The sequence below is a fragment of the Netta rufina genome (genome assembly GCF_964035555.1).
Source record: "Netta rufina genome assembly, chromosome: 17".
NCBI classification, from domain to species: Eukaryota; Metazoa; Chordata; class Aves; order Anseriformes; family Anatidae; genus Netta; species Netta rufina.
In genome coordinates this window covers 13,490,422-13,597,626 of record NC_140141.1, presented here as the reverse complement: position 1 = coordinate 13,597,626, position 107,205 = coordinate 13,490,422, and the positions used below count along the sequence as shown (strand labels likewise).

At 37.9% G+C, this 107,205-nt stretch overlaps 6 protein-coding genes across 9 annotated transcripts; 4 read left to right on the top strand and 2 right to left on the bottom strand.

Moving 5' to 3' along the window:
• Positions 1 to 1,117: 1,117 nt before the first annotated feature.
• PPTC7 (protein phosphatase targeting COQ7) lies at positions 1,118 to 23,845 on the top strand. Its single transcript, XM_084297188.1, has 6 exons — positions 1,118 to 1,529; positions 11,726 to 11,905; positions 14,482 to 14,680; positions 16,863 to 16,986; positions 18,964 to 19,093; positions 20,203 to 23,845. The coding sequence occupies exons 1-6, from the start codon at positions 1,328 to 1,330 to the stop codon at positions 20,259 to 20,261; spliced, it is 894 nt and encodes a 297-aa protein (XP_084153314.1). The 5' UTR covers positions 1,118 to 1,327; the 3' UTR covers positions 20,262 to 23,845.
• Positions 23,846 to 23,994: 149 nt separating this feature from the next.
• Positions 23,995 to 33,008, bottom strand: RAD9B (RAD9 checkpoint clamp component B). The gene is made up of 11 exons (XM_084297189.1): positions 32,974 to 33,008; positions 32,801 to 32,871; positions 31,750 to 31,899; positions 31,129 to 31,243; positions 30,163 to 30,262; positions 29,599 to 29,705; positions 27,665 to 27,771; positions 27,132 to 27,196; positions 26,490 to 26,612; positions 25,551 to 25,812; positions 23,995 to 25,210 (listed from the first exon to the last, which is right to left on the bottom strand). The coding sequence occupies exons 1-11, from the start codon at positions 32,999 to 33,001 to the stop codon at positions 25,082 to 25,084; spliced, it is 1,257 nt and encodes a 418-aa protein (XP_084153315.1). The 5' UTR covers positions 33,002 to 33,008; the 3' UTR covers positions 23,995 to 25,081.
• A 372-nt stretch (positions 33,009 to 33,380) lies between these two features.
• VPS29 (VPS29 retromer complex component) lies at positions 33,381 to 38,228 on the top strand. The gene is made up of 4 exons (XM_084297135.1): positions 33,381 to 33,487; positions 36,046 to 36,237; positions 36,676 to 36,911; positions 37,200 to 38,228. The coding sequence occupies exons 1-4, from the start codon at positions 33,485 to 33,487 to the stop codon at positions 37,315 to 37,317; spliced, it is 549 nt and encodes a 182-aa protein (XP_084153261.1). The 5' UTR covers positions 33,381 to 33,484; the 3' UTR covers positions 37,318 to 38,228.
• Positions 38,229 to 39,059: 831 nt separating this feature from the next.
• On the bottom strand, positions 39,060 to 76,347 carry KNTC1 (kinetochore associated 1; the record flags this gene model as incomplete). Its single annotated transcript, XM_084297455.1, is given in 64 exon segments — positions 39,060 to 39,119; positions 39,391 to 39,481; positions 40,179 to 40,324; positions 40,874 to 40,963; positions 42,139 to 42,268; positions 42,989 to 43,052; positions 43,132 to 43,186; positions 43,633 to 43,689; positions 44,577 to 44,672; positions 45,671 to 45,806; positions 46,258 to 46,376; positions 47,061 to 47,139; positions 47,860 to 47,909; positions 48,551 to 48,660; positions 48,771 to 48,981; positions 49,795 to 49,868; positions 50,409 to 50,625; positions 50,777 to 50,835; positions 51,267 to 51,438; positions 51,830 to 51,919; positions 52,502 to 52,712; positions 52,944 to 53,053; positions 53,446 to 53,562; positions 54,293 to 54,421; positions 54,820 to 54,924; positions 55,468 to 55,631; positions 56,106 to 56,162; positions 56,569 to 56,710; positions 57,697 to 57,794; positions 57,973 to 58,145; positions 58,798 to 59,090; positions 60,095 to 60,162; positions 60,256 to 60,325; positions 61,067 to 61,186; positions 61,948 to 62,082; positions 62,916 to 63,021; positions 63,171 to 63,274; positions 63,709 to 63,807; positions 64,105 to 64,248; positions 64,762 to 64,878; positions 65,668 to 65,769; positions 65,851 to 65,907; positions 66,151 to 66,294; positions 67,043 to 67,154; positions 67,472 to 67,533; positions 68,029 to 68,094; positions 68,656 to 68,745; positions 68,859 to 68,984; positions 69,570 to 69,645; positions 69,737 to 69,802; positions 69,912 to 69,955; positions 70,786 to 70,884; positions 71,440 to 71,494; positions 72,211 to 72,323; positions 72,558 to 72,610; positions 72,965 to 73,058; positions 73,676 to 73,786; positions 74,018 to 74,052; positions 74,607 to 74,649; positions 74,651 to 74,685; positions 75,036 to 75,108; positions 75,489 to 75,604; positions 75,984 to 76,104; positions 76,216 to 76,347. Coding segments are annotated over 64 exon segments (6,693 nt in total).
• A 645-nt stretch (positions 76,348 to 76,992) lies between these two features.
• RSRC2 (arginine and serine rich coiled-coil 2) lies at positions 76,993 to 90,319 on the top strand. Of its 3 annotated transcripts, none has more exons than XM_084297316.1 (10): positions 76,993 to 77,082; positions 79,276 to 79,432; positions 80,089 to 80,132; positions 82,753 to 82,943; positions 83,556 to 83,699; positions 87,308 to 87,430; positions 87,532 to 87,611; positions 88,145 to 88,374; positions 89,021 to 89,110; positions 89,676 to 90,319. In XM_084297316.1, the coding sequence occupies exons 1-10, from the start codon at positions 77,077 to 77,079 to the stop codon at positions 89,853 to 89,855; spliced, it is 1,245 nt and encodes a 414-aa protein (XP_084153442.1). In that variant the 5' UTR covers positions 76,993 to 77,076; the 3' UTR covers positions 89,856 to 90,319. The 3 variants fall into 3 exon arrangements, with proteins under 3 accessions (XP_084153442.1, XP_084153441.1, XP_084153443.1); XM_084297315.1 differs by having other exon boundaries at positions 88,142 to 88,374; XM_084297317.1 differs by lacking the exon at positions 76,993 to 77,082 and adding an exon at positions 81,044 to 81,121 and having other exon boundaries at positions 79,336 to 79,432; positions 82,731 to 82,943; positions 88,142 to 88,374.
• An 804-nt stretch (positions 90,320 to 91,123) lies between these two features.
• On the top strand, positions 91,124 to 103,557 carry ZCCHC8 (zinc finger CCHC-type containing 8). Of its 2 annotated transcripts, none has more exons than XM_084297125.1 (14): positions 91,124 to 91,318; positions 92,163 to 92,203; positions 92,799 to 92,873; positions 93,369 to 93,474; positions 94,048 to 94,125; positions 94,441 to 94,544; positions 96,251 to 96,316; positions 98,195 to 98,255; positions 98,701 to 98,843; positions 99,447 to 99,589; positions 100,241 to 100,356; positions 100,937 to 101,020; positions 101,665 to 101,779; positions 102,034 to 103,557. In XM_084297125.1, the coding sequence occupies exons 1-14, from the start codon at positions 91,127 to 91,129 to the stop codon at positions 102,852 to 102,854; spliced, it is 2,145 nt and encodes a 714-aa protein (XP_084153251.1). In that variant the 5' UTR covers positions 91,124 to 91,126; the 3' UTR covers positions 102,855 to 103,557. The 2 variants fall into 2 exon arrangements, with proteins under 2 accessions (XP_084153251.1, XP_084153250.1); XM_084297124.1 differs by having other exon boundaries at positions 98,192 to 98,255.
• Positions 103,558 to 107,205: the final 3,648 nt, after the last annotated feature.

The following is a 107,205-nucleotide window of genomic DNA, read 5'->3' as shown; positions in this document are numbered from 1 at the left end:
GGGCCGTATGCCCGTGTATTGTTTTGCTCTTTGCATATATCTGGGTATATAATGTAGCGGTGGCCTCATTATGTGTGTGTATGCAAAGATGTTGAATAAATTTGTGTGTGTTTTTTTACAGCTGCCTGCTGGGAGCTTCCAAAGTGGCATTTTGCACGCCCAAAGGCTCGAGGAGGACGGAGCTGCAGCAGGTAAGGACCCAGGGCTGGGTTCCTGAAAGCATTGGTCCCTGAAGCTATGAGACACCAACAGATTGTGCCTTTGTCTCATGTTCAATTATCACAGAGTCAGTGAGGTTGGAAGAGACCTCCAAGATCATCTGGTCCAACCGTTCCCCCACCACCGGTGTCACACACTAACATGTCCCTAAGCACCTCTCCTTGAACGCCCCCAGGGACAGTGACGCCACCACCTCCCTGTGTAACCTGTGCCAATGCCTGCCTGCTCTTTCTGAGGAGAAACATCTCCTAATTTCCAACCTAAACCTCCCATTTTTGTGCGTGTGTGGTGACTGTGTGCAGTGCCTTCATCCTCAGCACTCAGTTAGCTGTTATCCCGCTGTGGGCAAGGGAGAACACCTCACATTTACACCCATTTCCCCCAAAAATCACAAATACTGTGTGCTGTGGCCCCAAATCTCTGGGTAAGCAGGAGAAGCTACCCTTCAGGGACCCATTTTTGTGTGAGGAGGAGCTTCCCTCCCGCTCCCTGAGGCACTGACAGGATTTAAGGGGGGGGCGCTCCCGCCTTCCCCCCCCCCCTCCATTTTACCCCCCCCACCGCTGCGCAGGGGGCTGGCTTGAAGGAGGGAGGGAGGGAGGGGGGGAGCGCTGCGCATGCGCAGTGCGGCGGGGCGGGGTTGACCTTCCCTCCTCAGGCCGCCCGGCCCCGAGCACGCGCGGGAGGGAAGATGGCGGCGGCGGCGGGCGGCGGGGCGCGGGGGCGGCGCTGCGGGCACCGGCGGCTCTGACCGGGACGGAGGCGGAGCCCGAAGCCCCGTCGTGTGTCCCCCCCCCCCCCGCGGGGGGTTCGACGGCGACGAAAGGAAGGCGGGAGGGAGCCGCCCGGGCTCGTCAGGGGGGAGCGCTGAGGGCGGGGGGGGGGCCGGCCCCGGGAAGTGAGGGGGGGGGGGGGGGGGCGGTTGTGAGGGGCCGGGCCCGGCGTGAGGCGAGGAGAAGCCGGCGTGAGGAGAAGCGGAGCCGGGCCGAGCCCAGCCGGGGGAAAAGAAGGAAGGCTGGCTCGCTGCGGCGGCCGCTCGCAGGGCAGGAGGAGGCTCCGCCGCTGGCTCCCCGCCGTGGTGGCCCTGGGCTGCTGGGCGCCCCGCGCCATGTTCTCGGTGCTGTCCTACGGCAGGCTGGTGGCCCGGGCGGTGCTGGGCGGCCTCTCGCAAACCGACTCCCGCGATTACAGCCTGGTGACGGCCAGCTGCGGCTTCGGCAAAGATTTCCGCAAGGGCATCCTGAAGAAAGGCATGTGCTACGGGGATGACGCCTGCTTCGTGGCCAGGCACCGCTCGGCTGATGTGTTGGGTGAGTACCCGGGGGGGCACCGGGCCCGGCTTGGTGGCTGTGGTGCAGCCGGGCCGCGGACAAAGGGACGCAGCCCGGCCTCGCTTGCCCTCTCTGTGTTTTATGACTCTCAACGCTTTATGAGCCGGGTCTCTTCTGCTTGGATCAGGTGCTTTGGTGTCTGCAGGGTTGCTGTCAAAAAGGTGATCCTAAATGGTTGCTTTCTGATGAATTCTGTAACATAGGAAGGCGTGAGGCTTCTGATCATGCTCCTTGCTTCCCATCCTCTCTTTCTCATACTATATGATCCCCTTTCTCAGCACGCCGTTGGCACAAGGTGGTGCGGAGGCCAGGAGCCTAGGCCCTGCCTTTCACCTGTAGCTGCCTGCCAGGCCTGCTGGCTCCCAAGGCCAGAGAAACTCCTTCCAGTGCCTTTCGCTCTCTTTGTCTCCCTAAAAGCTCGGCAAGCTCCATGTGGCATTTGCATTTCCATGTAAAAGACCACTGAATCATGAGCTTCCTTATTCCAGCGCGTGCCGTGTCCTTGTCAAGTGAAAGGCAAAGTGACATTGAGACTGGTTTCAAATGTCAAACTTCAGTTTCGGTGTTTGTTGTGGCCTGGTTGCTTGCTCTGGTTTGGGCTCATGTGTAAAATGAATCCCAACCAGTTCAAATTTTTACAAGTGGTGAATAATAGTAGATAATCAACGGAATCTGTGGTTTATGAGCGGCGTTGCCTTTGACAGTGCTTGACCTTTCTCCTGTGTAGTCAAGGTTGAATTTGGCAGACACTCTGGAAAAGTTAGCTTTTCAGTGACTCAAGTACATTTACCACAATTTTGACATTAAAATAAAAAAAAAAACCTCTTTTTTTCCTGTCACTTTAAATTTAAAAAATGTTGGGGTTGCTCTGCAGTGCCTCCTGATGTGACAGCCCTTGGTGAGTCTAGAACCCAGTGCTGTCACTGTAACCTGCTTGCCATTTAATGTAGCTGAAACATTTTTTTTGCCAGGAAGCTGTAGCTGGCTGCTAGGTAACAGTATTGCCGGTTATTCTGAAGGGAGCTGATACTCTAACCGTGATGCTGCAGCTCCCAGGAGGTGTGGGAAACCCCCCGATGCATGTAGACATCCTGCATCTTTTCTTGTGCCAGTCCCAAAGGAACTTTTTCCATTAAAATCAGCTGTTGGGCAGCCGTGCTCCAGCATGTGACCGAGGCTGGCTGCCTTGGAGCTCTTACTAGGCCAGCGCTGATAAATAGCTCAGCAATTGGTATCTGCCCTTAAGAGAAATGCAGAGCATGCTTCACGCATAGATGGACTCTTTGCACGGGGAAGAGAGTAGATTTAGATCCATCGCATGGTATTTAGGGTTTTTGGCCATATTTGGCAGTTACCATACGCGGACCTACAGCTTGTCGTGGCTTCCCACTGGAATCAGCAGAGTTGCATTGCTGAGTTTGTCTTTGCATTAATTTTCATGGCAACTTGGTAACAAACAGCTATAACTCCGCTAAGGCTCAAGCAGCAAGGACAGCTTTGTACTAGGATGTCTGGTATCAAGAAGACAACTTTAAATAGAAAAGCTGCCCTCCCCCTGTGAAGCTATTTTCACGTTCCTTATTGCTTTTCTACTATTAATGTGTGCCACTAAACCAAAACCACTGTATTCTGCAAGCATTAACGCTCAGGATGGTTTCTGATGCAATCTAACTTGATGCTTTTTCTTCATCAGTAGTTCTTAAGCTCCTGAACATAGCAGTTTTCCCCTTGTTTCTGCCATTACTGTCACATCTTTGCTCTCCCTTTCTCACCAAATCTTCAACCAAGGGAGGGAGTTTCAGCACCAGTATTGTCCTGCCTTCAAATCCCCTTGCTCTCATTGCAAATCTGAGGTTCCTTAAGTTTTGTGTGTGCGTGTGTGAGCCTCATAAATCCTGTACCAACTTTATACTTGCCTAACTTTGCCCCTTGGCAGAACTACCTGTGCTGAACCTCCCTGAAGCTTTACGAGCTTCGTTTTTTTCAGCATTAGTTTAATGAAGAGGTCAAGTGGCTTGAGTGAAAGTGAGTGCTGGGTGCAATAATACTTGCAGAGAAAAGTAAACGTCAGGTGTACCGCTTGGGGTTAGCCTGCATCGGTGGTCATCAGTGACCACGCTGTACCAGATAATGGATTTAAAACCCTTCCGTGCCCGTCTTTTCCAGAATCAATATATGGAAAGCATGCCTGTGTGGGATGGGCTATGGGTGTGGTGTTCCAGTGAAAGAGCTACTCCCAGCCACTTGGCATGAGCGCTTGCTTGGGCATTCATTTTCTTAGGTCAAACAAAAGTTGACTGGGGCTCCAGAGGCAGCCTGTTTATAGCAGATACAACAATGCCAAGCGCTCCTTTTGTTTTCTGTATGCTGTATGGTCTGAAGGGTGAAAATGCAAGTGTCTTCTAGTCTGTCCTTAGCCTTTCACTGTAACAAAAAGAAAAGACGAAGGTGTGTGTTATTTCCAACCCTCCTGTAGCTGTTCAAGGCTTGATAAGGCTTGTTAAGGATGTGCTTGAAGCCTTGGGTCTTTGTCTCTTTGACTTCTGGCCGGTACCTACCTGTTCAATTTGCATGTTTCTTCCCATCCTGAGGTTGGGGAAGAATAAGGAACTCAAATCCCTGGTGTTTCCTTTGGGATCACTCCAAGAAAAGGAAATAGCTTTACTGTTACTGTTAATCTCTGGAGCTCTGTGATTCAGGCCTGTGTTTGCTTCCTGCTGCTGCTTGCACCTTTCTGTGTGTTCACTGCTGGTGTCTTTGTTGTCCAGACCCTCAGAAAGCTACAGAATGACAAGATCAAAATACTGAAATATCTTCCTGACCTGGTAGACATTTCTGTACCTGTTCACATCTGAAACCATGCCTCTGTGACTTCCAAGGGTGTCAGTGTTTTTCAAAGCTGAAAAACAAAACTCTTCAGAAACTGACACCTTCGTTTCTTTCTAGTTAGGGTATGAGTAGTTCTTGGTGCAGGGGGAGTAACACATGACTTGAAAATGAACTTTAGAAAACATTTCACTTATTTAACAAAACAAGCTTGGACAGTTAAATGCTGAGCTCTTTCACGCTGGCGATCTTTTCCTGTTGTTGGGATCTGTCTTTTCTTGCTTATTCCTGCCTTATCGGGCTCCCGATCTCTATACTATTTTTTAATGGATTTTCCAAAGTGTGTGACTCATTAGAGAAACGTTACAGCAACCAGCGTGCATCTCGTGACAGCATCACTTCTGCAGTGTCTGCTGGGCAGGAGTTTGGGTGTAGCCTGTGTGACTTGACGACTCTTCCAAACTATTTCTGTCCCGCAGTAGTAGGAAAAAACTCTTTGGCAGCGGGGTGCTGTTTGTCCACCGCGAGTTAAAATTTGGCAGCTGTTCTATCTGCTGCAAATCTTGATTTTTTTGGGGAGGAGAAGGGGGAAATGGAGGGCAGCAACTCTAAACTGAAAGGAATGGCATCGTATTTGAAAATTGAGTTTGTCATCTGCCTGCCTGGGAGGTATGTAAACCTCTAGGGTGGTGAAGCCCCCGGAATATTTTTAGTCCTGCTGAGAAAAGTAAACTGCAAAATGTAAAAGGATTTGTAGATGAAATGTCAGTGTTGTCCCAGCAACTACAGAGGAGGAAGGGATTCTTCCTCTGGTGCCCGAAGGTCACATAAGACTACGTTAAGTGGTTTATTTGGTGTCATACCTGTTAAAGAGATTGCTGCTTGAACTTTGTATGCTAAAGGAGGCAAGTGGCCGGGTTGTTTCAGAGTGCTGTCTTACCTCCTCTCTTGGGAGAACTCAAGGCATTTTAGAGGGAATAATCAGTGATTTGGGAAAAAAAAAAAAAAAAAGTTGTATGTGTCATAATAGTCCAAACCATTTTTTTAACAAGAGGAAAAATATTGTCATTTGTAGAGAAACCAGAGGTTATTGAGAAACATCCCCACTAACAGCCTCACTGATTCACTTGTCAGGGCAGCTAACCCACATGTCAGCAGGGCTGTTCTGGAGTAGCATTTAACATAACCTCTTAGAAATGTAGCAGCTCGCTCTCTGAGAATGAAACTAAAATCTGATTGTTCCAACAGATCATGTACCCCCGTTTCTGGATGGGCCTGGGACACAGCGTATTCTCATCGCAAATTACAGCTGAACACTTAATTTAGGTGTAAGGGCTCCTGATGCTTGTTGATAGTGGTCGCTTTTCCATTCATAAGCAGATCTTAGGGGTTGCTGCTTGAAAGAAAAGCGGGTTCTGTCAGAGATCACAGAAGGAAATAAGCAAAGGAGAACACAGCACAGCAGGTGAGGCATTAATTGCAGCGAATGTTGCAGAAATCCACGACGTTATTTTGGTTCATCTGCACCACTGATATTGTGAGCCTGAAATTACTGGGGCTGTGAGCACTTTGGAGCCTGGCTGATGTCTGTGCTACGCTACCTGTCCCTTCCCAGCACTTAAATGCAAACTGCTGGGAGCAGCTCAGCTCCAAAGCAGTGCTTTGGGGTTGCTCAACACCTCGAGAGGTCGAGCAGTTCTGGCTGTGGAGGGAAGTTTATACAGAGCTCTGAGATAAAAACAACAAAAAAAAAAGTTTTTAACTGTCAAAATCCACTGAGCAGATTTCTCTGACTCGAACACAACAGGTGGGAGAGAGAGCTGGTACAAACCTGTTTCCTGAACAGCTGTGTATTGCAGCAGGAAAAAAAATGATGAGGAACTGCTGCTTTTTCTTGGAAGTAGGTGCACGATGCAATGCTTTCAGTTTCTCCTTCAGTCTGTGCTTCAGCGCTTCTCACGTTGCCTCTTGCTTTGTGTTCCTCCTAATTGCCTGGCCATTTATTCTCCCCGTACCTTTGTAGTTAATGCAAGGGTGGTTAAGGACTGGTATGAATTCTAAAATACACAGAGTGAATAAGCACCTTCTCCTTTTGTAACTAGCTACCAGCCGCACGCAACCTGCCTTTGGGGATTTATATTCCACCAGGTGATTTCTTTGTCAAATCTAAAGGGGGGAGTTGGAGGAAGAGCCACCGCTTGGCTGTAACACGGTGATCCCGTGCGGGTGATCCCGTACACGCTGCCAGCGGCGCTGCTGGGGAGGGTAGTGCTGGGGCTGGGCATGTGACTGCCTTTGGATGGAGAGCCGTGGGACTTATCTTGCCACTGATAAAACAAGAAATCTTATCGGGTTATCTCCATTCTGATCTGTTGACAAATATTAGATGCTGGATTTCAAACTTGTGCAGTGCAGCGGATTGGGCTTTGTTACCATTTTTGTCGATCTTCTATATCTGATGCGAGATAATTCCAGTTGCAGAAATAGACCGTTTTGATGTTCTTTTATCTGTGATTCATCGCTAATTCAGGTAAGGCTCTGAAGAAACTTAAAGTTCGGCAGGATGAGTGGAACATCTTACAAAGTTAATTGTGTGTTCGTGCAAAGGCAGCTCCTGATGGCACACATGGCACCTGCCTGGTGCTTCCGTGTGCGCATTCTTCTTGGCTGCGAGGCAATATTTTGAAGTTTTTTGAGAGATTTTTGGGACAGGGTGATACTTTTGGCTTCTGGCCATGGGCAGCTTCGTTTGCCAGCCAGCCACAACTTCCACTCGGAAAGCTCTTTCTGTGAAACAGTTTGATTAATGTCATGGTTTTGTTCTGAACTCCAAGCTTGCGGCGTTTTTATTTGCTCTGAATGAGACAGAACATCTGGATCTGACATAAAATGAAACATAAGTCAGCGTGCAGTGAAGAGCCCGTATTGCCAGTCTCAGCACTTGCTGGCTGCTCCTGGGCTTCTGCAGCTAACCCTACACGGGCCGGCAGTCAAAACATTCCATTTGCATTTCAACTGGCATTTTATCCCGGGTGCTTTTAGCATTTCAAAAGCCTTTTTTTATCAAATTTCGATGCCAGTATCTTCACGTGCTCGGTTTCAGCGCTGCTGCATCAGTCAGCGTGCCTTGTCGTGGAGCTTCCTTACAACTTTCCCTGTCCCCGTTCACAACTCCTTAGGAGGCTCAGGAGCTGGTTTTGGGGCTGACACGTGCAGCCCGTGTTTAATCTGGCAGCAGTGGTTGTGTATTTTCCAGCAGAAGGCGATGGAGTTGTAGAGTTAACTCTCACTGACTCTGGGAGGTCTCTGTGATCTAGTTAACTGGAGAAGCTCATTGGAAGTAATTTATTGTGAAATTTTCAATGGCTTTATTTACAGTGGTTGTTCATCTAGCTGTGGCTAGATGTGGCATTTCACTATCTCATGTGGACGTTTGTGCACTTACTTTCTGCAGAGGCTGAAGCAGGGAATATCCAAATAGATATTCTGTATAAAACTTTCTGATTTACTGAATAGCTTAGTAAAATCAAAGATTTTACACAGTTCAATTTCACTAATTCTTTTGTCAGTCACACAGTTTGTTTTAAATACCCAGTGAGTGATGTTTCATAAGATGGGCAAGTTAAATATGGATACTGGAGGGCAATACTTTATTTTTTGGTGGTGAAAGGTAAGAAAATCAAAACCTGAGTAACTTCTTTTATTTTTTAGAATAATGGCTATTTAGAATTTTTCCTTTTTTGTTTTTCCTTCTATTAAAACAAAGCTACTCTAAATGAGTACAGCTTGGCATCATTCCTTGCTGGTGATGCTGCTGGTGAATTTCCCTTGGGTGATAGAGAAAGAACAAGCTAGGATGTAGGAACTGGTCCGTTTTGTGAGTCACACTTTCAGTTCTTGCTGCTTCTGGAGTTTGAACCATCTCACGTACTTCTGCTCCGTGTTTGCTGTGTATCCAATCTCACAAAGCTTTTTTCAAACTGTATTTTCAGCTGTGTTTTTCAGTAGCAGTGTATTTAAAAGTCACATCCTCATTCCCCATAAAATCAGCCAGTTCATATTGAGAATTTAAAGATAATATTTTTATTTAAAAACCGTGCTGAAGGTAGGTCCTGATGGCAGCGGTGATCCCTGGCTCGGTGCCTGGGCAGGAGGAAGCGGTTGACTGCTCGGGCGGCGTTCGTGCACTGTGCTCCAGGAGCCAACAGGGTCACAGCTTAAATGAAATGAACCGACCTGTCTTTAAAAAGTGCAGTAAAAAAACAAACTGCAGGAACTCCACGTTGGCCAAATTGGGTGAGGACAAGCAGTTGATGGTGGCGGTGAGGGGCTGAGGAGGTGGTGAGAGCTCGAGTGCAGGCCTGCCCTGCTCCCGTGCTGAGATGGGGAAGGAGCTCATGGCCATGACTGTCTCCTTGCTTCTTACTCAGACACTGCTCCCCTGGGAGTGGTGCGAAGCGAAGTCAGGACCTCCAGGTGGACTGCCTAGAGGAGGGCTGTTTGGGAAGGCAGCATCAGCTGGCTGTTTGTAGCTTCCATGAGGCAGGCAGAGCTGCTGTGGGGCTCAGGACAGCGTGAAGTGTGCTGCCGTGAGTATGGTTCAGGTTTCCTGCCTGAAGTGAGCAAAGAAAATTACGTGGCATGCTCTTATTTTCACTTTAAAATTGAGGTAGGTTTTGATAATTAACCTGACCAGGTGCTTTCTCTGGTGACTTGCTTTCCCACACTGAGTACTAATGCTCTGGTTTCTGTTTAAGTATTTCCTGAGAAGACTGAAGCCAAGTTGACTTACTGAGCCTTTGAGGGAACTCCCTAACATCTCATGAGCTTGTTCTGTATCAACCTGAGGAACCAAAAGCACTGTCTGCACAGTAGCTGTCAAACACTGCCCTTTTGGTTAACCCCATTAAGCCTGTCCCTGAAGTGATTCTTGCTGTAATCAGCCAGCAAAGTTCCAGCAGGATTGTGCTCATTTCAAAGGAAAGAAAGCTGCTGCTGTGGTAGCTTAATGTAAGGCGAGCAGTCACCCAAACTGATGCTCGGTTGCTATTTCAAGTTGTAGGTCAGAGTGGGAACACTTTTCTTGTTGATCTCTTACTCCAGGTTTGTTTGAGCGGCGGCAGAAAGCAAAGGTTTAATCCAGCATTAACCTGGAGCTGCGGGACCAGGGAAGGCAGGTTGGTTTGCTCAGGCATCGTGGGGAAGCCAGGAAGCTTTAGCAGGAGCTTCGTTCCAGGGACTGCCCCGAAGAGGGGAGCGCAGGGACCTGTCTCCCTGCTCTGTTCTTCTAAGAAAGCGACCGGACAAAGCAGGTGTCCGAAAGGTTGTGCACTATTTTTGGGAGAAATCTGATTAATGTTGATAGGCTGTTGAGAATCTGGATGTAGCCTCCTGTCAGATTAGAGTTGGTGCCAAGGGCGGCTCTAAACCTCCCGTCTCAGTTTCAGATGGTGACCAACGTGAAGGGCGTTTGCAGATGAGGCAAACTGAGTTTTACCACTTCAGTCACGTTTTTTGTGCCTCTGCTAATAGTGGTTTTCTTTGTGATGCCTGAAAATCAGCACAATCTGAGCTCTGAGACTGGCTCATTGCACCTTTATCGTGAACACACCATTTTAGCTTTACTTTCCTGCAGAAACCTGGGCTGGAAGAGGCCAGCCCCTTAGGTGCTGAAGATGAAAAAGATTTGGGAAGGAATTCTGATTAGAAATATTTTGCTCTCATAAATAGTACTTCGCGCTTCCAGCAGCATTTTAACTTTAGCATTAAAGCTGATTGAAGAAATTCAAAATACTTGGAAGCCACGTGGGCAGCAAAATATCATTTACTGTCAGTGACTGGTCACAGTAGATAAAAATGAAGACAAATCCCTGTGTGAGCGAGCCCATGACACTTGCCACAAGTGTTGGAACTGGATAATTAAACCATTTCTTTTTTCTGATGGCCACTTACCTTCATTTTTTGTTACCCGCTTCAAAATAAATTTAAAAGCTCTTTTCGTTTCTTAAAGGTCAGTGATAATTTTCCTAATTTGTGCATGCGTCATGTATTGTAGCATTTCTCACTTGGGAATTTAGGTGTGATTTTTTCTCCCTCGTTTTTAGAAATCAATTTCCCTCTGTTTTTTGGGGGATCAATGTCTCTTCACTCCTGCTACACAGCCCTTTATTTTTTCCTATGCCATGGAAAGATCTCCGATTGCAGCCTGACAGGTCCTAGTGCCACCTCGCACGCATTCTCCCGGAGGCACCAGGGGTCAAAGTTTCTCTGGAAACTTTGTAGTTGGCTAAAAACAGCTAAACTGTGTTTGAGGAAGCTGTAGTGGGGGCACTGCTGCTGTTCTAGCGAGACGGTGTGTGCCTGGACAGAGCTCAGAATGCTGAGGGTCTGATGTGCAGCATCTGCTGTGTTGCTCCCGACCCGGTTCAGGAGTTTTATCTGTTGTAATATTTGTCTGGCAGATGCCCAAACTGATTTTCCTCTGCGTATGAGACAGCAAAAGCACTTTTCTTGCTCTTATTTCCACTGTTTTCCACATCAAACCACTATGAACAGTGATTGACCCAACTGTTTGTCTCTCCCTGGCCATGCCGTGTGCATCTCTGGTTGCTCAGAATGTTCCCAACCTTTGGCAGAATTGGTCGAGCTTTCTCATGTCTGTGCTGTTTTGAATGACAATGGAAATTTATGGGGCCACGATCAGTTTTCCTTCTTTTCCTTGGCTAAAGTTTTAAGCAACAAATTGTCCTTGCAGACGTAGGTCCTAGCATTGTGTTGGTTTGTCTGTTGTTTCTTATTTACTTATTTAATGGAGATTTAGTTTTTGCAGAAATGGATAGTACTAAGTAGAAAAACGTCATCCTTCCTGTGAGCAGGTAGCTCGAGGAGAAACTTCGGGGCGTTGACTAGTGGGGAAGATCTTTATCATTTCAATCCTATTAAAAAATCTTAATGACCTTCATATTTAAAACTAATCATCGCTCTTTTCTTCCCTTTTAATGGGCTAACCAAAGGTTAATATGATTGAATTCCTTCCAAAATTCCACATCAGTTTTCCCTCTAGTGAAGTCAGCTGTCTCCTTGTGAAGTTCACATCATTTGACTTGTACCTTCTTTTTAGCAATTCTGATGGTGTACAGAGCTTTGTCTGGCAGCTGATATCAGAAATCATCTTAAAAATGTTTAGTGATTTATTTCCCTTAATCAATTTTTTTTCTTTCAAGCAGGTGCCTTGTTCTGCCTTTCAGATATTAAATGCCATAAGTGATGTCAAAAGTTAAAAACCTCATTTTGGAAACCATTTCTGTTCACATAACTCTTGTTTTCTGTTTTTTGTTTTGTTTTTCTAGGGGTAGCAGATGGTGTCGGTGGCTGGAGAGACTACGGGGTTGACCCTTCTCAATTCTCAGGGACTCTAATGCGAACATGTGAACGTTTAGTGAAGGAAGGACGGTTTGTACCAAGTAATCCTGTCGGGATTCTCACTGCAGGTTACTGTGAGCTGCTGCAGAACAAAGTACCTTTGCTTGGTAAGAGAGCAGAAACACGTGAATTGCATGTGTTGTGTGCTACCTCGACATGTACTTAATTATATACAAAAATATCTGTATATAAATATCTGTATATGAAATATAGAATATTCAAGTCTTTGTGTGTGAAGGGTGGCAATTCACCAATGCTTGCAGAGTTTGAAAAATGAGTTTGGCAGTAGAGCCTGCTATGGCACGCACTCCTTGTATAAATAGCTCTTCTCCATTGAAACCTCGTAAGGGTTGTTTGTGGCTTTTTGTTTAAGCTGTGCAAGTAAAAATGTTTTCTGGTGATAGCTGGATGCAGTTCTACTTGCTCCTTGCCCTCCTGCTCCCGTTGCCTTTTATGTCCAACGAACTTTAAGCCTAACAGCTTGACTTAAATAATTTATGTCGTATGATCACTGATACCCTGGATTTTTTTTATAATTCCTTGCAGGGGAATCTTTACATATTTTTCTTCTGAAAGCAAACAAAAGTAGGTGCTTAGCATGTCCTGTGTCAAACTTGATTTTAGGCAGTGCTTCCAGCTGCCTGGGAATGGTGAACAGATAGGGAGGCGAAACGTGGCCTCAGCTGACAACCTTGAAAACGGAACACGTTTCTAAAGGGCGGGTGACCTCTTACGCACCAAGAAAGTGTTACCCTGTGTGATATGCATGCTTCTCACCTGACCTTAAACTTCTCTGCCAGAAGAGCGCTGCGTAAGCTATATTTAGTGCCTCTGCTGAGCTTAGGAACAGATGTTCTTGCATTATATGCCCAAAGAATAGGTTCAAATCTCAGTGACACGTAAGGTCACTTCTAAAACAGCAGTGGTGGTTAATTCCATCAGGATTTTGCGTGTCTGATAGTGCTCATCTGTGCGAGGCAGATGCAGCTGGAAGCGACCCCAAATGTGGGCCACTGGTGAGAGCTCTCAGCACTCCCTGCAGACAGAGGCAGCCCCGTGTGGCTTGACCTTTCGAGGGCTGAAACGCGGCGTATGCTGAGTCACAAGATCTGCATTCCACACGTGGCCTCCTAGTTACACTGTGCTAATACAGTTAAAATGTGAAACTAATGATCCTCAGCGCTTCTCCTGGAAGAAAATACCACTACCAAGAGCGGTATTTTTAGAGGTAGAAAAAAAAAAAAACACCTCTGGAGCTACCACAGCAACGAGCAGTCAGAATTTGTTTGAAATAAAGTGGAGGGAGAGGACTTCATTAGGGAGGATTCATTAGGCATGAACTTTTCCTTCCTGTTGTGTTTTGGCTTGATGTTTAGTTCATCAGAATTGAATCTAGCAAATTATTTTTAAAACAAGACTGAAGTGGGAGGAAATTGTGCCATTTATTTAAAAGCTATTCTTATCATCGCAGAGCAATCTTGAATTGTGTCATATATAAAATATGAATCTTCCCTTAAATACTGCTTTGACTTACCATTCACCAAGAGTGGAGAAGGTCGTGTATATTCACCAGAGAACAAATTAAGTGCAGGGTTTTGTGGGGAACTCCCTGGACTGGAGGTGAAACATCCAGAACAGGTGATGCCTCAGGCCAGCTGGACGCGTCTTGTAGGCAAGCGTGATCATACGTTTAGCTCATCAGAAGTCTGTGGTCTGTCCGAGACACAGGTGTGCTTGGAAACTTCTGCTGCAAGAGCATTAGGATAGAAGATGAACCAGAAAACTGTCTGTTAGCAGATGGCATGGGGAATTCTGATGGAGGCAGTTTGAAGTCAGGAAGAAATGCTGTAGCTGTATTTCACGCTCTTCAGGAGTTAACGCTCTTCTGGTGGTAGTGCTCCTGTTGGCAGAAATTAAGCAAGCACTGTTTTTCTGTGAGTGTATGGGTATCTCTGCTGTAATTTCTGTGGTTTGCCACCAAAGTTGACAGCTACCTCCCCATGAAGGAATCGAGAATGCTGTGGTTGCTGCAGGCATGGCTGGGGTAACACGGGGTATGGTTGACAAGTAGCCACGTTTCCGTTCTTCCTTTAATCCGGAACAGGATTTGTCTCCAGAACATGTTTTCTTTAGACTTGTGCAGTTAGTGCCCTGAACGCTTGACAGAATTATTATTTTTTCAAACAAAGAAGGTAGCTCTGCAGAGCCAGGCTGTAGTGAAAAGTGTGCTCATGTTCTGACAAGAATAATGGAATGCTATCTGAAACTGCTTGCAACCAAGTATTTAATTGGAGTGTTTTATTTACAGCGGGGGAGTAAAAATATGTGGAGAACACCTAGCATTGTGTGGATGCTACTGGAATTCTATTCTCTTAATGCTTTCAGAATTTCAGTATTGTAAGTGACTTCTGTAAATCCAGTCTTATAGCAGAATGTGCTGACATATGTTGGGATGGGGAAGTGTAAATGAAGTGGAACAAAACAGGTATTTGTCAGCATGACGTGTTTACCAAAATCAAAGCCAGTATATGATTTTTTTTTGCATTAATCATAATAATTTCCATTTATCCTGATCTCTAAGCTTTGGTAAATATCTGAATAGTTGGATTATGGCTGAAGTCAGTGAAAGAATAAGGGCCGTGTGTGAGGCTCGCTCCAATTACGATGTTCTGTTTGCTTGCAGGAAGCAGTACAGCTTGTATAGTAGTTCTGGACAGAACAAGTCATCGTTTACATACAGCCAACTTGGGAGATTCTGGATTTTTGGTAGTCAGAGGAGGAGAAGTAGTACATCGTTCTGATGAACAGCAGCATTACTTCAACACTCCGTTCCAACTGTCAATAGCTCCACCAGAAGCGGAAGGAGTTGTCTTAAGTGACAGGTAAGAAAGGAGAAGATCTTAAATTTTTAATCTGTGTATGTGATCAGCTCTCAAAAGGTTGTGGCTTTACTGTCTTGAGAGCTCCTCGTATAATGCAGCACAGCATGTGGGATTTAAATGTGCCCAAGAAAAGGTTCTAATATCTGCCCTTCTATCTTTAAGGTACCGTGAACGCTTCTTACTGTGTACTTACTCAATTTTTGTAAGCTGTTGCAGTCAAAATGCATTGGGTTTGTGCTCATTCATTCAATATAGAGTGTTCCTGCAGTTTGTGGTGTTCAGATCCACAGACCAACACTGCACAATGGAGCTGCTACAATGAAGGCTGCAGCCGGTGATTGTGCCGCCCGTCCTGCACGAGTGCCTTGTCTTATCAGCGGCTTTCCTTCCCAGTCCCTGTCTGTGCTCTCTTGAGACTGGTTTGGAGTACGCTAATTTAGGTATCTTGGCAGCGAGGTAGCAAGTGCTTGAAGAATAGAGCAGAGGGACATGTGACTGTAACTCGTGTTTCCAAGCCTCTGTGTCTCCAGCAGCATATTGTATTTGACCAAAACGAGCAAAACTCTTGTTTGGCGGAACACCAAGCTGGGAAATGAGAGTAATAGGAAAGGACAATCTGTTCACAGAAATGAGTTGTTTCAAAGACAGACTTGTACTTGTGTCTTCCCCGAAGAATGTCAGGCTGATAAAAATCCTGTGACTGCGTGAAGTCTAACCAGTAAAATAAAATAAAAGTGAAGAAAAAAAAACAGCTTTCAAATAAGTATTAAAATACTGCTCTCAAATCAACGGTTATACGGTCATTAAAGTGATACCCCTCTTCTAAATACAGAAGGATGATAAAAGGATCTTAAAAGAGAGACCACAGTAAACAGAGAAAGCAACTTAAACTTTTGATTTTTTTTTTTTTTTTTTAAATCTGGAGGCTTATGCCTTAAGGGTTGTAACTTCTAATGCCAAAATAGCTCTTTTTGAAAATGTTGCTTGAAAGCTGTTGAAACACCTGATCATTCTTGCTTGTGGCTTTGTTACGTCATCCTAAGGCTGCAGGGAGGAAACCAGCATAAAACCCTGAAATGAGAACCCTTAAATAATCTAGCCTCTTTATTAGGCAAAGATTAAGTGGTTGTTTGGAGTTCCAGAACTATTAAAATCTTAATAGTTCTGAAATTCAGTGTCTTGTTCAAAAAATTGCACAAGGATAGCTGATAACATGATAACGTCCAGTGGAAGTCAGGAAAGCAAAGTAATCTGAGTCATCCCACATTAAGGAAAGTGCAAGATAAATGAGCTCCCACACTTCGGTTCTGAATCATGATTATAGCTTTCTGGCTAGTTCCTGCGCTGTTCTTGACATTAATTAGTACTTGTGCTTGTTGTCTAAATGCTTCTCCAGTATTTGTTTTAAGTCATTGTCCCAGTTAAATGCTTAAATTCGGCTACCTATGGGGATAGGCAGGCGATCTTAACTCTAACCTTGTTGAAGGTGCACAGCAGAAGGGCTGCTTTCCTCAGCTGATTTCTGGCATAGCCAAATGGCGTGGCATGCAGTCATTTCTGCCTTTTAAAGATCTGTGAAAAATCCTTGAAAATAAAGGTTTTGTAGTTACATTGCTTCTGAGAATTGGATTCTGCAGCAGCATTCATGGCCAGCATGGATATTTTCTGCTGTAATGTATTAAACGTAAGTAGACCAACCAGCTGTGGTCTCCTGGTAGTGATTTCCAGACATGCTTCATGTTCCACTGCAATAGAAAGTGATTCAGAATCCGTAAGTGGCTTGCCCGTTCTGTTAGGAATTGTCCTTTCAAGTACAGCTCTCTACATGTTGAAGATGGGCGAGAAGGAAGCCCTCAGCTGCCATTCCACTTAATGGTTTCCATGGAGACACACTTGTGAAGCGGATTAGTTTGCAGGATTGTTCATCTGGGAATTGTAAATGCAAATCCTTTGTGTAATAGCTGGAACATTACCTGTTTGCAATCACAGGTCTTTTGTTGTAGCTTTCTTGACAAGCTATCCTGGTGCAAAAGCTCCACGGTTGGTGATTATTTCTTTCCTTTCCAGCAAAACATGTAACAATAGCGAGTTACAAAAGCTGTTAATGTGCTGGGCTGACATTGCTTGGTGCCTTAGTGAAAGCTGGAGGCCATTTCGTTGACATTACCTGTCATTTTCACAGCCCTGATGCTGCCGATAGTACTTCCTTTGATGTCCAACTCGGAGACATTATTTTGACTGCCACAGACGGACTGTTTGACAACATGCCTGACTACATGATTCTGCAGGAATTAAAAAAGCTGAAAGTAAGTGTGCGTGTACAGTCTGAATCTTGCATCTTTTGCCCTCGTCATCCTTCGCTGTTCCCACCAGTTCTTTCTGAGCACACAGCTTTGTGTTACACGTGAAAGACCCACCACAAAGTGCTGCCCTTTGGAGACTCACCAGCTAACACCACGTGTGAGCAGGGATGTTGGCCCCAAAGTGCCGTCTCTTGAACCCGCACCCAGGCTGAATGCAGAAGCAGCAACGTTGGCAGAAGTTTCCAGAGTAACAGCCAGGAACATGTCACTGACGGGTGCGATGCAAGGGAGCCACTGGGGGGATAGGGAGAGGTGTTCAGCAGCGGGCACTGCCCTTGGCCAACTGCTCACAGGCTGCATTTTATCTGCGCTTGCAGGTTGTAGATTACATACGTGAAAATACAGCGTTCTCTTTCGGGCCGTGCAGTGGGTGGGGTGAGGCATGAACTTAATTTGGAGGTTTTCTGAGGACTTACAAAACAGCAATTCTAAAGTAATCCGAGCTGTCCGAAGTGTGGGTTGTGTGTGTGTGTGCGTGGAACATTTTGAACGTTCTGATAACAAAAATTCGCAGCGACTTTTCCAGATTAGTCACCACAAATACTTGTTTTGAATAGTAAAAACACATTAAACTGTTTTAGTTGGGATACGAGCATTTAGCTCGAGGCTATTTACTTACAGAAAGGAAAGCGTACTTAGGGAGGTATCAATATGTATAACCTCCCCGGGGAAACTATTTTGATGTTATGAAATGCAAAGAAGTCTCTGTAGAATTACAGTGTGGTTTTAAAAATGCTTTGCCTGCTCTTATCCTGCAGGTACATAACCGAGAGGCGGTGTCAGACAGGGAATGGGGCTTTGCAGACAAAATGTCTGAGGCCTCTGCCTGCGTTTGAGGTAGACTCTTGCGTTTCCCCCTCCCTGCAGCCCCTTGCTGCTTTGTCTCGGTGCGATGCTCGGGGCTGACATTGAGAAGCGTGTCGCTGCGCTGCGGAGCGGAGCGTGGGATCGTGCCGCAGCACAAGCTGTCGCAGGCTTTAACCTGGTTACTGGAGGTAGCAGCAGTGCCGAGGATGTGTCAGCACGGTGCTGTGGTTTGCAGGGACCGGTTTGTTCGTCTCTGACCTGCGCGGCTGTTATTTGGGCTGTAGCTGCAGCACATTTCTGCTTGCGGTACGCCCACCTTCCCTGCCCTGCGCAGACAGCCGGGTAGCCTGCTACACGCTGGAGGTTCAATTCTCTTCTGGAAAAAAATCGAGCTCCACCTATTGGCGTGTTTGGGAAAGGCACTGAGGTTCCCTGTCGGGTAGGAAGTTCAGCCAAAAGTTAATCGTGTAAGAGCCTGCTAAGTCCCCGGGCTGCAGGGAAGACTTTCTGAGATGACAATGTCGTGTCATGTTGGCTCGAGTAAGAAAAATACTGGAGAAAAGCAACAGGGATACTGGGAAAAAAAAAAAAAAAAGTGAAATGCCATCTGTAAAAAGGTCAGTCTCTCGTTGAATTATTTCTCATCTGTTTTTCAAAGTGTTCCTTCTCCCCCAGGTGTGCTCCTGCTGATTTGGGTAGGAGACTCAGACTTAAGACTTTCCAGTTAAGGTGTAAAACGTACTTAATTCAGCTGAACCTACTTTGTGAGGGAAAAACAGCTCTTTCAGGGTGAACCACTAGTATTAGCTATCAAATCAGGTTCCCTAAGGTGAGACCGTTTAGTCTATTTTAAGTATTAGTCTTCTGAATTCTAAATGCTGCAAATCATCAAAAAAATGAGTCTTAAAGCTGCTGGTCTAGGCTTCAGTTGTGAAGATTTGCAGTTCTAACCCAAGTTTATTAAGCCTAAGACATGGTTAGACTTCCCTTGGGAACAGAAGGTGATAACCAGAGCCCTAATCTGGTCAGGGATCTGCAAAACCAATGTGCATCAGTGAAGCAACTAGCGATAGATTTATTTATAAAAATAAACTTTGTTTCTTGTTATTTTAGAACTCCAACTACGAGAGCATACAGCAGACTGCGAGAAGCATTGCTGAGCAAGCTCACGAGCTGGCATATGATCCCACTTACATGTCACCATTTGCACAGTTCGCATGTGACAATGGATTGAATGTGAGAGGTAAGATATTTTTTTCCCCCCTCCTCCCACTCTTGCTATCTTGAAGAAATCTTGAGCAAAGTTCTGTTTCCAAATCTGATAGGAGAAGAGTGTTAAGAAATGTGGTTGGCAGCAGAGCGCCAATCTAGCGCTCCTGGCTTGGCAAGGACCCCAGCTCCTGACGCAGGTCATCCCAGGCCCCAGCTAATCAGAAGCCTCCTGTGGGGAAGTAGCTGGAACGCAGAGAACTCTGCACTGATTTTTATTTTTTATGGTTTAATCTAATACGTAGGCTCTTGGCCCGAGAACCCAGCCTGATACAAATTCTCCCGGCTCCCAGGAGAACTGCACTTGACCTGTTCTTAGGATTTGTGTGGGGGTTTTCTTGTTGTTAGTGTGTTTGTTTTTTTTTTTTAAGTTTCCTATTCTTTTGATGCCTTTTAGTCGAGATTCTGCCCACTGTTGGAATTTTGTTGTTCTTTCTGACTCTTCATTAATGTGTCTACATAATGTGGCTACAAAGCCCAGTAATGAATCTTCTGAGTCCAGAGGACTTGTTTGACCTTCTGGGTACCAAAATACCCATCTGAGCTATTTCTGTAGAATTGGAGTGATGTAGCTACTGAGTTTTGAGAAGTGATTATCAAAAGGGTTAAGTAGCTTTTAGAGGGATGTAAAATCATGAATGCTGAAAAAGACCTCCGAGATCATGCTGGAGAAGATGCTGGAGGTGTTTGATTTTACAGTAAATTCCTGAGATGCTTCCTGACTGCAGCTTGCCTGTAACAAAACAGACTTTTTTTTGTAGATTTTTTTTTTCCTCACATACAATATAAATAAAAGGCTTTCTGCTCTACTGGCTAACAGTGATGCTCAGGGTTCTATGTACCTTCTATTAGTTCATGATCTCACTCTGGCTTAAAAGGAGAGAGCTTTTTTTCTAAATGTCATTGCTACCCTCAGTTGTACAGCTGAGAGGAAGTGGAGGAAGCAGAGTTCCCTTGTCTACACAATACATTTTTTGCATATTTAAACCAGCTCAAAAAGAGCTTTCCATGGGGGAACATGACAGGCTAGAGGAGGACAACCCAGTGTGGTTTGACAACAGTTTTATTCTTTCCATATTGCAGGGGGAAAACCAGATGACATCACCGTCCTTCTTTCTATTGTAGCCGAGTACACAGACTGATCTGCCGAGTGCCAGCTTCTGATGTTTTCATTATCCCCGAGCTCCTCGCTTCACGTACGGTTTCCTGCTGGCAGGATTGCTTTTGTCCTTTGCAGCTGATCTCAGCAGCCAGTTTTTGAGCTCGTTGCCTGTCTTGAGACACAACTGAAATCCTTGTTAAGAACCACTCTCGTAGTACACTGGTCTTTGTCTGCCAGCAAGAAATGAAGAAGTTCAAGGCTTGAAGCATGTCTTTCAGAGCTTAGTAATTGTCCATAAAAGGGGGAGGATCAATCCCATATCGTTACCGCATTTGAAATGTGACTTACTTTCAGATGAGTAGAATTGGTTTATCATCTTTCAAATTAGATTCAATAGATAAAACCTCTACAGGAGGGCATATTATTCTATCTACTAGAAACATTCACTGTTCATTAAAGGGTATGTTACAGAACACAGTTTCATAAGCATAGTCTTGTTACAGTGATAGCTGAGGTTTCGTGTTTCTAAGTTCTGGTTTTCAGGAGATTTATAACTGCTGTAAACTTTTTGCTCTTGCCATACATGGTGTCAGCCTAGGAGCCTTTTCTAGTACAAAATTTCAAAAACATACTTAGGTCAAGTTATATGGATGCAAATGTGTTGTGATTTCAGGTGCTTAACTGTGATCTTAAAAGTTCTGCAGATCATTCGTCCATAATGGGCCTGATATCTGGATGTTTTGGCTGTGGATAACTTTATTTTTTTTAAAGAAAAATTATAACTCTTGTCTCAAGAAGCCAAGATGGTCAAAGTTGAGATCCTTCGAGCATTTTAACCCATCTCACCAGCACAGGATGACATGGCGTAAATGCTACAGTGGGAGGCTGCACAAAGAACAGATCAGCCTCAACTCTGAACATCTTCACTTTTGGTGGATAACCTTTGTTGTTAACTAAACATGATTTGTGTTAATATTGCCACTCTTGCTTGTGTAGAACAGCACATGCTGGACCAGTTCAAGCCCAGCTGATCCTTGTATTTCTGGCTCTCAACCACGCACCTCTTTGCTTATGCTGTGGCAGCAGCAGTAAGTACATAAATGGAAACAATTAATGAATAATCAGCAAAACTTACATTTCAGTAACTAAAGTTTAGGGTTTTCAGAATGAACCTTAATGATGTTTACAGTTATCTAACAGCCACTTTGCAATATGACATTTCCTTTCGAATACAGTAGCTCACAATTGTTCCCCCTGTTCCAGCAAGCTTTCCTTTCTTTTCCGAGGTTCATACAAATAGCTGATAGCTGTAAAGATATATATATTTTTGGTCAGTTTTTCATTAACTTTTTTGCTGGTAGAAGAGTATGTAGAAATAAATTAAAGCCATGTTTTTATATATATAAAAAGTCGGGTAATGTTGATGTTTAGGTGAGTGCAGTTAAACTTGGTCAGTAAGTAATCTTACCTGCTCTCAAAAGGAGATTTTTACTACCTGGTTTATTGTATTAAAACTGTTTAAGTTTGAGGTTACCTCAACTTGTTTAAAGAATTTTTGTGGACTTGTACTGTATATTTGCGTAACTATGTCAAGCTTTTATTTAAGATCATTTAACATGTACCATGTACATGTCATTTTACTATATTTCAATGCATCGTGCTTGTAACAGGCATTTCATTTATAATAAGAATAAGTGATTAATTTGGAAGCTCTTCAGTAATTTATCTGCTATTCCTAAATTGGCGTAATGTTAGCTCTCTATTTTAAATCACCTTGTAATTACTTGTCAAAATGCCTTAACTACCCTAACTTGACCAAAATACTATTTTGGTGAGGGTACGGGGAGGATTCTATTAATGAAGAAAAATTACTTAGTTTCGCGATACATGGAGCAGTGAGTGGTGAATAACTTTGCACAAATTGTCAGTCCTTCTTTTTTAAAACTGAACAAGCTGTATCTAGCTGTCTCGTTAGAAGGAATGTATTCATGCTGCAGTATAGGGCTTTCTTTCTAGCATTTGGGAGGGGTGCTGCTCTCTCAAATCTGGGTATCTTTACATTGTATTCTCCAGTATTTACTCTTGTGTTTCTTTATTAGAGCTGATTTGATCAATTATTCTTTCCCTTGAACTCACCTTAAAACAATGCCCTCGTAGACCTGACCGTTTTGCACTCTGACCCCTTGCTCTCAGTACGCTCGTGCCCAGCCTTCGTTATTTTTTCCCCCCTCTTTCTAGAAGTACAAATTGAGAAATGTTTGTGGATCAGATAAATGAGTATGGCAAAGGTGCTTTACCCCCGAGTGAGATGTTGCATGCGCTGTACTCTGCCTCTGCTGGTCTGGGGTCTGGAACCCTCGATCGGGGAGATTCTGCCACCTTCTCAGAAGCTAAACTGTGCCGCCTGGTGGGTTTGAGTCTACGCCTTGCTGTCTGTGTTAAAGCAGTTCTTAGCTAAGCAGTATCTATAAAGCCATTTGCCTCATATCACGTCATGATTTTTTTAATAAAGAACAAATTTGGATTTTAATTTACAAATCATGAGTTTATCCCTCACTGGACACACCAAAGACCAGTAAAGCTTATAGCTTTTCCATCTGTTTATAAAGCAATACTGTATTATAAAGAATCGATATTTTTATCACGCTTGTTTTTGTTTTTGTTCTTAAGATGTGCACTCTAAACATATCAAACCTAATTTCTTCCTATGAACTTAAGCTGTCTGCGCACAACAGATTTTTTGGAAGAGGGAACGACAGGGCCCATACTATCAAAATAACTTTAAATGATGCATGAAGCAGTAACACTTCCTAGGAATTAGATTATTGTGACTATTTATGAGAGGAATGTACAAGAAAGGTGTTCTGTGTAATAGAAACACGCTTGAAGGGAGAACAGGCTGACTTTCAGCTGCTGCCGAAGGTTTTTGTTAGCTGTCAGGAGCTGGTTGGTAGGGAGCAGTAATCTGAAGGAAAAGGAAGAGATTTTTAGATACCAGTAACCTACGGTACCACGACAGGTAATAATGCTCGCGGGAGTTGGGATTTCTGCATCAGTGTTACTGGGTATTTGGGTGAAAAAGGGCTGAGATGTGGTGAATCGGAAAACTCTGTGGTTCTGTGCTACTTTTACGGCTATCTTTGGGAGACCTACAGCATACAGTTTCCCTCTAAATTTGCTTTCTTTGTGTTTCTAAAGAAGGTACGGCAGATAAATAGAAGGGAAGAAAAAAGATTTTGGGACCAGACAGTTATGACTGAGTAAGGGAGAGGAGAGAGGTGAAGGTCTTGCAAAGCTGTAAAGTATTTTGTGATGGAATCTCCATCTCTTGTAATGGACATCCTTTCTCCAGGAAGGAACCAGACTTTGTGTGTGTGTGTGTGTGTAGAAACAAACTGTATGAAGTAGTTCTTGCAAAGATAGCTGAAATAATGAAGCAAATCTGAGTCTGTATCTAATGAGGATGCTTTTTTGTTGTTGTTAAAATGAGACTATCATCTATGCTTACATAAGAGGCAATTATGTGAATTTCATGTCTGAGGTATAACTTATGCAGGAATAGTTCTGTAAATACATTTAAATGAATTGTAAAGATATTTAATAAATATAGTATTTATACTAAAATGTGTTTTTTAAAGTAAAGTTGACTGCACAAATTCTGTTTGTTACTGCAGTGACGTTGCTGGTAGCACAGAGCTGCCCAGCCACCACTTCTTGAGGTGTTTGGCTCTCGTTCAGAGCTCTGTGGTGTCCTCAAATCTGTCTGTAAGTGATGCCATGCCCCACTACACAGAACTCCTCTGTAAGAGGTTGGCAAGCAGAGTAGCTGTCTTTTAAAGCAACCAAAGATTAGAAATGTCAGTATTTGAGTGTGACTTTGGAAATACTACATGGTAATTTTCTCTGCAAGCTTGCTTAGAAGTGAGCAAATGTACAGATCTCCAGCTCTGTTCAGTATAAATCACATTGATCCATTATCCTGCTGCACCAAAAAGCAGCTGTGGATGTGTTCTCCCCAGGAAAGTGGCTGCAAGCAGTTCTGTGGCTTGCTGAGATGTAGTGACCAGGACCAGAGAGCCCTGTTGCTGACTCCCGCTGGAGGAGTTGAGGGAAGGGAAAAGAGCGATTCAAGGCTGAAACACAAGAACTCATAAGCCATGCTTTCAAATCATTTTTAATCACAATTTTTATTTATTTAACTTAAGTTGTCATAGAAATGCATTTATTTTTAGCTAAATACTACTTCTACAACGTTTCTGTAAGAATACCAGCTGTTATATAGCACTGATGTATTTGGCTGTGCTGCAGTAGGTGGGTTTCCTGTTCAGTGCTTCTGACTTTACAACAGTAACTTAATTTGTCTGAAGTGCTAATGCAATTTGAATTCTCTTGTGAGACTGGAAAGCTGAACATGTAAAGCAATGTGTCTACAGAATACATCATCTACAAATCTAAACGACCTAAATGTATATTACGACAGCAGCTATGGCTTTAAAATGATTAGTACTGGTGCTTAACGCAGAGAATAAACACTTAACCAGTACTGACATGGCAGGAAATGATACTCTGTACCAAGTAGTTCTGTCCTTTTGGTACATTCCCCTTAGAGGGGGAAAAACAAACATACTTGAGTGGAATTTCCACTTCCCAGACTCTGGCAATAGATGTTAGTGAAATGCAGATTACTATTCAAGTAGCTTCCATTAAGTTCCAGCTTGCCTAAGAACTGCAGGACATTTTCATAACAGAATTAAACTTCTTTCTAAGGCTAGAAACTGCTCCACACTGTGTCAAATGTGCTTCTGTCTTTCAACTTTCAAGGCAGTCCACATTAGTCTTGGATTCGTACACCTCGTGTTACTAGAGAACTTGGGAGCTCTGCATGTTGCCAAAATCCTCTTCAGTGTCACTAGCTGTTGCTAAACTATGGGAGGTGTGACTGATTGCATCCTTCTTAGGAGAAACTGCTCCAAAGAACAAGAACTGAAACTGGAAAATGCAACGTTTACAGGAATAAGATGTTATGCATGTGGTACAGAATTTGGGGGTTAATTATTTCTGAAGCTTTTGCCATTTTAAAAATACATTTTGAAGTCTTTATCAGACTGTGGTGATGTTTCCTAGTAAAATATTTCCAGCATTATAGTTAAACGTGTTTTTTTGTCAGCTATGCTGCTTTGAAAGCCAGTTCCATTGAAGTGCCATGTGGAACACTGAGTACCAACACGTAGTTGTAGCCCCTGAACTACATGCAGCATCTAGCTTTTAAATGCCAGCTGAGGTATTTGACTGTTCCATAATACAACATAAACGAGGGCAGTGTCCTTACCTTGTGATAATGAGATTCTCTTGACTCTGCTTCCAGCACTGCTTGGCCATCTGTCTCAGGCATGGCTGTTCCCTCAAGATCTTTAAGAATGTTCCCCGAGTTGCACGTATTCCGTTTTGCCACAGGACTTGCAGGTGCCGCTGGCTCTGTGTTGTGTTCATTTTCATTCTGCCGTGGCCTTTTGGAAGCAGCTGCTTCTGCATTACCGTCCTTATCCATGGAGGAGTTCTCAGATTTGTCCACATATGCCTTTGAGCTATATCTGAGAGCGTAGGTCAGATTAGTAATTGGCCTCTGCATGGCTTTGTTAAGGAGTCTACTGCCTGCTAAGGGAAGGCCTTACAGCTTTACAACAGATGCGCAGCAAGTATCTTCCCCTTACTGCAACAGAACTCCATGGAGGTAAAGCTAATGAGAGGCTACTGCGGAATGCACCCCTTTGCACCAAAAGCTTCAGTGCTGTTCATGGTGCTAAGAAATAATGCTTTTGCTACAGCCACAGTTCCTCAGTGGAACAGATAATGGGAATTGTCTGTGATCAAGAAGGGACTGCGTGCCTAAAACCATTCCCTTGCACGCTTACAATAGGTAAGAGACCCGTGAGGTGACTCGGGCTGCTCAAGCACCCGGTGGCTCTCTGATCTGTGGCACTGCCTATACAAACAGCAGACTGCAGCTGTAGCTTTGATGAAAAGAATCCACTGGTGGAAAGAGATTGAGGTCTCTCTGTCATGCTCTGGCTGGGCCTAAACTACTTCAACCTTTTTCTGAATATATCTAGTTCATAGTTTTCCTATGAAAAAAGGCTACAGGATCAGTACAATGCTTATGAACACCCTGCAAGAATATGCAGATCACCTTGACTTAGCAGGAAAATTTTTAACTCCAACTTTTCAGCTTGCTAAGTCAACCTGCCTCCCTCACCCACCCTGCTGTTACCTTTCCAGAATCTGTGAACAGCACAGGGGCTCCTGGGAAGCCGTCCCATTGTCGATGTCAGACAACGTAGCCAAAATAAAGCTGGCTTCCAGTACCATGTCTTCAATGCTGAAAGCAACCGGTCTAAACACAAATATCCAGAGACAAAGCAGCATGCATCATTACGTGTATTTTGGGAGGAAACAGCTCGTGCAATTCTATACATGCAGATCACAAAATACCCAGCTGAAAAATTGAGTATTTGCTGCTTAAGAACCTAAGATGGCTTCCTTTTAAATACACCAACAATATTATACAATATTATGCATAGTCAAATTGTAGTTTTAAATAAAAACTGCTAAAGTTATATTTTAAACTAAAAATGTGTCATTTCTTTTGTCCACTAAATAAAACTGTGCTGAGGTAGCTTGTAGGTGCTTGCTAGACAGCACGGCTAGCTTAGTAATCCAGGTGTCCATGTTGAATGTTTTATGTGCAGTAACAAACTACTTATCCCTGTACTGCAGGTTAATCAGAAATAGAGCTATTCTGAAATGAACATTTTTTACAGTTAAATATGTATTGAGTGACCTGCAGTCAAAAAAAACCACAACTGTAGAGTTTTAACTGTGCTATTTCTAGATAGGTAGTTCCAGAACGTACCTCCCAGATACATCAAAATGGATTGAGACAGGACCATGGGTAGCTTCAGAAAACGCCAGTAGCCCCTGAAAAGAAGGGGTGAGTGGTTAAGTGCTATTTTAAACACAGATGAAGATCAGCACACATTTATTCCAGCTGTTGTTTACTGGGAAAAAAAAAAAAAAAAGTAAAGTCTACTTTAAAGGGTGAAAGTTTACTGCTGCTAGCATGCATTTCCTGCCTTCTCTGCCTGGAGCTTTGCCTAAGAAATGTCTGCAGCAGAATTACTGTGCCCATGATGCTTTTTTCTCCAGCAGTTACATGTCTGCCCTGAAATTACTTTTCTGCTGGTTTAAAAGTTTTGCCTTTCAAAGGCTGCTCTGAGGGACTCTGCAGTGTCCTGAAAATGCCTGTTTTTAAAACCAATCCTTAACCAGCTGGTGAAATCCTGCTACCAGACAGGAGGTCTGGTGCAACGCTTTCAAGGAGGAATCATTCTCAATTGCCCAGGTCAAGTCATGCAAATTAATGGAAAATGACAATTTTTAACTTACCCTCAGTTCTTTAAGGCAAAACGTCACTTCAGAATCTACTCCAATTTGAAAGTAGTCAAATTCATCTGGATTCAGCTGTATTTCAGTAAGCATTGTCTTTGAAAAGTCTGTTTGAAATAACAAGAAAGTCGAGGACTCAAAACTACAATTATTATAACCATGATGTTTTTGTGTTAGCATTGTCTCAACAAATGGTGAGTAACAATGATAGATGTTTAGCTTATCTAAATTTATATTTAATAAAATAAAAAATAATTTACAGCATATTATGTGGATTTATGCAGCTTTTAACAGAACTTATTTCATGATCGGCTATGCGATGGTGTCCTGATGCCTGCTGTCAATCCTTTAAATCTGCTTTATCTACAGGCATTGATCACAAATGCGATTACCAGCTTCTTACTGCTGCATAGATGGGAAGGCCAAAATGCAGCATGACTTTAACAGAGTGATGGTTGTCAGCAATTATGATTAGAGGACCATGAAAGCCGAGTTGGGTTACTTAGTCTAAATTATCGTCTTTTCTTGATCCTATGCAAATGACAATGGAAAATAAGCTCTCCAGCATCAGGTATTCAATTGTTGCTCGCTGTCATTTGACTACTCATTAGCTATTATCAGGTGTGTGAAAAGAAAATAAGAGGGTACTACCAGGATGCATCACAGTCTCTGAGGCATTCAGAAAAATACACCAGCTTAAGCAGTTCTCTTCCAAAGCCAGGCTGCCCGGGAAGTATTAAACAAGTCCCAGCCTCCTCTTTCTTTGCTGAAGAGGTTTTTTTTTTCAGCCTTCAACAAGGCCGTACTGCATGGTCAAATACATTCTTGTAAAGTTCCTTAGAACTGCAAAAATAAATGTTTACAGCATACCTGCCAACTTCTCCAAGGCAGAGCCCACCATGTGCATATGAAAACAAGCCTAGGCAGAAGCTGTAATTTCTGTCTCTGAAAATTAAACCTGAATGTGGAAAAACCCAATCCATCAGCAGACGGTATGTTCAAAGGACACGCTTTGTTTCAGAGCACGCAGAACATCTGCTGCAGGCAGCGCTCTGCATCGCATGCTACACAACAAAAGCCACACCTGTCATTCCTCTTTTTCTCCCATGATTGTTCATTTTTTTTCAGTATCCCACTGCATTTCTACCTACTATTTTTTCACTCTCCTTATTACAATAACGCTTTTAAATGTATGTTCTTACAATAACATTTCTTTTTCATACAAAATGTAATCTTACTGTATTTTCAGTAATTTCATTCCTGATTCACTTCTGTCAGTTTCCACCACTTACTCCTTCTTGCTCTCCACTGTTTTAGCCTGTTCTAAGCACAATCCCCACACCTACACTCCAGGCAGTCATCTTTTCTAGGTCATTATCCTCAGCTTTGGTCATAAGTATGCAAAGCATCCCTTTATTATATGATACACAAGAACCTGTACTTCAAAAACACAATCATAACATTAAAATTAGTCTGAGTCACGCACCAAGAATCTGGACTGCTCTCCATCTCAGATCCGAAAATAACAACACACAACATAACAGTATTAGGCCAGCTAACACACTAGATATACTCTGTAGCAGTATCAATTCTTTAATTGTGTTATTCTGATTTAAATAGTTCATTTTAAGGCCTAATATTATCTCCTTTTCCCTGTGTTTCCATGCTTCTGCTCTTACAGCATGGTAATTACCTCTGTTGAAGCCTACAGCAAATGGCGTAACTTATTTCAATTGGCTGCTCAGTCTGCTATCTGCCACCAATACCAGGAAAACATTATTAAAACCATCGTTTCTTAACCCAGAGGATGGCAGTCTGAAATTAAAAATCTCCATTTCATTCAGCTATGAAACACATTTCTGTTGCAAGTTGTTACTCCTGCAGTTCACCCGTTCTGAAGTCCCAACAGCCCTTTGGATTTTGCATTTCCTTACCAGCATCTTCCTCGGCGTAACTCCTGAAACAAACTTTCATAGGAGTAACCGATAAAGTCACTTCTTCTTGACTGTTTGGAAAGTGGATCATTATATCAGCCAGCAGCCTATAAAATTTAATTTAGTATTAAAATAATTTTACATGACACGAGTTATTACCTAGCAATTGTTACTGGCATTAGAAATTAAAATTATTCCTTGACACTATTGTTGGAAGAAACACCTTTGAAATGTGCAACCCTTCAAGCATGCTGTAGCTTTAAAATTGATTTATACAGTACTAGGTATGTGAGAAATCTAAAAACACACCTAATAATTATGAAATCAAATTTGCTTGCATTTAATACCTGTGCATGTTGCCCAATCAGCCTCACATACATACATAGTGCTGCTGATCCCTGTTTCTGAAGTAGTAACGTGAACTATCAAGTATTAGAACAATGGATTTAGCAACTCATCACTTGACTGTGGGCCCTAACCAGACTTTGATTTTTTAATGACTATAACAACAGGATTGCCTCCTGGATGATTTCTTTTCAGAAAAAGTATTTTTCTATTCATTACCTGGAGTGGACTTTAAGTATGTTCGGACACATGTGCTTTGCAAAAACAGCCTGCAGTGGATCACATTCTTGGAAAGTCAGATTATATGTTTTTATAACACCTAAGTATAAAGCATGTGAACAAAAATCAATACTTAGAATTGTAATGCTTACATTAAAGCCAAAAAAAACAAGGGTCTAAAATTCTATTTTATTTTTAGTATTATTTGTTCTTTTAATAAAGACATCTCAACAGAGAATGTAACTGAAGGACTTTAGCAGTAACTCACCCACAAATAGAAAACTGAATTCAAACGCCACCTAACACTTCCTTCATCCTATTAGTTATTCCCTCTAGCATCTGAGTTTTTTTAAGAATTCACAGCAAATGACTGAAGAGCAACAAGTCCAACAAATGCATGGAAAAAAAATAAATTCAATATTTAACTTATACAGTAATATAAATGGTGGTGGAATACATACGAAAAACTCTACAGATCTGTTTCTAGATAAGCCTGAGCTGATGTATGAACTAAGTGAGATTAATTGTCTTGAGACCTAATTCAATATATTACCTCTAAGTGTTATTATTAGTGGAAAGACTAATATCAAAGACTGTATCCTTTACTTCAAACACCCACCAAAGCTGGAGTTCCCTCCCTCCCCTTTTAAATTCCGTAAAATGTGTTCTTCAGAATTGAATCCAGACTAATACTAAATGGTGTAAGAAGTGGGCTGACAATTAGTATATAGCATGTACAACCACTGAAATGAAGAAAAAGTCGGTCTGAAAGGTGTGATCCTGTCATACCTTTTTTTTTAACAAGGTGATGCACATGTTGAATATAAATTTTGATGTGAAGAGGCTGAAAGTGTTTGGCATAATGTTCCATCAGTAACACTCAGTTAGTAATTACACTAAATATTATGTTATCCTGCTGTTTAAAACTGCTACTGTTTCTGGAAAGTGACTTTTTGTGTAACCTACCATTTCTGCAGAGAAGCTGAAAAGTTATGTGATGCTCATTAGTATTTGTATAAATGCTGCATTTCTCTACATTCCTTTCCAGCACATTTACACATCTAAATACAGGAAGAACTGACTGGGGAAGAAAAAAGACCAGTGCAGAGGTTACTCACCAAGAAGTTTTGCAATGTTATTCCCTAGCTCATGCAGTTCATCTTGAGCTTTTATGGCTTCCCCAAACTGCTTTGTAAGCAGACGTGGAGGCAGCCGAAACCGATCTTTGCCAGCCTCACCCACGACTGCAGTATGTGGCTGACAGGGCTGTTTGCTGAACAACTGGTCAAAGCTCTCCTCGCCTGTACTGTTCTCAAGGGCTACAGGAGAAACAACCAAGAGCCAGAAATGCGGTATTCCTTCACCCCAAGATTAAACTGGTTCAGGCTTTGGAAACTGCAGGGCACAGCTCAGGAGGTACACGTTTTAAGCAGTTAAATATGAATACTCTCTTTCACAGAATTGCTCAGAAGTACTTGAGTTTAGTGTGTTCTGCATGCCTATATGATCCTCCCCCTATAATTTCATTTGGAAATTGAGCTAATTTGCTGCTTACAAAGCTGGGCATAACAATCTGTTAAAATATACCTTAATGAATAATTTACATGGAAGTGATAACTGTTTTTCTTTCTGACATGGTTGAGACACAGCTGTCCAGCAGTAATGTTGAAAAAACATAGATGAGAAGAAGATGTATGCATACGCTGACCTTGAAGAATTCACTGATCTCAAGACAAGCTGAAAAGAAATGTAAATTGATTAACTCAAAACTGTCTCATACTGGATCTTTACCAAAAAAAAACTACCTCTGTACTTCAGTAGCATACATAGGCCACAAAACCTTTAAATGTGTACATCTCAAAACAAATATAGAAGTATCATGCATACTATCATGTTCACACTTATCACCTTCATTATTACTGGTCAGAAGTCACAGGTGTAATGCAGGCACAGGAATCCAATCTTGGGATATTTAAGTGTGTGAGTTAAGCTTTGAAGTGTGTTACCTAATCACTCAAGAGTTTCAGCTTGTGTTTGAGGTATGTGAAGGACTGGAGCCTGCTCTAAAACAATCTTCCTGTACATCCATCCACACAAGGCATACAAATGAGCACAGCTGCTACCAACACCTACAGGATACTTCACGCATGAAAAGAGAGGACCTCCCAGCAAGGTGGGTCAATCACTTTTAACTCAGAAACCTCTAGAGAAAACCCTAATTCTGCGGGAAGTGGTGTTTGATTAATGGGAGGCATTCTTCCTGTTGAGTCATACCAATACAAAAACATGTTGTTCAAGCGTGATTTCTGATGTGGTACAAAACATAAACCTCTTGACCTGTGACAATAGAAATAAAACCCTTGGTATTAATCAGGATGTCCTGGACACGCTTCACCTTGGGTAACACCAAATTCCAATAATGTTAGGTGCAGAGCAGGTATGAATCTTCCTGGATATAATCTGCATAATTACAATTACAGAAAATGTGGCATTTGTCCATGTTGAAAGTGGAGGGAGCTGAGAGGGAATGTAACTCAGACTCAAGTGTACCTGTAGGAAAACAGATAAGGCAATAGCCAACAGCACAACTGTGTTCCCAACAAAGATTTTAAACTGACAATTAATCAAATTTACTTACGCCCTTTTCTAAGGGGTCAAAGCAAAACTCATCGCTAATACGTGCTATGGCGTGTATTGCTTTTCCAAACACTAAAAGGAAAGAAACAAAACACCGCAGCGTGCATTTTAAGTTACAACAAGTTATACCACATCTTCTCCACGATAATTTAAGGGGAAACATTCCACATTTACCACACGTTTCCAAGAAAATTGATACCATGATGGCAAACGTTACTCTTTCCCGTGGCAGCGACACCTTGGTGCTCTCCAGGGCTGCCCAAGGAGGCACACCTCAGGTTTGGCACCTCCCTGCACAAGCAACCACTGAAATACCCTGTTTTCCCCCCAAGGTCTCCCCACCGACCACCATTTTAGTCAGAAAAAAAGACATTTTGTGGCGACAACGAGCGCGGGGACCTCTCCCCGAGGGACACCCAAGGGGGTCTCACTCCCTGCCCGCGCTGAGGCAGCGCCCTGAGGGGGCCGCTCCCGCGCCCTGCCCGCGCTCGGTACCTCTGAGGGGAGCCCCCCCGAGCACCCCCCTGATGGCCGCGCCCTTCCCCTCACGGCGAGCCCCGGATGCAGCCGCAGGGGGCGGGCGGCGGAGAAAACGCGGTCGGGGCCGGCTTGGCCCTGTGGAGGCGCCGTAGCGGCGGCGGCGGGGCCTGGCTTCCGCGGGGAGGTGCGGGCGGCGGCGGGCAGGATGGTGAGAGGCGGCGGGCACGGCCCCGGGGCTCGGTCCCCCCCCACCCCCGGTCCCCCCCGGGTCGGGGCGCTCCGCTCCCGGCTGCTTCTTACCGGGGGGGCTCCGTTCAGCCGGCGCCCGGAGGAGGGAGGCGAAGGGGTGTGGGGGGGGGGAGGCTAGGCCTGAGGTGGTGGTGAGGGGGGGTGGGGGCTGCGCTCGGAGCGTTTTGTTTTTAATTTTTTCCCCTCACGATTTTGATTTTAACGCTTCTCTCATAACGCCGACAAATCATTAATTGTGATTTTTTAATTTAATTTAATTAATTTATTAATTTTTATTATTTTTTTTATTTCCTTCCCCGTTCATCTGGCTGTGTTTTTTTTTTTTTATTTTTTTTTTTCTGTTGCTTCCTTTACGTTTAACGCTGGTCGCGTCTCACCCCGTTTTCCATTCCCCTGTCTGCGATCAACTCCGCCGCCCCTAAGGCCGGGCACAGAGTAAGTGCGCCGAACGGGCTCGGGGGGCGGCCAGCGGGCACCCAGGGCAGGCAGGAGGTAGCCAGGGCAAGCAGAAGGCACCCAAGAGGCACCCACAGTACACAGGAGGCACCCAGGAACCACCCAAGATAGGCAGGAAGCGTCCAGGAGGCTCCCAGGAAAGGCAGGAGGCACCCAACAGGCACCCAGGGTACACAGGAGGCACCCAGGAACTACCCAAGATAGGCAGGAGGTGTCCAGGAGGCTTCCAGAAAGGGCAGGAGGCACCCAGAAGCTACCCAAGATAGGCAGAAGGCATCCAGGAGGCTCCCAGGAGGCATCCACAGGAGGCACCCAGGGGCTACTCCCCAGCTGCACCCCAGCTCCAAGTCACACCTTGGTGCCTTTGCTCATTGTTACGGTGGCTTTCCAAGCTTTAATGTAAGTAATGGGAGCTCAGAAGGGATCTGGGGGAACGTGGCCTGCCTGCTCACCAGCAGAGGCGATCTCTGTTGGGTGCTCTGCTGCCTGCAGTGGGGCTGTGTGTAAGCGGCAGCGCGGTCTGATTAAACGTCATGTGCAGAACGGGGACTGCGTGCCTAAATCCTGAGGTGTCAGTGAGAGAACCCATCAATTGTCACTTTAATGATCAGAATCACTCATTACCCATTTTTACATGCTTTCCATTACATCATCGCAAGAAGGAGCTAGTTAGTATTTTGGAGAACTTTTGAAAGACCATTAAAAGACATATATTTGTATTTCTTTCCTGGGTTGGTTTCAGATTGGTAGCTTGTAGATGAAAGAACTCCTGTACTGTTTGCCAGTATTTTCAAACACCTACTCTCAAAAGGTGCATGGGTTTCATGATGGTGCCAAGACATTGTTAATTAAAAACAGGGAGAAAAAAACACCCAAGTTCTCTGCCTTTTGGTGACAGCTAGCATGAAGATAGCTGCATGGCTTAAAGATATAAAAATTAAGAAAGGTGACTTGGTTTCTATTGCTTACGGATATAGGTGCATATAGATTTCTGAACTGTTTTTTGCACAGATTAGATGGCTGTCATTCTAGGAACAGTCTGCCCAGCAAAGTGTTAGGGTTGGAAGATGATCTGCCACAGTTAACTGGGAGGTGTCCATCAGGCTGTCAGGGATGCCTGCCTTTAAATCCAGTGATTTCAGTATAGAAGCATAACACCCATGCTTCATAGAGCTTTTCATGCCCTTCTTGCAAAATTAATTTATCACTACTTTGCTTGCATTAATTATTTCTTTATTAGGCCTAAAATATCAAACCATGGCCTTCATCTGAATCCATAATTTCGAAGCTGCCATTAAATTTGTTTTCCTTGCATATTTTGTAATTAAACTGTGAATGGATAAAACTGGTAATAGAAACACTGCATGTAATAATCTATCTTCTCTGCTGCAGTGTTTTGTTTTTTTCCATTTCATTATTTTTTTTACTCTTCTGTTGTTCATTGATTCCTACAGTATGGGCTTGGAACAAGCTTCCTGTTCTGATTAACTATTAACACACATTGCAAATTTGCTATTTTCTTTTTTTTTTTTCTTTTGATAAAAAAAACAGAAGTTAATTAATGTAGAAAGAAGCTGGGATGAAGGATTTTTAAAGGGACTTGACTACAGTTTAGCTAGGTCTGTACTTGAGAACATCTGGTAGAGATGTCCTCTCTCTTTTCTTTTTTTTTTTTTTTTTTTAATGTTTAAGTGAAAACAGAATGTGGGATAGTTTATGGTAGTTCCCAAATTTGTGTAAATTACATCAAGTAGTAATACAGTTCTTTTGCTATACCCTGCAGTGGCTTGCTTTCAGCAACAAAATTAAAACAACAACAACAACAAACTGTAGACCCTTGTGTTCATAAGGCCCTCCTCTTGACAACATTCAAGATTAGTAAGGGCCCTTGCCTTCACTCAAATATAGAAATATTCCATCACCATTTCATTCTTATTTGAGTAGCTTTTATATCAAAATGCAGTTACAAAACTGATTACATTGCAATGCTTTCTGTTATGTAATGATTCTTGTCTTAAGTATCTATAATGATTTTTCTTCCCTGTCGTGACACCCGGTAAGTTGGTGTTAGTATTAGGAGATCTTCACATTCCACATCGATGCAACAGCCTCCCAGCCAAATTCAAAAAGCTGCTGGTTCCAGGAAAGATCCAACACATTCTCTGCACGGGAAACCTCTGCACCAAGGACACTTATGACTACCTCAAGACTCTGGCTGGGGACGTTCATGTTGTCAGAGGGGACTTTGATGAGGTAGTGGCTTCTCTTGGTATTTGGTTAATCTCTTACATAATGGCAATGTTTGTGTTATTTGTACTTTAGGTGGGCAAATTGAGCTTATGTAGTATTAGGAGTGAAAAGCACACTGAGTAAAAGAGTTGGGGTTCTACTTGATATGAATTGCACAGTAAGTTCTGTCATTGGTCTTCTGTCATAGAACTAATTTATGTACTTAGCTAAGTCTAAGACTCAAGCCAACAGGAGCTCCAGTTGTGAGATCTTCAGAGTTCCTTGCATCTTTACCAAATTCTTGATACTGTTCATAAAAGCAGTATTGTAGCTCTTGTTTTGTAGCAGTAGAGCAAATCACAAGGTATTTCCATAGGCTTTCCACGTTTCTGTTTTATGCAGCTTTTTAAATATAAATCTGAAAATCTGATTATTTTTTTTTTTTTTACTTTTGATTTTTAGAACCTGAATTATCCTGAACAGAAAGTTGTAACTGTTGGACAGTTCAAAATTGGGCTGATTCACGGCCATCAGGTCATTCCTTGGGGTGATATGGCAAGCCTGGCACTGCTACAAAGGCAGTTTGATGTGGACATCCTCATTTCAGGACATACACACAAATTTGAGGCGTTTGAACATGAAAACAAATTCTATATCAACCCAGGATCAGCTACAGGAGCCTATCATGCCTTAGAAAAGTAAGTATGGGATGGGAAATTCCTGTGGGGGGTTTTCTTCTGATAACACAAACTACAGAACTCCTTGTGAAGGTTAATATTTACATTCTAAATGTCAGGCAGAGGAGAGGTTTATAGTAATTGCTAATTGTCCTGGAGTGAAACACAGAGAAATAAAGCTTCAGATCTGATGTACTGTGCTTACAAAACTGGAATCAATTAAAGTGATTCTTGCTAAGAAGTCTAGCGATGAAACACTACTACTACAGTTTAATACTAAACAATATTATTTTTTTCCTCTCTTTCCAGCAATATCATTCCTTCATTTGTGCTGATGGATATCCAGGCTTCTACAGTAGTTACGTATGTCTATCAACTAATTGGAGATGATGTGAAAGTAGAAAGAATTGAGTACAAAAAATCGTAAAATATATTTGCTTGTCTGGCATTTTTACCATCTCATCCTGGAACTGCAAGTTACTACAATACTTGATTGTTAGTTTACAGTACTACACTTACTTGCTAACAGCTTAACAATGTAGCTTCTTGGTAATAACTTTAAAACAACATTGTGTTTGCTTATTTTCTCTGTATGAATTGATTTGTAAAATATACCATTAAAATAACTGTTTAAATACTGTTCCTTAATGTTATAATAAACTTCACTTCATAGAAAAACTAAGCTTTATGAACTGTTGAAAAAAAAAAAAAGCAACAACTGTGCTTGTTTTTAAAGTGGCTGGCAGTTCTGTCTTTACCTAATGCTTAGCAAAGAGCTTGATGTGCTGGTTCAGTGACATCTAAAAGAAAAATGTAAAAGGTTTGAACAAAACAGTTAAGGGCACTGGGGACACGTTAGGTTTGCTTCACAATCTGTTTGATATTTGATTTTTTTCATTCCCAATTAAGTTAAAAGAATAAACTGGATTGATTTTTTGAAAAATTAGAATGAACACTTTCTTAACTTAGAGTAGTAATTTCACTGTATGAAGTTGAACTTCAGCCTTTTTATAGTCAAAGCCATTCCAAACACTACTATGCTTTAATGAGTGACAGTCTCATTAATTTTGTAAACAGTAAAGAGAAGCTTTCATTTATTTATGGCTTATATCTGATAGTATGTCTACATAATTTGTTCCACATACAAAGGTTTTAAATAATGTAATTTCATATAACACTTGTACTACTGTTGAAGCCTGAAAAATGAGTTGTTCAAGAAGACTGGACCTTTTCCCTAGTCTCAGGGAACTGCATGTATTTTAATAGCTACTGCTTCTCATGACTGCTAATTTTCCAATATAAATAAATCTGTTGTCTTCTGCACAACATTTAGAAAAATGGCCTGCTTCCTTTGCATATATTGTCTTTTGTATTACCATTTTCTTCAGTGCAATATCTGTGCAAAAATCTCTGTAGTATTTCCTATAGAGGCTTGAGTTAAACTAATGAGTTATCCATAGAACTTAAAGGATCAGCTAGAATATTTACTTCTGTGTCAATCTTATTTCTATTAAAGCAGGCTTATTTTTACCTTATAAAAAGACCCAAGTATTTCAGCTTGGTATCTCAGGAAACTTTGGCTAACTGCAATTTCATGCAGTGAAATACATGCCTATCATTTTCTTAATGTCTACAGCACAATAAAGAGCAAGGTTAAAAGGAAACTTTGCCAAATGTGTTCTACTCAGTCAATAGCCTCTCTTGACAAGTAAGCTTACCAGCCACTTCATAAAGTTTATAAAATACTGGAAGGTCAATATTGATACTCAGTTTATTTATGCTCATACTTTAATTAAAATTACAATTTATCTAAAAGGCATATTTTACACGAAGCGTAACACTTCCAATTTAAAATTCAATTACAGTTATGCAAGATTATGTTTGTGCAAATGCAATCTTAAGAGTGATGCTGACAGCAGACTTCAACACAGAGATATAATACAAAAGTAAAGGAAATCAGTTTTAGTCCTTCTTAAAATCAAAGCGATAAGTATGAATTGTGGCAGAGTATGGCATAGAAACAGCATAGAACAGTTAAAAAAATGTGGAAAATATTTCTTTTGGAAGAAAAGCAGTGAGGTTTTAGTTCAATGTTCACTTGACCAGTATGTACATTGCTAATGCATAGCACTTATCTTGCCAGCAGAGGGAGAAAAGACCAAGGATAAATCAACACCTTATTGATGACTGTTCCAGTTTGCCAGTCTCTTCTGGTCCATTCATACATGCCTGGAGGGGAAGAGGGCAAAATTAAAAGGGTTTAGAAAACAGGATATAATTTAAGACTTCTGAGCAGTGCTAAACCTTGTGCTTTTAAACACTTTCACATTTGATTCAATTAAAATGTAGTTGCATCAATTAAAGGGATATTTTATTATATAGAATATATTTTACTAAAATAAATCCAATAACAAGTACTTTTGCTAGAACTTGAGTGGGAATCCTAGTTTAGTAAAAAAGGAAGAAAATACTGCATGAGGTACAAAGTGTTTTGTTTTACCTTCAGAATATCAGAGGATGATTTATCTACCAGAGTAAGATTTCCACATTTCTCTTGATACTCTTGAATTAGGGCTGTTGCATCATCAATGCTGTAGGAGGAAAAAGTTTATCAACTTTGTCAACTGAAGTTCTCTAAAAAAACAAGAATTTAGGCTGAATACACTGAAATATAAACCCAGGTATAACTCCATGTTTTTGAAGTCAGGTAGATCTTAGCATTTAACCTGTAGCTGTTAAAAATCAAATAAATACAAGACTTTAAATAGTTACTTATTTTTTCCTCTCCAATTTTGACTGCAGGATAACTGGTATTTAAGTGAAATATAGTAGGTATTCCAGCTTTTGAAACACAGCAGCAAACCCACTAATTCCTGAGCACAGACAGCTTGTTTATTGTTTTCAGAGCATGACCATGGCTGACACTGTCCTTCCATAATGCAACTGAGCTGAATTCACCTGACTGTATGGTGAAGTAACTCTTAAGGACAAACATTTGCTTTTTCAGACAAGATTTCTGCTCTTTTAACTGAGCTTGATCTTGACAGTCCAGGGGCAATAAGCTGCTATTTTGGCTTGAACAACCCTGTTAAACAGTATCTTAAGTATGCAAAGTAATATCGTAAGATTTTTATTTTTATTTATTTTTTTTTAGTTTAACAATGCTTTAAAAACTTGAAGAGCAAGTACTAGAGAATCTCCAAGACTTCAAATAAATGAAACTAAAGTAAAGGAGAGATTCAGTTTCCATAAGCAATGCATCACATGTTTTACTTTTTGTTAACTTACCAGTTCTTGTTGACAAAATAATCCACCAGTTCTTTCATTCGGTGAGTATTCATCAGTTGTTGCTTCACCAGTGGAAAATACTTCGTTCTCAAGAATTTTCCATATAGCCTCTTGTTTATGATATTGTCCAAAATCAAAGATCTAATCTGTAGATTCAAGTTTTAGTAATGGCAAAATATTAATGCTTTATAAATAAGAAACGTGACCTTTGAATAAAACAAGCAGTACTGGACTCCTATAAAGCAGGATTATTATTATTTTTTTTTAGTGCTGCAAAATGTCAGCTTTTTTATCAAGACTACTCTCAGATTGTAATAAGGGAATGAATTAAGAAACATGCTTTTAAGGAAGGCAATACAAGGCAAGACGAGAGTACAATTTCATAAGCCATTTGGCCTTTTTCCTTGAAACATTTGTTAAGAAATATAAAAGTGCTATTGCAAACGATGATGTCCTACAATTAGGGTCAACCTATAAGACAGCACTGTGTGTGCATATTAAAAAATCATCCATTTACACAACATTAATAAAAATGCAAAAATCCTTGCAAATTTTGCTATTTCAGGAAGCGTTTACACTTTATGTCAACTGATCCTTGGCAAGATTGTGGGAGAGAAAAAAAACATGGTTGTAAACAGTTACCTTTGAGAAAGCCTGTAAGTAAAAGGCAAATGACGTAAATTTTATTTATTTACCTGAGAAGCAAAAGCCACCACTTCTCCAGTGTTCATATGTTCATCTATTTGTTGCAGCACAGTTTCCATGTTACACGTTGATAAGAAACCCTTGCAAAAAAAAAAAAAAAAAGATATAAAACATCAATATTCTGTGAATAAAGCATAAGCTCTTTCCCTTCAGAGCAAGTATTTGACTTACTCAGAAACAATTAACATTATGAAATTCGAGGTATAAACATGAAATTCTCAAACCAGGATCTGTGCAGTTGGACTGAAAGAGTAGTAATTACTAACGCTGTTAACTTTCAAAGGGTATCTCACTGTAGTGGTTACAGATTCTTTTGACTCATTGCCAGCAGGCTACGTCTTACGCTGGTGCTGTAAGTTGGGAAAAATCTTCCTGGCTTAACTCTAAGTGGAAATGAATAGAAATCTAAGAATTTAAGATGCCTTTACTAGTGCCAGCTTGTTCATGACAGATAGAGGAACAGCCTATAATGCTTCATCTGTTAAGAATGACGCAGAGCATAAATTAAGGGAAAGAAATAAGAACAGAAAGGAAGCTCTCTAGATACACAAATAATGAGGAAATGGCTTTAAGACAGAAGGTTTACATCAGAACTTGTGATGTGTATCAAGCATTTTTCTAAGCAGGAGTTTTCAAGTCTGAACACTCTTCCAAAGCAGGACTCTGTACTTTTCTTACAGTCAGCTGTTAAACTAGCCTACTGCTAGCACCTCAGCAATTATCTATGTTGTCATCAGCTTCACACACTGCTTTAGCATACGACTTGCGTGTGGGTTGGTTGTTGGTTTCCCCCCCCATATACTGACTGTTCACCACAAACAAATATTGGTTATCAGGGAACCTAATACTTCGGTGCATGGAAGTAGACTGAACTTCAGTTTTTAGGAAGTGGATGCATGCATGAGTCAGCTGCTAAAGCCCCCTGCTGGGCATTACTGACCTCCTAACTGATAGAGGAGGGGGATCCTCTAAAATGTTCTCTAACCCACAAAAGGCAAAGTCATGTGACAAAAAGCTGCTGAGAATGAGTCAAAACTTAAAAAAAAAAAAACAGGGAAGTGTTCACACGATCTCTTTCAGAAGGAGAATTCTGAGGCTGTAGCCTCTGAGGGTGGGAGATGTCTAGCAGCTTTCAGCAGTGATATATTCAAATGAGCTGGAGTTTAGAAATTGCCATCTTGTACAGCCTCTGTTGAATATAATAGGCTTAAACACATTTCCTTTGCACAGCTGCAACACAAATCTTCTAATTTACCTGAATTTGCTGCTCTCGCTTCTCAGACTGAGGAATCAGCAACAGGCATCCCAAGGCAAGAGCTGGAAGGTCCAACTGTGCATATTGTTTAGCTATTCCAATGACATCCAAGTCAGCCAAAACAGGACACCTTCAGAAAGAAGATAAGGAGGAAATTTCTCAACATTACAACCTTTGATTTACAGCCGTGAAATGGAAGCTATCTGTTCTTTAGGTGAAATACTACTAATCTAAGTTTATTGTGCTTTTATACATTGCAAAGGTAATGCAAAACTGTTTGCATGTATAGGATGGTTGGAACCTTAATATAATATAGCTTAACCATGTGTACAGGCATACTAGATTGTTTATTTTTTTACCATGTCAGGTTTATTCTTTGTAGGAAAATGAATATTTTTTTCTCTTATATTCTGGCTTAATATTTTGGGAAATAGGCTATATTATGGATTAACAACAACAACAACAAAAAAAAAGATAACTGGGCTTTTAGGGTTGAACATGAGTGTTAAAGTGTCAGGATAAGAACAGATATCCTTCGTGGGGACAGTGAGAGGGGCAGATAAATAGGTTTTCAGCAGTCTGTGCAAAGTCCCTGTTCCAAGCACTGTTTAGATAGCCAAGGTACTGAGTTACAGCATACATTGCCAACAGTCTAAGCACAGAATTTCTGTTTGGATATGTGCCCTGATTCTGCCCTTCCCACAACAGGCAAAAGGTTCTTCCCCTCTTCTCAGGTCCCCCGTTTTTTAAAGCTCCTTTGTGTGTCCCAGGCCAGGTTGTTGGAAGAGAAATTACAAACAGGGAATTCCCACTCAAATTAATCCAAATTCAGTATGTACTATGTACTCACTTGAGCAGAATCACGAAACACTCACAGCATTCCTCTACCTGTTTAGGACTTGGTGGACATGAAGCTAAGAAATAAAGAAGCCATGATAAAGTAAATACATAACTAAGTTACTATACAAGCATGATAATTAATAACAATTCTACCTGTGAGAAACGGTGACAGAACCACGCTTCGCCAAGCTCGACTGAAGTTGGGAATCTGTTGACAGAAAAGTTTTCAAAGTTACAACTTTGTTTGCTTTTTACTAAATGTAAACACAGACATCTTGACTTGACTCATTGTAGGTGGAAGAAGCCTGTTGATTTTCTCTTTTATACTGGATGAATTATTCTCTAACATTGCTTTTCTTATTGTGTAGTCTAAGATTTTACTATATTTTGACTGATGGTTAAGTAATTCTGTCAAACAAACTTAACTCTAAATAAGTGTTTACTGAAGGAGCCACAAGAGCAAAATACACTGTTTCACTGATTAATAACTACACTCATCTGCATATTGCAGGTGTCATAAAAATACTCATTCAAAAGGCAGTTTTTCAATGAGTAACACTCCTTTTAATAGATTGCTGCCATTAATTTACACATACAAATAGGACTCTAAACTCTTGCTAAGAGAAGAGTAGGAGCTGAAGAATATTTGCTTACCTCCCATAATGAATGAATTCCAGTAATTGCTATCAAAGCTTTTCTTAGATACTGAATCTGAAACAAAAATATTCCATTATAAAATACCACAGTGATTTTGAAGAACTGTCAATAATGTACAGAACTGGATTATTCTTCTTGTTTGCAGAATGCAAATTAACAGTTCTTCAAGACACCTTTGTTCTTTTGAGGTGAGTAACTGATGCACACAGAAATAGGATTTATGTAAATTAAATTATCACCAGCAGTAGGAGTATGCGCTGTCTCAGTAAATACCCAAGATTTTCAGTAGCCTTAATATAATGTGCTGAAAACTTCATAAAGTTAAAACTTCATAAAGTTAAATCCTATCTTCTTTGGGATTGTTACAAAATTTTTACTAGATTAAAGCTAGCTTGAATGGCTCCTGATATGACTGTTTTGCCAGGTACATCTATTTCCTCCTTTGGATGTAGCAACATAATGTACAGTTTGACAGTAAGAGGTAATTAAGATTATCAATAAAAAAATCAGGATTATTATCATAATAAATTAATTATAGGGATAATTTTTTTGAACATGTATATATATACATGTTTGTGCACGTTTGTGTATATATATTCACATACAAATATAATTTTATAAAGTAATACACATTTTTAATGATATGAAGACAATTTTCAAGTTATCATAAGATTTAGTCTTGCCATCTGAAAGGCCTTTTGTTTTAAAAAGAAAAAGTACAACTATAATAATTTAAGATCAACATTCTCAAGCACTACTGGTAAAATACAAATTCCCCAAAGCTTCATCGGTTCAATGCAAACAACCTAAATTATAAATCACAGATAGCTACTCACAGTAAGTTTACTATTTATGCAATCACATTCTTCAGAAATCAGTGATGAGAAAAAAAGGCTTTTTCCTCTCATCACTGCATAACTTCATGCTTAAAAATTCCTTACCATATTGAAACCAAGAAGTTTCTGTAGTAGACCATTCCACAGCTGGGAATCATATACTTTGTATTCCAGACTCAGTTCTGTCACCAGTCTAACAGCCTAAAGCAGAGTTAAGGATACACTTTATTTTAGTAAATACACATTCATCATCTTCAAATCTTTACTGTTTGACAGTATAATTTTAGATTTTATTGGTATTACAGGGACCTTTAAGGTCTTAACCAAGCCATATGGAAAATAATTTTCAACACGAAAAGAGAACTAAACAAACAAACACAACAAAGAAACACCTATCCTTGATATACTTGATACTTACTTTCTAATTTTACCAAGGCTAAATGAAGCTTTTATCATCTTTCAGTTTCAAATTTTAGACTAGCGTGTCTGTATTTCAACTATAGAACAGATCACTTCCATTTCACAGCTATAAATCAAGGGTAGTACTGCTGAAGCCTTAATAGAACAGCATATTTTTATTGTCATGCACTACTGTGCATAGAAATCTCATTTATTCGTGCTTGTCTTTAGTGTCAAGTTAGCAGTTCACAAAACATACCTGGTAACTCCAATCAATTGTCAAAGTCAAGCTCCTAAGCAGAGCCCCTTCCTGGCATATTAAATAAATAACTGACAGCTATTCTAAACGTGTACACTGGTTAATATTTAGTTCATATTAAAGTATGAAGTATAAGTCCAAGCAACTTCAAAAAGAGCGAGAACACGAGAAAAAACGTGAGAGAGAAGAGGGAAAGCTCCTGCATCAAAGATCTTGCTTCCCAAGAAGCAAGATCCTGTGGGTACAAAAAGGTGGGTAATTAGCAGGAAATAATTATGTGATGAGCAGTATTCAGCACATCAACCTTTTTTTTTTTTTTTTTTTTTTTTTGTATTCTGAAAGAGGAAAGCCTTAGTGGTAACTCCTACATATCCACGAGTATTTTTAAATAATTATGGGTAGCTTATCGTGAGTAGTGTATGAGTAGGACAGAGCATGTTGGAGCAACATCTGTTTAGAAATAGATGTACTGTGTAGGAAAGTGTACATTCCACACAAATGCATAACAAACAAAAAATCACAAAGGATTTAAAAAGCATACCGTGGGTTCATGGCTGTGATTCTTCCACAGCCCCTTAATCATTCCTTCCTTAGGACTCTTATTAAATGATTCATATGTATATGGAATATTCAAGATTTCAAACTCTGACAGATAAATGCAGCATTTTAGAAAATGCCTGAAAAAAAAAAATCACAAAAAAAGAAGTTAATGATATTTACAGTGATTATTATAACTCACATAATCAAACTCAGGATATTATTCAAAAAGTATTCTTCTCTTGCTTTAAAAAGAAAAGGAAAAAATGTAGATAGTATTTATACTTATGAAAGAAATTAATGAAATCTTAATGAAATAAAAACCATCAATTACAACAGAAGTAACTGCAATCTGTGGAAAATATTATCCACATTATGTTACTTTCAGGTTCACAAATGAGGCATCTGATATACCGGACGGCATTACAGTGAAGTTAAAAGAGCTAATTATGCTCTTCAAAATTTTTAAAAGCTCAAAAAAATTATTAAAAAGAATAATTCTGCAAATATCATATATTTCTTTCCAAGGTCTGATGAAAGACTAGCAATACATCATTATTAAGGAACACTTTAAAGGAAAAATCCTCTTACTTTACTTTCTCAATGGGTTTCTTGAAGAGTGTTTCCACAGTGTTGGTATCTGCGAAATAGAGCAGACACTTAAGCGCTCTGCTCTTGTGAGCAAACGTCAACTTATTAACACCAAACGGCTGAGAGGGGGGGAAAAAAAAAACAAAAATACAGTGAAAGTTTGCAATAACTGGATGAACAAGTGGAAAGCAGGTTATGTTGCAGGATTTTTCTAAGACTTTTGGCAGAAATGCGTTTAGCAGAAATACATGCTAAGTAACAGAATAGTTTACATTCAAGTTTTATACTACCTAGATGAAATATGTCAACTTTAAAGAACACTGCTAAAACAGCTGTTTTTCTAGATGTAAGGCTATTCATGCACGCAAGAAAAATATTTGTGATATATAGTATCATAAATATCTTTACTACAGGTGAGCAGCTGAAGGTTAAGTTTGTGCTAAAATAATTTTCCCTCTGTTTAAATTCCACTCAAAGTGAGCCAATGTATTATTACACTCGTTTAAAGCATGTTCTAGAAAATATTTAGTGAAGCTATTTTCACATACTATCAATAATAAATTTAAAAAATCCAGGGTTCAAGGGCTGCTCTTGACAGTCAACAGCAAAATTCAACACAGTTTTACTCCAAAAGGGAGGGGAGAAGGTAGGGAAGCACAGCTCACACAGACATACAAATTATCCAAAGACAGACACAAATACCTTAGAATGAAATCAATACAGCTAAGCAGAAAATATTTGATTTTAATGAGACATGAAAAAATTCATAAGTAGCATGCTAAAACTAAAATTTAGAAACTTACAGACGTGGCAGATGTTATAATTGCAAAAAGCATTCTGGAACTGTAATCCATTGGACGTGACTGAAGCAGATACAGAACTCTGCAAAAATGCATTTCTTTTTAATACAAGTACAGCATAGCTACTGAAACAGTGCATCAATTTTCCTCCAAATTTAAATATATTTCACTGTCAAAAAGAGTTTGAGGATAAGAGATTCAAAGGCAAACGAGGAGAAAACCTCCAAATAACTATCCTTAAAACACTTACTTTTATCTTGAATTTATTGCAAATAACATTTCACTGTATACATCAGTATTTGAAGATTCAAGACTGATGTAACCAGAAAATAAGAAAGCAACATAAGATATTTTTATAGAATCCAGTGCCATTGCTTTCTAGGGAACAAAACAAACAACATGTCTGACAACATGTGGAAGTTCTAAATAATTATTTTTCAGCATGTGTAGCTCTTGTGCAAGTGTAGCTCTTGCACTTTTAACAAAGGAGCAGAACTTGTGTTTGGGGCAGCTCTATCTCCTATGCAGCTCTAATAAATGTTAAGATGCAGAAATAATCAGTAAAGACAACACCACTTATATGATAGGAAAAATTTGAGTTTAGGAACATCAGCACAAAAAAACAATCATGGCATTTCTGGCCTAAACTTGTTTATCATCACTGTTAATAAAAATTTTATTTCATCTGCGGCTGCAGCAGCAAGTTCTGAATCACATACTGTGATAGGTTTCTTGAAAAAGCCATATAAACTTGCAAGTTAAGAAAAAATTTGCTGTATCATATGCAAGATGAAGTATGTACCTTCGGAGTTCTTCATCTTCCCATATATCTCCGAAGACTTCTTGAGTTTTCTTTAAAAAGACATGAAAGAGTAGTTTTGAGAGTTATCTGAATTGTTATAAATAACTGGGTCATATCCCTGTTAAACCCTGTTGTAAAAGCTGGGCACCCCTGCTAGTGCAGCCAAGGAAAGGAATTTTAATTTTATCATTCCTTTCTTTATTTAACTGTGTGCTTGGCAGTCAACACCGCTCTTTAATCTCTCACCCTGCTAACTGGTATCTTGAAGCAGAGGCAATGTGTGCTCTCTGCCCTTTTTCACCCAGCTGTATGCTACACAGGCAGCAATTAACCCTCTATTTCCTAAGCTGCAACAGGACAAGATTCACCCTCTTGGTGACTCTAAACATTCATTTACTCCTTTTGACTGGCTGTGCAACATTAGTGTAGAACCAAAGATGAGATTTTAATCTCTGTACAGAGAAAAGGGAAAGCATTTCAAATTATTCTCACTGGAGACAGTGGCTTGCAACAATATAAGAATGGCATTAAAATTCTTAGTAGTCTGAATCCAGAGGCAACTTAAATAGGTTCACAAGTACTAATGGTGAACTGTGCAAAAAAATTAGTTTTTTGAGCAAATGGTAAAAATAGATATATTTTACGTAACTGGCCATTTATCTCCAAAGCCAAATATTCAGTGATGACTTACTTCTGAGGGTAGCACACTTGGACACAGCCATTTATCCAGCAGCTTATCGCAAATTTTGTTCATATCCAAGTCGTTAATGTCAGCTATTTCCTTAGCTGCTGTATGGATATCTGCATAAATAGATTGAGACAATGGATTTACAGACTAGTATTATATTGCTTAGCATTTTTGAAAATAAATGCTTTCTGCTTCTTCGAAACTAGATTAAGCATATACTCACCTGGATAATCTCTGCCAGTTGGATTTTGGATTCTTTGGTCTATACTGTGGTGTTCGTATAACAAAATGATAAGATTTGCTGGTTTCCCAATAGACTTTAAATGCTCTGGAGTATTCAGCTTGTGTGTTATTAGAACATTTTCTGTTGCTGATCGCTTATACTGTATATACAATTTCTTCTGTAGGATTTCTGCTTTTTCACGGGAATCATCCTTTAGCAAAACAGTTTTTAAATAAAATGATCTCCTTTTACTCAAAAGCTCTAGAAAAATCGTTAACCTTTTATAGTCCAGAATATTCAACTGGGGAACTAGTATTAATAATATTAGCCACGCTGCTCTAGCAAGAAAATATTTTAAAAAATTGTAAGCAAAGTTATGTGTAAGGAAGTCAGATAAAAATATGTACCACATGCACCAGTATATAAAATTATAGTTCAGTTTTGGCACAATTCTATTTAAAAGAGTGACTAAGTGTCAGAGAACTATTTAGTGTTCATCGTGTCTCAACAGCTCGACAGCATATTTGAAATTTATAAGCAATGATGAGATTCTCATTCACCTTTTCCTACCAGCTATGAAAAATCAGCCTAAAATAAAGAGGCAAAGCAGACTTCATATATATATGCTCCTACAAATAGCTAGAGTCTTGGAACTCAAACACAAATTAATAATGCTACTGATCCAACATCTGGAACAGGCTCTATCTGAATCTTCTGCAGTAATAGAAACGTTCATAAAAGGAGAAAGAACATCTTCTTGTTCTTTAAAGTTATATACTTATTTGTTCAACCTCCAAGAACCATAAGCCTTATTTTTGCTAGGTCATGAACAGAGGAGGATGTTAAAGGAAAGAGACAGTTCTTTGGGGGAATGACAGCATAAGTGACTCCTCAGAAGAAAGTACTTCCCATAACCGGGTTGGTTATGATACATTTTATATATCATTGCCCAAAACACCAAGAGACAAAGAGCTAGCAAATACCTGAGTATACAACAAGAGCTTTGCAAGAAGTTTGCCATTACCTTAGCTGTAGTATTCTTTAACCATTTCTCAGCCAGAAAGAGACAGAATTTCAAGGCTTGAATCTGGTCAGGACCTTTTTTTTAAGGGAAAAAAAAAGGGGGGTAAAAAGTAAATAGAGTTTGTTTTCATGAATCTCCTCTAACTTATACAGAATATCCATTTTATTTTAATGTGTTTGTTTGTTTATTTGCTTTATTTTTATAACACTATTAAAGAGTTTAGGAGTGCTCTTGTTCCTAAAAAGTACCTATTTGGATTCTGTTAAGGGAGAAGATACCTTAAATCTGGTTGAAATATTTGCTTTTGCTGGCAAGCTTGTCTGTCAGAAGAAGGTACCTTGGGGAAAGCTAAACATGCAAGAACTTTTACCAAGACAACATGGCTTAAAAGAGGAAAAAAGGATTTAACAGTGATAGTATTACAGAATGGGTATCATTCTAGCCTACTTTTCAAAACTGGATGTAGGAGACAAATGTTTTTTGTTCTCCAGCTTCCTCAGGTTTTATCTCTGAATACTAAACAGATGTGTGGTTACAGTCTAGCTTTTCTTGTTTTAAATGTATTCTCCTCCCCCTATTGCTTTTCCCCTCAGGTCATCAGATATGCACCTTACCTGTTGGAAATTCTTGTGCAATCTTGTGAGCCATAGCTACAGCCCACTCTGGATTAATTATAGACAGCAGGTATGACTGAATTGTCTGCATGGTTTTAGTTGTTTCCTTGTTAACAACTGATGTATATCCAGAGTTTCTCATTTCATATATTTTTGGTTTCAAGTTTTTTTTAAAGACATGCTGAGCTGCAGACATGTGTAAAGTATCCAGTGAAACCTAGAAAAGCATTAAAGAAGATTAAACATTGTCAAAATGTCTATAGCAAGACCAAAAATCACAACGAAGAAAGAAGAAAGCTTGTACTATTTCTTGTGGAGGGGCAAAAAAGGAAAAGTTTGAAATAAATCCTTTCGAGATGCAACTTTACCTTCATTAGTTTGGAAATCAACAGAAGTGTTGGAAAGGTTTCCTCGCTGAGCTCTGCAGCTGCAAGGAAAAAGACAGCAACTTACGAAAGTGTCACAGTCTAGTTGCAGCTTTCTCTACGAAATTAAGCACTTTCAGTCTATTGTTAGGTGCAGGCCTCCACTAGGAGCAAAAGATTATAATGTTAATTTATAAGATTATTAATTGGCCTGGCTTGTCAGATATGTGGGTTACTTTGGTCTTTGAGAAGCCCTAAAAACATCATCTGAGGATTGAATTCTGCATTGTATTGTCTTAGCTCCACTGAACGGCAGCTACCTCACTAGAAAGAAATTTGGTACCAAAAGTACTTTCAGAGGCACTGGGGAACATAACTGTATTAATAAAGAAATACAGATAATATAAAATAAATACTGTAGAACTTTAAAGTTCATAGATAACAGAGAAAGGGAATCATACATTCATATAGCTAGAAAAAATACTGAACATACATATAATGTTCCAGAAACATTGAGCAGTTCTGAAGAATATCAGATGAAAAGGCAGTCTGGTTTCAGCAGCTGGAGATAAGGGAATCACATGCTCTGCAACATATTGGTGTTCCACGTCCACAGGTGGGGAAATTCTTTTATAAGACTCCAAATGTTTGAGAAGGCTCAAAGCCTATGGGAAAAAAAATAATAATAATAAAAAAAAAGAGCAAGGAAAAAAAGCCACAGGACTACTGTCTTGCGCCCTTCCCCCAGTAAAATTTGCCTAAAGATTATTTTTTGTCAGATTTGCTATATATATATCTGTAGAGTTTTATCCCTCTTACAAACCATTGCTGAGAATCAGCTAGAGATCACTAGTTCTTGAATATTATTTTCTGAATGAGAGCAGTAGAGATTCAATTATGATTCAATAATTATGATTCAATAGAGATTCCATATTATAATTATTATCTCTTCAATTAGAGATTATTCAATTAATTTCAACACTCTTGAATAACTACACTAATAAGCAAAAAAAACCCAAACAGAATACAGAAGCCATTAACAGGGTATGGACATACCTGATTGATCTGGATGTTGGTGTTCTTCTCATCAGCATTTTGCATTACTTTCAGGACAATTTCAATGGTTTCATAGTCATAAGGATCAAGCTGTTCAAAATAATGACCAATTTTATAGTGATTTGTCTTACAAAACATACAACTGAGTTAACTTTTTTCAATTTTAATACCAACTATATTGACATAACATTGGAGAAAGGGTATAAGCATCACAACATATAGCTCTAGAACAAGAGACTTCTACTTCATAATCATAAAAAAAAAAATTGTCAGGGCATTGCAGAAAGACCAGGCATTAAGTGATTAAAAAGAAAAGAGAAGGAAAACTACCCAGATATACATTGTTTTTTGCCCCATCTACTTCTCACGTAGCAATTTTAATTAGTTCCGATGTGGTTAATTTTTAGAAGTGGCTTTTTTGTTTGATTACTTTCCATCATTTTTTTAAGAGAAGGTGCGAAGAAAAGCTAATATTTTTTAAAGAAAATTAGACTTATTTTTCTATCTTTCTTCTAGAAAAGTAGAAAGCTGAAAATTTCTATAGCACAGCTGGAAAAAGTAGTCTTCTGAAATTTCTATGGAATTATTAATCTGCCTCTCAAGTGTTGTGCAGCATTAGACTCAATGCATACTGCAGGGATTTTATTTATTTTTATTTTATTTTATTTTTACCTTGAGCAATATTCCACTGAGCCTAGTGACCAGCTCATTTGTGCTTTTCAGTAGAGGAATTATTTCTAGTGCTCTAGCCAGTAATGTGGAATGAGGTTGCTTCTCACTGTGTTCTGCCGAGTCATCTTCGATATGATTTGTATTAGCATTCTGGAGAAGAAGTGTTTCAATGCAAAGCTGCAGTGCGGCACCACTGTCCAGCATGAAAGTACTAGAAGAGGACAGAATATTATTTTCTTTGTAACCTGTGATGTCATCAAGCTCCTTATTTCCCTATGAAAAATTTCACCAGAGACCAGTATGTATTCCAATGCATACTATTTTATAAAGAACAATTTGTATATTACATAAATTAGTATCTATTTAAACAAAAACAGATTTTCATAGGCATGGTTATCATTACAGCAGCAATTAGACACAATTGATTTTCTTCAATTATTACCTGCAGTAATTCAATATGAGATCAGTGTTTACTTTTGGATTTTGTACCAGTGTTCTTATGAGTTCCTTCTTTCTTATCGGGGGTTGTCTAAATACAGTCTCAAAAGAAATCTACAAATAAAGAAATATTTTATGTTCTTCCCAAAGAAGTCTTTCAGACAATATCAAAACTAATTCCTTACATAGTCAATCTTTTTCTTTAGTTTAAATCCAGAGATTTTTAGATCAGGAAAAAGCAATACATTTGCTGACTATTCCCTGTGCCAAATAATACTTAAGCATTCGAAGTTCTTTTATAGCACTCTCAATTATTACATTCTCATTTTCTGAGCTTTATTTAAGTAGGCAGAATGAGAAGTTAAGAACAACAACAAAAAAAAGCCCAGCTTTCCTTACTTTTGAATGGAAAATTATTTAAAATCAACAATCCTCTGAATGTACTGATATATAATCAGTTAATAAAAATATAAAATAAATGAATTATAGATAAAAATCAAACTCACTCCAAATTCACCAAGCTGGATACCCCATTCTGCATCGGTAACCACCTCTTGGAATTTTTTCTTTTCTTTTGCTTCACCACATTGGGTAGCAAGCTGTACTCCAACCAAAGCAACTGCCTTAAAGAAGTGAGAAAGGAAGTGAATAAAAGTATAGTAAATAATCTGAAAACTGAAAATCATAAGGTCTAAATCTCTGGAGGAGCTTAAAACAATTTCACAGATGACTGCAGAACTGTGGAAGCTGGAAACAATCTTCACAGAACATATTATCAGGATTCCCTTACCTGCTAAGTTAGCACTTCAAAACTACTTTAAAATTCAGTTTCTCTCTCAAAAATATTTTAACAGTGCTGCACTGATCTAAGTGCAATTAATATAAAAGGTGTTTTTAGACATCATCTCTTCTCCATATTTATGTTACTCTCCCTCCCTATTTCTTTGTTATGCTTTACTTTCCAGCTTCCTTCACGTTTTAATAGGAGGATTTGTTTATTCATTCTTTTTTGTGAAAATTGCTGTAAGAGAACAATTTCTCCAAAATACTGTAGGTGTAAGTTATGGTGGGATCTGAAAAGAAACAACCAATAAGAAAAAACAATGTCAAGCCTTGAAATAAGTCATGATGAGGTAAGCTAATGCTTGGACGTGCATCATGCTAACTATCTTACACTGTGGCTAACAGTGGTAGCATATCTCTCAGTGGTCCCCTACAGTGAGGAACTTGTTCAGACAGCTAGACCCTTAATAAAAGCAAACTTCTGCATTTCTTTATGACATTGCTGACATCTTGAAGAAATTCTTAAACATTCTGTATATGCTAAAGAAATACATTGGCTTGTGAATTTACCAGAACTTTTTTATAATTTTGCCACGTATTGTTTATGACTTCCCATAGCTTATTGAACATATCTTGTTTGGGCAAAATTGTGCAATATCCCAGTGCCAGGTCCTGATCTATGAGACGACAGTTGAACACCTGTATTTTGGAAAGAAAAGTTAAAAACTTAGGAATGTGATTAAATAGGTCTGTTTGTATAAAGTATAACAAAATTTATTTATTTATTTGTTTTAAATACAGTCCCAGAAAGTTGGGACTGTAGGGGCCAACCCTGTTAGGCCATCCAGCTCACCCCTGCCCAACTGAAATATGAAGCTTTGTCACCCAATCCCCTCCCACCACCTCAGTACTGTCAGTGCTTCCCCTCATCTTCATCATGGTTTTCCAGGGTGCACGATTTTTCCCCAACACATGCGTTTTGTGGCATTTGGCCATATAATAATTTCAGAATGGGGTTCTGTAATATGAAGGGTAGTTTCTTCTTTGATAGGGCAGAAGTAATGGGCTCTTTCTTACCCCTTTCAGACCATTCTTACCTTGTGTAGTAAGGTCAGGATAGTGGTCATAATTACCGAAGCAGACTTCTGTTTCATTGCAGTAAGAAAGCTTTTGGTTTCAGCTAGCATACTGACATCATGTAGCTAATATAAAAAAAGACAATCAGCACACACTTAAAAATAAATTCCAAGTCTTCAACTTCTTACCATTTATAGCATATTAAGAGGTACTGCAGTAATAGTATTTTCAGATTTAATTAAGGTCTTAAAAAGACCTCTTCCAGTTAGAAAAATAAATTAATTTTCCCAATGCTTTTGAAGTGAGGAGCATGACTTCAATATTCTACTTGCAACTTTTCCCAGTCTAACCAATGATAACACAATGTGAAAGGGTATAATAAACCATTATTAACCTTCATTTTACTCCTGGCCTTTCTGCAGGGGATAGAAGTGTAGTTTTGAACATACTTTGTAAAGAGAAACAGAAGACCACAAGAAATAGGGAAGAAACTGCCATCTCCTTTAACAAAACAACTGAACATTTTATCAGGTGGTAGTAATTTTTTTACAAGGTCATGGCAATAGCCTCTCCCTATCTTATCAAATACTTATAAAACTAAACTTGTTTATAGTTGGCATACTTGTACAATTTACTCTTAGAAAATTTCCGCATAGCCCTTGTCATACCTTCTCACTCAGGGACAAATTCATGTTGTTTGATATAACGTGGTGAAGACAGGATCCATATGAACAGACTATTAGCCGCAAAGCTAACTCGCACTGACTGCACTCCATGAGGTTTTGTAGCACTGCACACATGGGAGTTCCAGCTGGCAGCAAAAGATTCTGTTCTATGATATATTTCAGAAACAAAATAATCTCAGAAAATGAATATTTAGAATACGCATATTATTTTTAGAATACCAAAATTAATATGCCACAAGATGAGACTTAGCCTCCTTTGAAACTTTAAATTTTCAGAGCTTTTTTTATTTAGTACAGACTCCCATTTTAGTTCAAATAACAGAAGTTTGTCATCTTCCTGGAAAGACTCTAGATAATGCTCATAGTGGTAGAACTGTAGTAAAGTACAGGCTTTGACAACATGTCCAAAATTACATGGGTGAATGGTAGCAATTGCTATCTAGCCAGGTGTGTTCTGTGCTGAACCAAGCTGTCTCCCTAGCACATGGCTTTAAGAGGAACTCCTAGGCAACTATTTAAAAACTACAAATTATTCATTCTTGCATAGGTTTAATTTAAATCTGTCATGTTTTGGTTGTCTGATTTATACTTTTGAATTGGTGAATATGCCACTCTGATACCTTTAATAAATGCGCAGTTTGCCAGGCTGGTAGAGTCCAAAGGATAGAGCTTGCTCTCTGGAAGACAGACAAATACACATTTGCAATGTATCAAGATCTCAACAACACTGTAAAGCCTTGAAATACCTTAAAAATACTGCACTTCAAGTACATAAAATACAAATTGAATAAGAACAGAAGACATATGTATTCTAAGAGCCAGGACTGCCTTTTTTATTTTTATTTTTTACGGTGCTTCATCAGAAGTTATTTTATAGAAGGGAATATCTTTTCAAATTCAGAAAGGAATATACACCAATAGCTTTCAGTTACTGTTTTTTGTGTATTTCTTCCAGGAGCTTGTCTAACTGACATTTCTGAGGTGTTAATTTCTATACAAGCACAGCTGTCAAATTGTCCTAGATAAAAATCACTATGAAATATAGCTTATATATTGATTCAGTGTTCAGGAATGCGAGTTTACCAGAAACAGGCAGAAGAGAAGAAATAGTTTCATATGCAACTGGAAGAGCTGTCTGTGGATCAAGAACTATCCCATCTTCATTAAAGAAGTCATTGTAAGTCCACTCTTCATAAGGATCTTTATCTCCTCCAAAAGATGTTGTCTAAATAAAAACATTGTCAAAATTACACACAATAAAAAGAACAGCTAATGAGTACGTCTATTCACAAACTAAATGTTTCAAAAAGTTAGTTTATAAACAGGAATAGTAAATGTTGTTATATTTGAAAATGGATTCTATTGCACTACTTATTGTTAAATGTCCACTAGCATTAAATATATTTCCTGCTTATGCAGCAGCCACATTTCTCTTTCATGTGGCACTTATTTAGTTGCACAGCCCAAACTCATTCTCAATTAATTTAATGGAGACTTTCATAAACATTCTTAGCAAACATTTTTCAAATGGATCGTTTTTTAGAAAAATAACACTCAGTGCATAAATATGCTTGCCTAGTCATTTTGATCTATTCCACTCAAACTGTAAGAGCCCATTCATTTCAAGAAGCTCAAAGCATTACTCGACCTGAACAAAAGACAAAGATGCTCTTCAAGAACTTGATCCATCTTAAGTTTTACAAAATAGCTGCGAACACCTTCACGTAATACATGCATTTAAGAAAATCAAAATAAAGCAAAATAAATAATCACCTTCTCCTTGCCATTGTTTACCTTTTTTTTTTTTAATTTTATTTTTTTAAAGAAAGCTCTTTTTTTTTTTTTTTTTTTTTAAATATAGACAGCTTTCTGTGCTCTCTGGCAGTCTTGGCAGCAGTTACTCAGTAAAAGCCCTACTATTTTCAGTCACACTAGCAGGATTTATTAATACACAAGTGGAGAATTACTTGTGCCACTGCTGCACCGCTTTCAGTACTCAAACCATTTACACCTTACGCTGAAGTACACGCGTATTCAGAGAAACCCTAATTTGTAGAGTTGTAGGCTTATTTGTTTTGCCTTTGTTTCTTTTTGAACAAACTGATTAAATATTCCTGAAGAAATAGGAAAAGATACCTGTACAATTAACTCTATTCCATCAATCAGGACATTACATATACTCAAAAATATATTTAAATTAGAAGAAATTACCTTTGCTGTAAATCCATAGTTTTCTATTTGGCACTGTCTGTAAATTTCCTTGGCAACCAAAGTATATTTACATAGTTCCAGAGAATCTAATAGCAAATCTGCAAAAATATTAAGATCATTATTAATATACTATGATTGGAAGGCTCATATACCCTATTAAAAGCAAATAATATTTTGCAGCAGCTATTTGGACAGATAATTTATATAGAATTTTGCTTTTGATCAGTTCTCCAACATGAACACAAATAAATAGTGTTCAGTAATTAGAGTAATTACCTGGACTACATACTGTAGCTGCTTGACAAGCCATTTCATAGATCACTGCGGGAAGATTTATATCTTTAGGAGTGATCATTGGAACATCAGCTCCCAACATGTGACAAAGCCTTTGACATGCTGAAAACAGTAGCTTCCCTGTTTCTTCATTACAGTGATTTTCATAGAAGTCCCTATTAAAAAATGGATGTTAAAAATAAATAATAATAATAATAAAAAGTCCAATAGTCCCTAGGGCTTTCACTTAAGGCGACATTCTGTTCTAATTCTTTAATTCTCTTTTACTTATTTCACGTATGTGACTCACTGCAATTAAGCTTCTGTGATTGAAGTGAAAAAAACACAACGGAGCTTACCTTAGAGATATATCCTGAGAGATACAGAACATGATCATAGTAAGAAGGATATTTAAGATTTTCGTCTGACCTCTTTGGGAGAAGATAATAGTAAGTTTAAATTATCTGACAACCTAAGCATGACGAAGAGACCAGTTAGAAACCACAAAGTGGTCCGTATGGTCAGTATACAACCATTTTCTTCTACCTATGTAAGCTGAGAAGCTCTCCTAATGGTTATTTAATATTGTGCCTTACTTAGGTCTCACCCTAAAACTGTAAGGAATCTTTTACTTTACATTTGAGACACTAAAAGTTTACATGCCTATTAAAAGCAACATAAGCATATTGCTTAAACACTCATTTTTAGAAAAACACAACAAAACCCTTGCCTTTACTCTACACATCTGCTTGTTTTTACAAAACTTCAGAAATACTACACAAAAGTCCATTAAAGGAGTTAACCTCATGAAAATCTCTGCAATTTTACCTGCATATTTTTACAGCATCTTCAACTTTTCCAGCATCTAATGCTCTAAAGACCAGTTTTTCTCCCAGTTCTTGCTCTGATCTTTGCAGGAGCAAAGCCAGTTTGTACAGCCTTGATTCAGTAGAACGATTCTTTACTTTACCATCATCTGAATTACAATTCATTGTCTGTTCTTTTCTAGACTTTGACAGAGATCTGACAGTTTCGTAAGCTTTGATGTGCATCTCAAGAAGCCTAGACATCAGCATAGGATTTCTAAAGTCTTCAACTGAAAGAAAGATATCAAAGTCTTCCTGCAACAAAAAATAAGATGATATACTTACATTCATGTAACTTCATTTAGAATTTTTCCTGTTAAAACATTTTTACTTCTTGCTTCATTCTTAGAGGAATATTTTCAGTAAGAAGGTGACTTTATTATTATTTAGTTTCTACCAATTACTGATTTATGCAACTAATTAGAGAATTTTGTGTATAAACAAAAAATCCTGAAGGATATTTCTTACTCAAATGCTGTATTAAAAAAATTAAGGTTGCAAACCATAATAAGATCTTAATAAAATATTACAGTATCTATCATGAAAATTTTGAAGTGTTAACAATTAAGACTTTGTGGAGAGTATCTAATCTTTTGCTTTAAACAGACACTATGAGATTCTATTGTTCCTTGCCAGAGCCACAGACATGTACTTGCCTAAGTCATTTTAGCCACAACCTTTCTAATAAGGTAAAGACTAAGGTTAGAAAAGATTGTAAAGTAATATGAATAACATTTTATCAATTAACTAGATACTGCTTCACCTTTTAACGTAACAATATGAGGGAAAAAAAAAAAAAGTCTTACAGCAGACAATCTGGATTTAAAGCATAGACTTCAATCTCCTTTTACATTAATATTTTAAATAGGTCATCTTTGGTTAATCAAATTGTTAAAGGATATAGAACAGGAGTATCCAGGAGCACCTATTTCAAATGGTCTCCGTCTCATTCCAACTCTAACCTGTGCCAGGGTACGGTCTAGGACAGTACCACTCAGCATGCAAGAGATTATGCTAACAATTTAAGAGACCAGCTGAGTTCCAGTGCTTGGGAACTTTCCCAGGAACTATTTAATTTGGCTCTAGTATCTCTTTAAGTCTACTGAAGCTACAGAATCTCTTCGGAAAAAACAAAAACAAAAAACAACTTTTGCATGTAAATTGTTAATACAAATAATTTTCAATAGTATCCATATTAGAAGAAGAGGTACAATCACTACAGTAAATCAAAAGTAGTTTGAAACTACGAAGATACCTACCTGTAGGGTAGCAAGTGTTTCAAACATTTTTAGGTTTGCTTCACATTCATCCTTCTTTAGAGGATTGTCTGTTGGAGACAAAAATAAAATAAAATAATTTAAAAAATACTTCTTGGTTGCTTTTTACAAACAAAACATAAGATTTTTAAGTTCTGGCTTACCTTTTTGAATGCTGAACAGGAATTTAAGGATTTCCACAAGTGTTTTTGTCATAAACATTTGTTTTTTGTGCTGCAAGGAAGGGAGAAGTTAACACTTTGCTTGGTCAGTAACAGACAGTGACCCTCAGGCCACCACTCTATTAATATAGTATGCAGTGCTCTACAAATGTCTTAGCAACAATTTTCAGCTCTAAAATACTATTAGTTGAAAAGCAGGGGAATAAAAATTTACTGTAAATAAGCATCCTTTATAGAAATAGCATATATTTCATAGCTCTCACACAAGATTTGAGAAATCCCCACTCTTCTTTTGTTCTTCCTTCCCCTTAACAGAATAACTTCATAAAACAACTGTTAACAAAAATGCTCTTCTGTGGTTACAAGAGTGATGTGTACGGTCAACTTGGAAGCCTTGAACCACTTTGGTGTGTGGCAAAACCACGTTTACAATTTCTAAATAGGTATTTTCCAAGCAATCAAAGAAAGAACTGGAAGACACGGAGGATTAGAGGGACAAAAATGCAGCAGGATTTATAAATGATTAAATTCAGTTAGCCAAGCCACTTTGTGCATATGTCTTTAAAAATAACATAAATGTATAACATCCATAATCAGAATAAATTCAAGTTGGAGGACACTTTAACAGGTTACCTAGTCTAACCTCCTGCTCAAAACAGAAACAGTAGCTGATCCCATTTTGCTGGAAGATAGTTTTTACATTTTCATCTCCTACCTTTGTTTAAGCATCTTGGTAAGAACGATATTTAAAACAATTAACGGATACATTTTACAGTGTGAGATGATGTAGTACCTCTTCAGAATTATCTGCTTTATTCTGTAGTACCAGTGTTCCCCATATAGTCAATCTCTCTGCAACTTTCTCAGCTTCAGCAAGAGTAAGAGATTTTAACAAAGTCAGAGATTCCTCTCCCTGGAAAAAAAAAAAAAAAAAAAAAAAAAGTAAGAAATAATCAAAACAGAAAATCATTTGCTTATGGAAAAGCTGTTATATATACTTATGATTATATGTAGTTATGATACTGAGTAGTTTTTTTAGTAAAATTTTATGTCTCTCCGTAAAATTTGTGTTTCCTTGCTAAGGCAGGTATTTGCTCTAACAGGCTAATTAAAATACAGTTTTGTTAATGGGCAATTATGCAGTGTTTTTAAAACATGCTTTGGTTATCAAGAATATCACAACCTAATAAGACAGAAGTGTTAACATGAGGAACTCTTTGCAAGGGAGTTAATTTTATTCTTTTAATCAAAAAGACCCCTTCTTCAGAGAGTAGAGGAGATCCCAATAAAATAACAAGAGATAACCACAGGGTATAAAAGTAATTACACCTACAGTAACGCAGCAAGTAAAGTTACATGTTTGAAAACATTATGGGAATACACGTAGAGACTTCAATTCCAAGCTTGTCTTCTCTATGTGGGACATTATTTTTGTCTTTTCTTTTTTCCTCAACAAATAAGGGATGGCTCATGATGTTTAAAATGCTGAGAGTGGTTGAATTTTTAGTGTTAAGTACAGGCAGCTATATGTGCAATTAAAAGAACAGAAATAAAACAAGGATATGTAAACTGTGTACAAGGTTTCAGCAAGCAGTGCAACTGTTGCTACCGTTTTGAAAATAGGCCACATTGTCTTTAAATATTGAGATCAACTGACATGAAATTTTTTAGTACCCTTTCTTTGTCAATCAGGTCTATCATCCTCAGAATGTAGACTTCCATGGTGGGCAACATATATGCTGATACAATTTTCAAAGCATCCTCCAAAGAAGTAGGAGTATCTTGTTTAAGAATGTATTTCACCAGCCTCTGTGAGAAGAGATATGGAATTTAATTTGTTGATTTATACAATAACAAGGGAAATCACTTACACACTCTGCATTGTAATTGTACAGTTCATACCAAGCAAGTTATCTAGAAGTTTAAGAATTCTGTCTGTAGATAAAACTTGATTAAAGCATAACTGGGAGAAGAATAGGCTTGAGGAAGAGAATCATGTAGTTAGAACAGATGTATGAATTACCCTTGGAACGCTCAAAATTCAGGGATCTTATCTGGCTCCACATGATGGCAAAGAACTTTTCTATAAATGTTCATGTTTTCTACCTAGCAAAGGGGAGATGCTAAAAAACGGGTATTGCTTGTGTCCTTAGCAAAAATCAGATCTGAAGGCCTTAGAGAACTATTTTTTCCATTTTGTTAGCTCCCCTCTCTTTTATTTTTATAAAACTCTATTATCAGTTCTGTACTAATCAATTTGGGCTGCCTGAGCTAAGCTGCTAAAACTTAACAAAAACAAACATATAAAAGCACTTAAAGCAGTAACTGAGCAAAAGATGAATGTATTTCAAGTATAAAGAAATCAAACCAAAAATCACATGAAATTCTTGAAAAATAAACTTGAGACTGGATTTAAGAATTTTTTGATCAGTTTAGATCCATGTCCTCTTTAAGAAAAACACAGTGCAAGGAAGTTATAAGGTCTGAACACAGCAAGAAAAGTGGACATTGATAACAAGTGGAAGCTATCCATTGCCAAGCTCTTTTGCAAAATCTGGCTTCTAATAGCTCATAAAAATGCATGCAGGTCAGTGTAGGGATATTTTTCTTTAATAAAAATAAGAGACATGATGATCATTTACCATTATCATCTGCTTGTCCTTTAAAAGATTAGTATCTCTTATCCCATAAGCTCGCAAAAGCTTTTTCATCTCCATCAGTCGGTAACTTTCCTGCAGTAACTTTACTCTGTGGACAAATGAGACTCCTATTAATGCGTTTGCTACCTACAGCTATATTATTTGATAACCTCAATACATCAGACACATTTATTTGTTTTTAATCTAGCTGAAATGTGCACAAAAAACTGAGGCATAGACTACAGGATGTTGCCTTACTTGACATGATCCATTTCCAAATGCTGTTTTACCAGCTGCTCCACTGCTCCACTCCATGGTACCATAGCACCATGCATTATCTGCAGAACTGCATCAAATTTCAGCTATAAAAAGAAGATAAAGAGCTTAGTTCTCAAAACGAGTTACAAGATAATCTCTTGAAGTATTGTTCACCCGTGATTTCTTTAGGCAAGCATTTTATTTCCTAACTAAATCTCCACTTGCACAAGGGGCATTCATTATCATAATAAGACGTGTCAAATTAGATTAGAAAACGGTTATAGTAATTTGTGACACTGTAGGGCTTCAGCTTCAGACATACCAAAGTTGGTGAGCTTTCTATGTGATGACATCAAAACTGCAATTAGATTCTCAAGCAAAGAATATCACATGGCAGATTACTAACAGAATAAAAAGACAGCACAGTATTTCCTCCTCATACCACTGATGTAAAAATGTACTCATGTAAAAATTGTGTGTTCCATTCTGAATTGATTTATTAGAGCCCCTTGATGCCTATTTTGTTAAAGATACTTACGTCTGTATTGGAGATACAGCCAATGACAGCTATTGCCTTTGCCTCCCATGCAGTTTCAAATACTGAAGTAGACCGTGTACAACAACGTTCAAGCAAATCCTGTATATTTTGATAAAAAATATTAGGATATTTGAATTCATAAAAACAGGAATATTTTAGAATATAAATAACAATTAAAACTTGTTTAGACATTAAGGGACAGATTTGGCTATCTTCCTGTGTATCTGTTAATGCCTTATTACGGAAATAGTAACTTTCAGTAAGTTTGTTGACAGTAAACTAATTTGAAAAGTGGTTCTAAAATTCAGGTGTAAATGAATAAAAACAGCTGTCAAATTTGTTTTTTGCTTACTCATTTTCAAATAGCTTTCTTCAAAATAAAGAATATACGGGTACCTTTATATACTGTAAAAGAAGTTCATCCTTTTGTAGATTGTGTTCACAGAGGTAGGGTTTTATAAACTTATCCAAAATGGATGGGACAAGTTCTGGTGCCAAAATTTTATCAAACATGCGAAACACAATAGTAGTTGCATTTTCCTAGGCAGCAAGTATAAAAATGCCATATTAGAACATCACATGTCAGAATATGATCTTTCATATCACTAATGACTAACTAAATATCCATTGCCTGTTTAAATCAACTGAATGATTTCAGGACCTAGCATCTCAATTTAGCTCACATAAAAGCAAACAACCAATATATTTCTTTTACAAAGTTGCGGTTCAATTGTACTTTTTAATTTCTTGGTTGCTAACACTTGCTTCACATGTCTGTATATATGACCTGTACCGAACTGCCAGTCATCATGTTTAAGCCCTACCTTTTCATGGTATCTTGTTACATTATGTATTTATACCCGCTGTTGAAACAAAAATTTACAACAAACACAACACATCAAATAGCCTTAGCAGCTTACGAACACAAGTTTAACTAATCCCACCAAAATTTCAGGTTTTCTGTTGTCTAACTTCCAATTGTTTGCTATAGGATTTTTCTCCTCAGAACAATTCAGTACTCAAAAGCACTTCATAAAGTGTCTGCAGAATTACCTTTTCAAAATCACAGAGTGCCAGCCTGAAGTTGTATTTTCTGTACAGATTTATCAGTTCTTGTAAATCATTTACCAGCTTCTTTAACCTATGTACCTCTTCACAGTCACCACATCTCTGAAACAGTGTTTAGAAATTGAAACATTAGAAGATTTGCTGCAATTTCCAATTTTGTATGCCTTATAACCTTGGAGATTTAATGGATCTACATGCCAAACCTTCGCCTGGCATACAATGAAAAAAATAAGGTACATGTTGAAAGTGGGACTTAGCAGAGTAAACTTTCCTACTTGCATTATGTGCTTCAAATCCAGGATTCACAAATTTAAGACAGATCTAAATAATACAGTATGTTAACATTTTCAATTTGTAAAATACACAGCTGGTTAGCTTAAAGCTTTATCTTTCTCCACATTCATTGTACCACTGTTACAGATGCTAGTATACCTAGGATATACAACATACAGAATTTATATCTGTTTACACAAATGCAGTATTCATAACCTTAGAACTAGCTGATGATGTTAATGTTTTTTCCAGGCCACAAACGCATAGTTAATTGCGATCAATTTCCAAAAATCCTGACAGAAACGAGACATGTTTCTAACTGAGGTTCCTAAGTATCTTTATTGAAATTTAAGTGTTTTGTAGCACATTACAGAACATTCAAGAATATGAATTGTATTTAAACTATTAATATATCTGTTAAAGCATATATGTATTGCACTGCTTTATTTCCCCCCCTCCCCTCTTTAAACTGAAGATGATTGAAACTCAGTTCCTTCCTTACATGGAAGTCATTCATTTTTCACCAAAAGCAATAGTGACCCAATTCTGATCTAACTCTTGCAGAGAACATATGTTCTGAGGTTTCTGAATAGCAAATCCTTAATCCACATTTCTTACCAAAGGAGTCCACTGGCCAAAAGTTGTCAGTCCCATTTCACCTCGATTCTTACTTGTAAAAAAAACCTCTGCCATTTGGAGTCCATTTTCTGGCCAATTTGCCTGTCCAAAAAGTTGATATTAGCAAACTGTATTATAAATATAGAAGTACAAGACACATAAAGTTTCTGCAGTGCAACTTACCTTATCAGTTAATTCAAGGTTTCGAGCGCCTTGTTCCAGCCATTTTGCTAATATTTTCTGCAAGAAATATAGTTACAGGTAGAATTATACTATCTACCAAAGCAAAATTTGCTATAAATTTGTTTTAAAAATAATTTAAAATTATTTAAATAATTTAAAATTATTTTTAGCTGTAGGGAATACTGTACGGTAAAGAGAGAGGAGAACAAGGTTCTGACATTCAAAAATAAAACTTCTGTAGGTCTGACTATGTAATTAGTTTAAGAAGATTACATTTCACATTTATTAAATTAGTTTTACCTGTTCCTTCGGCGCAACTCTTCTTAAGAAAGGAATCACAACATTTTTAAGCCACAAACATAGCTCATCCAAAGGAACAGTGACGTGGATGGCATTCAGTAAATTCTCCAGCATTTTCTCATCAAAGCTGCTTTCAAAATCTGCCTAAAATTTAAAACAGAACAATTACAGATTTATGGAGTATGTGTAAATCAGATAATTTGTAAAGCTGTTTCACCAGCAGGAAGAGGCAGTAGAATTCACAAATATAAGTAGAAAAGTTTCAGCAGCCATAGATAGGATTAAAAAAAAAAATAGCTCTGTTCAAACAGACTAGAGTTTCATCTTAAGATACAACTGAAGCTTTTTCTTTTTTTTCATTCTTTTTTTTTTTTTCTTCAAAATTATGGTGTAAGGATCGTGTCTTTTACTTACTATACTTTCATGGCCTATAGTTTTGTCTTATTAAGAAAACAACATAGACCTGAAAGCTCTGCACTAATGAATATAGCAGTGCGTAGCCACTATTATGAACGTGTCATTCAGAGTAGAGTCCATGTGATTTGTTAGCCAGCAAGTGTCCACTGAAAAATTCTATGACAGCTGTGCTCCCAAGAAGGTGTATTGAAGATTATAGTCACCACAGAATAAATTAAGGACTGTCATTCTTCAGACCTAGAAATATATATTCTGACATCATATATACTAGTTTATTCTTAGATCGATAGGAAATTCAGCCTTTTAAGGAGTGAGATGAAAATGGAATCATAGTGACAAAATATGATATTCTGCATTTGCTTCTTTGAGGAACTGTTTTGTAACAGCATTGGTCTGATTCTGTTAAAGAAGGCTGGAAGACTTAAGGTAGTTAACATTCCCTGTAAATACTAAAGACAGGTTTATGCCATTTTACCTGATGTCTAAGCCAGAGGTACTGTGCACAACGTAAATTTCCTTCTTCTAGCTGAAAAAGGATATTCCTGAAAATGTCTTCATTGTTCAGGAATTCTGTCCAAGCAATACCACTAGAAATAAGAGGAGGAAAAGAAAATCTGTTTTTTTAAGTATCAATATTAAAGGATATGGAGATGGAGAACCTCAAAACTTTTCTAGCTCATACTATATGCTCTAAGAAAAAAGAGTGTTAGATTATGCATGTGTGCACATGTGTATAAAATCACACCCCTTCTGCATACGTTGAAAAAAATATACAAATTCTATAAAATTATACAAAAAAATATACAAAATAGTGCAACAAACGATATATATTGTAACATATAGGCTGAACCTCTCTGAAATCTCCCTTCACCACAGTGAATTAACAAAATTAACAAAAGCAAACCTGAATTTCTCTACTCCAAAAGCTCCATAGAAAGTCGTAAGCCTCGCCTGAGCTCTCAATACCTGAATGAAGACAAAAGGTTGAGGTCAATATTTGCCTTACTAAACAGTAACCATTAAATGGTTAGATCTAACTACCATAAAGAGGAAGAATGGAAGAAAATAAAGGCTTCTCAAGAATTTCAGCTAAATACATGTGTAACATATATAAGTTTGTTTAATAAAGCATTAATACAAAATTTCAATTTCACAAATAGTTTACATGGATTCTCTTCGAAGGTGGATGATTGCTGTCCAATATACAACAGGACTAAATAAGAAATAAAATACTTAAAAGAGCACCTAAGAAAGGTTCTGCCTCTGTCTTCTAGAGCACTCCTAAATGAATCTAAGACTGAAGGAATCGCTTAACCCTGAAGTTTGTCAATGCTGTGGTTCTCTTTCATACTTTAAAATATAATAGTTTTTAGACTTTTAAAATGTTTAACAGTACAGTTTTTAAAACTCTACATCATAATAGTGCATTTCACAGTGCAAGGCCAAGAAATTCATCCTCACCTCAGTTATGGATACTGGAGCCCCATCAGATGGTAGAACAATGGTTTTATCATCTTTCTTCAAGATCTGAAACAAATACATGAAATAGATAGGCTGACAACTCTGTTGATACAGAACATGCCAAAAACAGTACTATGAATTTAATGAAGACACTAACAAAAACTTAGTACATCTATGAACTCCTCTATAAACCAGTCTTTATTCCACAATGTTAGACTTTGGATTGGATTTCAATACGGATGCAGGATCAGACAGATAACATGCACCTCTCTGATTCTGTTTAAGTTAACAAAGGCTAAAATAATTAAAACAAAAAAGGTGACATATTTTGAAATTTTTCTCCACAAATTAGTATTGAAAATGAACTCATAAAGACTACTCAAAACTAAAACCCTCTTTCTGGTGTGAAAATAGAACTGCAACCCCTTTTTTGCCTTTAAGCAATAGCAAGAATGAAGTCGCAACAAGTCTTGATTCTTCTTCACATTTCATAACACAATTTATAATGCAGCTTTTTGAATGACTGTAACTGGTTTGAAGGTGTCCCGCCTCTCAAGTTGTACAGGAGAATGTAATAGCAATGGGCAACAGTAAACAATCAAATTTAAACAAGCAAAAACCACTTACTCTGACTTTAGCATAGTTTAGCATTTCTTGAGTGGTTTCATATAGTGGCCATGGAGCATTCATGCAGTAATCCACAACAAATTGGCTATCCTGTTTGAGTAAGGAAACAACTGAAATTAATTCCAAGCTCCTTTATGATTATTCTGCTAGGGAAACAGATCAGGGTTAAAAAAATAAAAATGAAATATGAAAATTAAGGAGACCTGAATTTTATGCAGATTTTCTTTGGCTTCATTCACAAGATCCAGCCAGGCTTCTTGCCCATAACTCCCAACAGAAGCAGAAGCTAGCTTCTCTAAAATAGCGCTTGCTTTCACTTTGTATACAAGCTGTTTAAATAAAAAAAAAATAAAAAAAATAAATAATAAAAAAAACCACAGTTTTAAATCTGATGCACTTCAGCTTAAAACAGAGGACTCTGCCTAAAGCTGAAAACTCTACATTTTCCTCCACATTGTTTTTGAGATTCAGTGTCCATATGCATTAAATGCTTTGAAAAAAAAAATAAAAGCAGAGGGAACACATACTTCATACACAATCTTTTAAAGTTATACCTTCTACCTTCAGCTCTGAGTGCCTATAAGATTGTAGAAAAAAAATTTAATGGATCAAAAACCTGTAAAGAAAACTTTAAATTAGTAAGAATGCCTATATATAAAATAAAAATACGAAGATGACCATACAGAAATGCTTTAAATTCTAATTGATCATTAATTTATTATTAAAGATGGTGGATTTACAATAAATTCTGGTTATCAGCAATTTCTTAGGGAAATGTTCCACTTCAAGGTACATTCAATAGACTTACGGATCTATTAGTGTTTTCTGATGGACTATTGGATAAGAAACTTACTTGTAAGTTCAGTTATGTTAATCTATTTCCAAATGTTTTTTATCAAGCACAAGCAACTTACCTCAACATCAAGTCCAAACTGAATTGCAAAATTCTCAGCCTCAGTGAATTTGTGTTTGTGAAGTAAGCGACTTAGTCTGGGGGAGGGATAAAGTAAAACACACTAATTTAACATAAATGCCAAACTACAGATGAGGAAAAAAAAAAAGGTTTTGAGGAAAAGAGTACCTGTTTTCTGGCAAGGCTTCAGTTAAACTTCTCATCACAACAATAGAAACTGGGCCTTCAGCAGATCTGAGGATGAGAGGGAACTATGTGAGTTCAACTCTAAAACAACTAGATGTACAAGTAATCTGCATTTTTATGCAACAGTAAGCTGGTAATATACAAAACATTATCTTACATCTGATGATTTTCATGAATTCCTTCCAAGAAGTATATTGTATCCTATAGCAATATGACAACAGAAATCATTAGGTGGTAGAAGATATCAATTAAAAAAAAAAAAAAAAAAAAAAAAAGAGAGAGAATGAGAATCAAAACTGCAATGCATAAGGTGTTCTTTAACTTTTTAATCTGGAAACAACCTACTGCCTTTCTCTCAGAAAGAATATTTTTCTTTTATGTTTATCACGTTAATTTCTGCATGGTTTCCACCATCTAAAATTTCTGAGGGCCTTTCATCAGCTTTCTATTTTACTGCTTATCAGATCCAGAGCTTACTAGATTTATTTTCACGATTCCAGTTATCCAGTTAAGAGGCACTGCTTAGACTTCTGACTTGGTATCGTCTCACATACCCACTCCACCTCAACAGTCTTTATAGCATTCTTAATTCATGAAGTTCACACTGTCCTTTTGCAACCTTCTTGCTTTGTTAAACTTTTCACAAGAAAGCAGTTTAAATAGAAACTAAGTAGTTCTGTCATCTAAACTTATGCAAGTCCCAAGGAAACCCAGAGCATTTTTCTATGCTGAGACAATTTAAGACTTAATACAGTGTTTAGCTGTAGCAGCAGCAAGAAAAACTGGCAGGAGTATGAAACATTCTAACAGGCCAGAGACATAGAATTAAACTGTCCAGTTTGCTATGTTATCTTTTTCTCCATCCTTTCGGGACATCATTTAATCTTTCTTGCACATTTTCTGCACAGTTTCTAGCACAAATTGGTTCTAATCTAAACAAGAATAACACAGTATGCTTTTTAATACTTATATCTATTAAAACAATTGTATTTCTTCAAAGAAAAGCAACAACAAAAAAAATCAACACATACTGTACCAATCCAACTTTGAACAAGTGAAGAAACAACAGATATTTCCAAAGAATAGAGCTGTTGCATAGCAGGCAATGCAAAAACCATTAAACTTCTCATCTATATATTAAAAAAAAAAAGAAACATGTCAGAAATAAATGATACTGAGACACTAGTGACAAGTGATTTTTGAGAATTATTTCTGTATTCTTATGATTGATTCTACAATTTGAGAAGGTTTAATGAAATTTTAGATCTTGTCACATATAAATAGTCAGGCTTCATTGAAAATCTTCGATAGTGTTCATCCTGGCTTTCTACTCCAATTAACACCCTTGGTTGTACATGGAGGTAGTTACTGAATACAGCAGTACTATATAGATACAGATACTATTCTAAAAGAAATCTGTGAAGGTATATGAGACAATAATATTTTTTTTCTGTTTTTTCCTACCTGTCTACTATTAAAAAAAAAGCAATCAAAACCAAATCAAACAAACAAACAAACAAAAAAAAAAACACCAAAAAAAACAGGGTAGCTTGCCCTGATCAACGTGTCAAGACATTGCAACAATCCCCACTATATCCTAAGAGCTAGTTCCATCTCATTTTTTTGACTTTGGCCTCCTGAGAACACGTGCTTAACAACTGAGGAACAGAATATAGATAATCTACCTGTTTGTTAGTGGGTGTTGTCATGGCTATCAGTTTAACATTGTCAAGTCCTTGCCTATAGAAAGAAAGACAGAGGGGGAGAAAAGAGAACAAAGAATACTGTATCACTCTTATTTAAAACTGGGGAGTTTTGTTCTGAGTTTTATAAAATTCAGTTTTCTATTGAAACTGGTACATTTTAAAACCATATAGCTCATCCCAAAATAACAGTCTTTTAGCATGTAGAGGATACATTCAACTAATGACATTTTAAAGTTTTTCAAATGTATACAGTCCTTATTTTTTAAATTGGCACAAAGTAATGGAAAAAGTCAAGAGTCTTCTCTTCTAACCTTAATTGCCATTAATTCATTTTGGATTTTATCCAATACTCGTAACTCCAGATTTTGATTTTTTACATCTGTGGAACAGAGATCTTACTATTTATCCATCCCAAAGAAAGACAAACACCAAACAAAACATCAGACGACTTGCAGGCAATATTATACGACTTATTACACCTTATTTGAGATGGGCATTTCCAAAATGATGCAGGTTACGTACAATCTTCCTTAGCAGTAAAAATAGATAGAACAACAACAACAAAAAAAGGCAGAAAACATCAAGCTGAGCTAACAATACTAGGAAGTTCAACGTTTTGTCCTGAATAGAAAGATTTCAAAGATTTCTATAAATTCTATTACCGTAGAAAATCAAGCATCTGTTGCACATTTCCTCTAACTATAGACAACTTCGGATTTTTCAGAACTGGTGCTGTAACACTTTACTTACTGTACAACTGAAGAAGAATCTGACTCCGTAGTGAGAAGAAATTCTTCAATATGTATTAAAGACCAATCCCAAATTAAAGTAAGAGAATAAACATCCCACATGCTTAAGATATTCTGTATAAAAAAATAATAATAATTAAAAAAACAGGTATGGAGTTCATATTTGGTCTTTATTGAGCAGAATATTAAAGCTTAAATAATGACTAGGAGTAGATTAACATAAAAAGTAAGGTCAAGATCACCAAAGATAAGCATATTTATTTAATAGAAACATGTTTTAAAGAATATTTTTATAAACTCTTTCTAAAACATTGTAAAATGACGACTAAGCCAAACTGTCACACGTACCTCTGTATCTAAAACAAACAGCAGATTGTCAAGAACTTGAAGTTTCACTGCATCTAAAAGAAATAATACACGTTCATACAAATTTACTATTTTTCTTGAAAAATGTATTTGAAGCAAAAAAAAATTTTACACTGTAGAACCAAGCATTGGAGATGGTTAATCTCCACAACTTCACTGTGAAGTTCCATTAGCATTTTTGCTTAAACAGAATCATGATTTACATGTATAAAGTTAAACTCAACAATTTTGAAACAAAATTGGGCTGTACTTTTACAAGAGGTATTCCAGTTGGTATACGTGTATACTGTTACTAAAAACCAGCAAGATAACTGATGTCTTATTTTCTGCAGTTAAATATGAATTCTATACTTGTCTATAAAAAGAAAAAAAAAATGTTTTTTTTTTACCTTTGATCAGACTTGAATCGGCAAAACTTCGAACAGACACCAGGTTACTGCTGGGGTCTACCTCCCATTTGGAGAGTACATAATCACCTTTACCCTGTCAGTAAATGAAAGTAAAATGGGGCTACATGTTAGAAATTTGTCCACTGACAACTTTACTTCTCCAGTTGACCTTTTACTTACAAAACTCTTGAAGTTTTGAAGAAATGATTGCAACATTAACTTTATTGTCAGTAAATGCATATGTTTAAAAAGTCTTTTTTTTTTTTATTATTGTTGTTTGTTTGTTTTTAAATTTGGTAATAACCTTAACTGTTATTTTGGCAAACCTTTGTTGAATGTAAACCTCTTGCCAATTTTGGCGCTCTCTCTAAGCCCAAGGGCAAGACTCTAAATCTACCCTGTATGAGCTAGGAATTACACTGATTTACTAAAGTCATGCAGACAGCGTGAAAATGTTTTCCCCCCATCCTTCACACCTGAGCCAGTTCTGAAGTGACAAAACAGTTATTATTATTATTTTTTTTCTATTAAGAAAAAGACTGAAAAACTGATAACCTTTAAATGTACAATGAAGGAAATTAAAGAAAAAAGTCTTAGTGCAAAAAAAAAATATACCCTTTTAAAACCACCTAGACATAAATTTTGTTGCAGATCAATAAATGCCATCATTGATCCCATAACAATTATTATAAACATTCTATTACTACTTACCCCAATTATCAAATGGATTTTATTCACCGAGTTACATATCACAAAATTCTGACAGCCAAGGCTGTGATACTCTTCTGTGGGAATGAAAGCTGTCTTTATCTCTCCTTGCAACTATAGAGGTAGAAGATGAAGGTAAAGCAAACAAAAGAGAAAGAAGGAAAAAGTTACATATAAAAAACGTGTGAATTTTGAACTTCTCACTTCTCCATGAATAGAAAAAATAATCACCACAATTATGAATTGTTAATGATGAACTGGTAAGTAGTCAATAGAACACAACAAAGTTTTGTTACAAACTTTGCACTTCAACACAGATGTTACAGATTAGCAGGTATTTCGTACCTTATTTGCCACAATCATATCCATCTTGTCAATTGCTACATTAAAAAAAGCATAGATAAAACCAAATCAATATTAAATATTTTTTAAACTGAAAAAAACACCACTAAATTTCACTTAGGATAGTTTATCCCAACCTGACGATTCTGGAGAAAAAAAAAAAAGAAAAAGAAAAAAAAAAGATCTCCAGCCACTATCTTTGGCAGTTTCTATTTCTATTTACCACATTATGGAACTCCAGAAAATCTGAACTATGTTTAGATTTAAACATTTAAACAGACAGCATTAAATTAGTTATTCCCAATATTCTTCGGTACAGTTCAAATTGATATTGCAACTTAAAAGCCTGCTTGCATAATATTCAGTACTTTCTCAAAACCACTGAATAATAGAAACACAAGTGAAAGGAATTTTTGGAAAATAATAAAATTATCAAACTAATTGTATATTGGATTCCCTTTAAAAAGCATCCAGGGCTACGCAGAAAATCCCAAGTCAATATCTTAATCCTCTTTGAAAGATGCATGAAAAAGCTATTTAGCACAGCTCTTCTTCTCAAACTGAAATCCCAGTCGGTTTGTAGATATCTTACCTTCTTGTGTTTTAGCAAGTGGGAGACACATAATGCAAAAAAAAACCCTTCCTTGTGAGAATGAACATATGATAAACACCTAAAAAAAAATCCAACAAAATACACATATTGAGTTTGACTATTCAGTAACTGTAAGGAGACTACTTGCTTAAAGATAGGAAACTGAAATAACTGGAAAAAAAAAAGTAAATAAATTCTGACCAAATATTTTGAAACAAATACTTTGTCACTTTCAATTGAATTTTCAGCTTTCCAGTATTTTCAAGGACCTGCAGATAAAGCCCACTGAACTAAAAGTACATCTAAAGTTTGAAATGCAAATTAAATCTGCATCTGATTTATTTTGTAGCTTCTTTCTTTAAGAAATATTAAATGGGAACAAAATGACAAATACAGAGACGAGAAAAGAAAAATTATTCAAGTGCTTACCTGCATCTGCTTTATCTTTCTCAATAAAGAGATTTAAGTAAGTCTTTTCACTTGAAGATGATTCAACCAAAATCTAAGATGGAATCAACATAAAGAATATTATTGTGTTTTATCTGGGAAAAAAATAAAAACAATGACCAAAAAAACCCACCACCATAACAACAACAAAACATTTTTATTTGAAATACTGATCATCAGTTCAAACTTTAACCTTTTCTCTTTCATGAAGAACTTACTATTGCTTATACATACCATTCCTAAATATAATTTGCTAATTTGTTACTCATGGCAGCAAGTAATCTGTTTGTTTGTTCAAACTAGAAGATGTGTTCAAAACACATGAATATTTATATTTTGATATATTGGAGAAAGAAAGAAAGAAACAAACAAATCCAAAGAACTCCAAAGAAATTCTAGGCTTTCAGCAAAATTAGGACAGAACAAGTACTATACCTTAGTCAGCAAGGTTTGTTTTGATGGAATATGAATAAGATGTAAATTGCCACTTCTCTCACCAACGACAAGAAATTGTCTTTCTTGACACATACCAACTACATCCACATTAGTATCTGAAAAAGATATCAAAATGTCAGCTTACAAGATTTTTATTAGTAAACATTCATGTCTGAAACAGGAAGTAGACAATACAGTGTTCCAGATTTCTTCAAAGTTACTTACTTTTATAAGACAAAGTACAGGAAAGGACATGCAGAGGGTGGCTTCACTATCCATTATTCCCATTGCAGTGAAAAGTTAACAAGCATTCTAATTAAATTGTTAAGGTAATAGCTTGTTAATGACATACAGAATCATGTTTTATTATTTAGTTATTCACTATAATACCTCTATGGTAGGTAGATACACAAGATACTTGCTGTATTATACAAAAACAGTTGTCTTTAAAAGTCAGTTTTGAATTTTAATTGAATTCTAAGGTAGTGAACTTACCAAACTGAATGTGCAGCTGAAGAGACTGCCCAGTGCTGTCAAGAAGAGCCACTGATCTGTCAACGACGATAATGCTGCCATCCCTCGAGTTGCATGCGTACAGCTGGGGATTAGCTAAAACCTGAAAAGAAAAAGATTGTTACATGTAATAACTGAATCACTTTATGAAACACATCAAAGAAGTTGTCATAGCTATTAAGAAATAGAAAAAGGTAGTTTTAATGAACTCTACCTTTTCTGAAGATGTTATTTGAAGTAGCGCATCCACTTGGTACAACGCATTTCCACATTCATGTCCTATGCATACAGTGAGCTGCTCGCTTCCTGTGTCATCATTGACAAGAATTTCTATGTCATTCCACATTCTGACCTGCGATAAACATATAAGCAACATGCTGAAAAGCGGGATTTTGAAAAGATATATGAACACATATAGATCGTAATTTTTATTATTGTTGTGATTTTGCCTGGAGGAGGAAGAGAATTGGAATAAACCTTGTAAAGGTGTGCGTCGAGAAAACAAAACCTGAGTATTGAGAGCAATGAACAAACGGAATGAAGAAAACTTAAATCGTGAGAGGAATTAAAAAAATAGAAGGAGCAAAATGTAAGGCTAAGAGCCACGAATCCCAGCTGATGACCCGGCGTGCCTGAAGAACGCAGCTCAAGACAGGCATTTTCGCACCCTGAGGTGGATAAAATACAAAAGCAGAGACCCCCTGCCCCACAGAAGCCCCATGTCCCCCCCTCTGTCACCCTGTCCCCTCACCGAGCCACCGCCGCCCCCCTCAGCCACCTCAGGCTTTCAAATTGGCGGGAGCGCCGCTGCCGCTACGGGTCGCGGCGTGGGCCACGCTTCTGCCACTCGCGAGCGCCTCCCGCCCCGCCGTTGCTAGGACACGGCCTCGCCCTCCTCCCCCCTCCCCCCCAGAATGCAGCGCCCGCCGCTCGCCGCCGGGCCCCGCCCGCGGTTCCATCCGGGCACCTGGCGGCTAAAGGGAGGGGGGCGGGGCCGGGCGCCTCGCTGCTGAGGGAGGCTGCGTCGCGGCGAGGAGCTGCTGAGGGGGAGCGGCGGCGGCCCGGGCGCACCGAGATGGCGGTGAGGGGCCGCCGAGGAGCCGGGGAGAGGCGGAGGGAGCCGAAACGGGGGGTGCTGGGCGCCGGGAGGGGAGAGGAGGGCGGGATGGGGAGGGTGGGCGGCGGGGAGCCGTGCGCGCGGAGAGACAAAATGGCGCCCGGCGGCTCCCCGCCGCCATGATGGGCCGCGGGCAGGGGGGGGGCCGCGCTCCCCCTTTGCTTCTCCCTGCCGCTTCCAGAAGTTTCTGCCTCGTCTTTTCGGGCGTAGGGAGAAGCGGAGAGGCCCCGTGGCTTCAGTTTTGTCGTTTGCAAGCCGAGGAAAGGGATGCTGGGGGTGTAGGAGCGGGTTCTTCCTCCAGGGCGCAGGCTTGTAGGCAGCAGAGGGAAGGGGGGAAGGATCCGGCGGTTGGGCCGTGCTCGGTTGTTGTCGATGCAGCCCCCCCTTCCCTCTTACTTTTCTTTGTGATTGCTCACAGGCCCGCTGTTTTTATCGTCTTGTTGAGGTTAGTGGTTAATTAGTTGCATCTCTGCCCCTTTGTGTGGTTAACGTTGTTGGGAAACTTCTCTGCTGGAGTTCTCTCTGCTTAGAGTCCAAAAAAGATCACCGCCCTTCGTACACGGGCTGAGGGTTTAGTTTTGTTAATGTTTAAAAATTGTTAGGCTTCACATAAAGGTGCTGCAGAAGTAGCTTTCTAAAACTGATGCGAATAATTTTTTTTTCAAAAAGTTGCCTAGTTTTTTCGAGTGTGCAGAAAAACTAGGCTCTTAACATGGTAAGGCTTTTCTATGTGGATTATAAGTAGCTTTTGGTGTTGAATCTGATATTGTAAATTTTTGTTTTGAAACTTGACCAATAGCCTAACAGAACGTTTGGAGAAAACTTACTTTCTTCATGAAAAGGATGGTTTCTCAGTTTGCATAATCTGTTAAAAATAGGCTTTTTTCCTGTAAAAAAGGCTTGAAAACTATTTATGGACTTTTTGCTTTGCATCTAAATTGCAACTGTTATCTTTGAGGTTACTCTGCAGTACTAGGTGAGATGTAAATCCTGACCCCATGGCCAGTCCAGCAATAATTTAAGAACTGAATACAGTCTCATCGAAGTCTGTCAGCTTTTTTTGCTTTGTAATTTCCGAAGGCTGAGAGAGCACAAGGACATTAATGAACAGCAGTGTGTATGGGTAATGGGACTAGGAAAATGTGGCAGTGGGCTCATCCAACTGAATACTACATTTAACTTAGAGAGTTAGCTGGTATTTTCCTTATCTCAAGTAACTTCAAAACGTTATTTAATATAGATCTGAAAGTTTCTTTGAAACTACTGTTAGGTGAGTCTTTTGGAAACCTTAGGTTAAAAAGAGGAGGGACTGAGTAGAGGGGGAAGAAATGTAGGGAAGCATCTGATAGATGAGGAATGCTGAGGATTGTGATGGCTAAGATCAGAAATTAGGGAGTTGGTTCCTGCTGTTTCAGGATAGTGGGTGGAGTATTAATAGTATTCAGAATGGTTACTGAGGCAGTAAAGTTATGCTGTAGATGCAGTCTTAAGTGTTTAATGCTCCAGATGATGATCTGGTTTGAACTAGGTATGGTGTACTATGTGAAAAGAGGTAAAGATCTGCTTTCTCTCTAACTTCAAGAGATTCTGTTACGTTCTAAAGGATGTACAGATAAATTTCTGTACATCTGCAAATTAATAAAGAATTGGGCAGACTGAACAGTAGTAGCTGAAATAAAATTCTATAGATTTGTATCTCATAACATGCTGTAGCGTGTTACTAAGAAAGTCCACCATTAATACGCTTGTTTTAACCACAGTGATCAAGAGATCTAATTAGTACTCGTATATGTTGTTTAGGAAAAATCAGCTGCCTTATTTTCAAAGTAATAAAAAAATAATAAAAACTAGAGTTCAGAGTGTAGTTTTACTGAAAGCTCATGGAAAAAGTAAAGCACATTCTGATGTTATGAGAGAGCAAAATGTTTGCTGTACATTAGTTCTGTAATAAAGTTTTGAAAAATCAATCTGTATGCAGTTACACAGCTTGCTGCAAGGCTGTCCAGCTCTTGCCTAACTAATAATGGGTTGTCTACTCACAGGCTTGTCTTCATGGAAAACAACTTTGTGTCATCCAAGGAAGTACGAAGTAAATAATTTTTTCTTGTTTTGAAATCTGAAGTTTTTGATTCTTAATCATTCTGTTTTCATGTGTAGGGCAGTGATACAGAACGAGAGGCAGTAGCCCCAGAGAAGTCCTCTCCAGAAAGAGAGAAGAAAAAGGAACAATCAGATGCCTCTAGTTCTCCCAGAACATCAAAGCATCATTATTCAAGATCCCGCTCACGGTCAAGGGAAAGAAGACGGAAGTCAGGTATGGTCTTCATATAAGCAAAGATGCTTAGTAAAGTTCTGTTGGTTGTTGTTTTGTTTTGTTTGTTGTTTTTTTTTTTTTACTTTGATATAATTAAATTGTATATGCTTATAGAGCTGAAATGTCTATAAAGCTGTTTCATAGACAATTCCAGTAACTTGGTAAAACAGGAAAAAAGATGCAAAATCAAAATAAGTAGCTTCAAATATGTTATATTGATTTTTTTTTTCAATTTAAATGGTAGAAGTGTTAAGAATGTACATTATTAGTCTTCATAGGATCTTATGGGAAGGCTAATAATAAAAATAGTTCAGGAAAAAAATGTACTACTGTGTTTATTTTAATTAGGTTTGGTTAGTAAGAGATACGTTTACATGGTTTGTGACAAAAACGAAGGTAACTGTGTGGAAAAATACAGTGTGCCTAGAATATGACACAAACTTACTTTTTGCTGTCAGAGCTTAAACAAATGCAAAGAATGAATTGTTTATGGTTAGAGTTCATGTTCTGCAGTATGTATTCAAATACATACTGTTTGTGTTTTAAGTCTCTGTTCTTGGCTTTATGTAGTGGAATAACTAAAAGAAACTGAAAGATCATAGTCAGCTGATCTCCTCTTTAGTGTAGTAAGCGATAATAAATATCTTCTTCTCCAGATGCTGAAGGAAGAAAACACAGAAGCCGGAGCAGGAGCAAAGAGGTAATTAACACTTTGTAGTGATTAGGTAATTGTACAGTACAGCTTTAAAAGTACCTTGTAGTAATGCACATATGTGTAAACCTATGTAAATGACTTTTATGGTAAGTACAAGAAATTGGAAACTTTAAGCTTAAAAATGGATATGGAGATCCTTTCATAGTGAAGCATGATTGCAGCCATCATGTTGACAAGGTAATAGTTTTATAGAAAATCGCTTTCAGAAACTAGTAACTTAATTTCTTTTTTATTTCTTTCTATTTTTTTTTTGTGGAAACAGCCAAGTGAAAGGATTCATATGGAGAAGTAGAATGGTGTTCTTGATGACTTTCACAGAGCTTCCATTAACCAAAAGCCTTCGGTGGCTTTAATCCTGGCCAATGTTCAGGACTTCCAATAATAAATATCAATTTACTTAAACACATTAAAAACAATTACCCACCTGACTGAGCTCTGTCTATTGCATCTATTAATTCTAAAGACTCATAGCTTGACAAACAAGCTAGGTCAGCTGGAAACATGACAGTAGCAGCAAAATTTCAGAAGGCTGTCTTTTTTTTTTTCATAATATATATATAAAAATAAGGGAGTGGAAGAGACAGCATCAATAATGCTTTGGAAATCACTGGCTTACACACCAGAGAAGAGATGAAATGAACAATCCAGGAACATCAAAATAGAAAGGAAGCTAAAGCCATGTGGGGCAATAGCAGGCTGGGTCAGATGAGGGACTTCTAACTTTTACCTGGGTCAGGAACTTTTTCCCCAATTCCAATGGAAGCTCTGTTTTTTCTTTAAAAAAAAAAAAAAAAAAAAAAGGAAAGGAAAAGGAAAAATAATCTAGGAGAATTTTTGTGAAATTGAATATATTGTTTAGCTCACATGATAACATTTCTATAATAAATCATACTCAGCGTGCTAATGCGCGAAGAGACTGAACTGAAGACGCTGCAGACTCAGATAGCAAAATTATAAGCCTACTTCATGATAAGGTAACTATTAGTCATTCAAACTCATATTTCCCTTAAAAGTATCTTAAATCCGTTATGGGATATAATGGTGTTTATTACTAAGTGTGTGCCTGGAAGACTGATTTAAAAAAAAAAAAACACAAGTGGTTTTCATGTTCAGAAAAAAAAAATCCTTGCTTAAAATTGTCCAGTGTTCTTACCATTCTGTTATATCTAGTTTTAGTGTATTTAGCATTTTCTAAATTTCGCTGTGAGCATATTATGAACTGTCGCATGGTAGATTTACTGTTTTCATTAATTTGCGAGATCAATACCATTGTTTGTAGACTATATACTAAATATTGATAATAATTCTTAAGATATATATATATATCAGAACAGCTACTTATATAAATGCATATTTAAAAATAATGTACAAGTAATACCTTAAACTATTCAACCGTGTTTTTATGTACCAAGTAATTCTTCAAGGAGTTAAAATACTGTAAAAGCAGGAAAAAGCATCTTAACACATCACAAATCTACATGAATTATAACTGAATATATTTAGAACCTGATAGACATGAATAAGGAGTTAAAAATGTTTGGATAAGTGGGTATAAGCTAGTTACAGCATCACCTCCTGATGTGTTTGTTTTGACACAGGGTTATGCTTATGGACAGATTTTAAGAGTATTTTACATAAAATAGATGTAGATAAGAGAAAAAAATTAACTGAGTTTTAGTCTGAAATGGTTGTATCATAAAATTTTGACTTGAAGCAAAATATTGTTAAGTATAGGGCTTAAGTGGGCTATGCTAGAAAGAGTGCAAAATAAACGGGGTATATTAAGAAAAGGTGTTGATGTCATGACTTAGTCTCCAAGGAAAACACTGGCAAAAATCAGGCCTGTCCTTGCTAAGTATTTTTAGCATTGCAGCTATAAAAAGGAATCTTTTTTTAAGAGACACTGCAGGAAGAAATTGCGGTATGGTGGAGCAGCAAATCTTTAATTTAAATCTACTGTGGGAGGTACTGGAGTAATGCATGTTGGTTTTAAATACTAAAAATGGGATTGACCATATAACTTTCTATTTTGCTTCTTACAAACTGTTAGAAGTTACTGACTGAAGAGAGTTTTGCTCTAAAAAACAATTATCTACTGATCCATAGAGGAGTATTTTAGTTCCAAAAGCAAAATAGTGTATGTCTGCAACTGTGTGAATGGATTTTAATGATTCTTTTTACATGGTAGACTTAGACAAATACTTAATGTTAACTAGAAATGTGATTGTGTATATATGCTTATCCATAAGTTGTCAGATAGGCACATACTATGTGTTTTGAATTTTGGACAAAGACTGAGAATGACAGTTGTTTTGGTTATAATGCTGTGAACTCTGATGGAAGCTGTGTAAAGATACCTTGATGGGTGTTTTCAAAACTCCTTTAGACAGCCGGGGGGAGGGAAATTGGGGATAAATTATAATGTGCATTTGCAACATTGGGTAGATGGTGGCATTAGGTAAAGTAGCCCATCACTCTTGATTGAGTCACACTCCTAAGGTTACTAATGTTGCATCACAACTTATCATTTTTTATCTTCTGATACCCATACTAACTCTCTTTGTTGCACTATTTTCCTGAAAGAACCAACTTCTTCTTAAAACAGGCAAGAAGACACGAATCCAAAGAGAAGTCCTCCAAGAAGCACAAATCTGAAGACCACAATGACAAAGAACATTCTTCTGACAAGGGCAGAGATAGCCTAAACTCATCTGAAAATGGTGAGGATAGACATAAACGCAAAGAGAGAAAATCGTCAAGAGGGAGGAGTCATTCAAGGTCCAGGTCCCGTGAAAGGTAAATTGTTTTATATGATTTAAAAAAAAAAAAAAAAAGTGTCTAGAATTTGGGTTGACTTTAACATACAACTGAATTTTGTTGCTGACCTAATTTAACTCTGAAGTATCATCAGTATATATTGCATGTTTCGGATTTGATTGGATAGTGTGTTTGCTACTTGTTTTTTCCAGATTAGTTCTGAGTAAATCTACTAAGTACCTGTAAGGTTTTTATATAGGTGATCTGTCAATGTTAACCCAAGTTTATAATTTGCAAACAGATTATAGAAAAATTATCAGTGGAGCATATTTTATGTTCCCTATTGGCATTGACAGGAAAGAAGTGCAGGTGTGCACTTCAGTGAACAAATAAAAATAGCTATGTTGATGAGTATGACAGTTTTAAGTAAACTGCATAAGTCACTTGTCAGTGGTGGCTGATGGTAGTGTTTCATTCCAGTCTTATTTCATCTCCTAGTTCTAAGTTCTTTCAGGCATGAACGTTTCCATGTGATATTTGCAGTCCACCCTACATTTCCTGATGCATTTTGACCTGTGGTGACAAACTTGAATGTAAGTCCTTGACTAAAATCTGAATTCAAACATGAGGAATTTGGGACCTGTGTTTCAGACGTCATCGTAGTAGAAGTCGTGATAGGAAAAAATCCCGATCTCGCAGCAGAGAGAGAAAGCGCCGTGTAAGATCTCGTTCAAGATCACGATCTAGACACAGACATAGAAGTAGAAGCAGAAGCAGAACTAGGAGTAGAAGCAGGTAAGTGTTAAGGTGGACATACACTTAGTGGAGATGGTTGAACACTCCGTGGAGTGCTGCTGTATAAAGGAATGCTGGGTTTGGCCAGTTAATGCCTATTCAGTGTAACTGTGTTTTTTTCCCCTTAGCTGTATTAACACAGTGGGTTAAGTGCTGGGTAGTGCGTCTATGCTGACAGAAACAGTTGTCCTAGACAGCTTACATGTCTCAGCTTCTCAGCTTTTCATGCTATGTTTTCATGTTAGCATTTCAAGAAGCTTAATAGTTACTTTGAGGGTATTGTCTAAAACCACTGCTTTAAAAAAGCTGGCTGATAATTTAGAAGGAAAGTAAATAATGTTTTGAGTGGTATGATTACCGCAGTTCAAGCTCTGTGGATTTCTTGTGTCAGAGCTGAATTTACCATCTTAAGTTAGGAATATTTATGGAGGAAAAAACAAAACAGTAAGATGCAACTGACATTTTCATGTCTCTTACGCAAGAGTAGTATAGTTAGCAGAGACTACTTTAATTATCTGTTTTTATGTATATGTCAAAAAAGAGAAGTGGGCCTTCTGAACAGGGCGTTTGCTAATTCTGATCTATTCAACAAACTCTGTTTAAATATTTGTGTATATCTTTTTTGGTGAACTAGCACAGGTAGTGTAGTGCTGAGATGAACTGAGTCAGATGGGCAGTTTTTGATCTGTGTACTACTCTTCGTAGTCATTACCAGCTTTCATGTTGAGCTTTGCAAAAAAGAATATTAACTACTTTTTCTTGATATTTTGGGTGCTTCCATTTGTTCCTCAGTCTCAAATTCCAGAAGCACAGGTTGAAACTATGTGGGTGAACAAATGCTAGCTTATTGTGTGTGTCTGACAGAGTTGAGATTAATGCCTCACCTGGAATAGGCTAGAGTTGAGGTTTTCCTCCCTGCACAGGAGTTAATGTTTTCTAGCCGAAGATTCATTCAGTGTTTTGCTGTGGAGTTCTCAGTCTACTTGCATGCGTCAGTCTATTTGCATGTGTCACGTTCTTAATGTCCTGTAGGATTTTCTGAATGAGTAAGTTGAAATATGATATAATGACTACATTTGGGGACAGCTGTGTATTTTTCCACCCTGCTTGTCTAAAGTAACAAGTAGTTAGGATGCAAACTGATGTCCCTTAAAAGCTCCCAAGAAAGTGTTGTCAGTGTTCAGTTCGTTTAGTTACATTTTTTACTAGCATATTTTAAATTGCATATTTGAATGGTGAAGATAGTGGGTATGACTACTCAATATTACAGTGGACCTTTGGAGACTTAAGAATGTAACGCTACATCACCACTTGAGAAACTGTTAAGAAGACTTATGTTTCTGAAGAACATGTTGAATTACATGGTTTGTGTCGATTTATTTTGGCACGCGCTTTCTACCAAACTTTCAGCTGGGGTGAGTAGAGCTGGGTCTTCAATTGATATACACACATTATTTGTGCTTACTGGTACTTAAGCCACCTTTTAGCATGACGTGTAAGGTTCTGGATTCCCATTGTTTACAGGTATTAAGAGCTTTAAACGCACGTAATTTATAAAAAGTCACTTTGAACACTTTGTGTAATGGCTCCATGAAACTTCTCATCTCGAACTTTTTTTCTTTCCCTTTTTAACTTCTGCAGTAGAATTCAAATTACCTGAAACAGAGCAGCAGTTGTGGGAAGACGTAGTAAGGGATAATCATAGCTTAAGAATTTCTTTAACTGTGATGGATAGATAGACTGCAAGAATCCATTTCTTTTAAGTATTGTTTTGTATCTCACGTGCTAGGGAAGGGAGAGTAAATGAGGCATGAGTCTTTATCAGTAGCTAGCTAGAGCAATTAATCATTTCTGAGCTCAGGTGCAGTTGTTGGAAAGATCATTATGAGACAGACTTCAAGAAAAACTCTTCACAAGCCAGATAAGCAAGATGTGAAAACCTAGCTTGTTAAAACTAATAAATTCCCCCTATTTATGAAATGCAGTGTTGCTGTGTTGCAGTTCACAGGCTATGACAATATCATTTATAAACAGTAGAGCTTGACCTTCTTACGGTGATTTTTGCATAACCTCAAGCTCACATTACCAAGTGATCTGTCCTCACTAGCGTTTAAAGTAATCTTGTTCTGTGAGCACATACACCTTTTCTTTTGTTGCATTGCTCTGATTAAATGAAAGATGGAAAACATGACACCATCTGCTTGTTTCAAATGAAAATACTTAAATACAAAAGCTCAAATATTTATTTCCTTGATGTTTACCAGTGCAATAAAGCATCAGACCAAAGACAAGACCAAACTACAATAGTCAGCACGGCAAAAATGAAGGTATCTTTGAAACATGCATTACATCTTATCTCAGGAATGCAGATCTGTCACTTCCCAGTGCCTGAATCTGCATCTTGCCATCTTCTATTAAAAGATAAGTCTTGACTCCTTTGTATTCTACCAGATTTGTCATGTAAACAAGGATCTGTTTTATGACTTCAGGCTGCATTTCATGATGTTTGGGGATGCTGCACAAATTGCAAACAGAAGAAACTGAGTAGTTGAATACCGTTTAAAGTGGCTGTACTCATGTTAGTCATTACCTCAGATGGTTCAGAACATTTAAGTATCAAATTGCAGAAACATCTCGTGTGCATCGTAACTTATTGTTGATGGCAAATCTGGTGATTCTCTTGTAATTCAAGCTTTGTTGGAAATTTCTAGAATTTATGACTTCATTCAAAATGTGAACCAGAGGCTTAAATAAGGATAAACCTTTATTTCTTGTAAAGTAGTTATTAATCATCCTGGCAAAGAAAAATAACTGCTAATGGTAGTTAGTATATTTTTAGCAGCTGCTGCTTAAAATAAACTAGATTTATATCCTATAACAGCAACCTATACTTGGGAGGAGAGGTCACTAAATGATAGATGCACTGGATGTTTTGTTGTCTTGCTTAAAAATAAATTTATGTTGGATTCTTCTCAGTTACAGTCTTCAGATAATGCATGCATCATAGTCCTCTGCACAGATAACTGTCCTTCTTCAGAGCTTTATTTTTTTTTTTTTTTTAAAGAAGTGCTTAAATAAGTTCTCCCATCTAGTTTGATATCCTCCCTCAAAAAGTAGCGCAAAGAACATTTAGTGGCAAGTACAGAGAGGAGGAGAACAGTAATTTCCCTGAGTAATATTCCAGTTTTTGACTTCACAATGCTGATTTCTAACATAATAATAACGCTGTTAAGTCTTAATTGTTTTAAAATCTTCTTGAGCCTTGATCCACTTTAGTTTTCTTGCAGTTGACGTACCAGAAGTTACATGACAATTTTGCTTGTCAGGAGTTGGAATGAAAAATCCCTTACGCTAAGTAAAGGGTAAATGAATACCCAGAATTAGATATTGTTAGATCTTGAAGTTGGAAAAACTCTGTTTTAAGTCTGTTAAAATGCAAGTGTGACTGTTCCACTCTTCTAGTATAATCTCTGTGAAAGCTGTTTTTGAGAGCTCTGCAAATTAATCTTTTTACTGCTTTTGAGAGACATGATTAAATGCTTTATGTAATGTTAAGATTTGTATATATACCTTCATTGTTTTAGTAAATGTCTTCAATTTGGTTACAGAGAGCGAAAGAAAAGAATTGAAAAGCCCCGAAGATTCAGCAGGAGTCATAGCCGGAGTCCAAGTCCGCCACCTTTTCGGGGACGAAATACAGCTATGGATGCACAGGAAGCATTAGCCAGAAGGTCAGAAATTGTTATGATTTTAATGAAATGTAATATAAATAAGCTGTTGCTGTTGACTTTTGCATGTCTAAATACTTTTATACTCATGCATTTATTTCTAGGTTGGAGAGAGCAAAGAAATTGCAAGAACAGAGAGAGAAGGAAATGGTTGAAAAACAGAAGCAACAGGAAATGGCTGCAGGTAACTTATGAATATTATATTAAATACTGAAGAATAACATGGGTGGAAGATAATGCAGGCTTATGTGCTGAGTGCAGCTTGTCTTTCCTTTGGTTAATTGTTAAATTGGTTCATCCAAGAATGACAAGTAGAAATAGGAAATAAAGGGGAGGGGGGATCAGACAGATTGGGGGGGGAATAACCTAGGATTTCTTACTGTCTTTTATAGTATTGATGACTTGGTATCAAAAATGTTGTATGTTAGGCTGCTAAACAATTTTGTGATGTCTATTGGACCCTTCTTGTATGTGCCATTAAGCAAAAATTTGGAAGCTGTTACCAGTTCAGTGATATTTGGAAGCATGAGGTACATTATTTAGACTTTTACCAAAACTATTGGAGAACTGTTTCTTAGAATATAAACATGGCATTTATAAATTATCCTGCATTTCTTATTTTCAACTTACTGCTAATGAAGGGAAGTACTTGTCTTTGGAAAAAAAAAAAAAAAGTGTGAACTTACTGATACAAGTTACTGTTCTGTTCTTTAGCAGCTGCAGCCACTGGAGGTTCTGTTATTAATGTTGCTGCTCTTCTGGCATCGGGAACACAAGTAACTCCTCAAATAGCAATGGCAGCTCAAATGGCAGCACTACAAGCAAAAGCACTAGCAGAGACTGGAATAGCCGTACCTAGCTATTACAACCCAGCAGCAGTGAATCCCATGAAATTTGCTGAACAAGAGAAAAAGCGGAAGATGCTTTGGCAAGGCAAAAAGGAAGGGGTAATGTCTTACTTTCTTAAAAACTTGTTTGGAAACATCTTACTGGTAGTTCAGGAATGCTTATTAATGTTATTTTCAGATAAAATGCTTTTATACATCCTATTAAAAACATTCAGGGTAAAACTGGAGAAGTGAAAGGACTAAGGTGACCACACCTTCAGTGAAAAGTGGTAGTGACACAAGCCTTAGGAAAACAGCTGATACCGTAAGATGCAATTATACCTCAAAAATTTTAATGTCCATTTTATTAGTAAATAAAACTTCACAGTAAATACCAAATACAGGCAGTCTCTTACTGAAAAGTGATGGCTAACATCAGACATTCATTTAAAGGTAAATAAATTCCATAATTCATTTTGGGCCTGTGTTCTGACAAGGTTCCCAAACTTCATGAAAATGAAAATATCTGTCCAAGAAAAGATGATACGTCATTTTGAAACCAAAAATTAAGCAGATTTTCCTCACAAAAAGTTTCTGTGGGGGATACACAGGGATGTCAGACATAACTTGAAAACATTTTACCTCCAGCTTTGCTACAGCTACACAGTGGTCTCATTTTTAATACAGCTTGTATTTGTTTGCTATTATATTGTGATATTAACAGGAAAGTATGTTAAAAGGCGATGTTTGTTTTAATCTTGTGCAGGATAAATCACAGTCTGCAGAAATATGGGAAAAATTAAATTTTGGAAACAAGGACCAAAATGTCAAGTTCAGAAAACTGATGGGCATTAAGGTAAAGAGTTATGAATGTATAATTAAACTTCCTATTAACTCTGGGACATCAGGTATATTTTAACATCCTTACTTAGTAAGGCACTCTCCAAGTTAACCTGTTGCTATGTGATACTTACAGTATAACTTATTCAATTTAGTTAATAAGCATAATTTTTTTAATAAGCAATACTTAGAGTATTGCTTATTAAAGTTTACAAGCAATATCTACATTAAATTTTAGAATTCGATCATGTTTCTTGAATCTGTTAGATCTGTGACAAGGGGTAATTGTTCAATACTAATAGTAACAGTTCAATATTCATAATGTGATGTTCAAATTTTGTAGCTATCTCTGTATAGATAAATGGAGATTTTTAACTTGAGTTAGAAAAAGGATCTTAGTGAAGGAATATACATGTTTCTTTATCACTGAGAGCAAAAGCTATGCTGGAATGTTATAGCAGTAAAATCAGATGCTTGAATTCTTATGCCTTTGAAAAAATTACTAAGAATTTAGGACAGCTGTAGCATATGAAAAGCACTTATACAAAGCTAATGTTTATTTTCTTCTATCTGGTTTCTAGAGTGAGGATGAAGCTGGCTGTAGTTCAGTTGATGAAGAAAGTTACAAAACGCTGAAACAACAGGAAGAGGTTTTCAGAAATCTAGATGCACAGTATGAAATGGCAAGATCACAGACGCATACGCAAAGAGGAATGGGATTGGGGTTTACATCTTCAATGCGAGGAATGGATGCAGTTTGAAAACAAGCGATTTTAAAGTTGGGGACTTCGGAAGGTTCTTGTTCAAATGTTGGGTCCTTGTTCACCAAAAAGCTAGCATTCTAGCTTGCATGGGTGTTGCATTGACTTTAATTTATTGATAAATACAATTTTTTTTGTAAATATCAGATCAGTGATACTGGTGTTAGTGTTGTAATCAGGTTATACCCACTTCCATTAAACTTGACAGAACTTTAGAAGGACAGTATTTTTTAGTTAAAGTTCTACTTTTCAAACCAAGCAGCAGATGGGATGAACTCATACATGGATATTTCGTGTCCACTGTCTTGTGTACTTTTGTACTTTAACCTTGTACAGTTATTTTCAATTCTTGAAACATGAAAGAAACATTGTGTAGATGTTATTTAGCAGTCCAGGCCAATAGGCACATAATCCAGCAAAAAAACCCTGGTTAATAATAAAGAAGTTTTTTCTCTAAGGTCTTATTTTATGTTAATTAGTTGTCTTTTGGCCGAATTCTAAGGAAACTGTAGGTAAGAAATGTCAGAAAAGTTAGGAGAGGTCAGAAATAGAGTATTTGTTCTGCTTTGCCTGTTTCGAAGTACACGTTTCTTAAGGAGGTTAGTGGTATGGATCACAGATTTAGGGATTAATACTGAACTCTTTTTTCTTTGTTAGTTTGGAATCACTTTTGGTAAGGAGAAGAGCAAGGGACAATAAAAACAACAGTGGTGAGAAAGTGGAGGTGCTGGAGCCCTTTGCTAATACTTTATGTACTGTTCAGGGTACTTGAAAGTACTGAAGTGTTAATTTAAAACAATCATATTTTTTTGTTAAGTAAATGTGTGTTATAAGAATGCCTTAATCTCTGCAATGCATGGTCCAGGCAGGAGCAGGACACAGAAACACATCCTGCCATAATTTTCTCTCCACATCTTCCACATAGCCCCCCACTTAATAAATAAAAATTAAAAAAAAAAAAAGTGGAGGGGTAAGAAAGCAGGGCTAAAACAAGGGTTCAACTCTTAGTTCCAGGTGGCGGAGTCCCCATTTTGGGGAAACCCGCCCTTCGCAGAACTACAGCCTCCAGCGTGCACTGCGCCTCAGGCGCGCAAAGCGAGGGGAGACTACATCTCCCAGTAGGCAAAGCGCTCGAGGCTGGGCAGCTGCGGCGGCGAGCTGCCGCCGTTGCATGCCGGGAGTTGTAGTCCTCCGGCCCCGCGCTGGGGCGGCTCCCCCTGCCCTTTGCCCGTCGCTCCCGCCAAGCCCCGCCCTTCCTGCTGCGGCTCAAGATGGCGGCTGAGGTGGATTTCGGCGACCGCGAGCTGTTCGAGCAGCTCGACGGAGAGGATGGGCCGCCGCCGCCTCGCCTCGGCCCGGAGGAGGAGGAAGAGGAGGAGGAGGGACCTGGCGGGGCTCTGGCCGAGCTGCGAGAGCGGCTGCAGGGCTGTGAGGAGACGGTGCGGCGGCTCCGGGCGGAGAATATCCTGACGGGAACGGCTGGGCCTGCTCCGGGCCGGGGCCCTGCGCCTCCCGAAGGGCGCCGAGGAGGGAGTTCGCACCCGAGTTTTCTGTGGAGTTTCCTCGGATTTTGCTCGGATTTTTACCCTCAGGATACTCAGCTGTACACCAGCGGCACCTCCCTTGGCAGAGGAGGTAGTTGAGTTCTGGGATGGCTGCTAAAGCACTTAGTGCTGGACTCCTCCTTCCTGCTTGTATAGAGAAAACAAATAGTTGCACGTTCACCTTGAAGATCCATTATTAACCTAGCTAGAAATAGTATAAACCGTCAAATTGTGACTGGTTCCTTAAAGGGTTGTTGGGATAGGTCGCATAGCTGTTGGGACAGCAGGTACAATCTGAGGTGTTTTCTTCATACTCATTTTATTAGTTATTCTTAGTTGTTCGTGTAGTTATTTATTTGTTCTCTATTTATGAGTGTATTTTACTGTATTTTTTATGAGTGTATTTTTTGACTCTTGTCATGAGTATAGGGATTTTAAAAACAGACCGGTGATCTGACAATTCAGGCGTAGTGTCGGTAATGAATTTTTTGGATTGACACAGCTAGACCGTTTTTTTCTTAATTTTCCAAAATTAACTCTATCCTAGCTGAAACCAGTACATCAAATATTTTCTTACATATGCACTTTATGGTGTGGTTTTTTTTCAGCAACAGGTGGATTTGTAAATAATCCTCTGTGCAGTGAGATGAAAGATTTGTTGTTCTGTGGGATTTTTGTTAGGTGTTTTGTTCAACTCTGCAATTAATTAAGGTGTGGTTGTGTCTTGTGAAGAAAGTAATGTTCCTTAACAAGAAATTAACATCAGGAACTTAAAAGGAAGCTGAACATTCTGACTCGTCCCAGGTACGTTAATGCTGGCTTACAATGCTTTGTATAATTTGTGTATGTTTGCAGTAGTGGTACTCTGTGACTGGTAATAGCTGCAGCGTGTTTTGCAAAATCTAGAAACCTCCTGCCTGCGTCCCCCACTCTGCTGACACTGGGCTTCTAAATTGCTGTTGTCATCCTTGAAAAAGTCCTTCAGACTCGAGTATCAAAAACTTAGTCTGTAGTGCTGTAACTTTTTCTGTGCATGCCGTTATGATCTGTCTGTTTATGTAACTGATGTGGCCTTTAGGGAAACAGCTCTTTGTGAAGTTAAGCAGTAAGAACAAGTATGTTAAAATAGTAAAATAAGAGTATTATTTTGCTGTTTACAAAGCAGTGCCTGGTCATTAAATGTCTCTCTTGTTTTCTTCCAACAACATGCATGATTTCCGTGGAGTAGGAGAAGGATTTTTGTTTAAGAGAACAGAAACTTGTTAAAATAATAGAACTTGGATTGGCCAAACGTTCCTCTGCTTATAGAATACAGACTATTTGTTACAACAAATAGGATAGAGAGCTTTTACAGTAAAGCTAATGCAGTAACCATTATTTTTTATCTGTTCTGTTCTAGTGGAATTTCAGTGGACAGCTCTAAACTCGATGGACCTCTGTTGCAGATTTTATTTATGAACAATGTCATTTCTAAGTAAGTACTTTTACCTTTCAAGAAAAAGTCCTGACAGGAAGCCGCGTTTGGTTTTTGTTTGGGTATATTAGTGTTTGTCGAAAGAATGTGTAACACAAACCTGGTACGTTTGCAGGGAAGAAAAGTTAAGAGTTAACGATATGACAAGCGGTCTGCTGTTTTTACTAGCAATGTGTATAGCATGAAATGAAGTGTGACTTCCAGGAGCTTGAAGTGAGTCTGAATAACAATTTGAGTTTCATGAGTGTTGTAGGTAAATACAGCAAATTAACCTTTCCTGCCTATATGTACATTTTTTTATTATTTTTTTCACGCTAAAATAATGGTGTGCTTCCTAGTAGGTTATCACATTTGTGTTGGTGGCAGTTAGGAGTACTGCTCCTTTTCTAAATTCTCAAGAAGTCGTAAATGGCAGGTTCTTGGAAAAAGATATCTGGTATATGTTTCCGCCTTGCTTATTTCTTCACCTTCTTATAATTCTTCATTCTGTTGCAGGCAGTATCATCAAGAAATTGAAGATTTTGTTTTTAACTTGGTTCAGAAGTATGAAGAGCAACAAAGAGGTGAACAAGAAAAAACGCACTTCAATGTTAAACCACAGGTACTGTGAAGCTCAAATTATGACTAGGCATTCCTTCTCTCACGTCTTTATAGTGGTAGCAGTGTAAAAGTTCAAAATTTCAATATTAAGTAGCTGAATTCTAGATGTTTTTTCCTACGTAAATGCAAATCAGGGAACCATCAAATACATGCAGTAGATCTTCTTCAAAAAAATCCTTTCTATAAAAAATAAAACTTCCTTAAAGTTGTCTGCATTGAAATTTGTTTATAAGCTTGGTGATAAGTTGGTTCAAATAACTGAGAAAAGTTCTTTAGGTACAAGCTAAATGTACGCATCTGATAATGTTTGGCCCAGCTTTGTCTTTTTCTTTTTCTTTTTTTTTTTTTTTAATCTTAGAAACTAAGAGAAAGATACAAAGAAATGATCCGTATGGTATTTTGGACTGTGGAAAGCATTGTCATTTACATAAATATTTCTATTCTACTATTTAACTAATGTGTCATGGAAAAAATAGTAGCTGTACTGCATGTTCTGTGCCTCTTATATACTTGATTAATTTAGGAGATCTTCTCACTTATTTCTAATTAATTGTTTTCATTTTTTTTATGTCAGCCCTCCAGTGTTCTTTTGGAAGAGGACTGTAAACCAGCAAGCTCTAATTCTGTTAAAAAAATTAAGGAAGCTTTTAGTGTAAGTTTTTGACTATATACTCTTCAATGGTAGGTCTTCATTCTACGTACTTAATATACATTGCCATTAAATAAGATCTCATCATTAAATTCCATTTATCAATGTAATAATGGTTAAGTTCACCATGTTTTGGCCATATCAATGGAAAAAAAATGCTGATTTGTACAGGTGTGGGTGTGTATTATTTGTAAATTCTTACAGAGCGGGTGAAAAAGCTGGAAGAATTTCAAGTGGTGTAAATTTTTAGAAATGCTACCAATAATCTGACCTAAATACTGACATCATTCTGACAATTTTCTGAATTTTTTTCTACAGGTTGTAGGAAGTGTTCTGTATTTTACCAATTTTTGTCTCGATAAACTGGGACAGCCTTTATTAAATGAGAATCCACAGCTGACAGAAGGATGGGAAATACCTAAGTATCCTGTTTCCTAAAACAAGGGGTTTTTCTGTTTATCAAATCCAAAGAATGCCAGTTGGTAAATTGAATTCAATTTCGCTTCAGTACATCGTACATTGCTATCAAAACCATATCAGTTAGAGATGAAAAACTTTAATGAAGAATTAGTGGATTTTTTTCCTCAAAGTATATATGTATTTTGATATGATTGGCTCGCTGATTTTCAGAAGACTTATGTTTGGGAAGGGTGAATGCTATATCCCTGTAAATACATCATGTGAAATTAGAACTTTCCTGGGCCAGTCTGCAGTCAGGTTTGGAATGAAAGCTCATTCCAGATATGAATAAGCATTTTCCCTCTAGAGGAGAAGAAAAGGGCTCAGCCAACTTGAATATTCTATAAGGTGATTTTTTGCCAATCTTGGGAACTGGAGGAAAGTCTTCTAATTATGTAATGCTCTTAACTTGCATCCATTTTATAGTTGGTTCTCTGCTGTGTACAAGAGCTATTATTTAAAAGATGTGATTGAGGGAAATACTGGAGATTTTTTTTTATATTGCAGTCAAATGACAAAATTTAATTGATAAGAATGAGGAAATAGCTTGTTCAAATAATCTCATCTCCCCAGTTTCCTAATATTGCTTCCTCTCCCAAAAGTGTCTGGAGAGGAGACAGTTTCACAGTTCATTTCTGTAATCAAGAATTGGAATAAAGGTCACTTCGTAGTGTTAAAATATTATTTGTATCTGAAGAAAAATTGGAAATTTATAAGCCAGCTAACCTGGGTTTTCTTGTGCCTGCCTTTGACTGTGTATGCACTGTGCTGTAATTTTACATTTGGAAAGCTGCCTCTGTTGTAAAGCATTGGGACAATCCTACTCCAAATGGTACTTGTACCATCTCTCAACCTCCAAATCGAGGAAATAGGAGAAATTCCTGTTAGGTACCTAAAATGCAAAGTTAAGTCTGGCTAAACTTTCATATCTGCCAGCTTTGCTTTGGTATTACTCTTTAAATGTACTTACTGCACCTTTCTTGACAGCTCCCGCAGACATTGAGCCTAAATAGTGAGTTACATGGTGTATCAGATACCATGGTTCTAAATAACGGAAGTATTAATGACAATTTGACTAGTACCTGGCATCTGCTTTTTTTTTTTTTTTTTTTAAACAACTGTTAGATTCTGGAAACTGACGTGCCTCTGAACTTTACTGAACCTCCTAAGTCTTTTCCATGCCGGCTCACTTGGGAGCCTCTTCTCTCCTCATAGTTTTCTAGACAAATAGGCAGAGCAGCTGATAAATTGCAGTCAAAATGCAAACACAAGTAGCATATGACATGACCTGTCTACGCTCAGTTGAGAAGTTATATTTTTGAAATTCTACCAAAGTATATTATTAATAAGATTGATATAAAGTATATCAAAATCATTAGTGTGATACTTTTGCCTATCAACAAGAGGATTCTAGTTTTAGCAAGTGCTGAAAAGGAACAGAATAGGTTGTCGGATAGAAATTGGTTAGTAGAAAATGATATGAGCCCACCTTAAAAGTGGATATAATTTTGTAGTTTGTACTTCTAAATTATTGACTTTAAGCACCCATCTGTAATTTAATCCAGAAGAGTCAGTATTCTATTCAAAGCAGCAGTAGGTTACCATTGATATTTTAAATGAGATTGAAATTTTGCTTCATCCAGTAGCAGTTCCTTATTGAAATCTAAAGATATCATCAAGTTTTCAGCCAGATTCTCTCCCTAGATGGACAAGAAATACAAGTAAAACCAAAAAGGTTTGTATTACTCTTAAATATAAAGTTTTGAGCTGAAAAGTTCAGATGTATACTGTTTGTTCCCATATATGCTAAACCATTGAACATACTTGAGCCATGAGTTTAAGTAAACCAGTGCTGAGCTTTGCAGTCAGTGGGTATCTGTGGTTTACTGCATTTTATTTAGGAAGGGCCTATAATGGACGTGTAAAAACTTTCCAAAGTTGTTTATGGTCTATTCTTCTGTTGCTTGTCTTTTTAGTGATTGCTTTGTCATCCCTGCACTGGTGTACTATCATTGTTCCTACTATGTTGCAGAACAATCTCCTGTCTGACTAGTTTATAGACTAGTAAGACAGAGGGATCCTAAGAGTTGATTGCATAGCTTTTATGGGAGGGTAAGAAGTGAAGTTAATTGACTTTCCACTTGAAAGCTTGTGTGGTCTTTGTAGGATCTGAAGTCATTGATTTCAGTTGCAACAAGAGCCATGCAAGCTTTTATCAGGAATTTCAAAGATGAAGGGAAACGTTGACTTCAACTATGTTTTGTTTAGAAATACTACCAGCTGAAGGGAAGGCAGGTTGAAGGGTTGTTCTCATGGTATGAAATAGTGATAAAATACTTGAATTGTTGCAGAATGTTTGTGTTCAAATACTAGGTAAAGATGAAGCAGAAGGCATGCTTCACAGGGAGGGCAGGTGTCACTTTGGATGCTCATTCTTGTGTCACCCTTTCATCTCTGCTTCTGGTTCCCATCCTAGTTTGATAAAACGAATGTTCAGTAAAAAGCCTTTCTCTAAAATCTTGTTAAGAGATTGGGATATTCCCTCCTATAATGTTGAAAATATTTCCCATGGTATGAATTTACAAGGAAAATTAATCTTGAAGGCAGTTGAAATTCCATTTCAGGTTTTCAGTACGCAGTTTCACAATATATATATATAACTTGTTCAAACTGTGGACAAGGATGTTCCAAAGTAGTAGTCATGCTCTTCTATTTGTTTCTGCAATGCTGATTCTCTGTTTTGTAAAAACTGTCAGACCTTTGATGATACCAGAATGAAAAGAGAAATGCGGGTATTGCTGTACTACAATAGTATTAAGTTGAGTGATTCCTTATCTGTATTCTAGACTTAAAATTCTTGTTTTAACATCCTCTCTTTCCTTCTTCTGGACATATCATCAGCTTTAGAACGTATGTTTTGGTTTGCTTAAATAGTGCCAATAAATGAAATGTTTACATACTTAATCAGAAGCAGAAATCCATCAGTGAATTTTATCTGTAATGTGATGAAAGGAGAAGCTTTTTCACCATTAGGAGAGTAAACTACTGGGTCATGTAGTCCAGGAAGGTTATGCATTCTCCCTTCTTGAAGATTTTCAAGACCTGATTGGATAAAGCCTTTGACAGCCTGGTCTGATCTCGTAGCTGACCCAGCTTTGAGTGGGAACCTGGGTTGTAGGCCTCCTGAGGTCCAACCTGAATTATTCTATTACTATTTTATTCCCTCTTAAAGGAATAGATCTCTATTAAATGGAATATAAAAACTTTATTTCTGCTTGGAGGTACTGCTTTTCTGCTATAATTTCAGTTTTTTCTTCTCCACACACTGTCATGCATTATTTATTGATTACAATGCTGTATTTGTGTTTTCTCAATTCTTGAGTTCTACTTAGGACCGTGAAACAAAATTCTGTTGCTCTCTTTTAAGATTGATATTAAGTAGTCCATTTAAGAAAAGCAGATGACAGCATATGAAATCAACAAGCAGTACTTAAGTTTTTTTTTCTTTCAAAGTCTAAGACTAAAAATCCAATAAGGTTTAAAAGAATTAAGTGCATTTAACATTGAATAATGATCTGGGGGTTTAATAATTTCTTCTGCATTTTTTAAGCAGGCCAAAACCGCATTGTTTCAATTGTGGCTCTGAAGAGCATCAAATGAAAGACTGTCCAAAGGTAAACTCTACATCAGTATTTAAAAGACTGCCTCTCTCCAAGAAATGTTTCGTATAACTGCACCATTCAAAAAATTAGATGCATTGGTCATGGTGTACAAATAATTATTCGTCTCTTTTGAATAAATAATACTGTTCATACATCTAAGTTCTAACTCGCTAAATCAGAATGTAAGTTATTTTTCATAACATAATGATCTGAATGTCTCCTTTTATCTAGGGACATTTTTCAGTCTTTCCTCCTCTTTGCCATTAGATTAAATGCAAATATTCCTTTTTTTTTGTTTGATATGTAGTTTTCATTACAGTTGTTGATATAACTCAGCCATGTGGGGGGAAAAAAAAAAACTTGTTGAGGGCAAGGAGTACCATTTTTATGCTGGGTGAAGGCAAGCATAAACTGTAAATTGTTCAAACCTAAACTTCCAAATTATATTATCTTTAAGCCACGAAATGCAGCTCGTATAAGTGAGAAGAGAAAGGAGTATATGGAAGCTTGTGGTGAAGCAAGCAATCAGAATTTTCAGCAGCGTTATCATGCAGAAGAAGTAGAAGAGAGGTTTGGAAAATTTAAACCAGGAGTCATTAGGTATCTCTTTTCATTTCATTAGCTGTTGCAATGCTTTTCTGGAATGACTTTTTCTTCCTTTGGAATGCCAAATGTTATTCTCGAGTCCTATTTAACTGTGGGTGTATTATGTTTGAATTTTTTCACCCAATAAAATTTTGTTTAACAAATTGCACATTTTTCAAACCATAACTCTTATTGCTAATTTAATAACCCTGACTCTCTATTCAAAATATTAAAAGCAAACAAACAAAAAACATAATTTGGCCATAGCAGTCTCTACAGAAAACATTAATACATTTAGTATTGCATTAAGTTTCACCCTTCCTGTCCTGATAGCTACAGTTAAGGCAGTGAACCATGGGTAATAATAAGTCAGGAGCTAAGTTCTCAGAGTAGCATTGCTTCTCGTACAGTATTTAACCATATGAGAAATGGATGTGTTACACATTATGTTTGACATCAGAGTTGGTTTTTTTTTTTGACCTAAAGTTTTTATTTCTGGGGTTGACTGACAAAATAGTTTCAGCTAAATCATTTCAACTTGATAATTCAAAATTCAACAGGATATCAATTTCCTTTTGTCAAAACTCAGTTATGGACTTTTTTTTTTTTTAAACTCAGTGGGGAACTTCAAGATGCTCTTGGTGTCACAGCTAAGAGTCTTCCTCCATTTATATATCGCATGCGTCAGCTGGGTTATCCACCAGGTTGGCTCAAAGAGGCTGAAATGGAGTACTCGGGACTTGCACTTTATGATGGTAAAGGTAAGGAATGTGCTTTGGGAATGCATTTTTCAATATGGGGGTTATATGCTTGCTGCGTTCCTTTCAGAAGACAAAGTACAAGTACCTAGTTTGTAAACCACCGTCATCCTTATGGAAGAGTGAAAAAGTTTAAATCACGTTTTCTTTTCTACAGTCATATAAGAAATACTCCCCTTTCATCCGTCTGTGCTGTGGCAGTGAAATAGCTCCTTCTGTAATGATTGAATAGATTAAGAAACTTTGTCAGTGTGTTTTCACTCTAATCAACCTTTGATACAAGTCTAAGAAGCCTACCAGCAGGCAAAGAACATCTTTTTGAAAACCCAATTTACTGAGTAATTTACCAGGTTTTTAGTAATGACCGACATTATGCCAGATCCCAGAGAACAGTCCTGATGCCAATTTCTGAGGCTAGTAATGTTAGATAAAGGTTAGTAATATTATGAATACCCAGTCAGGTTTAGGGGTAGCTTCTTGCACGTATCTGATAGGTTTGGTCTCTGTTACTGCCTTTGTGGATTTCAAAGCCTTCATGTATTATTGTAATTACTTGTATTAAAAAAAAAAAGCAAAAACAACATGGGTTCTTAATCCTGTAGATTTCCTCAGTGACATTAATTAGCATCAATAATAATTGCACTTTTGTTACAGATGATGATGGAACAGAAGATGAAGGATCTCGTCAACCAAGACGTGTCACTTATGATGTCTCTAAGTTGATAAACTATCCAGGCTTTAATATCTCCACTCCAAGTGGGATTCCAGATGTAAGTGACTCTCCCCTCTCTCTGAACAGCGTGCTGAGTAACAGTCATTGCAGTTAGCAATTTAAGTTTAATGTTATGTTAAGTTTAATGTTATGCATTCTGCATCTGATGATTTTCTTTCAACAGCCTTTTAAGTGCTTGATTTGGGGGGCGGGAGCTGCTGAGGTAATTGATATGGCATCTATCTGATATGTCTGACCATGCTTCTGGGGTATTTATTTCCTTTATGAGGCTAACAGGAGCCTAGGGAGATATTTGGGTTTCTCATAAAGACAAAACTTAAAGTGTGAGTGCCTCTTCATTCCCCCTCTCTACATTTTCAGAATATTCTTGGAATATGAAAGTTATTGTGGGTGTTCCCACAATTTTGACTAAAGAAAGCTGCATAAGACCAGTGCGCAATCTCTGGCCAAAAGTTTGTATTTAAGTTCTATTTACCCCTGTTAAATGAGGTTTATGACAAGAAAATAGATTTGTCTGGGCTTGTTAATGTCTTAGCATTTCTGTTAATTTTTTCCTGTCATGTTTTTAGCCAATCATACGCATCATTCAGCCTTATTTCTCTTTTTTATTGTTGTAGGAATGGCAGATATTTGGTTCCATACCCATGCAGCCATCTCAACAGAAGGAGGTTTTTGCTAACTACCTTACTAATTTTCATGCGGTAAATATATTTTAATATTATTAATTAAAAAAAAAAAAAAAAGTTTTCTTGTATTTAGCGAAGCCAATGATTCTCTTTGTATCTTCATTTAGACTTTCTTATTGAAACTACCAGGTGTGAAATCCTGATGCTTTTGTTAGTTTTACAGTAACGCTGTAATGATTTTTTTTTTCACTGCAGTGAACCAGTCAGATAGTCAGTATCTTGGCTTATCTGTTCTAACAAAAAAAGAGCTTCATGTTTAGAGTAAATTCTGTTTTTTCAGTGTTCATAGGCAGATCACAGTTGTGCAGTATTTTTTAAACGGTTATGAAAAAAGCTGTAAACTTTTACAGCCTAAAAGTGGTCTTGGTTCCAGACTTCCCTAATAAGAGAAGAACTTACTTGCTGTAGACATGATATACAGTAATTTCAATATAGTGACTTGAGAAAACACAATCTTTTCCTTTGCCATGTAAACCTAAGCAAAATTTCAGTTATGTTCAGTTTCATTAAATTTCTTAAACTTCAGTGTCTAGTTTACAAACTCAGTCAAATAGTTGTATAACTACAAAATTGCTTTAAACCTATTCTTATAGCTGGACATATTACATTGCATAATCTAATTCTAATTTCTTCTGTTTTCCTGGATAATTTCTTTTCAGCCAAGTCCAAAATCTAGCAATAAAAGGCCTGCATCGAAATCAAGTTCTCATCATTCAAAACGACCAAAAGAAGACAACCTGGAAGAAACAGTAGCTGACATGGACATAGATTCCGGTATAGTTATTCTGCTTTTTTTTTTTTTTTCCTTCCCTAGTTTCAATATTTATTTTCAAAGTAACTTCTCTGAATTAAAATGTTAGCGTTGATAGTTTCAGTGGATGTTGAAACCTTCAAAAAGTTTATTCTATCTCAGCTGAAAAACAGGTATGGGATTATATTAGTGTGCTAGTTATTCGGAGTATCGGCACACTTGAACCTCGTCCTAGTCAGGTTTCAGATTCTAAAGCTGTTCTTTAATCTGTTTCCAGATGTTGAAGCATCTCAAAGATCTCAAGCTCATAACAGTTTTGAGTTCCAACCTCCACTGCCACCTGGACCTCCACTGATTTCAACTCCTCCTCCTTTACCACAAGGCACGCCTCCACCTACTCCACAAAGTCTTACACCAACTCAACCTCCAACACCCACCCACCCTCCTCTTCCTAAGACAACTCCACCATTGAATCCTTCCAGTGATGTTGTTCCTCAACCAAAAATAGTGGATTCAACCATGGATGAAGATACTTTAACCTTGGAAGAGCTAGAGGAACAGCAGAGGTTAATCTGGGCAGCACTGGAGCAGGCAGAAAGCACAAACAGTGACTCTGATATCCCTGTTGATACACCTTTAACTGGAAATTCTGTTACATCATCGCCGTCTAGGAATGAAATAGATCTTGTTGCAGAAGTAAGATCATCTGAAAAGATGGTTACGGTGGAAACAAAGCTTTCTAGTGTCAGCGAACAGGTATCAGAAAATGAACATTCTTTAACTGGTCCTAATGCAGAAGATAATTTACTTAATTTAAAGGAAAATCCTGATAATTCAGACTCTGAAGGCATGCTGGATAACACCATGCCTGCTCCCAACTGTGAAGTTAACAATGGAGAAAATGCAGGTGGTAATAAAGTGGTGACAAGCACTGAATCATCCACAAAAAACTCAAGTCCTGTTCCTGATATGAGCAAGTTTGCTGTAGGTATAACACCATTTGAATTTGAAAATATGGCAGAATCAACAGGTGTGTATCTTCGAATAAGAAGTGTGTTAAAGAACTCCCCAAGAAACCAGCAAAAGAAAAAGACTTGAGTTTAACTGGTCTTCCTTTGTTTCATTATGTCCAAATTCCTGCACCCTTTACTCCTCCAGTTTTACAAACTCAGATAACCTTCCTCATCCTTTTGTAGGAAGGAGAATATCTTGACAAATACAGTTCTGCCCTGTTCTTCCTTGAAACTGAAGTGTTAATACAGGACTTCCACCTTGACCAGGACCAATGCGACCAGAAAATACACAAGAATTTTCCCAAATTGCATCCTTCCACTAAGAAATAACAGGACTATAGATTTGTTAAGAACAGTTTTCTTGCCAATACATGAAACTCTAAGAAGAGGAATTTGTTGTTTTGCTGTTCATTACTTCGGCTAAGAATTATATTGTCCTTGAGTTTCAGGTGGATTGGTGATTTTTTTTTTATATCTGTTCTTTGTATAATAATCTATACTTTATAGATTTTGCTAATTATCCTGTAGATAAGTTTAATATATTCAGAATGTTTTTAAGAAGTGCTAATGTTAAGATTTCCCACATCAAAATCTTGGAAATTGGATGAAAATGATCAGGGATTACCAGCATTATCTTCACCATTTCAAGTATTTTTATAAGTTTTTATTTATGTGGGTCGGTTTTAATTACCACTGTATCTTTTGTAACATCCTTCTTCATGTAAACTTGCTGTACATATGTGTTCATTTTTATGTACAGAGGTTTAATAAATGAGCTTTTATAAAGATCTTTTTTTAATTGGATTCCTAAACCATTAAACTGCTGCTTTTGGTAATGAGCCACTCAAGACAATTAGGAAAAAGAAGCTGATTAAAATGAGGGTGGATAGAGTTGATTATTTTAGGAAAGGTCACAACTATTGGGTTCCAGTTTTTATATACAAGAAGCTGTTAAAATGATTGTAGCTACTTGAAACAGAACTTGCCCATACCGCTCAGTTCTCATTATCTGAAGAACTTCTGAAAGGACAAAGCTTAGAAGTGTTATAATTCTGCTTATTAATTGTTCTAATGCTTTTTTTTCCCTTCTCTCAACTGTCTTCAGAGCGACTTACAGGTGGAAAGGCTGTACATATACATTGCCAGCAGAGGGAGCACTGGTTTGGTTTAACAGTATTCATTGAAGCTGGTAAAGCATTTGTTTGCCCTTATATAAATGCAGGGAAAAAGTATTTCTAGCCATGTAAGATGCACAGTAAAACAATCTTTTCAAGAATCTAAGAAAACACTTGTGATGGAGTGACATTCCAGCATGTGTTTGATAAGATAACTTCAGAGACTGAACCTATTCTCCAAAAACCTCAGCTTTACTGATTGCAGGTATTTTCCAAAGGTTCTTAAAATGTGTCAAATTACTACACTCTCTATTTCAATGCCTGGGAAAAGCCCAGCCTTTTGCAGATAAAGTGCTTATTTTTTTTTTCCTTTTGTTGCTCTAAACTTTACAGGAAAGGAAACCTGAAGTGTCTTTATATGTGAACAACTTGTCTTCTGAGAGGCTGAAAAAGTTCTGTTTGCAGCGTATACCAGTTCAGTTTATCTCATTGCATTTGGAAAGTAGAGGTCCAGGTAAAATATTTATCATACAAACTAAAACGATAGGCTTTTTTAGTTTTTCTACGAAAAATTAAGAGTACTGCTTTCTGAGCCAGAAATTGAAAATTTGAAATTGAAATGCTTCCAGCTTCTGTGCACTTCACAAAGAAAGCTCTGATGGGAATCACATACAGATTTTGTGCTTTCTCCGTGCTTCCTCCTCCCATGAATTTAAAAGCCAGTAATCGCAGTTGACACAAGCTATTATATGCTGTGTGCTGCATCACTCACATGTGGGTAATAATGTGATGCAGGGCATGAGGTAATGATTTCAAGTGTACACACCTTTTGGGTGTGTTGAGGTGCTCATATTTTAAACATGCAGTTCTCACCCCACACCTTAGAAGATCTTTTTTTAATAGCCCTTTTGAAATGCTCCTTTAGTAAGGCATGCAGACTTTACAGGGATAGTTACATGTTTGTGCCTTGCTTGCAGACACAAGACGAAAATCATCTTCGTATTATATGCATAGAACTCTAGTTCTATACTTAATTCTTCCCGTTCACAATAAATTCGTAATAAATTGCCCTTCTACATACCTATTTTGATCAATTAAGTCCTCTGTGTTTCTACAAATTCTTACTTGCACCTAAACTAGCTGTTAACTTTATTGCTTCCAAGTTTTATATTGAAGGAATTGGAGTAAGGATAAAGCAAAGTCATTTTGGTAACCCAGCTTTTAAAGTAACATCAAATTCTAGCTTAAATATGTTTAATGCTTTATTTTACAAGGTTTTGAACTTTGCTCTGGGCACCCTTGTAGTTTCTAGAAAAAAAATACTTCATTTTTGGAAGGTGTCTTCTGGTATCTAAAGCAAATGTTATCTTGAGAGGCTTGGGACAGGGATGGACTCCATTTGGTGTCGTGTATTCATACCCATTGGAATATTTTTGCAAAGTGACTGGCCTGACTGGTTGTTCAAGTCAGCAAATACTGTTCTCGACCTGTAGTCTGATACAAAGGGAAGTATACAGACAGCATATTTGAATTAAAATTCCTACGGTTAGTACTGTGTCCATTTAATAATCTTAGTCTTTTGTTGCTTTTTGTTTGTTTGTTTTGATAAAAATTGTTTGTTTTGTTTTGTTTGAAAGACTTTAGCCTTTTACAAATGGTGAGCTCTGTGCTATAAAACACACAGTTCAGGATGGGGAGTTACCCCTGCTGTTTCTCTCATGATTAGGAAAGAGTGCATCTTGATCTTAAAAGTATTTATCTATACTTTCACTGTTCTTACCAAGTACTATACATTGTTGCTGCACTAAAGATGTTTCTGATTACTGAATTTCTTTAATCTTTCAGGTACAGCTACTCAAATTGGTTTTGTATATTGCAAATGCACTCAGATCACACTGCAGTCTGAGAAAAGCTGAATAGCAACGTATTTCTGGTACTTTTAAGTCGTGTTCCCATAGTGATAGGTGTGGCATAATAACCTAGATTAGAGCTTACTAAAATGAATAATAAAATTTGTAATGGGGTGGGTATAGTGTGAGCAGGCATCACTCAGATTTTCCCACGAATTCCTGTTGGCATGATATTCATGTTCATTTATAGCATTGGGATCAGCGAAAGTATTTAGAAATGCTATTGCACATCTGAAAAATAAATCTAATCTGTACAAAATATTGAGGACATCAATCAGGTGATTAATTATGTGTTAAAGAGGTTTTCATTTCTAACTCATTTTTTATAACCTAATTCACAGTGCTTAAAATGTCGTGAAAAGAGCAATAGCTGAGATTCTAGAAGATACCTGAAAGATATGGTAGCTAGAAGAAGAATTAATTTACTGCAAACTCAGTGAGGCAGGATAGCTGAAAAACAACTAAGGGAAGCAAAAAGCTCAAGTATGACTCAAGTGTCTCAAAAGCAGTTGTAATTCCTATGGAACTCTGGAGTACCTTCATTTTGTACCACAGTTGTAATGCCCCTGGTAAGTAAATACCATTGAAGCTTGATGTTGTTCCTAAGAACATGTTGCAGAGCTGATAGTTGTGTTTATATTTAAGGTGGTGGGAGGGGACGAATCAGGAATTAGTCCTTGAAGAAGCTTACAGGCAGGATGAATATAATAACGTGGTAATTAATGTGTAAGTGACAATTGGACACTTCCTAAACTTTAGTTAATTACAAGCAGCAGAGATTTAACATAAGATTTTTTTGCAACTCAATACTTAGCTGTTATGTCTGAACAAAAACTGATTTACCCTTTGTTTATAAGCTTGACACTCTCAATAGGAACAAAAGACCTGCTTTGCTTCTCTGCAGGTGAGAAATCAAGCTCGTTTTTTTTTTTTTTTTACATAGGTGGTGGAATGATTTGGATGATCTATCTTCTTTAACAGAATACGGTTTCTCAGTTATCTGTAAAATGAAACGCTCATAATCAGTGACCGTTACTGTTGTTCAATTAAGTACCTTGTTTAAACAAGCATGCCAAAGAGATTCATTAAATACTGTTCTGTATTGTTTTACCCACATTTGTTAGAACAAATAATGTAAAGTTGGATGTAAATTTGTCTTGTGTAAAACACCAACGAAGAACATAGACTTGCAGGGCTTTTTTGTGACTGTTGAGCTAGGGAAGAACGCTAAGTATGTTGGAAACGGAATCTTTTTTTGTAGCCTTCCAACCCACTAAGCTGTGAAAATAATTACCTAGTCTGCAATAATTTTTTAAAACTCACTTCTCGAGGACAAAAACATGTGATATACATGAGTCAAAGTGCTAGAACAAAGGCATTACTAAGTTTCATACGTGATACTTAAGACTAA

Bases quoted from the DNA above. Each gene is read 5' to 3' on its own strand.
- PPTC7 (XM_084297188.1), top strand. From the start codon at position 1,328: ATGTTCTCGGTGCTGTCCTACGGCAGGCTGGTGGCCCGGGCGGTGCTG. The intron at 14,681-16,862 runs GTAAGAAAGGAG...TCATTTTCACAG, and splicing joins GGAGTTGTCTTAAGTGACAG to CCCTGATGCTGCCGATAGTA. The intron at 19,094-20,202 runs GTAAGATATTTT...TCCATATTGCAG, and splicing joins CAATGGATTGAATGTGAGAG to GGGGAAAACCAGATGACATC.
- RAD9B (XM_084297189.1), bottom strand. From the start codon at position 33,001: ATGGTATCAATTTTCTTGGAAACGTGTG. The intron at 27,772-29,598 runs GTAAGGAAATGC...TATTTCAAACAG, and splicing joins TTACGCCGAGGAAGATGCTG to ACTTTTCAAAGACAATGCTT. The intron at 26,613-27,131 runs GTACGTTCTGGA...ATTTGTGTTTAG, and splicing joins CATTTTGATGTATCTGGGAG to ACCGGTTGCTTTCAGCATTG.
- VPS29 (XM_084297135.1), top strand. The intron at 36,238-36,675 runs GTAGTGGCTTCT...TTTGATTTTTAG, and splicing joins TCAGAGGGGACTTTGATGAG to AACCTGAATTATCCTGAACA. The intron at 36,912-37,199 runs GTAAGTATGGGA...CTCTCTTTCCAG, and splicing joins GCCTATCATGCCTTAGAAAA to CAATATCATTCCTTCATTTG.
- RSRC2 (XM_084297315.1), top strand. The intron at 87,612-88,141 runs GTAACTTATGAA...TCTGTTCTTTAG, and splicing joins GCAACAGGAAATGGCTGCAG to CAGCTGCAGCCACTGGAGGT. The intron at 89,111-89,675 runs GTAAAGAGTTAT...TCTGGTTTCTAG, and splicing joins GAAAACTGATGGGCATTAAG to AGTGAGGATGAAGCTGGCTG.
- ZCCHC8 (XM_084297124.1), top strand. From the start codon at position 91,127: ATGGCGGCTGAGGTGGATTTCGGCGACCGCGAGCTGTTCGAGCAGCTC. The intron at 98,844-99,446 runs GTATCTCTTTTC...TTTTAAACTCAG, and splicing joins TTTAAACCAGGAGTCATTAG to TGGGGAACTTCAAGATGCTC. The intron at 100,357-100,936 runs GTAAGTGACTCT...TTATTGTTGTAG, and splicing joins CTCCAAGTGGGATTCCAGAT to GAATGGCAGATATTTGGTTC.